Genomic DNA, 144,179 nt, shown 5'->3' with positions numbered 1-144,179 from the left:
TTCTGATCCCCGCGGTTTGCTGCGATCGCCGACACGGGGGGGTCACATGACCCCCCCTGGCGTTGTCACAGGATGCCGGCTGAATAATTTCAGCCGAAATCCCGTTCTGATTAACCCCTGGGGTGCCGGAATACTGATTTCAAGTTAGGACGTACCGGTACGCCCTGAGTCCTTAAGGACTCGGGAAATAGGGCGTACCGATACGTATCGCGCGCGCTCACAGGAACGGAAGGTAAGAAAGTGGATCTCCAGCCTGCCAGCGGCGATCGTTCGCTGGCAGGCTGGAGATGTGATTTTTTTAACCCCTAACAGGTATATTAGACGCTGTTATGATAACAGCGTCTAATATACCTGCTACCTGGTCCTCTGGTGGTCCCCTTTGTTTGGATCGACCACCAGAGGACACAGGTAGCTCAGTAATATGTTGCACCAAGCACCACACTACACTACACCCCCCCCCCCGTCACTTATTAACCCCTTATTCACCCTTGATCACCCCTGATCACCCCATATAGACTCCCTGATCACCCCCCTGTCATTGATTACCCCCCTGTCATTGATCACACCCCTGTAAAGCTCCATTCAGACGTCTGCATGATTTTTACGGATCCACTGATAGATGGATCGGATCCGCAAAACGCACACGGATGTCTGAATGGAGCCTTACAGGGGCATGATCAATGACTGTGGTGATCACCCCATATAGACTCCCTGATCACCCCCCTGTCATTGATTACACCCCTGTCATTGATCACCCCCCTGTAAAGCTCCATTCAGACGTCCGCATGATTTTTACGGATCCACTGATAGATGGATCGGATCCGCAAAACGCACACGGACGTCTGAATGAAGCCTTACAGGGGCATGATCAATGACTGTGGTGATCACCCCATATAGACTCCCTGATCACCCCCCTGTCATTGATTACCCCCCTGTCATTGATCACCCCCCTGTAAAGCTCCATTCAGATGTCCGCATGATTTTTACGGATCCACTGATAGATGGATCAGATCCGCAAAACGCATACGGACGTCTAAATGGAACCTTACAGGGGCGTGATCAATGACTGTGGTGATCACCCCATATAGACTCCCTGATCACCCCCCTGTCATTGATCACCACCCCTGTCATTGATCACCCCCCCTGTCATTGATCACCCCCCTGTCATTGATCACCCCCCCTGTAAGGCTCCATTCAGACATTTTTTTGGCCCAAGTTAGCGGAAATTTTATTTTTTTTCTTACAAACTCTCATATTCCACTAACTTGTGTCAAAAAATAAAATCTCACATGAACTCACCATACCCCTCACGGAATCCAAATGCGTAAAAACTTTTAGACATTTATATTCCAGACTTCTTCTCATGCTTTAGGGCCCCTAGAATGCCAGGGCAGTATAAATACCCCACATGTGACCCCATTTCGGAAAGAAGACACCCCCAGGTATTCCGTTAGGGGCATATTGAGTCCATGAAAGATTGAAATTTTTGTCCCAAGTTAGCGGAAAGGGAGACTTTGTGAGAAAAAAATAAATCAAATCAATTTCCGCTAACTTGTGCCAAAAAAAAAAAAATTCTATGAACTCGCCATGCCCCTCATTGAATACCTTGGGGTGTCTTCTTTCCAAAATGGGGTCACATGTGGGGTATTTATACTGCCCTGGCATTCTAGGGGCCCTAAAGCGTGAGAAGAAGTCTGGGATCCAAATGTCTAAAAATGCCCTCATAAAAGGAATGTGGGCCCCTTTGCGCATTTAGGCTGCAAAAAAGTGTCACACATCTGGTATCGCCGTACTCAGGATATACCCATGCTGGGTGAGATAAATATCTTGGTCAAATGCCAACTTTGTATAAAAAAAATGGGAAAAGTTGTCTTTTGCCAAGATATTTCTCTCACCCAGCATGGGTATATGTAAAATGACACCCCAAAACACATTCCCCAACTTCTCCCGAGTACGGAGATACCACATGTGTGACACTTTTTTGCAGCCTAGGTGGGCAAAGGGGCCCACATTCCAAAGAGCACCTTTCGGATTTCACAGGTCATTTACCTACTTACCACACATTAGGGCCCCTGGAAAATGCCAGGGCAGTATAACTACCCCACATGTGACCCCATTTTGGAAAGAAGACACCCCAAGGTATTCCGTGAGGGGCATGGCGAGTTCCTAGAATTTTTTATTTTTTGTCACAAGTTAGTGGAAAATGATGATTTTTTTTTTATTTATTTTTTTCTTACAAAGTCTTATATTCCACTAACTTGTGACAAAAAATAAAAACTTCCATGAACTCACTATGCCCATCAGCGAATACATTGGGGTGTCTTCTTTCCAAAATGGGGTCACTTGTGGGGTAGTTATACTGCCCTGGCATTCTAGGGGCCCAAATGTGTGGTAAGGAGTTTGAAATCAAATTCTGTAAAAAATGACCAGTGAAATCCGAAAGGTGCTCTTTGGAATATGGGCCCCTTTGCCCACCTAGGCTGCAAAAAAGTGTCACACATCTGGTATCGCCGTACTCAGGAGAAGTTGGGGAATGTGTTTTGGGGTGTCATTTTACATATACCCATGCTGGGTGAGAGAAATATCTTGGCAAAAGACAACTTTTCCCATTTTTTTATACAAAGTTGGCATTTGACCAAGATATTTATCTCACCCAGCATGGGTATATTTAAAAAGACACCCCAAAACACATTCCTCAACTTCTCCTGAATACAGAGATACCAGATGTCTGACACTTTTTTGCAGCCTAGGTGGGCAAAGGGGCCCATATTCCAAAGAGCACCTTTCGGATTTCACTGGTCATTTTTTACAGAATTTGATTTCAAACTCCTTACCACACATTTGGGCCCCTAGAATGCCAGGGCAGTATAACTACCCCACAAGTGACCCCATTTTGGAAAGAAGAGACCCCAAGGTATTTTGTGATGGGCATAGTGATTTCATAGAACTTTTTATTTTTTGTCACAAGTTAGTGGAATATGAGACTTTGTAAGAAAAAAAAAAGAAAAAAAAAATCATCATTTTCCGCTAACTTGTGACAAAAAATAAAAAGTTCTATGAACTCACTATGCCCATCAGCGAATACCTTAGGGTGTCTACTTTCCAAAATGGGGTCATTTGTGGGGTGTTTGTACTGTCTGGCCATTGTAGAACCTCAGGAAACATAACAGGTGCTCAGAAAGTCAGAGCTGCTTCAAAAAGCGGAAATTCACATTTTTGTACCATAGTTTGTAAACGCTATAACTTTTACCCAAACCATTTTTTTTTTACCCAAACATTTTTTTTTTATCAAAGACATGTAGAACAATAAAGTTAGAGCAAAATTTATATATGGATCTCGTTTTTTTTGCAAAGTTTTACAACTGAAAGTGAAAAATGTCATTTTTTTGCAAAAAAATCGTTAAATTTCGATTAATAACAAAAAAAAGTAAAAATGTCAGCAGCAATGAAATACCACCAAATGAAAGCTCTATTAGTGAGAAGAAAAGGAGGTAAAATTCATTTGGGTGGTAAGTTGCATGACCGATCAATAAACGGTGAAAGTAGTGTAGGTCAGAAGTGTAAAAAGTGGCCTGGTCTTTCAGGGTGTTTAAGCACTGGGGGCTGAGGTGGTTAAAATGCTTTGACTTTTTGAAATTTCCAAGTTTAAATTTCCCATATGTCTACTTCATGTTTGGATCATTTTGGGAATGATATTTTATTTTTTGGGGACGTTACAAGGCTAAAAAGTTTAGAAGCAAATCTTGAAATGTTTCTGAAATTTTCAAAAACCCAATTTTTAGGGACCAGTTCAGGTCTAAAGTCACTTTGTGAGGCTTATATAATAGCAACCACCCCATTCTAGAAACTACACCCCTCAAGGTATTCAAAACAGATTTTACAACTGTCGTTAACCCTTTAGGTGTTCCACAAGAGTTAATGGCAAATGAAAATAAAATTTCAGAATTTAGATTTTTGGGCAAATTTTCCATTTTAGGCCTCATGCACACAACCGTTTTTTTTTTGCAGTCCGCAAAAACGGGGTCCGTAGGTCCGTGATCCGTGTCCGTTTTTTCTTCCGTGGGTCTTCCTTGATTTTTGGAGGATCCACGGACATAAAGGAAAAAGTCATTTTGGTGTCCGCCTGGCCGTGCGTAGCCAAACGGATCCGTCCTGATTTACAATGCAAGTCAATGGGGACGAATCCGTTTGACGTTGACACAATATGGTGCAATTGCAAACGGATCCGTCCCCCATTGACTTTCAATGTAAAGTCAGGAGTCCCTATTATACCATCGGATCAGAGTTTTTTCCAATCCGATGGTATATTTTAACTTGAAGCGTCCCCATCACCATGGGAACGCCTCTGTTAGAATATACCATCGGATTTGAGTTAGATCTTGAAAACTCATATCCGACAGTATATTCTAACACAGAGGCGTTCCCATAGTGATGGGGACGCTTCAAGTTAGAATATACTATGAACTGTGTACATGACTGCCCCCTGCTGCATGGCAGCACCCGATCTCTTACAGGGGGCTGTGATCCGCACAATTAACCCCTCAGGTCCCTCCCCAGTTTTAAATTCATTGGTGGCCAGTGCGGCCCCCCTCCCTCCCCTGTATGACTGTACATTCATTGGTGGACAGTGCGGCCCCCCTCCCTCCCCTGTATTACTGTACATTCATTGGTGGCCAGTGGGCCCCCCCTCCCTCCCCTGTATTACTGTACATTCATTGGTGGCCAGTGGGCCCCCCCTCCCTCCCCTGTATTACTGTACATTCATTGGTGGCCAGTGGGCCCCCCTCCCTCCCCTGTATTACTGTACATTCATTGGTGGCCAGTGGGCCCCCCCTCCCTCCCCTGTATTACTGTACATTCATTGGTGGCCAGTGGGCCCCCCCTCCCTCCCCTGTATTACTGTACATTCATTGGTGGCCAGTGGGCCTCCCTCCCCCTCCTACTTAAAATTCCACCCCCCCATCATTGGTGGCAGCGGAGAGTTCCGATCGGAGTCCCAGTTTAATCGGGCGCTCCTCCTACTGGTAAGTGAAAGGTCTGTGCGGCGCATTGCTTATAGCACAGACCTGTCGCTTACCAGTAGGAGGAGCGCCCGGCCGGTCACAGACATCGCAGGTAAGTATAATGCTTCTAAAAATTGCTAAGTTCATTTTTAGGAGCCCATTAGTATGAATGTATGTACTTATTTATTTATTTATTTATTCATTAATTTATTCAGTGCTGGTGTGGCCTCACCTTGTATATTCACATACTGAATCCCCAGATATATGCTACCGTCCCGCTCCACATCACAATATCGCGCTGAGTGGGATGGCCCCTGGGCACTGCACTCGGTTATGCTACACAAAAGCGTCCCTGCAGTCATGGATACCGGCCATGTGATCGCGAGTCTTGCGATCACATGACCGGGCGGCCCAAAGAGGAGTCACAGGGGAGCAGAGCACATGCGCCAGGCGCTCACTGAATACAGCAGCCGGCCTGCCCCTATCACATGACCGCAGTGTAGCGGTCATGGGACCTGAGTTTACCGGCCACATTACATACAGTATAGTTTTCTTATAATCGCTAACTCAATATCGACATTGTCCCACCATTGCATCACTAGCAATAATCAAGTATATATACACTGAGGTTCAAAAGTTAAAAAGCTTTATTATAATATGTGACAGTATACCTGGGACTAGCCCCTCCCATCTGTGGGCAGCCCCCAGGTGACTTGTTGTTTTTTGGCGGTTTTTTAATCTATATAAACCTGTATCTTACTACTAGTTATTGTGATTGTTAACCTGATGAAGGGGACAGTTTGAGCCCCGAAACGCGTTGTTTTTACATATCTTTTAATTATGATCTAAATAAAAGAAGATTCACCAACAAGAGACTGTTGGGCCTTTTCATAGGTAAATGCATTGATATCCAATTCATTATTGTCAAAATGGATGTTCATTGCCTTTAAGAGCCATGCTCGACTATAGTTGCAATTTTGTATGTCTTGAGTAGGCCAAATTAAGGTCACACAAAGGTTTATACTCTTCAGTGTTATCCTTCTCATGAATGTACCAGTCTGAGAAGAATCCGCCTTGTTTACTTACTTAAATTTATGACAGGAGATAAGATAAGAAGCAGCTGGTGATAATTACCTATACAATTAGGCATTTATAAATGAAGCAAAATATATAATATGTATGTATTCATTTATTGAGCCTTAGTTAGTCCTTAGCATAAAACAATCAGTAGGACATATATATATTTGTTTATATTATATTGTTATATGTTACGAAGACAACATGTATCCAGTATATTGTATATATTTCTCATTAGAAGAGTGTCTGTGAAGATGTGTATTTGTAACAATTAATCACATCTTTGGTATGACAGAGGAGGTACTGATATCTCTGTGAGAAAACAAGCCATTTACGATCCATAAATTAAGTGTGAAAAACATTCAAAAGAGACGCCTAGAGGTCTGTCTCTAATTGCTACAAGTGTCAGAATTAATCCCTATGGCTTTGAATTAAAGCTTCTAAGGTCAAAATGTATATTCAGACTTACATAAGTTAACCCTTTATACTATGATGCAGATAGCTTATACAGCAGTGCCACCTAGGTATCAGTAGGTGACATTACAACAGTAGCAAAAGTGCATTCTGGGTAGGGTTATGATGTCACAATTTTTATCAATGGTCACGCCCATCCGACAATGATTGGAAAGTTCCCAAACTAGGAAGGTGTGTCTAACTGATAAGTTTGGGATCATAAGCCATAGAGGGAAGGTAAAAGAAAGAAAGAAAGAAAGAAAGAAAGAAAGAAAGAGAAGGTAGAAGGAAGGAGAGGAGAAGTTGAGGTCTATCAAGATGAAAGCCATGGTGAGATGTGCTATGATGGACCACCCAGCTTTCCTAGGAGCAGAAGTGAGATTCCTACTAGGACTTGGTAAGAGACACAGAAAATGATATTTCATTTTATTAAGACTAATTTGATAGTGTGGGTGAAATTATACCATCTAGATTGGCGAATAAATAAATAATTAAATTAATTGATCATCTCCATGTTGAGATGTAGTTTTAGGATATTGTGAGGCTTCATTCTACCTGCAGAAGAATCTGGACTCATAATCTAGCAAAGCATTAAATAATTGTATGTGTATATATATATATATATATATATATATATAAATAGAACATTCTTCGCCAAGCTAAGTGATGGATTCCCACAGGAAGGACTTATATCAAATCCTTCCCATTTAAGATATGGACTAGCAAAATCCTAGATCCCTGTTATTTGTCTTAATAGTCTTACCAAAGTCATGTATGTGAAATTAGTCCAGGATGGGGCGGAAGGATATGGTTATCTCTTCTAAGTTATATCCTTGGATGGATTTGCCCATCTTGAGGTCATGTGATGTGTAGTTGGTTAGAGGAGGGCAGAATGTATTTATCATTCTATATTGATGTCTAGGATTAGACATTCCCATCCTGATATCATGAGGTTTTCTCTGAACAGAAGTATTATATATAACTTATGTTCATATTTTGATATCCTAACCTAATAATAGCTTGTGTATAATGTGACAAAGTTATTTCCACTCACATATATTGTTAAGCTTGTAATGCTTTATATTAACGCTATATATATATTCATTTGCATGTATCATTGTGTTTATTACTTATATATGGTTATAATCTTGTAACCAATAAATCTACATATTTTTATAATACCTGTGTATTATTGTATAATGCAGAACTACATTTTATCATTAACATCATCTCACGTCAAAAAGAACTTATTTATCTGAGGAAATAGTCGGACTCAGATGTGAATTGTATCAATTAGGTTGTCTACAATTCACCAGGTCATGATTTTAAGAATTTATGACAAATTTTATAAATTTTATTTTTTTATGATTAATAATTTTTATGACCATAATTAATAATTCTTAATTGAATTATTACCCACCGACAAGACGTATTGGAACCTGTGATCTTGCGCGTGAATCGTTTGGTGTCCATTTACCCGGAGTTAAGTGTCTTTCCTTTTTGTATTGTGTTTATTTCCCTGTCTCTTGCTACCAGACCTGAGGCAGACTCTTGTTTCTTCTGCTGGGAAGGAACAGGTCGTCTGTGGCTCAATCACTATCTTCAGGGCCTTCTAAGGTGAGCCAGGCTTCGTTTCCTGCGGATGAACAGTCCCACCATCGGGGTCTGTTCATTCTGTTAGCAGTCAGGGCTCAGGTTGGGATTTTTTAGGTGTTGACCTTCTACCTTTCCCTAGTTTGCAGGCCTGGTACCTTCTCCCTCCCTTTTGTGTTTGGTGTGGAGTTCCCCTCCCACACCACACCGTGACACAAACATGTTGTTGCCTCTATACTGCGTCCTCTTACCCTGCCTACCAGAGCGAATCCCCACTATATATATATAAAACTATAAATATATATGAGAAAGGGGGAGAAAATGTGTATGTACAGTACAGACCAAAAGTTTGGACACACCTTCTCATTCAAAGAGTTTTTTTTATTTTCATGACTATGAAGGCATCAAAACTATGAATTAACACATGTGGAATTATATACATAACAAAAAAGTGTGAAACAACTGAAAATATGTCATATTCTAGGTTCTTCAAAGTAGCCACCTTTTGCTTTCATTACTGCTTTGCACACTCTTGGCATTCTCTTGATGAGCTTCAAGAGGTAGTCCCCTGAAATGGTCTTCCAACAGTCTTGAAGGAGTTCCCAGAGATGTTTAGCACTTGTTGGCCCTTTTGCCTTCACTCTGCGGACCAGCTCACCCCAAACCATCTTGATTGGGTTCAGGTCCGGTGACTCTGGAGGCCAGGTCATCTGGCGCAGCACCCCATCACTCTCCTTCATGGTCAAATAGCCCTTACTTTCAAAGTTTTCCCAATATTTCGGCTGACTGACTGACCTTCATTTCTTAAAGTAATGATGGCCACTCGTTTTTCTTTACTTTTTTCTTGCCATAATACAAATTCTAACAGTCTATTCAGTAGGACTATCAGCTGTGTATCCACCTGACTTCTCCTCAACGCCACTGATGGTCCCAACCCCATTTATAAGGCAAGAAATCCCACTTATTAAACCTGACAGGGCACACCTGTGAAGTGAAAACCATTTCAGGGGACTACCTTTTGAAGCTCATCAAGAGAATGCCAAGAGTGTGAAAAGCAGTAATCAAAGCAAAAGGTGGCTACTTTAAAGAACCTAGAATATGACATATTTTCAGTTGTTTCACACTTGTTTGTTATGTATATAATTCCACATGTGTTAATTCATAGTTTTGATGCCTTCAGTGTGAATCTACAATTTTCATAGTCATGAAAATAAAGAAAACTCTTTGAATGAGAAGGTGTGTCCAAACTTTTGGTCTGTACTGTATGTGTACATGCTATACTATTAATAACTATAGCAATGACTTTTATTTTCTTTATTTTGACTTTAATAATTTTACATTTTTATTTATTTTTTACTTTTTATTTTCTTAGTGGAAAAAGTGAATTAACCCATTCCTGCTACATTCAGGGCAAGAAAGGATTAATTTTCAGACTGTAGACTCACAGTTAATTTTAAAGCAAGCAGGGGGTGCTCTCACATCAAGAAGAGCACGCTCCTGCCAGGTTTTTCACATTACATTGTGATGGATTGCTATAAGAAGGTGTTACAGAGATACCACGCAGGGAGACCACTTTGGCTGGTCTCTAGGATACTTACTCTGACTGCAGCTGTCTGATGACGGCATGGTGACTGAGATCTGCAGGACCAGGGGGCACCAACAGATCACAATGTGACCCAATGCTTTTATACATCGATTTACAGATAAGAGCTTATTGACACAAAGTATATAGCAAGTAAGTAAGAAGTGTAAAGTTTAAAAAAATGTTTGTCTCCTATCTAAACAACTCATTTTCAGTTTGCACCTTGCTACTAATTTCAGACTTTTCTTATGTGAGCATGTCTTTCCAATAATAGATGCTGTTCTGAAAATCCAGAAATCTGCTGCATTCGCTACCACTCTTGAACTAGCACAATTGAATTCTATCACTGCTTTCACTTTCTGCAGACACTGATACAGTCCGAGTGTGATTTATTCTGATCTGTGCAAACACCAATGTTGCCCTGTATTCTCTCTTCCCTCACTGTATTCTGATCTGTCTGTCTGATCTACTGTATCTCCTTCCTGGTCAATAGTGATGAGCGGCAGGGGCAATATTCGAATTTGCGATAACACTGCTGTCTCTCTCAGATCTGCAAAATACTGCATACAAGGGCTCCTGGGAGGTTCTTATATAGTAAGGGGTAGGCAACTTTCCTATTGGTTGCTAGGGATGTTGCTAAGCTTAGACAAAGACATTGCAGCCTTCTCATTAGCCCACAAACAAGAAAGGAGATTACTGATGAAAAAAAAATCTAGAATATTCAAAATTACGAATATATATCACTATATTCTAACAGGGCCGTCTTTACCAGGGGGCAAAAGGGGCAGCTGCCCCAGGCCCAGTTGCTCCTGGGGGGCCCAAGGCAGCTGCCTCTTGAGCCCTGCTAGCCACTGCCCCGGGTGTCAGGCTGTCAGCTCTACCAGGATTCCAGGCATCATGATCGTACTGTGTTAAAGTTGTGATTTAGGACCTTAATGACATCATCACCATGTGACCAGTAACCTAGCAATTACTGGTCACATGGCTATGAGGTCATCACAGGTCCTGTGGAGTGTTGCAGAAGTTAACTGTGGAGCTTTTTTGTGTGAAGATTACATCAGAAAAAGGTGACAGGGGCTGTTATGTTAATATACTGTAAACTACTGTATAGTGGGGTGCTGTATACTGTGGGGGGCTGTATACTGTGTGGGCTGTATATTGTGTGGGACTGTATACTGTGTGGGACTGTATACTGTGTGGGGGCCTGTATACTGTGGGGGCCTGTATACTGTGGGGGATGTATACTGTGTGGCGGGCTGTATACTGTGTGGTGGGCTGTATACTGTGGGGGGCTGTATACTGTGTGGGACTGTATACTGTGGGGGATGTATACTGTGTGGTGGGCTGTATACTGTGTGGTGGGCTGTATACTGTGTGGTGGGCTGTATACTGTGGGGGCTGTATACTGTGTGGGACTGTATACTGTGTGTATACTGTGGGGGCCTGTATACTGTGGGGGGATGTATACTGTGTGGTGGGCTGTATACTGTGTGGTGGGCTGTATACTGTGGGGGGCTGTATACTGTGTGCGACTGTATACTGTGTGGGACTGTATACTGTGTGGTGGGCTGTATACTGTGTGGGGGGCCTGTATACTGTGTGGGGGGCCTGCATACTGTGTGGGGGCCTGTATACTATAGGGGGGGGGCTGTATACTGTGGGGGGGCTGTATGCTGTGGGGGCCTGTATACTGTGGGGGGCTATACTGCTCTACTATATACTGTGGGGTACTGTATAGTGTGGGGTGCTAAACTGCATACTGTGTGGTGCTTTATACTATAGGGTGCTATACTGCATACTGTGGGGTGCTGGGGTGCACTGTAACACTAGGGTGAGCCGAGCCCTGATCTCCTTCCTGCAGAGCGGTGCCCACTTCCAGCCTGAGCCCAGCTGCCCACAGCACTGACCCTGAGCCGCTGGAGTCTTCAGAACTGGAAGTATTTACAGTAATTCACTGTACTCTACCAGATGTGTGGATTTTTTGTGTGTGTGTTGTGGTGGAGGGCGTGATTGCCTGCTAAGGTGTGGGAAGGCGGGATCCAGGGGGCCCAAGTAAATTTTTGCCCAGGGTCCAATCAATATTAAAGACGGCCCTGTATTCTAAATATTCGCGATTTTCAAAGTGGCGATATTCGCAATTAATATTCGCTATTCGAATATTCACACCCAACACTACTGGTCAAGTCTGCTTTGTGTGCAGGGGCAGCCTGGTCATATACTCTACAGGGAAATTTCTCAGTGGACTTAAACCCAGGGGGCTGGCCAAGCCCTCCTCACAGCCGCTGGCTAGGTACCTAATGATCTGATCCGCTCAGCATTATTTAATGCTAGGAACATCAGGTACTTACCGTATGCACCAGGCCAGCAGCCACAGATGCTTTCATGAACTCAACTGTATCACCATCCTCAGTATGGTGATTGGGCAATATTTGATGCTGTATTGGGCTATTTGGTTTTGCAGGAGTGGTATTTTCTGCTGCACTACAATACTGCTGGCCCCACCTACTTCTCTTGTCCCTGCCTACTTGTGTTGCTCCGTCTTTTGTCAATTTGGACTTGCCTACAACTTGGGGCGACTTTTAGTTTCTTAGTTTTTTCCAGGGCAATTTTAAGTTCACAGTTTGCCCCTATGTGTGTGATCTCTGCACCATAGCAAGTTTAAAGGTGTCTCACAGACAAACAGGAGGAATCCCGAATTAACACTATCTAGAAAGTTTTCTTTTGTGTTTACAAAAAAATAAAAAAATAAATCAGTACAGATATTTAGATAGGTTTTAATCCTATGGCTGTGCTGTTGTTCATTTAAGTCTCACCTAATATGGAGACTCATCAGGATCATGTGAAACAGGTGTTACAGATCCTAAGAGAGAATAAGTTGTATGCTAAGATGGAAAAGTGTGTATTTGCTGTACAGGAAGTGCAATTTCTGGGTTACTTGCTTTCATCCTCAGGTTTTCGTATGGATCCCGAGAAGGTCCGTGCCGTGTTGGACTGGGATCGACCCGAAAATCTGAAAGCGCTCATGCGGTTTTGGGGGTTTACCAACTACTACCGTAAATTTATCTTGAACTATTCATCGGTGGTTAAACCTTTAACAGACATGACTAGGAAATGTGCTTATATTTTTATCTGGTCTAATGCGGCATTACATACCTTTTCTGCTGTGAAAGAATGTTTTGCTTTGGCTCCTATTCTGGTGCAACCGGACGTGTCTCAGCCATTTATTGTAGAGGTTGACGCATCAGAGGTTGGGGTAGGAGCAATATTGTCGCAGGGTCCTTCACCCAGTAAATGGTGCGCATGTGCATTTTTCTCAAAAAAACTTTCGACTGCTGAAAGGAATTATGATGTGGGGAATAGGGAATTGCTGGCCATTAAGTTGGCGTTCGAGGAATGGCGGCATTGGTTAGAAGGAGCAATTCATCCTATTACGGTAATTATGGATCACTAGAATCTGGCCTACTTGGAGTCGGCTAAGCGACTGAACCCAAGGCAGGCCGGATGGTCATTGTTTTTCACCAGATTGAACTTCATCATCACTTACCGCCCTGGGGTTAAGAATATGAAGGCGGATGCTTTGTCACGTAGCTTTCCTGGGGAAGGGGGGGGTGAGTCTAATGACCCTAGTCCCATTTTATCTGAAGGGGTAGTTATTTCGTCTCTTTATCCTGATCTTGAGGCCAGGGTGTTGGAGGCACAGGAGGATGCTCCGGACTCTTGTCCTCAGGGGAAATAGTTTGTTCCCCCGAATTACGTTACAAGGTGTTCGAGGAACTTCACTGTACGGTGCTTGCTGGGCACCCTGGGAGCAGATCGACTATTGATCTCATCTCTCGCAGATTCTGGTGGCCGGGGTTGCGTAAGTGTATTGAGGACTATGTGTCAGCCTGTGGTACCTGTGCACGTGCTAAGGTGACACATACTCAGCCTTCTGGATCTCTGCTTCCATTGCCCATCCCGTCCAGACCTTGGACCCATTTGTCCATGGATTTTATCACGGATTTACCGAATTCTTCAGGAAAGACCATGATTTTGGTGGTTGACGATCGTTTTAGTAAAATGACACACTTTATTTTATTACCTAGTTTACCCAATGCTAAAACTCTTGTGCAGGTGTTTGTCGACAACATCGTGAAACTATATGGCATTCCCTCTGATGTGGTGTCCGATAGAGGGACTCAGTTTGTTTCCAGATTCTGGAAAGCGTTCTGTACTCATCTGGGTGTACAATTGTCCTTCTCTTCGGCTTTTCATCCTCAGTCGAACGGACAGACGGAGCGCACTAATCAGAATCTGGAGACTTACTTGAGATGTTTTGTTTCAGAGAATCAGGAAGAGTGGTCTTCATTTTTGTCGTTAGCTGAGTTTGCTATAAATAACCGTAGACAGGAATCCACTGATAAGTCGCCGTTTTTTGGGGCATATGGGTTCCATCCACAGTTTGGTACATTTTCTGGTGCTCATAATTCCGGCATTCCTGAGGAGGAACGATTTTCCTCTTCTTTGTCTTCTATTTGGCGGAAAATCCAAAATAACCTGGAAAAGATGGGCAACAGGTATAGGCGTGCAGCTGACAGGAGACGTATAAGTGGTCCGGACTTGAGAGTGGGTGATTCTGTGTGGCTGTCTACAAGAAACATTAAACTTAAGGTACCTTCTTGGAAGTTGGGACCAAGATTTATTGGTCCATATAAGATCACTGCCATTGTTAACCCTGTAGCCTTCCGTCTTGAACTTCCTCAGGCATTAAAAATCCATAACGTATTTCATAAATCGTTGTTAAAGAAATGTGTTGAACCTGTTGAGTCGTCGTGCTTGCCTCCCGCTCCTGTCATGGTGGACGGCAATTTGGAATTTCAGATCAGCAGGATTGTGGACTCCCGATTTCTCCGGAGATCCCTCCAGTATCTCGATCATTGGAGAGGGTACAGACCAGAGGAGAGGATGTGGGTTCCAGCGACCGATGTTAATGCTAGTCGTCTGGTGAGAGCATTCCACAAGGCTCATCCTGATAAGGTTGGTCCTGGGTGCCCGGAGGTCACCCGTAGAAAGGGGGGGGGGGGGTACTGTCACACCGGTGACAGGTTTGAGAAGATCTGAAAGATTATCTGCTCATTAGTGATCTGACAGCATCTTTTGGTTTCACTTTGTCTGTGTGTTGCTTGTATGTCCACACCTCCTGTTCAGGTGTGGATCATGTGACCTTTACCTTCCCCTATTTAGTTTGACTCCACCCATCACTCCTTGCTCTGGATGGCTTCATTTGGTGTTGGAAGAGCTGGAGTATGGTTCTAGTTGAAGTCCTGATCATCCATCATCCATCATCCTTAGAAGTTAAGTGTTCCACTTGTTGTGTTTTGTATTCCTCCCCCCCCCCCCTCTGTTGTTTACTAGGCCTCAGTGAGATGCTGGTTCCTTCACCAGGGAAGGAGCGGGTTGTCTCTGCCCTGTCATAAGTCTAGGGCATCTGAGTTTTCTAGGTTCCTGTGTATGGGCATCTCTACCATCGAGAGGTGCCCATACGGATAGGAGTTAGGGCCAGAAGCAGGGTTTCATAGGTGGTGACCCTTTTCCTTCCCTAGCGGTGAGGCCTAGTGTCTTTTCCCTTTCGTCTTGTTGTCTTTTGGTGTTCTCCCCTACAACATCCGTGACAGAATACATCAGTATCTATCAAATCCCGTCTTTCAGTTCTCAGACTCCTCCCTTTCCCACCAAGCTCCTCCCTAGTTATTCCACTGTATGTTCCCTCCCCTGCTTCTGAAGATATTACTTTTGAGCCACGGGACTAGATTGCAGTACTATAGTAGATGAGTCCCCACGATGATTAGTTGCAGTTAGGGATGAGCGAACCCGGGTTCGGTGTTCGGCGCTTTCTTGGCGCTTTTTGAAAGGCTGCAAAGCAGCCAATCAACAAGCGTCATACTACTTGCCCCAAGAGGCCATCACAGCCTTGCCTACTATTGGCATGGCTGTGATTGGCCAGTGCAGCATGTGACCCAGCCTCTATATAAGCTTGGGTCACGTAGCGCTGCACGTCACTCTGCTGATTCAAGCATAGGGAGAGGTTGCTGCTGCGACGTTAGGGTGAGATTAGGCAGATTAACTCCTCCAAAAGACTTCATTCTGTGATCGATCTGCAGCTGTGGATCATTGAAGTGCTAATATCGACTTGCTCACTTTTTTGAGGCTGCCCAGAGCGTTTTTAGATCACTTTTTTCTGGGGTGATCGGCGGCCATTTTGTGGCTTGTGGTGCGCCAGCACAAGCTATCACCAAGTGTATTTAACCATCAATAGTGTGGTTATTTTTTGCTATATCCTACATCAGCTGCAGACTGAGCCTGTGTCACCGAAGTGCATTTAACCATCAACAGTCTGGTTATTTTTTGGCCATATACTACATCAGCTGCAGGCTGAGCCTGTGTCACCGAAGTGCATTTAACCATCAACAGTCTGGTTATTTTTTGGCCATATACTACATCAGCTGTAGGCTGAGCCTGTGTCACCGAAGTGCATTTAAACATCAACAGTCTGGTTATTTTTTGGCCATATACTACATCTGGTGCAGGCTGAGCCTGTGTCACCCAAGTGCATTTAACCATCAACAGTGTGGTTATTTTTTGGCCATATATTACATCAGGGGCAAGTTGAGCCTGTCACCCAGCGCCTAAAAAATAGACCTGACATTTCTATTCAACCAAATCTGTACTGTTTTAGCTGGTCAAGTTGTTTGTAGTGACCGTAAAAGCACACTTTTTGTTCTGGGTTGAAAAACTATTCCCAAATTTGCCATTCTCAAAATAACTAGTTTCTGCTATATGAGGCCTACTTGAAATCTATCCCAAAAAGGATATCTTACATTGAAGGTGCTGATAGTGTCATTCAGAAAAACTTAACACACATGCTACCGTGCAGATACAAGTCTAATTCTGTGATTAAACCTATACCTGTCACACAGCGCAAAAAAAAACAGGCCTCACATTTCTATTCAACCAAATCTGTACTGTTTTAGCTGGTCAAGTTATTTGTAGTGACCGTAAAAGCACATTTTTTGTTCTGGGTTGAAAAACTATTCCCAAATTTGCCATTCTCAAAATAACTAGTTTCTGCTATATGAGGCCTACTTGAAATCTATCCCAAAAAGGATATCTTACATTGAAGGTGCTGATAGTGTCATTCAGAAAAATTTAACACACACGCTACCGTGCAGATACAAGTCTAATTCTGTGATTAAACCTATACCTGTCACACAGCGCAAAAAAAAACAGGCCTCACATTTCTATTCAACCAAATCTGTACTGTTTTAGCTGGTCAAGTTATTTGTAGTGACCGTAAAAGCACACTTTTTGTTCTGGGTTGAAAAACTATTCCCAAATTTGCCATTCTCAAAATAACTAGTTTCTGCTATATGAGGCCTACTTGAAATCTATCCCAAAAAGGATATCTTACATTGAAGGTGCTGATAGTGTCATTCAGAAAAACCTAACACACACGCTACCGTGCAGATACAAGTCTAATTCTGTGATTAAACCTATACCTGTCACACAGCGCAAAAAAAAACAGGCCTCACATTTCTATTCAACCAAATCCGTACTTTTTTAGCTGGTCAAGTTATTTGTAGTGACCGTAAAAGCACATTTTTTGTTCTGGGTTGAAAAACTATTCCCAAATTTGCCATTCTCAAAATAACTAGTTTCTGCTATATGAGGCCTACTTGAAATCTATCCCAAAAAGGATATCTTACATTGAAGGTGCTGATAGTGTCATTCAGAAAAATTTAACACACACGCTACCGTGCAAATACAAGTCTAATTCTGTGATTAAACCTATACCTGTCACACAGCGCAAAAAAAAATGGGCCTCACATTTCTATTCAACCAAATCTGTACTGTTTTAGCTGGTCAAGTTATTTGTAGTGACCGTAAAAGCACATTTTTTGTTCTGGGTTGAAAAACTATTCCCAAATTTGCCATTCTCAAAATAACTAGTTTCTGCTATATGAGGCCTACTTGAAATCTATCCCAAAAAGGATATCTTACATTGAAGGTGCTGATAGTGTCATTCAGAAAAATTTAACACACACGCTACTGTGCAGATACAAGTCTAATTCTGTGATTAAACCTATACCTGTCACACAGCGCAAAAAAAAACAGGCCTCACATTTCTATTCAACCAAATCTGTACTGTTTTAGCTGGTCAAGTTATTTGTAGTGACCGTAAAAGCACACTTTTTGTTCTGGGTTGAAAAACTATTCCCAAATTTGCCATTCTCAAAATTGTGGTGAACGGGAACAATGAGGAAAACATCTAATAAGGGACGCGGACGCGGACGTGGACATGGTCGTGGTGGTGTTAGTGGACCCTCTGGTGCTGGGAGAGGACGTGGCCGTTCTGCCACAGCCACACGTCCTAGTGAACCAACCACCTCAGGTCCCAGTAGCCAGCAGAATTTACAGCGATATTTGGTGGGGCCCAATGCCGTTCTAAGGATGGTAAGGCCTGAGCAAGTACAGGCATTAGTCAATTGGGTGGCCGACAGTGGATCCAGCACGTTCACATTATCTCCCACCCATTCTTCTGCAGAAAGCGCACAGATGGCGCATGAAAACCAAGCCCATCGGTCTGTCACATCACCCCCAAGTTGTTTGTAGTGACCGTAAAAGCACACTTTTTGTTCTGGGTTGAAAAACTATTCCCAAATTTGCCATTCTCAAAATAACTAGTTTCTGCTATATGAGGCCTACTTGAAATCTATCCCAAAAAGGATATCTTACATTGAAGGTGCTGATAGTGTCATTCAGAAAAACTTAACACACACGCTACCGTGCAGATACAAGTCTAATTCTGTGATTAAACCTATACCTGTCACACAGCGCAAAAAAAAACAGGCCTCACATTTCTATTCAACCAAATCTGTACTGTTTTAGCTGGTCAAGTTATTTGTAGTGACCGTAAAAGCACATTTTTTGTTCTGGGTTGAAAAACTATTCCCAAATTTGCCATTCTCAAAATAACTAGTTTCTGCTATATGAGGCCTACTTGAAATCTATCCCAAAAAGGATATCTTACATTGAAGGTGCTGATAGTGTCATTCAGAAAAATTTAACACACACGCTACCGTGCAGATACAAGTCTAATTCTGTGATTAAACCTATACCTGTCACACAGCGCAAAAAAAAACAGGCCTCACATTTCTATTCAACCAAATCTGTACTGTTTTAGCTGGTCAAGTTATTTGTAGTGACCGTAAAAGCACACTTTTTGTTCTGGGTTGAAAAACTATTCCCAAATTTGCCATTCTCAAAATAACTAGTTTCTGCTATATGAGGCCTACTTGAAATCTATCCCAAAAAGGATATCTTACATTGAAGGTGCTGATAGTGTCATTCAGAAAAACCTAACACACACGCTACCGTGCAGATACAAGTCTAATTCTGTGATTAAACCTATACCTGTCACACAGCGCAAAAAAAAACAGGCCTCACATTTCTATTCAACCAAATCCATACTTTTTTAGCTGGTCAAGTTATTTGTAGTGACCGTAAAAGCACATTTTTTGTTCTGGGTTGAAAAACTATTCCCAAATTTGCCATTCTCAAAATAACTAGTTTCTGCTATATGAGGCCTACTTGAAATCTATCCCAAAAAGGATATCTTACATTGAAGGTGCTGATAGTGTCATTCAGAAAAATTTAACACACACGCTACCGTGCAAATACAAGTCTAATTCTGTGATTAAACCTATACCTGTCACACAGCGCAAAAAAAAATGGGCCTCACATTTCTATTCAACCAAATCTGTACTGTTTTAGCTGGTCAAGTTATTTGTAGTGACCGTAAAAGCACATTTTTTGTTCTAGGTTGAAAAACTATTCCCAAATTTGCCATTCTCAAAATAACTAGTTTCTGCTATATGAGGCCTACTTGAAATCTATCCCAAAAAGGATATCTTACATTGAAGGTGCTGATAGTGTCATTCAGAAAAATTTAACACACACGCTACTGTGCAGATACAAGTCTAATTCTGTGATTAAACCTATACCTGTCACACAGCGCAAAAAAAAACAGGCCTCACATTTCTATTCAACCAAATCTGTACTGTTTTAGCTGGTCAAGTTATTTGTAGTGACCGTAAAAGCACACTTTTTGTTCTGGGTTGAAAAACTATTCCCAAATTTGCCATTCTCAAAATTGTGGTGAACGGGAACAATGAGGAAAACATCTAATAAGGGACGCGGACGCGGACGTGGACATGGTCGTGGTGGTGTTAGTGGACCCTCTGGTGCTGGGAGAGGACGTGGCCGTTCTGCCACAGCCACACGTCCTAGTGAACCAACCACCTCAGGTCCCAGTAGCCAGCAGAATTTACAGCGATATTTGGTGGGGCCCAATGCCGTTCTAAGGATGGTAAGGCCTGAGCAAGTACAGGCATTAGTCAATTGGGTGGCCGACAGTGGATCCAGCACGTTCACATTATCTCCCACCCAGTCTTCTGCAGAAAGCGCACAGATGGCGCATGAAAACCAAGCCCATCGGTCTGTCACATCACCCCCATGCATATCAGGGAAACTGTCTGAGCCTCAAGTTATGCAGCAGTCTCTTATGCTGTTTGAAGACTCTGCTGCCAGGGTTTCCCAAGGGCATCCACCTAGCCCTTCCCCAGGGGTGGAAGAGATAGAATGCACTAACGCACAACCACTTATTTTTCCTAATGATGAGGACATGGGAATACCACCTCAGCACGTCTCTGATGATGACGAAACACAGGTGCCAACTGCTGCGTCTTTCTGCAGTGTGCAGACTGAACAGGAGGTCAGGGATCAAGACTGGGTGGAAGACGATGCAGGGGACGATGAGGTCCTAGACCCCACATGGAATGAAGGTCGTGCCACTGACTTTCAGAGTTCGGAGGAAGAGGCAGTGGTGAGACCGAGCCAACAGCGTAGCAAAAGAGGGAGCAGTGGGCAAAATCAGAACACCCGCCGCCAAGAGACTCCGCCTGCTACTGACCGCCGCCATCTGGGACCGAGCACCCCAACGGCAGCTCCAAGGAGTTCCCTGGCATGGCACTTCTTTAAACAATGTGCTGACGACAAGACCCGAGTGGTTTGCACGCTGTGCCATCAGAGCCTGAAGCGAGGCATTAACGTTCTGAACCTTAGCACAACCTGCATGACCAAGCACCTGCATGCAAAGCATGAACTGCAGTGGAGTAAACACCTTAAAAACAAAGAAGTCACTCAGGCTCCCCCTGCTATCTCTTCTGCTGCTGCCGCCTCGGCCTCTTCCGCTGCTGCCGCTACCTCGGCCTCTTTTTCCGCCTCTGGAGGAACGTTGGCACCTGCCGCCCAGCAAACATGGGATGTACCACCAACACCACCACCTGCGTCACCAAGCATCTCAACCATGTCACACGGCAGCGTTCAGCTCTCCATCTCACAAACATTTGAGAGAAAGCGTATATTCCCACCTAGCCACCCTCGATCCCTGGCCCTGAATGCCAGTATTTCTAAACTACTGGCCTATGAAATGCTGTCATTTAGGCTGGTGGACACACACAGCTTCAAACAGCTCATGTCGCTTGCTGTCCCACAGTATGTTGTTCCCAGCCGGCACTACTTCTCCAAGAGAGCTGTGCCTTCCCTGCACAACCAAGTGTCCGATAAAATCAAGTGTGCACTGCGCAACGCCATCTGTGGCAAGGTCCACCTAACCACAGATACGTGGACCAGTAAGCACGGCCAGGGACGCTATATCTCCCTAACTGCACACTGGGTAAATGTAGTGGCGGCTGGGCCCCAGGCGGAGAGCTGTTTGGCGCACGTCCTTCCGCCGCCAAGGATCGCCTCCTGTCTCCTCCTCCTCCTACTCAGCTTCCTCCTCCTCTTCTTCCACCTGCTCATCCAGTCAGCCACACACCTTCACCACCAACTTCAGCACAGCTCGGGGTAAACGTCAGCAGGCCATTCTGAAACTCATATGTTTGGGGGACTAGCCGGTTTGACGCACATCCCTTGCCTGGCGCATGTGCTGAATTTGGTGGTGCAGAAGTTCATTCGCAACTACCCCGACATGTCAGAGCTGCTGCATAAAGTGCTGGCCGTCTGTTCGCGCTTCCGGCGTTCACACCCTGCCGCTGCTCGCTTGTCTGCGCTACAGCGTAACTTCGGCCTTCCCGCTCACCGCCTCATATGCGACGTGCCCACCAGGTGGAACTCCACCTTGCATATGCTGGACAGACTGTGCGAGCAGCAGCAGGCCATAGTGGGGTTTCAGCTGCAGCACGCACGGGTCAGTCGCACTGCGGATCAGACCCACTTCACCACCAATGACTGGGCCTCCATGCGAGACCTGTGTGCCCTGTTGCGCTGTTTCGAGTACTCCACCAACATGGCCAGTGGCGATGACGCCGTTATCAGCGTTACAATACCACTTCTATGTCTCCTTGAGAAAACACTTAGGGCGATGATGGAAGAGGAGGTGGCCCAGGAGGAAGAGGAGGAAGAGGGGTCATTTTTAGCACTTTCAGGCCAGTCTCTTAGAAGTGACTCAGAGGGAGATTTTTCGCAACACCAGAGGCCAGGTACAAATGTGGCCAGACAGGGCCCACTACTGGAGGACGAGGAGGAGGACGAGGATGAGGAGGAGGTGGAGGAGGAGGAGGATGAGGATGAAGCATGTTCACAGCGGGGTGGCACCCAAAGCAGCTCGGGCCCATCACTGGTGCGTGGCTGGGGGGAAACACAGGATGATGACGATACGCCTCCCACAGAAGACAGCTTGTCCTTACCTCTGGGCAGCCTGGCACACATGAGCGACTACATGCTGCAGTGCCTGCGCAACGACAGCAGAGTTGCCCACATTTTAACGTGTGCGGACTACTGGGTTGCCACCCTGCTGGATCCCCGGTACAAAGACAATAGGAAGATGCGCGAGTACAAGCGCACGTTGGTAGACGCGCTACTGAGAGCATTCCCAAATGTCACAGGGGAACCAGTGGAAGCCCAAGGCGAAGGCAGAGGAGGAGCAAGAGGTCGCCAACGCAGCTGTGTCACGGCCAGATCCTCTGAGGGCAGGGTTAGCATGGCAGAGATGTGGAAAAGTTTTGTCACCACGCCACAGCTAACTGCACCACCACCTGATACGGAATGTGTTAGCATGAGGCAACATTTCACTAACATGGTGGAACAGTACCTGTGCACACCCCTCCACGTACTGACTGATGGTTCGGCCCCATTCAACTTCTAGGTCTCCAAATTGTCCACGTGGCCAGAGCTAGCCTTTTATGCCTTGGAGGTGCTGGCCTGCCCGGCGGCCAGCGTTTTGTCTGAACGTGTATTCAGCACGGCAGGGGGCGTCATTACAGACAAACGCAGCCGCCTGTCTACAGCCAATGTGGACAAGCTGACGTTCATAAAAATGAACCAGGCATGGATCCCACAGGACCTGTCCATCCCTTGTGCAGATTAGATATTAACTACCTCCCCTTAACAATATATTATTCTACTCCAGGGCACTTCCTCATTCAATACTATTTTTATTTTCATTTTACCATTATATTGCGGGGAAACCCAAAGTTGAATGAACCTCTCATCTGTCTGGGTGCCGGGGCCTAAATGTGTGACAGTGGCCTGTTCCAGTGGTGGGTGACGTGAAGCCTGATTCTCTGCTATGACATGAAGACAGATTCTGTGCTGACATAAGGCCAGATTCTCTGTTACGGGACCTCTCTCCTCTGCCTGGGCCTAAATATGTGACAGTGGCCTGTTCCAGTGGTGGGTGACGTGAAGCCTGATTCTCTGCTATGACATGAAGACTGATTCTGTGCTGACATAAGGCCAGATTCTCTGTTACGGGACCTCTCTCCTCTGCCTGGGTGTCTGGGCCTAAATATGTGACAGTGGCCTGTTCCAGTGGTGGGTGACGTGAAGCCTGATTCTCTGCTATGACATGAAGACAGATTCTGTGCTGACATAAGGCCAGATTCTCGGTTACGGGACCTCTCTCCTCTGCCTGGGTGCCTGGGCCTAAATATGTGACAGTGGCCTGTTCCAGTGGTGGGTGACGTGAAGCCTGATTCTCTGCTATGACATGAAGACAGATTCTGTGCTGACATAAGGCCAGATTCTCTGTTACGGGACCTCTCTCCTCTGTCTGGGTGCCGGGGCCTAAATATGTGACAGTGGCCTGTTCCAGTGGTGGGTGACGTGAAGCCTGATTCTCTTCTATGACATGAAGACAGATTCTGTGCTGACATAAGGCCAGATTCTCTGTTACGGGACCTCTCTCCTCTGCCTGGGTGCCTGGGCCTAAATATGTGACAGTGGCCTGTTCCAGTGGTGGGTGACGTGAAGCCTGATTCTCTGCTATGACATGAAGACAGATTCTGTGCTGACATAAGGCCAGATTCTCTGTTACGGGACCTCTCTCCTCTGTCTGGGTGCCGGGGCCTAAATATGTGACAGTGGCCTGTTCCAGTGGTGGGTGACATGAAGCCTGATTCTCTGCTATGACATGAAGACTGATTCTGCGCTGACATAAGGCCAGATTCTCTGTTACGGGACCTCTCTCCTCTGCCTGGGTGCCTGGGCCTAAATATGTGACAGTGGCCTGTTTCAGTGGTGGGTGACGTGAAGCCTGATTCTCTGCTATGACATGAAGACTGATTCTGCGCTGACATAAGGCCAGATTCTCTGTTACGGGACCTCTCTCCTCTGCCTGGGTGCCTGGGCCTAAATATGTGACAGTGGCCTGTTCCAGTGGTGGGTGACGTGAAGCCTGATTCTCTGCTATGACATGAAGACTGATTCTGCGCTGACATAAGGCCAGATTCTCTGTTACGGGACCTCTCTCCTCTGCCTGGGTGCCTGGGCCTAAATATGTGACAGTGGCCTGTTCCAGTGGTGGGTGACGTGAAGCCTGATTCTCTGCTATGACATGAAGACAGATTCTGTGCTGACATAAGGCCAGATTCTCTGTTACGGGACCTCTCTCCTCTGTCTGGGTGCCGGGGCCTAAATATGTGACAGTGGCCTGTTCCAGTGGTGGGTGACATGAAGCCTGATTCTCTGCTATGACATGAAGACTGATTCTGCGCTGACATAAGGCCAGATTCTCTGTTACGGGACCTCTCTCCTCTGCCTGGGTGCCTGGGCCTAAATATGTGACAGTGGCCTGTTTCAGTGGTGGGTGACGTGAAGCCTGATTCTCTGCTATGACATGAAGACTGATTCTGCGCTGACATAAGGCCAGATTCTCTGTTACGGGACCTCTCTCCTCTGCCTGGGTGCCTGGGCCTAAATATGTGACAGTGGCCTGTTCCAGTGGTGGGTGACGTGAAGCCTGATTCTCTGCTATGACATGAAGACTGATTCTGCGCTGACATAAGGCCAGATTCTCTGTTACGGGACCTCTCTCCTCTGCCTGGGTGCCTGGGCCTAAATATGTGACAGTGGCCTGTTCCAGTGGTGGGTGACGTGAAGCCTGATTCTCTGCTATGACATGAAGACAGATTCTGTGCTGACATAAGGCCAGATTCTCTGTTACGGGACCTCTCTCCTCTGTCTGGGTGCCTGGGCCTAAATATGTGACAGTGGCCTGTTCCAGTGGTGGGTGACGTGAAGCCTGATTCTCTGCTATGACATGAAGACTGATTCTGCGCTGACATAAGGCCAGATTCTCTGTTACGGGACCTCTCTCCTCTGTCTGGGTGCCGGGGTCTAAATATGTGACAGTGGCCTGTTCCAGTGGTGGGTGACGTGAAGCCTGATTCTCTGCTATGACATGAAGACAGATTCTGTGTTGACATAAGGCCAGATTCTCTGTTACGGGACCTCTCTCCTCTGCCTGGGTGCCTGGGCCTAAATATGTGACAGTGGCCTGTTCCAGTGGTTGGTGACGTGAAGCCTGATTTTCTGCTATGACATGAAGACTGATTCTGCGCTGACATAAGGCCAGATTCTCTGTTACGGGACCTCTCTCCTCTGCCTGGGTGCCTGGGCCTAAATATGTGACAGTGGCCTGTTCCAGTGGTGGGTGACGTAAAGCCTGATTCTCTGCTATGACATGAAGACTGATTCTGCGCTGACATAAGGCCAGATTCTCTGTTACGGGACCTCTCTCCTCTGTCTGGGTGCCGGGGCCTAAATATGTGACAGTGGCCTGTTCCAGTGGTGGGTGACGTAAAGCCTGATTCTCTGCTATGACATGAAGACTGATTCTGTGCTGTCATAAGGCCAGATTCTCTGTTACAGGACCTCTCTCCTCTGCCTGGGTGCCTGGGCCTAAATATGTGACAGTGGCCTGTTCCAGTGGTGGGTGACGTGAAGCCTGATTCTCTGCTATGACATGAAGACTGATTCTGCGCTGACATAAGGCCAGATTCTCTGTTACGGGACCTCTCTCCTCTGCCTGGGTGCCTGGGCCTAAATATGTGACAGTGGCCTGTTCCAGTGGTGGGTGACGTGAAGCCTGATTCTCTGCTATGACATAAAGACTGATTCTGCGCTGACATAAGGCCAGATTCTCTGTTACGGGACCTCTCTCCTCTGCCTGGGTGCCGGGGCTTAAATATGTGACAGTGCCCTTTTCCAGTGGTGGGTGACGTAAAGCCTGATTCTCTGCTATGACATGAAGACTGATTCTGTGCTGATATAAGGCCAGATTCTCTGTTACGGGACCTCTCTCCTCTGCCTGGGTGTCGGGGCCTAAATATGTGACAGTGGCCTGTTCCAGTGGTGGGTGACGTGAAGCCTGATTCTCTGCTATGACATGAAGACTGATTCTGCGCTGACATAAGGCCAGAGTCTCTGTTACGGGACCTCTCTCCTCTGCCTGGGTGCCTGGGCATAAATATGTGACAGTGGCCTGTTCCAGTGGTGGGTGACGTGAAGCCTGATTCTCTGCTATGACATGAAGACTGATTCTGCGCTGACATAAGGCCAGATTCTCTGTTACGGGACCTCTCTCCTCTGCCTGGGTGCCTGGGCCTAAATATGTGACAGTGGCCTGTTCCAGTGGTGGGTGACGTGAAGCCTGATTCTCTGCTATGACATGAAGACTGATTCTGCGCTGACATAAGGCCAGATTCTCTGTTACGGGACCTCTCTCCTCTGTCTGGGTGCCGGGGCCTAAATATGTGACAGTGGCCTGTTCCAGTGGTGGGTGACGTAAAGCCTGATTCTCGGCTATGACATGAAGACTGATTCTGTGCTGACATAAGGCCAGATTCTCTGTTACGGGACCTCTCTCCTCTGTCTGGGTGCCGGGGCCTAAATATGTGACAGTGGCCTGTTCCAGTGGTGGGTGACGTGAAGCCTGATTCTCTGCTATGACATGAAGACTGATTCTGCGCTGACATGAAGCCAGATTCTCTGCTATGGCATGAAGAGACTGATTCTCTGCTGACATGAAGCCAGATTCTTTGCTATGGCATGAAGAGACTGATTCTCTGCTGATGTGAAGCCAGATTCTCTGCTATGGGACCTCTGTCCAATTGATATTAGTTAATTTTAATTTTTTTAATTTTAATTTTAATTCATTTCCCTATCCACATTTGTTTGCAGGGGATTTACCTACATGTTGCTGCCTTTTGAAGCCCTCTAGCTCTTTCCTGGGCTGTTTTACAGCCTTTTTAGTGCCGAAAAGTTCGGGTCCCCATTGACTTCAATGGGGTTCGGGTTCGGGACGAAGTTCGGGTCGGGTTCGGATCCCGAACCCGAACATTTCCGGGAAGTTCGGCCGAACTTCTCGAACCCGAACATCCAGGTGTTCGCTCAACTCTAGTTGCAGTGCTTTCAAACTCACATGACTCACACTGTTTTACGCTACTTATCTATGAATGCTGTGTTCAGAGATTCCAGTGTATTCCTATGAGATGCAGCTTCACACCACTTATAAAAGCAGCAGGAGCTTAATAATTGCATGTGGTGGGGAAGCTCTGCCCATGCACCACCAAACTGGGTATGTGAGCTACAGACAAGTGTTGCCACCTCTATTTCCTCCTGAATGTCGAATTCAGGAGGAAATAGAGGTGGCAACACTTGTCTGTAGCTCACATACCCAGACACATTTCCCTATTGTGCATGCAAGCAAAGTACACGTGTTCATTTGATAAGGGAGGCCCAAGCCACCACCACATAGCACATCTTGATCAAACAGCAAAGCAGTGAGCCCTATTACATCATGGCATAGAAATGATCATAATTATGCAAGGGAGAGCATTGTGAGGCTACATATTATAGAATAGACTGGGGTGCTATAAGACTCTATCTCCTCTGCCTCTGAATGGGAATGGTAAATAGGCTATACAGCTGTATGTGAGATTGTGTTAAGGCAGCAACATCAGAGAGAAAGAAGGAGCCAAGATGGTGGATGGCCCATGTTTGACGCATCAACTTACACAGGTATACACAAGACACACACAAAAAATAGGATATTTCAGTATATAACAGTTGTGAGTGCTACACAATCTACAACAGGTAGGGATACCAAATGCAAAATTTTATTGTAGCTGCAAAATATATCTTGCAAGTGCATAAATGTGAATATTGCAACATAATATTCTCCTTTGAAATTCGTATACAACAGCAGTTAAATCAATTTACCATTATATTGAATAAACCAGGGATGTATTTTATTGAAAGTCCATATTCTTAAAATCAAGTGAACACCGGTATTTTCCATTGAGAAACTTTGAGCAAACAAGACTAGGGATGCAGGGACAGGTGTAATGAAGGCGCTTACCATGGAAGGGAACCTGCAACAAAAACACATAGCAGATTTAGAAAATATTATTTTGAAGCCAACCATGAAGTACACTCCTCAAATAAATTTAAGAGCCTCTGTCACCAGGATCAACCCTATTAAACCAGACATATTGCCTGGTAGGGCTCATCATGGTGATTAAAACAATACCTTTCATTTGTCTGTGTGCTAAACAGCTACAAAGAAATCTGTGTTTTTATTCATGTGCAGATTAGCACCTTGAACACCAAGAGGCAGAGCTGAATCATCTAAGCACTGCTTTGTAACACCCCTTGTGCTGTGCACACTCTCCCTTCATTGACAGGTTTAGATAATAGGCTGGGGGCAGAGCTGTGTTCTAAAGTTGTGTGCTAGAATGTAAATATCATATACACTGTGTACTATAGCTTCACCACACTGAGATCTGCTCAGAAAGCTAATCTACATATTACTGCTTTATTCACAGACATAATATATTATCATATATGCCATGGTAATATGTGATAGCTTATAATTGTAGAAAAAACACATCTCTATCTGATAATGCTATAGCTTAGAAGTTAAGCTGTTGGTTTTGCATGAAGGGATCCCTGGTTTTAATCTTAGGAGAGACTTTGAGGTTTTTCCTTCAGATATTATTATTTTTTCCACATTTATTAGTGTTGATCGAGAACCATTGTGCTCGAGTGCTCTGGGGCTCAGGCCGAACACATCGGGATGCTCGGGTGCTCTACCGAGCACCTGAGCTCAATGGAAGTCAAAGACAGAACCAAAGCATTAAACCAGGCACCCCTGCTCTGAAGAACCAGGGGAGGGTGCCTGGTTCATAGGAAAAGGTCATAAATTGATGGAAACACCACCAAAATGATTTTGGAACAGCATGGGGAGGTTGTCAGGATGCATCTTGGACTCCCAGGTCGCTGCTGGGAACGATGTTGTCCGAGTTGTACGCCACTTTAACAGACTGACAATAATACGCACAAAACCGAAGATAAAATCGATTTTAGAGGAATTTTTTTTAGGAAACATTCTGTCCTGTATATTTAGTTGTATATAAATTACAAGTGCTGCCAAAAATTTTACTCAACACGGGAAACCTCCCCCGGCCTGGACACAGAAAGGATTGACAGATTGATAGCTCTTTCTCGATTCTATAGGTGGTGGTGCATGGACGTTCTTAACTGGTGGAGTGATTTGTCTGGTTAATTTCGATAACGAACGAGACTCCTCCGTGATAACTAGTTACCCAACCCCCGGCGGTGAGGATTGTGTTGACCAGACTCTTGGAAAGTGAGAATGGACTTTTTGGTGAGGGACTGCTGGTGAGCTGACACTCTAAAAAATTATATGTGAGGGCCTACAGGTGAGCTGACCCTGTAAAAAATTATATGCGTGGGCCTGCAGGTGAGCTGACCCTGTAAAAGATTGTAGGTGAGGGCCTGCTGGTGAGCTGACCCTCTAAAAAATTATATGCGAGGGCCTTCAGGTGAGCTAACCCTGTAAAAGATTGTAGGTGAAGGCCTGCAGGTGAGCTGACCCTGTAAAAAATTATATGCGAGGGCCTGCTGGTGAGCTAACCCTGTAAAAGATTGTAGGTGAAGGCCTGCCAGTGAGCTGACCCTGTAAAACATTATATGCGAGGGCCTGCTGGTGAGCTGACCCTCTAAAAAAATTATATGCAAGGGCCTGCTGATGAGCTGACCCTGTAAAACATTGTAGATGAAGGCCTGCTGGTGAGCTGACCCTGTAAAACATTATATGCGAGGGCCTGCTGGTGAGCTGACCCTCTAAAAAATTATATGCAAGGGCCTTCAGGTGAGATGACCCTGTAAAACATTTTAGGTGAAAGCCTGCTGGTGAGCTGACCCTGTAAAACATCATATACAAGGGCCTGCTGGTGAGCTGACCCTGTAAAACATTGTAGGTGAGGGCCTGCTGGTGATCTGACCCTGTAAAACATTATATGCGAGGGCCTGTTGGTGAGCTGACCCTCTAAAAAATTATATGCGAGGGACCGCTGGTGAGCTGACCCTGTAAAACATTGTAGGTGAGGGCTTGCTGGTGAGCTGACCCTCTAAAAAATTATATGCGAGGGCATTCAGGTGAGTTGACCCTGTAAAACATTGTAGGTGAGGGCCTGCTGGTGAGCTGACCCTCTAAAAAATTATATGTGAGGGCCTTCAGGTGAGCTGACCCTGGAAAACATTGTAGGTGATAGCCTGCAGGTGAGCTGACCCTCTAAAAAATTATATGCGAGAGCCTTCAGGTAAGCTAACTCTGTAAAAGATTGTAGGTGAAGGCCTGCTGGTGAGCTGACCCTGTAAAACATTATATGCGAGGGCCTGCTAGTGAGCTGACCCTCTAAAAAAGCCTGTTGCGGTGCATCAGATCCCTCCCCCTCTGTACTGCTGTCCTCGCTCAGCTTTCCAGCTTCCCAGGTTGGGTCAGTGACTTCATCGTCCACCACCTCCTCTTCCACTTCCTCACTCTGTTCGTCCTCCTGACTTGTTGACCTAACCACTACCTCAGTGATTGACAACTGTGTCTCATCCTCTTCATCAACCTCTTGAGACAATAATTGCCGTTGAGTTATTGGCAACTGTGTCTCATCATCATCCACCTCATTAAACAGTAATTGCCGTCCCCCTCCGTCATCTTCTTGTGATTGTGGATGCTCAAGAGTTTGGGAATCAAGGCACAAGATCTGTCCCTCTTCAAGCGTGCTTGGCGAGAGGGCCAAATCAAGGAATGGCACTGAAAAGATCTCCTCGCAATATTCGAGTGCGGGATCACCTGTTTGCCCAGACTCTCCATGGTGGGAGGAAGGATGATCAGGGTGAGGATTGGGTTGAGCAGACTCTTGGTTTACTGAGACTGGACTTGGTGCAAACTGGGACATGAAGTTTGGTATCGTGGATGAGTGTGTTTCTTGTGCTCTTACAGCAGGCACAGTTTCACCGCGCCCAGGGCCACGGCGTCTGCGTGCAACATCAGCATCACGGCCACTGCCCCGTCACTTACTGCTCGCCTTCTTCATATTAAATGTTATATTTGATTGAAAGTCTGTCACAAGTACAGTAGTGTAGGATTTGGAAGTGTATGCGCAAACAAATTTAAAAAGGTATTTGGGATGTGGAAACATCACACAGAAGATGTTCCACAGATAATGTCAATGCTGTCACCAGTGGCTAATGAAAAATTACAGGGAATGTCACAGGTATTTGGGATGAGGAAACATTCTACAGGAGAGGTACCACCGGTAATGTCACTGTAGGCAGCGTCTACGCAAAAAAGTACACTGTATTTAACAGATAAATTTTAGAATCACACACGTTACACTGCAGATGTGGCGCTGGTAATGTCACTGTCCGCTGCAGACACCATCTACGGAAAAAGTACACTGTCTGTCACAGATACATTTTTGAAGCGCACAAGTTACACTGCAGATGTGGCAATGGTAATGTCACCGTCAGAAGCGGACACCGTCTATTGAAAAAGTACACTGTATGTCACAGATAAAGTTTTTAAGCACACACGTTATACTGCAGATGTGGCACAGCTAATGTCACTGTCCGCAGCGGAGACCGTCTATTGAAAAAGTACACCATATGTCGCAGATGTTTTTTGGATGCACACACTTTACACAAGAGATGTGGCGCAGCTAATGTCACTGTCCGCAGCGGACACTGTCTATTGAAAAAGTACACTGGATGTCAGATATTTTTTGGATGCGCACTCTTTACACTGGAGATGTGGCGCAGCTAATGTCACTGTCCACAGTGGACACCGTCTGCTGAAAAAGTACACTATGTCACAGATATTTTTGGGATGCATACAATTTACACAGGAGATGTGGCGCAGCTAATGTCACTTTACACAGGAGATGTGGCGCAGCTAACGTCACTATCTGCTGTCTATTGAAAAAGTACACTGGATGTCAGATATTTTTTGGATGCGCACACTTTACACTGGAGATATGGCGCAGCTAATATCACTGTCCGCAGCGGACACCGTCTACAGAAAAAGTACACTGTATGTCACAGATATTTTTGGGATGCGTACACTTTACACAAGAGATGTGGCGCAGCCAATGTCACTGTCCGCAGCGGACACTGTCTATTGAAAAAGTACACTGGATGTCAGATATTTTTTGATGCGCACTCTTTACACTGGAGATGTGGCGCAGCTAATATCACTGTCCGCAGCGGACACCATCTACAGAAAAAGTACACTGTATGTCACAGATATTTTTGGGATGCGTACACTTTACACAGGAGATGTGGCGCAGCTAATGTCACTGTCCGCAGCAGACACCGTCTACGGAAAAAGTACACGGGATGTCAGATAATATTTGCATGCGCACACTTTATACTGGAGATGTGGCGCAGCTAATGTCGCTGTCTGCAGTTGCCTAACTATTGTACGCTATAAATAAATATTGCTGCCACACACAATAGTCCTTAGAAGGACTTTTGGGTCCGTAAAGTTTTAGCTATTTAGCGCAGGTTGCGCTAAAAATATAGATTGCTGCTGCCACACACAATAGTCCTTAAAAGGACTTTTAGGTCTCTGAAAAGTATTGGTGTTAATAGTATTCTTAAATCACTTCCTAATCTGTCTGTCCCTTCCTCAGCACAGCTTTCCCTGACTAAGAATGAGCCGAACATATAGCACCCGATGACGCGTCCTGAACAGCCAATCACTGTAATGCCATCAGCCAACATGGCTACGGCATTACAGTGAGGGCAGTACTTACCTGCATGTTTATGGTGATGGATCATGTGATGGACCTTGTGATGAGTGCAGTGAGTGCAGTGACGTCACCACAGGTCCTTTTCCTCCTGGTCATCAAAGAAGAAGACAGAAGAGAAGCCGGGCTGCGCGAACAAGTGGATGAGGTGAGGTAAATTATTTTTTTTAACCCTTCTATCCCTATTTTACTAAGCATTCTGTATTAATAGAAGTAGGATTGGATTGGCTCACCCTCCAAATTATACGGAATGGGTGCTCCCCCTAAAAGAAAGATATCCCCAATCTTCTAGGTAGGTAAATAAACTATATGGAGGAGAGGGGCACACCTCATATGATGATCAAATGGAACTGCAGCCAATGCGTTTAGACTATTTATTAGTTACAATAAAATAATATACGGTACCGGAATAGCATAAAATACATTCACTAAAATACAGTTAATACATAAATAACTATCTGTATAAATTGAGAAAGCCAGTATAAGTGTCACTGATATCCAATAAGGTTGGTGAATTTGATGGTATTAAAGTTCAAATGCGCAGTGGTATATGCGCTATATCTCTCCTATTGTCGGGAAATGACTAGCAGCTGTGGCCAGTATGTTGCAATGTGATACAAAGTCTCGTATATTGCTTGCTGTTTGTTACAGCATATCAATTAATGCGATATAATGGCTTGGTGTGTATGAACACACTACTCACTGTTTAAAGCGGTATATTCTCCGGTCACTCGTGCTTGGCGTGGCGTCCCACGTGTTGCAGCACAAGAGGCCTCAGTTCCGGTCCGCTCTCGATATATGTGAGTAAGGTACTGTGGCAGGCAAAGAAACTGTCCGTTTTGGACGCCGGGGTATAAATGTTTTGACCCACTTGATTATCGGCGTTACCTTGGTGTCTGTTAGTTTAGACACAAATGGACTTGCATTTCTTCCTGATTGATATGTAGAAAGCGCTCCAGAAAAAATTTCAAATGTTGCGCAGATAATACGCTGCGGTTTCTTACTTGCTTTACATGAGACTTGTGCACAAGTCTCATGTAAAGCAAGTAAGAAACCGCAGCGTATTATCTGCGCAACATTTGAAATTTTTTCTGGAGCGCTTTCTACATATCAATCAGGAAGAAATGCAAGTCCATTTGTGTCTAAACTAACAGACACCAAGGTAACGCCGATAATCAAGTGGGTCAAAACATTTATACCCCGGCGTCCAAAACGGACAGTTTCTTTGCCTGCCACAGTACCTTACTCACATATATCGAGAGCGGACCGGAACTGAGGCCTCTTGTGCTGCAACACGTGGGACGCCACACTAAGCACGAGTGACCGGTCATTATACCGCTTCAAACAGTGAGTAGTGTGTTCATACACACCAAGCCATTATATCGCATTAATTGATATGCTGTAACAAACAGCAAGCAATATACGAGACTTTGTATCACATTGCAACATACTGGCCACAGCTGCTAGTCATTTCCCGACAATAGGAGAGATATAGCGCATATACCACTGCGCATTTGAACTTTAATACCATCAAATTCACCAACCTTATTGGATATCAGTGACACTTATACTGGCTTTCTCAATTTATACAGATAGTTATTTATGTATTAACTGTATTTTAGTGAATGTATTTTATGCTATTCCGGTACCGTATATTATTTTATTGTAACTAATAAATAGTCTAAACGCATTGGCTGCAGTTCCATTTGATCATCATATGAGGTGTGCCCCTCTCCTCCATATAGTTCATTCTGTATTAAGAATGCTATTATTCCTGGATTAGGGCATACAGTGTGTCTCAGAGGTTCTCACCTGGATTTAGGTCTGAGGAATGTGAGGGTCAGTCAATGACATCAATGCCTTTGTCATCCAGGAACTGCCTACACACTCTGGCCACATGAGGTCGGACATTGTTCTCCACCAGGGGGAACCCACAACCCACTGCACCAGCACAAGGTTTGACAATGGCTCTGAGGATTTCATCTTGGTGCCTAACAGCAGTCACACTCATTGGTAGTAGGTTTTGCCTTAAAGGGAATCTGTCACCTCCCGCTAGTCCTATTAAGTATGTATAAAACACGTGCCTCTGACTTTCGATCAGTAATTTATATGTCAATACTCACCCCAGCCATGTACACAGATCTCATAGGTCCCATAGCATAACTAGGGCCCCCCTTTTCCCCAACCAGTATGCATGCCTCAAACACTCCCAGGCAAAGCGGAATCCAAAGTGTGATGCCCATACATCATGAATTTACTATTTGCTTTATTAAAGGGGTTGTCTCACTTCAACAAATGACATTTATTATGTAGACACAGTTAATACAAGGCTCTTACTAACGTATTGAGGCTTTATTAATATTTCAATCACAAATTATACAAACCTAATTTCCAGGGGTTATGACCACCTTGCAATCCAGCAGTGGTGGCCGTGCTTGGACACTTTAGGAAAAAGCACCGGCCTCTCTGGTGGACAGGACAGTGGAAGTGTGCATACAGTAGGCACTGTATGCACACCTTTTATCTGCATTGCACCCAATCGACATAACCCCTGAAAGAAGCAGTGTATAATGCGATGGAAAAATAAATCAAGCCAGCAAAGGAGGCAATATGGACATTCACAATACATTAGTAACTGCCTTGTATTAACTTTTTCTACATGATAGCTGTCATTTGCTGAAGGGAGACAATCCCTTTAAGCTTAAAAGTATATATATATTTTTTTTTTAAAATGTAATAAAAAAAAATACTCTCTGCCTCACTGACATTATCTGACTTCTATGGAAAAAGTGGAAATATGGAGTTTAATGTGAAAACCATATTTATCAAAGTATTTACACCAGACTGGCATAACTACATTGATAAAACTCCAGCTTCCTTGATAAAATTGGCTGGCTGCAGTCATCACGAGGGGGTTCTCAATATATAGGAATTTGTACAGCTAACATTGACTGCAATGGAAGCTATAATCTACTTACACAGGAAAATGTACTGTTTCACATGTTGGGGACAGAAGAAGGATTTCAGTTCTGGCATCCCTTCCTCTGAGCCCCATAACCACTGTTCATGACTGTCCCTCTGCAGTACACCCCTGGAATACAGTCCCTCTCCATTATGTGTGCATGGTCATCTTATTGATTTCAGAGCTGGTTTACAAGCACACAACAGGAGAACTATTCACAGACAAATGACTGGTCAGATGTCAGTGGCAGGTGTTCTATACTCATATTACTTTACTCCACAGGGCTTGAAGGAGATGACAGATTCCCTTTAAGTCATGACTTTAAAATGTTGTCTCCATTACTCTATACATCATATTGTAGCAAATTGTAAATTATTAGATATTCCTTGAGTAAGTCTATTATAGCACCTTCCACTATGGGAATTTAAATACCCATAGTGTACATGGGAATATACACTGTTTCGGGTATTCATATGTTTATGTTCTCTTTAGAACTTCCCAAGGACCATCTATAGGCAGAGATATATTGGTTAATGTTTTGTCAAGATTATCACAGAACAAGTTATGGCCATATTTGTGTGATTATATGGGGGTACTGCCTTAGAACCTGGAAAATCATATGGTTGTGTGGTCAACTGTCCAAATGTTAAAACACAATTGAATTATATAGCAAGGGAATGACTTAAAGTCAGCCAGGAAACAGCAGAACGTGCTGGCATTCACTGTTTCAGCAGCTCCCATTGCTGTACATGAGAGCTACGGAAACAGCGTAGCACAGCTATACTGTTTCTGAGTTAGGGAAGATGCAAAGCTTTCTGTGCTGCGCCGTTTCCAGAGCGCTCAAGCACCAAAATGGGAGCTACTGTAACAACGAGAGCCAACGCGCTCTGCTGTTACCTGGCCAGGAGGTGATTGGGACTGTGTCTCATCTCGCCTTAGTAACAGCAAGATAAGACAACCCCTGTTGCAAAAGCAAGTTTACACCTGAATGACTTAAAGAGGACCTTTCACTTGTAAAAACATTGTGAACTAAGTATGCTGACATATAGAGCGGCGCCCGGGGATCTCCCTGCACTTACTATTATCCCCGGGTGCCGCTCCGTTCTCCTGCTATGCCCTCCGGTACCTTTGCTCTGTAAGTTATAGTAGGCGGTGTCTTCCCTTGTCCTGTGGGCGTCTCCTTCTCCTAGGCTGCAGTGCTGGCCAATCGCAGCGCACAGCTCACAGCCTGGGAGGTTTTTTTCTCCCAGGCTGTGAGCTGTGCGCTGCGATTGGCCATCGCTACAGCCTAGGAGAAGGAGACGCCCACAGGACAAGGGAAGGCACCGCCTTCTATAACTTACAGAGCAAAGGTACCGGAGGGCATAACGGGAGAACGGAGCGGCGCCCGGGGATAATAGTAAGTGCAGTGAGATCCCCGGGCACCGCTCTATATGTCAGCATACTTAGTTCACAATGTTTTTACAAGTGAAAGGTCCTCTTTAAAGGATTTTTCTGGTTGTCTTACATCCTGTATTTAGCACTTGCTGTTGCTGTACCTAACCATAACCATGATGTACTTCTCCCTTCTCTGCCACAGCTTCAGCACTGCCCTAATAACGCCAGATAGTTTCCAGCTCCTCTCACACAGCTAGTTACATAGACACTCCCCTATAACTGCTTTGACACACCCATGGACATAACATCAAAAGAAATGAGAAAGAGCTGCATGGACTTAGTCATGTGACCACAGCCCAGAATGGAAGGAATATATTCCAAAATTGCAGCTATCCTCAGAAATAATTACTTCAATGGATGTTGATGAAGAACGACCTTAACCTCTTCAGGACACAGGGCGTACAGGTACGCCCTTATGTCCTGGTACTTAAGGACACAGCTCGTACCTGTATGCCCTGTGTATTTCTGATCACCGCCGTGCTGCAGGCGGTGATCGGAAGCCGGTGCCTGCTCGAATCATTGAGCAGGCACCTCAGCTAAATGCCCGGGGTCGACCCGTGACCCCCCCATGTCGGGGATCGCCGCAAACCGCAGGTCAATTCAGACCTGCAGTTTGCGGCTTTTACCTATTGCGGCGGCGAGCGGTGCCATCAGGTCCCCATGCGGCTGTAGGGGGGACCCGATGGCATGGAAGGCAGCGCGATGTCTAAGGAAGGCATCGCACTGCCTTCCTGTGACGTGCCTGTGAGATCCAGCCCTCTGGATCTCACACGCCAGAAGCTGTATGAGTAATGCACACAGTACAGAAGTATTGGAATGTATTGTAAAGGATTAGACCCACAAAAGTTCAAGTCCCAAAGTGGGACAAAAAATTAAGTGAAAAAAAGTAGAAAAAATTTAGTTTCCCCCCCAAAAATTAAAAGTTTAAAGTAAAAATAAACAAAAATGTCATTTCCCCCCCAAAAAGTATATATATTAGGTATCGCCGAGTCCGTATCGACCGGCTCTATAAACATATCACATGACCTAACCCCTTAGATGAACACCGTAAAAAATAAAAAATAAAAACTGTACTAAATAAAAAAAATTGTGTCACCTTACATCACAAAAAGTACAACAGCAAGCGATCAAAAAGGCGTTTGCCCACCAAAATAGTACCAATCTAACCGTCACCTCATCCCACAAAAAATGAGCCCCTACCTGAGACAATCGCCCAAAAAATAATAACTATGGCTCAGACTATGGAAACACTAAAACATGATTTTTTTTGCTTCAAAAATGAAATCATTGTGTAAAACTTACATAAATAAAAAAAGTATACCTATTAGGCATCGCCGCGTCTGTGACAACCTGGTCTATAAAAATACCACATGATCTAACCTGTCAGATGAATCTTGTAAATAACAAAAAATAAAAACTGTGCCAAAACAGCTATTTCTTGTTATCTTGCCTCACAAAAAGTGTAATATAGAGCAACAAAAAATCATATGTACCCTAAACTAGTACCAACAAAACTTCCAACCCATCCCGTAGTTTCTAAAATGGGGTCACTTTTTTGGAGTTTCTACTCTAGGGGTGCATCAGGGGGGCTTCAAATGGAACATGGTGTAAAAAAACAACTGTCCAGCAAAATCTGCCTTCCAAAAACCGTATGGCATTCCTTTCCTTCTGCGCCCTGCCGTGTGCCCGTACAGCAGTTTACGACCACATATGGGGTGTTTCTGTAAACTACAGAATCAGGGCCATAAATAATGAGTTTTGTTTGGCTGTTAACCCTTGCTTTGTAAAAGTAAAAAAAAATATTAAAATGGAAAATCTGCCAAAAAAGTGAAATTTTGAAATTGTATCTCTATTTTCCATTAATTCTTGTGGAACACCTAAAGGGTTAACAAAGTTTGTAAAATCAGTTTTGAATACCTTGAGGGGTGTAGTTTCTTAGATGGGGTCACTTTTATGGAGTTTCTACTCTAGGGGTGCATCAGGGGGGCTTCAAATGGGACATGGTGTCAAATAAAACAGTCCAGCAAAACCTGCCTTCCAAAAACCGTATGGCATTCCTTTTCTTCTGCGCCCTGCCGTGTGCCTGTACAGCGGTTTACGACCACATATGGGGTGTTTCTGTAAACTACAGAATCAGAGCCATAAATATTGAGTTTGGTTTGGCTGTTAACCCTTGCTTTGTAACTAAAAAAAAAAATATTAAAATGGAAAATCTGCCAAAAAAGTTACATTTTGAAATTGTATCTCTATTTTCCATTAATTCTTGTGGAGCACCTAAAGGGTTAACGACGTTTGTAAAATCAGTTTTGAATACCTTGAGGGTCTGGCCCCGTCTCAGTAATGGTTAAGTAGGTTGCAGATTAGGGTCATTACGGGTTAATCACTGGGGAACCTCCTTAGACAGGATGGGGGCAGTGCAGGAAATCCTGAAGGTCACATATACCTTCTCTCTGTCCTGGTCACTTCCTCTTGCAAGTGGAAGCAGATTGGTATGGACATACCCCTTTGCTCTGTCCACACCAGGAGTCCACAGGCGTTCTGCCCTTTTGAGCTGCTTCCTGGTGAGTTACATGAGGAGGGGAGGGTTAAGCTGTGCTCTGTTAGAGCAGCTTGAGCTCTACCCTGCCATCCTCCTCCCCTGTGCCTGCTTCTGGGGCTTTGTGCAGCTGCTGCTGCAGTATACATGCAGCTCCAGCGCTTCAGCAAAGGTCCAGCGGTCTGCTCGCCGTTCCTCCTAACCCCCCCCCCCCCCCCGACTTTTATTATCCCCCAGCTTCCCGCGTGTGTGCGCCGTTTCTTTCCACCCATCCTGTGATGTCTGTGGTGCTGCGCTGTGTCAACGCCCCCCCCCCCCCCCCTTCCCAGCTTCTGTTCCATGGCGTTAGGGCTAAGCAAGCCGGGCGGGATTGTTGGTCTCCCCGGTAATATAGGGTCATATGGGGTCCTCACCCCTCCCCCTGCTGCTTTGGACGGCCTCCTTTAGCTCCCATGGCGCAAGTGTAGTGTCCCACTAGGTTAAGGTGGGCACTGCACAAAAGGGGTTAATGTGTTGTTATTACCTGTAATGTTATATGTATGCATTTCCCTGTGTTAGCTGGGTGTCAGGCCTGTCAGGGTGTAGTTTAGCCTCCCAGACGTTAGAGGGAGATAGAGAGCCCTAGATATATATAGGAAGGCCCAGACAGGGGAGGGTTAGTTCATTCCAGGGGACTAGAGGAGTTACTTCGTCCACCTGAAGCTCCTGAGGCTAGGATTAGCTCAGTAGAGACACCCCAGTTGCAGGACTGCACCTCCTGGGAGAAACCTGCAGCTTCCCAACCAAGCAAGGATAATACAAGTCAGATAAGTACCCTGATGGGCAGAGGTTCTATAAAGTACAGCAAGCGCCAATACTGGAGAGAGGATTTATATACCAAGGATTAAAGCCAGCATTTAGGCATCCGGGCCTTGGGATCCAGCCAGCTAGAACAGCTGAAGGGGATAGAGCAGCATTGCACTGCAAAGCATTAACCGTTGTGCCCTCCAAGTATCTTGCATGATTAATACCTGCCATTATTCAAAGTCTACCTGCTTGTGAAGTATTGTTCAAGGGACTGCATTATCATCACAATCACCTGTAACTGTATGTACAAAGTTGGACTGTGTTCACCAAGTAAAGCAACGTTTGGTTTATCCACTGAGTACTCAGTTATTCCTCCTATAAATCGGTGTGCCACCGTTACAGGCACTGGCGTCACGAATCCAACAGGGACCTTGCCCCAGGCACTAAAAATACCTGTAACATCCAGGGCACCTCATCCACCATCAGGCCTGGTCCCTATATACAGAGTGTGCCCAGGAGGAACTGTGTCTACCTCTCCTTCACTGCCGCATGCCTGCCCAGGGTTCTCCAATACAGTGAGCAACCCTCGCTTGCCTATAACCGTGACCTCGCTTCGCTATACCCTGCAGGTCTGGCGTGCTGCATAAATTGGCGTCACGAACAGGATTTACGGAACATTCCTGCGCCATTGCGGATATAAAACTGTGTGCTAAAAAGTGCCTTAAAGTGACCAAGCCCTATTGTTTTATTCAAAATTATTGGGCCAAAGAACTGTCATCATTAGCGGTGTGAAGATAGTGTGTTCTGGACTGTTTGCTGCTTATTTGAGCCACCGCTTGCTGTCAGTGAATAGACAGCCATTTTGCCACTTAAACCTGAGGTGGATTACAAGTGCGCCCGGTGAACTGTTTGGCGCGAAAAAGAGGACTTTGGCGCGAAAAGAACCAGGCGGAGTTATCACCCAGCCGGCGAGGAGGAAGAACGCCGCCCTGTCTGGAGAAAAAGGTGCCGCCTACCTGAGTCCCGGAGCTACGAGAGGCCGCGCCCACCTGCTGACGCTGTACGCAGGACGTCCGACGCCCGTAGCCACGCATCTCGCGAGACTTGGAGCGAGCACCACCGGAGTGAGTACCAACTTAAAACTGTTGCCGGCTCTGCTATTTACCTTGCCGGAACGTTCCCGACCCCTGCCAGGGCACCGGAGGGAGCCCCGTTAGCGACAAAAGACTTTTCTGTGAAAAAAAAAAAGTTATTATCATTGCCGCTCCGGTCCGCTCTGCTACATTTAAAGGGCCATACTCACCTAGCAACGCCATGTCCACACCTGAGGAAATCGGACAGGTGGCCCCAGTCGTGCCTTCTGGAGTATCCCCAGCCGACCCTAGGGCCCCTGTCGCCGCGGCACCGCCAAGCATGATGCCGTACTATTTTGGGGCCCCCTGGTTCCCACGTTATTCAGGGGAAGCCCATAAGTTAAAGGACTTTAGGGAACAGATACTGGCCTTGTTCCGGCTTTACCCCATAAATGCCGAACAGCAAATGGAGATCCTCCTAGCTCAGTTGGAAGGGGCCGCCCGCAGGGAAGTCATGTCGTGGCCCCGCTCTGAGAAAAGTAGCCTGGAACAGATCTTTGATCGCTTGGGCACCACATTTGAGGCCAGAACGGTGTCAGAAGTTAAAATGCGTTTCTTCAGCAGAAAGCAGCAACCTGGGGAGTCGCTCCGTGATTTTGCCCTGTCCTTACAAGAGACACTGAGAGCTGTAGTCCAAGTGGATCCTAAAGAAGCTGAGGACCAGGACCGGACTCTTAGAGAGCAATTCATTGCAGGCGTAAGTAATGAGCATTTAAAGGGCCAGCTACGCATGTTGTCAGCTCAACACCCCCACTGTGCATTTCTGGACTTTAAAGAATTGGCCATCAGTATATTGGGCCAGAACCCTGCTCCAGGGCCGGCAGCCTCCTATGAACCCCAGGCTTGCCAACCAAAGACTGTTAATATGGGACCTGCAGGAGTCAGTCAGGCGACCCAAGCTCCAGTTACAGACGTAGTGGCAGCCCTCATGGAGCAAGTGAACCACCTTACTCTAAGTCTAGAGAAGGTGTGCAAAAAGATAGAGGAATGGGAGAGACCATTATTACTAGAAGATAAAAGTCCTCTTCCTCCAAGGCTCCCACCTGCATATGGAGACGTATACCCAAAAGAGCCTGATGGGCGACCGAGGTATCGGCCCAGAAGTAGAAAACAGCCTGTCTGCCACCACTGCAAGAAATATGGACATACTGAATCAATGTGCTGGCAGTTAAACGGGCAACCCCTGAGGCAGAGGACCGCCCCTCGGAAGGTAGAACAGTAGGTCCAAAGGATCCAAGCTGGATGCCTAAGTATGTAGGATCCCGTCCAAAAATTAATATATGCATCAACGGGATACCCTTTGAAGCCCTCTTGGACATTGGGTCACAGGTCACCACCATTCAACGGCCTGCCTTTGACAAGTTCTGGGATCCAAGTCTTCTCACCCAGCCACCAGAGTCCTGGCTAGATATCATTGCCAGCAACGGTAAGCCAGTGAAAGTGCATGGGTATTGGGAACCTACCCTTCAAGTGGGAGAAGCCACCCTGCCACAGCAAGGCGTGATTGTGATACAAGCAGGAGATAAAGGAGGACACCCTGTGATCTTAGGGACTAACGTTCTGAAAAATTGTTACTCTGAAGTGCTTGACGCCTTAAATCAAACTATATCTTCAGCCTCACCTGCTTCCAGAAGAGTTATCCAAAAGACTATTAGTGTGCTGAGTGCTCAACAAAAGTTTGCCAACAAGAAAGGAGAAATTTGCACTGTCCGGATCCGGGATAACCGGCCGGTAATTCTGCCTCCAAATTCCCAGATCATCCTGTGGTGCCGTGCGGTGTTAGGGATCCAGGGCCAGGACTATCAAGCCCTAGTGGAACCTATTCCCTTTGAAGATCATCCCTTCGTACGGACAGCCAAGAGCATGGTGACTGTGTCTCAAGGTAAAGTGACTGTCCGTTTAATTAACTTTGGTGATCATCCCGTTACTCTCCTTAAACACTGCCCCGTTGCTCAGCTTTTTCAAGTGTCTTTCCAGGATGTGATCCGTCTGCCTGCCACGGAGGCGTTCCAGACCACACAGAGCAGCAGCACCCCTACAACATCCTGGTGGGAAGAATTACATGTGGGGAACGAATCCACCCCAAAAGAGCAAATAGAGGGAGTCCTGAAGCTGGTGAAGGAGCACCACCAGGCTTTCAGCAAGCACTCCACGGACTACGGAGAGGTCAGTGTAATCAAACACACCATACCCACTGGCTCTCATCCTCCTATTAAGGAGAGGCACAGACCCATAGCACCTACTACCTATCAGTCTGTGAAAGAAATGATAAAAGAGATGAAAGACTCTAATATAATTCGGGACAGCCATAGTCCCTGGGCTGCGCCCCTAGTTCTTGTCCGAAAAAAAGATGGCAGCATAAGGTTCTGCGTGGATTACAGGAAAATTAATCAAATCACCCACAAAGATGCATATCCATTGCCACGCATTGAGGAGTCCTTGACTGCTCTGGGGTCATCAGCCTATTTCTCTACCTTGGACTTAACCAGTGGGTACTGGCAAGTACCCATGGCCCCAGAAGATCGAGAAAAGACTGCTTTCACTACCCCTATGGGCCTGTTTGAATTCAATTATATGCCGTTTGGACTGTGTAACGCTCCAGGAACGTTCCAGAGGCTGATGGAACGTTGTTTAGGCCATAGGAATTTTGAGACTGTACTCTTATATCTGGGTGACGTCATTGTATATTCCAAGACGTATGAGGACCATTTAAAGCACCTGGGTGAGGTGTTTCAAGTTCTTGCTAAATATGGCCTCAAGATCAAACCATCCAAGTGCCACCTGCTGAAACCAGCGGTCAAATACCTTGGGCACGTTGTCAGTGCCGATGGAATACAGCCTGATCCTGATAAACTGGCTGCTGTCCGAAACTGGCCTACTCCAACGACCGTGAAAGAGGTGAGAAGCTTTCTCAGTTTTGCAGGGTACTACAGGCGTTTCATCCCGCACTTCGCACAAATTGCGGATCCCATCCAGGAACTGTTGAGGGGGCATCCAAAGAAGAGCCCGAAAACCCCTATTCCTGTGGAATGGAACCAAGAACGGGAAATTGCCTTTCAAATCCTAAAGAAGAAGTTGACTGAACCCCCTGTTCTGGGTTACCCAGATTATCAGAAGCCGTTCCTCCTCTACACGGATGCCAGTAAAAGAGGCCTGGGGGCCGTGTTGGCTCAAGTGCAAGACAACAAAGAAAGGGTAATTGCCTACGCCAGCAGATCCCTGAAGGGAGCTGAAAAGAATGATCAGAATTACAGTTCTTTCAAGCTGGAGTTTCTTACCTTAGTGTGGGCTGTGACTGAAAAGTTCAAAGACTATCTCGCTGCCACACCGTTTGTTGCCTTCACGGACAATAATCCCCTGGCGCATCTGAACACGGCCAAGTTAGGGGCACTGGAGCAAAGATGGGCCTCCCGCCTTGCCAACTATGACTTTACTGTGAAGTACCGGGCAGGCCGCTCCAATGATAATGCTGATGCCCTGTCGTGGCTTCCCACTACAGAGGCCCCAGATGATCTAAAAGATGCCTGGGAAGAAGTGGAGATGCCTGCGTTCTACAATAAGTTCGCCCAGCAGGATAATATCCGTACTGAAAATCTCCCTGCTGCTGATCTTCCCTCCTCAGATGATCCTGAGTCCGGAGGCAATCAAGAAAGATGGATTAAGCTCCAGTCCGAAAGTAGAGTCCTGGGTGAACTGCTGGACTTCCTTACCAGTGGGAAAATCCCTGAGAGAATCCGGAGGAAGAGTGCAGACCCAGAACTAGTAAGACTGTGGAGACATCGCCACCAACTATTCCTTCAAAGAGGCTTGTTGCTCAGAAGGAGTCTGGATCCAGTGTCCTGTGATAGAGTCTACCAGATTCTCCTGCCACGTCGGGATGCCAGCCTGGTACTGGACATGTACCACAACCAGTCCGGACACTTCGGGGTGCAAAAAACTGAGGCCACTATACGGAGGAGATTCTATTGGATTGGGATGAGAGAAGATATCGAGAAATGGTGCCGAGAATGCACTGCCTGTGCTGTGGGGCGGACTGAATGCCATGACCAGAGGGCGCCTCTCCATCCTATTGTAAGTACAGCTCCTTTAGAACTTGTCGCGATTGATCATGTGAAGTTGGAGCCGAGTCGCTCTGGGTATACATATGCCATGACTATAATTGACCACTTCACCAAGTTTGTCGTAGCAGTGCCTGTGAAAGACCTGACAGCCAAGACTACAGCGGAGGCGTTCTGGAAACATTTCCTTCTGCCCTACGGCTGTCCAGAAAGGATCCTCACCGATCAAGGGTCTGCGTTTGAGTCACAGCTGTTCCATGAGATGTGCCTGCTGCACAACTGCCAGAAAGTCCGGACCACCGCCTATCATCCGCAAGGTAACGGACTCTGTGAAAAGATGAATAAGACTCTCATTGAAATGCTGAGAGCAGTACCCCCTGATACGAGGGGTGATTGGCCTACTCTGTTGCCACAACTGATGTACACTTATAACAACACCATCCATTGTTCCACCGGTTACACCCCGTTCTACCTGATGTTTGGGCGACAAGGGAGATTACCTGCGGATCACTCCCTGGGGGTACAAGTGCCGGATGTGATCAACCCACTGCCCAGGACTGATTGGGTAGTGGAGCACCAGAGGCGTCTTCTTAATGCCAAGGAGATTGTGCAAGAACGCATGGAGAATGTCCGGGAACGCCAGCAAAAAGACTACGACCAGACTGCCCATGCGGGACCCCTGGCTCTTGGAGACAAGGTTTGGTTGAAAAACAACCACCGGACCAGCAAGTTGTACAGCAAATGGGAAAGGATTCCCTACCTGGTTACTGCCATACCTAATGCTGCAGCCCACATATACCAGGTCTCCAGAGAAGGAAAAGGTCCCCAAGTTGTTCACCGGAACCGCCTCAAGCCCTGTATTGAAGGAGAACCAGCGGCGGAGGAGATGGAGCCTGAGCCTGCTGAGGAGGAATTGCCGGCTCCACCTATGGACCCTATGCAGGCTGTGGAGAACTTGATCCATGATAAAGAGACGCTCCACTGGGCCCTCACGCCTTGGCTGAATTTGTTGGTTCCTGCTCCTGTTCCTGTTGGTCTCCCGTCTCAGGAGACTTCACCTCCAAGAGCTCCTGAAGAAGTTCCAGAGGCAGTGAGCTCCCTTGACCTTCCGGAGTCCAGGCAGGAAGAATCTCCGCCACTAAGGAGGTCTACCCGTTCTACCAGGGGGCACCCGCCTGTGAGGTTTGAGGACTACATCATGAGCCCAGGTAGCCCCTCACGGGAAACCCCTGTTTAACTCTGTTGTAAGCCTGGGTACGGACTCATATTTGTTCCTTGAGCCTCCAAGAACTTTACATCGTTTTATATTGTTCTACTGTTATATTATGGACAATTTGCATTTATGGACTATCCTGGTTTATTGATACGCTGCACCAGGTCAGCGCCCCTGTTCCCTTCCATTATCCTGAGAGAAGAGAACGACGCCCCTTTTCACCATTCCTTCAGTTTAATGTTTGTATTGTTGCTGTGATATTTGCCATGTATGCCGGTTCTCATTTTGTCTTTCAGGCTGCAGTATCCAGCCGGGCTGGGCCCCTCCATGTTGCGCCGAGGACGGGCAACGTTATAGCGTGGTTGTATGTAGTGTCCCACTAGGTTAAGGTGGGCACTGCACAAAAGGGGTTAATGTGTTGTTATTACCTGTAATGTTATATGTATGCATTTCCCTGTGTTAGCTGGGTGTCAGGCCTGTCAGGGTGTAGTTTAGCCTCCCAGACGTTAGAGGGAGATAGAGAGCCCTAGATATATATAGGAAGGCCCAGACAGGGGAGGGTTAGTTCATTCCAGGGGACTAGAAGAGTTACTTCGTCCACCTGAAGCTCCTGAGGCTAGGATTATCTCAGTAGAGACACCCCAGTTGCAGGACAGCACCTCCTGGGAGAAACCTGCAGCTTCCCAACCAAGCAAGGATAATACAAGTCAGATAAGTACCCTGATGGGCAGAGGTTCTATAAAGTACAGCAAGCGCCAATACTGGAGAGAGGATTTATATACCAAGGATTAAAGCCAGCATTTAGGCATCCGGGCCTTGGGATCCAGCCAGCTAGAACAGCTGAAGGGGATAGAGCAGCATTGCACTGCAAAGCATTAACCGTTGTGCCCTCCAAGTATCTTGCATGATTAATACCTGCCATTATTCAAAGTCTACCTGCTTGTGAAGTATTGTTCAAGGGACTGCATTATCATCACAATCACCTGTAACTGTATGTACAAAGTTGGACTGTGTTCACCAAGTAAAGCAACGTTTGGTTTATCCACTGAGTACTCAGTTATTCCTCCTATAAATCGGTGTGCCACCGTTACAGGCACTGGCGTCACGAATCCAACAGGGACCTTGCCCCAGGCACTAAAAATACCTGTAACATCCAGGGCACCTCATCCACCATCAGGCCTGGTCCCTATATACAGAGTGTGCCCAGGAGGAACTGTGTCTACCTCTCCTTCACTGCCGCATGCCTGCCCAGGGTTCTCCAATACAGTGAGCAACCCTCGCTTGCCTATAACCGTGACCTCGCTTCGCTATACCCTGCAGGTCTGGCGTGCTGCATAAATTGGCGTCACGAACAGGATTTACGGAACATTCCTGCGCCATTGCGGATATAAAACTGTGTGCTAAAAAGTGCCTTAAAGTGACCAAGCCCTATTGTTTTATTCAAAATTATTGGGCCAAAGAACTGTCATCATTAGCGGTGTGAAGATAGTGTGTTCTGGACTGTTTGCTGCTTATTTGAGCCACCGCTTGCTGTCAGTGAATAGACAGCCATTTTGCCACTTAAACCTGAGGTGGATTACAAGTGCGCCCGGTGAACTGTTTGGCGCGAAAAAGAGGACTTTGGCGCGAAAAGAACCAGGCGGAGTTATCACCCAGCCGGCGAGGAGGAAGAACGCCGCCCTGTCTGGAGAAAAAGGTGCCGCCTACCTGAGTCCCGGAGCTACGAGAGGCCGCGCCCACCTGCTGACGCTGTACGCAGGACGTCCGACGCCCGTAGCCACGCATCTCGCGAGACTTGGAGCGAGCACCACCGGAGTGAGTACCAACTTAAAACTGTTGCCGGCTCTGCTATTTACCTTGCCGGAACGTTCCCGACCCCTGCCAGGGCACCGGAGGGAGCCCCGTTAGCGACAAAAGACTTTTCTGTGAAAAAAAAAAAGTTATTATCATTGCCGCTCCGGTCCGCTCTGCTACATTTAAAGGGCCATACTCACCTAGCAACGCCATGTCCACACCTGAGGAAATCGGACAGGTGGCCCCAGTCGTGCCTTCTGGAGTATCCCCAGCCGACCCTAGGGCCCCTGTCGCCGCGGCACCGCCAAGCATGATGCCGTACTATTTTGGGGCCCCCTGGTTCCCACGTTATTCAGGGGAAGCCCATAAGTTAAAGGACTTTAGGGAACAGATACTGGCCTTGTTCCGGCTTTACCCCATAAATGCCGAACAGCAAATGGAGATCCTCCTAGCTCAGTTGGAAGGGGCCGCCCGCAGGGAAGTCATGTCGTGGCCCCGCTCTGAGAAAAGTAGCCTGGAACAGATCTTTGATCGCTTGGGCACCACATTTGAGGCCAGAACGGTGTCAGAAGTTAAAATGCGTTTCTTCAGCAGAAAGCAGCAACCTGGGGAGTCGCTCCGTGATTTTGCCCTGTCCTTACAAGAGACACTGAGAGCTGTAGTCCAAGTGGATCCTAAAGAAGCTGAGGACCAGGACCGGACTCTTAGAGAGCAATTCATTGCAGGCGTAAGTAATGAGCATTTAAAGGGCCAGCTACGCATGTTGTCAGCTCAACACCCCCACTGTGCATTTCTGGACTTTAAAGAATTGGCCATCAGTATATTGGGCCAGAACCCTGCTCCAGGGCCGGCAGCCTCCTATGAACCCCAGGCTTGCCAACCAAAGACTGTTAATATGGGACCTGCAGGAGTCAGTCAGGCGACCCAAGCTCCAGTTACAGACGTAGTGGCAGCCCTCATGGAGCAAGTGAACCACCTTACTCTAAGTCTAGAGAAGGTGTGCAAAAAGATAGAGGAATGGGAGAGACCATTATTACTAGAAGATAAAAGTCCTCTTCCTCCAAGGCTCCCACCTGCATATGGAGACGTATACCCAAAAGAGCCTGATGGGCGACCGAAGTATCGGCCCAGAAGTAGAAAACAGCCTGTCTGCCACCACTGCAAGAAATATGGACATACTGAATCAATGTGCTGGCAGTTAAACGGGCAACCCCTGAGGCAGAGGACCGCCCCTCGGAAGGTAGAACAGTAGGTCCAAAGGATCCAAGCTGGATGCCTAAGTATGTAGGATCCCGTCCAAAAATTAATATATGCATCAACGGGATACCCTTTGAAGCCCTCTTGGACATTGGGTCACAGGTCACCACCATTCAACGGCCTGCCTTTGACAAGTTCTGGGATCCAAGTCTTCTCACCCAGCCACCAGAGTCCTGGCTAGATATCATTGCCAGCAACGGTAAGCCAGTGAAAGTGCATGGGTATTGGGAACCTACCCTTCAAGTGGGAGAAGCCACCCTGCCACAGCAAGGCGTGATTGTGATACAAGCAGGAGATAAAGGAGGACACCCTGTGATCTTAGGGACTAACGTTCTGAAAAATTGTTACTCTGAAGTGCTTGACGCCTTAAATCAAACTATATCTTCAGCCTCACCTGCTTCCAGAAGAGTTATCCAAAAGACTATTAGTGTGCTGAGTGCTCAACAAAAGTTTGCCAACAAGAAAGGAGAAATTTGCACTGTCCGGATCCGGGATAACCGGCCGGTAATTCTGCCTCCAAATTCCCAGATCATCCTGTGGTGCCGTGCGGTGTTAGGGATCCAGGGCCAGGACTATCAAGCCCTAGTGGAACCTATTCCCTTTGAAGATCATCCCTTCGTACGGACAGCCAAGAGCATGGTGACTGTGTCTCAAGGTAAAGTGCCTGTCCGTTTAATTAACTTTGGTGATCATCCCGTTACTCTCCTTAAACACTGCCCCGTTGCTCAGCTTTTTCAAGTGTCTTTCCAGGATGTGATCCGTCTGCCTGCCACGGAGGCGTTCCAGACCACACAGAGCAGCAGCACCCCTACAACATCCTGGTGGGAAGAATTACATGTGGGGAACGAATCCACCCCAAAAGAGCAAATAGAGGGAGTCCTGAAGCTGGTGAAGGAGCACCACCAGGCTTTCAGCAAGCACTCCACGGACTACGGAGAGGTCAGTGTAATCAAACACACCATACCCACTGGCTCTCATCCTCCTATTAAGGAGAGGCACAGACCCATAGCACCTACTACCTATCAGTCTGTGAAAGAAATGATAAAAGAGATGAAAGACTCTAATATAATTCGGGACAGCCATAGTCCCTGGGCTGCGCCCCTAGTTCTTGTCCGAAAAAAAGATGGCAGCATAAGGTTCTGCGTGGATTACAGGAAAATTAATCAAATCACCCACAAAGATGCATATCCATTGCCACGCATTGAGGAGTCCTTGACTGCTCTGGGGTCATCAGCCTATTTCTCTACCTTGGACTTAACCAGTGGGTACTGGCAAGTACCCATGGCCCCAGAAGATCGAGAAAAGACTGCTTTCACTACCCCTATGGGCCTGTTTGAATTCAATTATATGCCGTTTGGACTGTGTAACGCTCCAGGAACGTTCCAGAGGCTGATGGAACGTTGTTTAGGCCATAGGAATTTTGAGACTGTACTCTTATATCTGGGTGACGTCATTGTATATTCCAAGACGTATGAGGACCATTTAAAGCACCTGGGTGAGGTGTTTCAAGTTCTTGCTAAATATGGCCTCAAGATCAAACCATCCAAGTGCCACCTGCTGAAACCAGCGGTCAAATACCTTGGGCACGTTGTCAGTGCCGATGGAATACAGCCTGATCCTGATAAACTGGCTGCTGTCCGAAACTGGCCTACTCCAACGACCGTGAAAGAGGTGAGAAGCTTTCTCAGTTTTGCAGGGTACTACAGGCGTTTCATCCCGCACTTCGCACAAATTGCGGATCCCATCCAGGAACTGTTGAGGGGGCATCCAAAGAAGAGCCCGAAAACCCCTATTCCTGTGGAATGGAACCAAGAACGGGAAATTGCCTTTCAAATCCTAAAGAAGAAGTTGACTGAACCCCCTGTTCTGGGTTACCCAGATTATCAGAAGCCGTTCCTCCTCTACACGGATGCCAGTAAAAGAGGCCTGGGGGCCGTGTTGGCTCAAGTGCAAGACAACAAAGAAAGGGTAATTGCCTACGCCAGCAGATCCCTGAAGGGAGCTGAAAAGAATGATCAGAATTACAGTTCTTTCAAGCTGGAGTTTCTTGCCTTAGTGTGGGCTGTGACTGAAAAGTTCAAAGACTATCTCGCTGCCACACCGTTTGTTGCCTTCACGGACAATAATCCCCTGGCGCATCTGAACACGGCCAAGTTAGGGGCACTGGAGCAAAGATGGGCCTCCCGCCTTGCCAACTATGACTTTACTGTGAAGTATCGGGCAGGCCGCTCCAATGATAATGCTGATGCCCTGTCGTGGCTTCCCACTACAGAGGCCCCAGATGATCTAAAAGATGCCTGGGAAGAAGTGGAGATGCCTGCGTTCTACAATAAGTTCGCCCAGCAGGATAATATCCGTACTGAAAATCTCCCTGCTGCTGATCTTCCCTCCTCAGATGATCCTGAGTCCGGAGGCAATCAAGAAAGATGGATTAAGCTCCAGTCCGAAAGTAGAGTCCTGGGTGAACTGCTGGACTTCCTTACCAGTGGGAAAATCCCTGAGAGAATCCGGAGGAAGAGTGCAGACCCAGAACTAGTAAGACTGTGGAGACATCGCCACCAACTATTCCTTCAAAGAGGCTTGTTGCTCAGAAGGAGTCTGGATCCAGTGTCCTGTGATAGAGTCTACCAGATTCTCCTGCCACGTCGGGATGCCAGCCTGGTACTGGACATGTACCACAACCAGTCCGGACACTTCGGGGTGCAAAAAACTGAGGCCACTATATGGAGGAGATTCTATTGGATTGGGATGAGAGAAGATATCGAGAAATGGTGCCGAGAATGCACTGCCTGTGCTGTGGGGCGGACTGAATGCCATGACCAGAGGGCGCCTCTCCATCCTATTGTAAGTACAGCTCCTTTAGAACTTGTCGCGATTGATCATGTGAAGTTGGAGCCGAGTCGCTCTGGGTATACATATGCCATGACTATAATTGACCACTTCACCAAGTTTGTCGTAGCAGTGCCTGTGAAAGACCTGACAGCCAAGACTACAGCGGAGGCGTTCTGGAAACATTTCCTTCTGCCCTACGGCTGTCCAGAAAGGATCCTCACCGATCAAGGGTCTGCGTTTGAGTCACAGCTGTTCCATGAGATGTGCCTGCTGCACAACTGCCAGAAAGTCCGGACCACCGCCTATCATCCGCAAGGTAACGGACTCTGTGAAAAGATGAATAAGACTCTCATTGAAATGCTGAGAGCAGTACCCCCTGATACGAGGGGTGATTGGCCTACTCTGTTGCCACAACTGATGTACACTTATAACAACACCATCCATTGTTCCACCGGTTACACCCCGTTCTACCTGATGTTTGGGCGACAAGGGAGATTACCTGCGGATCACTCCCTGGGGGTACAAGTGCCGGATGTGATCAACCCACTGCCCAGGACTGATTGGGTAGTGGAGCACCAGAGGCGTCTTCTTAATGCCAAGGAGATTGTGCAAGAACGCATGGAGAATGTCCGGGAACGCCAGCAAAAAGACTACGACCAGACTGCCCATGCGGGACCCCTGGCTCTTGGAGACAAGGTTTGGTTGAAAAACAACCACCGGACCAGCAAGTTGTACAGCAAATGGGAAAGGATTCCCTACCTGGTTACTGCCATACCTAATGCTGCAGCCCACATATACCAGGTCTCCAGAGAAGGAAAAGGTCCCCAAGTTGTTCACCGGAACCGCCTCAAGCCCTGTATTGAAGGAGAACCAGCGGCGGAGGAGATGGAGCCTGAGCCTGCTGAGGAGGAATTGCCGGCTCCACCTATGGACCCTATGCAGGCTGTGGAGAACTTGATCCATGATAAAGAGACGCTCCACTGGGCCCTCACGCCTTGGCTGAATTTGTTGGTTCCTGCTCCTGTTCCTGTTGGTCTCCCGTCTCAGGAGACTTCACCTCCAAGAGCTCCTGAAGAAGTTCCAGAGGCAGTGAGCTCCCTTGACCTTCCTGAGTCCAGGCAGGAAGAATCTCCGCCACTAAGGAGGTCTACCCGTTCTACCAGGGGGCACCCGCCTGTGAGGTTTGAGGACTACATCATGAGCCCAGGTAGCCCCTCACGGGAAACCCCTGTTTAACTCTGTTGTAAGCCTGGGTACGGACTCATATTTGTTCCTTGAGCCTCCAAGAACTTTACATCGTTTTATATTGTTCTACTGTTATATTATGGACAATTTGCATTTATGGACTATCCTGGTTTATTGATACGCTGCACCAGGTCAGCGCCCCTGTTCCCTTCCATTATCCTGAGAGAAGAGAACGACGCCCCTTTTCACCATTCCTTCAGTTTAATGTTTGTATTGTTGCTGTGATATTTGCCATGTATGCCGGTTCTCATTTTGTCTTTCAGGCTGCAGTATCCAGCCGGGCTGGGCCCCTCCATGTTGCGCCGAGGACGGGCAACGTTATAGCGTGGTTGTATGTAGTGTCCCACTAGGTTAAGGTGGGCACTGCACAAAAGGGGTTAATGTGTTGTTATTACCTGTAATGTTATATGTATGCATTTCCCTGTGTTAGCTGGGTGTCAGGCCTGTCAGGGTGTAGTTTAGCCTCCCAGACGTTAGAGGGAGATAGAGAGCCCTAGATATATATAGGAAGGCCCAGACAGGGGAGGGTTAGTTCATTCCAGGGGACTAGAAGAGTTACTTCGTCCACCTGAAGCTCCTGAGGCTAGGATTATCTCAGTAGAGACACCCCAGTTGCAGGACAGCACCTCCTGGGAGAAACCTGCAGCTTCCCAACCAAGCAAGGATAATACAAGTCAGATAAGTACCCTGATGGGCAGAGGTTCTATAAAGTACAGCAAGCGCCAATACTGGAGAGAGGATTTATATACCAAGGATTAAAGCCAGCATTTAGGCATCCGGGCCTTGGGATCCAGACAGCTAGAACAGCTGAAGGGGATAGAGCAGCATTGCACTGCAAAGCATTAACCGTTGTGCCCTCCAAGTATCTTGCATGATTAATACCTGCCATTATTCAAAGTCTACCTGCTTGTGAAGTATTGTTCAAGGGACTGCATTATCATCACAATCACCTGTAACTGTATGTACAAAGTTGGACTGTGTTCACCAAGTAAACAACGTTTGGTTTATCCACTGAGTACTCAGTTATTCCTCCTATAAATCGGTGTGCCACCGTTACAGGCACTGGCGTCACGAATCCAACAGGGACCTTGCCCCAGGCAATAAAAATACCTGTAACATCCAGGGCACCTCATCCACCATCAGGCCTGGTCCCTATATACAGAGTGTGCCCCAGAGGAACTGTGTCTACCTCTCCTTCACTGCCGCATGCCTGCCCAGGGTTTTCCAATACAGTGAGCAACCCTCGCTTGCCTATAACCGTGACCTCGCTTCGCTATACCCTGCAGGTCTGGCGTGCTGCACAAGCTAGGTCGCTTTGCCTAACTCCCGCCCCCCTTCCCCTGCAGCGTTTACCGGGTCCCGTACTGGGCACCGCTGGGCAGGCGGGTTTTCATATGTGCTGCTTGTTTTAGCTTCCCCCAGTCTCCTGTCCAGTATTATATATTAACCCCTCGTGCTTGCCATGTCCGATTTCGGTGCACCTGTGCCTATGGCTTCTAAGGGGTATTCCTACTGTCCCAGCTTTGCGATCAGAGCCCCTTCCGTACAATGAGACTCTCTGGGTCTTATTTGCAGCCATTATGGCGACACCCCCCCCCCTCCTTCCTCCCCTTCACGCAGGCACAGGTGCGGTTTTTTCTTCCCTTAGGTTGCCTGGAGGCATGGCCGTAATGGATTCCATATGCGCCAGTCCTGTTGCCGTTCCTGGGTTTCAGGGAGAAATGGGCGCTCCAGATCCTCAGGTGGCGCTTATCATCGTCTTTAGGACGGATGTCAGGCGCATCGGAGGAGTCTGGTTATACAATCACCGTATCGAGGCTGTTGCCTGACCGTCACTCCAGGGCTCGGCCTGGTCGCTGCAGCCCGTACCCGCTCCTTTGGAGGTTCCGTCCCTCTCTGTGACTGGTGAGTACTGCGGGGAGGATGGTTCTTGTGCAGAGTTAGAATCACTGGTAGAGGCGGTGTCCCTGCCTTAATAAATAAAAAAATTAAAATAAAAAAAAACAATCTCGATGGTCGCTTAATGGCTTAAAAATAGGGTGGATTTACAGAGCCTGTAGGTTACCCGCACATATTTTTCTGGAAATTGGGCAACTCAGGTGCAGCCCTGAGCAACGGGATATCATTAGCTTATATGGAGGTTTTTTCTGTCTATACGTTTTAAAAAAATAAATAAAAAAAATTACTAACCGAATTAATATATTATAGGCATTAAAATATACAAATGAATAACAAAGGGTATTATAAAAAAAAATAAAATAAAAAAAATTAAAAAAAATAATAAATAATGGAACTGAGTATATATATATATATATATATATATATATATATCTAGGTATTATATAAAAAAAAAAAAAAATTAAAATAAAACGTGATTAAAACGAATGAAATGATACTAATAATAAATGATTTAACAATGTCATTTTATAGATAAAAAAAAAAAAAAAAAAAAAAATGGAATATATATATTACGATAAAGGTATAAAAAAAAAAGAATAAATACATATATAAATAAATAAACAGGTTTGATCGATGTATATATTTATTATGTATGTTTATATTCTCCTGCATGAGAAGCCTTGCTTCTATCTTGTGTCTTGTTTATTGGCTGGCCTTTTTTGCGGATGTTTTTCAGGATAGATCAGTCCTGTCGGGTGTTCTCCCAATTTCCCTTTCAGCATGGAGTGTAGTATTTAAAAAATAAAATAAAAAAAATAAAAAGTAGTACTGCCTGTTATGCTCCTATCTGCGGGCACTAGGCCGTGTGTATATAAAAAATAAAATAAAATATATAAGCGTTTTATTTGGCCTTTCAACAATGACATACAGGACATGGTTAGTACATATATATGGAGGCGAGACGCAGAAGTAGTAATCCCTCTAGCATTCAGCTCTATAGCTCGTGGCTATGGACCTTCCTTTAATGTAAATGGTTGTGAGTTCATATCATCACAGCCGCAATTACGGTTTTCTCTTTCTGCAGTCTACGGTACGGGTCACCGTCCCAAGGTTCCGTTGGTATGGTTGATACCTGGGCACTGCTGCTGAGCTTATAACATGTCTGTGCAGGCGGGCAGCTTGGTGGTGATGCACTTTCCTCATGTCCAGTGCTACAGGAGTTACAGTGCGGTGGGATCCAGTTGGGTCGAATCCAGGGGAGATGTACACGATGTTAGCAGTTCATGAGACTTTCTTCTAGTCCAGCTGGGTTGGTTGCCGTGAGGGCGGTATTAATATACTGGTGCCACATGGTTTGTACGAAGCAGGGCTGCCCCTCGTTGAGTGGATATGGCGGAATCAGTAGTCGCAGGTATAACTAGATGGTAAGCCAGTAGCGGATAACCAGGTCCGTTCGTAGACATCGCTCAGGGGGAGCCTTGATATAACACCATTCATGGAGTTACACTGTTAAACTGCAGCCTTTCATTTCCCGTTCGGATCTAGGTTGTGATGCGGGTCAGACCCACTGACAGGTCCTCTTGACAGGACTTCACAGGTCGGCATGGTGACCCTCCAAGTATTATTTGCATGTATCGTTTCATTGTATGGTAGGCGATACCGGTATAGTTAGGGAGTATTTAGTTTGGATAGTCACGTCCCGTCTCCTTCAGCCTTCTGTTCTGGCTGATTGATATTTTCTCCAAGGTGTTTGTCTCTTCATTCAAGGCCGCACTGCGCGGGGGGTTGTTATTCCAGAATTTTTGTATGGGGTAATAGTACTCGGCATTGGGGTCCGTCTATACATGTCGGTCCAGTTAATATAAAGGGGTGGGTACCTCCCCTCCGCCTGGTTTCGATCCGGCTGGTCGGTTCGTTTGGTATTCTGTGATGACTTCACGCATGGTGGGGCTCCAATTGTTTTTCCCTTTAGGTTAGGTTTTCCCCAGGCGGTTTGACAATTTGTGGGTGATTTGGGCCGGCGCTCGCGGCGCCCGGGGGTGTGTGTACCCGGACTGGTTTGTTCGGGTACGGTAAAATAAAAAAAATCTGGTTGCATTTATTATCTATGCCAGTCTGGATAGGCACAACCCTGTTCTCTATATAGAGCTTTGAGGATACAATTCTGATTACTCCTACTGGGACACAGCTTTTATCATCTCCACTGGGACTCACCCATATAATATGGGCTTATTACACTGGGACTTTAATTGTGAGAAAAATCTAGGTCTCCAGGAAAATCGAGTATTCATCGATTAAGGATATTGTTTTGTTAGTTGCTTTTTAATTTTATGCATGTATCTTACCTTCTCCAGAGCAAGGGGTGGCTCTCTTCGTCCAGAGCATGTGTGGTCTGACTAGTGATTTGAAGAGTGGTTGGACTATGCTCTCATCACGGGCCTTATTGGCCTGGTTTTTAATGGGACCTGATGGTGTCTTCCTTTTGGGTGTTAATTTGGACAATTCCTTTTCTGGCCTGTACGTGAGCTAAAACAGACTCGGTTATGCTGGGTGGTGGTCGGAGGCCCGTTGGGAGAACGGGCCTCCTCCGTGGCGGCATTTGAGTACAGCGGAGATATGGTGGTAGCAGATGGAGTAACTGCCCGCTGGGAGTCCAGCGGTTGGCAGACAGCTCTGATGATTACGGTTTAACTTGCCCGCTGGGAGTCCAGCCTTTGGCATACCGTTCCGATATTATGGTTTATTAAGGTTTGCCGCTTTAATAAAGAAGCTGTGGCCGATCACCATCCAGCAATAAAGTGATACAGTTGTCGTGTCTTTTGTTATGGGTCAAGGTTGGGTAAAGGGGCCAAGGGTGAGTTAAAGGTGGTATCCCCTCCCCCTGTTACCAGCAGTCTGGAAAGTGCCTGACTGTATAGGGAGGGTGCTTAGGGACTGATGGTCCTCCCCCTCCCCCCTTTTCCCCTTAGGGGTATTTAGGAATCTGGCCCCATCTCAGTAATGGTTAAGTAGGTTGCAGATTAGAGTCATTGAGGGTTAATCACTGGGGAACCTCCTTAGACAGGATGGGGGCAGTGCAGGAAATCCTGAAGGTCACATATACCTTCTCTCTGTCCTAGTCACTTCCTCTTGCAAGTGGAAGCAGATTGGCCCTCCCTCCCTCCCTTTGCGGTTATTCTTGGGAGGCGGGTCGAAGTGCACGGTTCTGTTCAGTTATGGATACTTGGTTATTCTGTTTTGTTTTTCTATTTTTAAGAGACCCTGCTGGGAGTCCAGCGGTTTTGGATATTGCTCCGATGATTACGGCTTTGGAGAGCTGCGAATTTTGGTCGAGTTTATCAATAAAGTGAAAAAAAAAAAGAAGTCACAGCTGGCGGCATTTGAGTACAGTGGAGATATGGTGGTAGCAGATGGAGTAACTGCCCGCTGGGAGTCCAGCGGTTGGCAGACAGCTCTGATGATTACGGTTTAACTTGCCCGCTGGGAGTCCAGCCTTTGGCATACCGTTCCGATATTATGGTTTATTAAGGTTTGCCGCTTTAATAAAGAAGCTGTGGCCGATCACCATCCAGCAATAAAGTGATACAGTTGTCGTGTCTTTTGTTATGGGTCAAGGTTGGGTAAAGGGGCCAAGGGTGAGTTAAAGGTGGTATCCCCTCCCCCTGTTACCCTGGATACCAGCAGTCTATTATGTAAGCCTCGCAAAGTGACTTCAGACCTGATCTGGTCCCTAAAAATTGGGTTTTTGAAAATTTCAAGATTTGCTTCTAAATTTCTAAGCCTTGTAACATCCCCAAAAAATAAAATATCATTCCCAAAATGATCCAAACATGAAGTAGACATATGGGGAATGTAAAGTAATAACTATTTTTTGAGGTATTACTATGTATTATAGAAGTAGAGAAATTGAAACTTGGAAAATTGCAATTTTTTACAAATGTTTGTATTTTTTTTATAAATAAAAATGTTTGTTTTTTTTTACTTCATTTTACCAGTGTCATGAAGTACAATATGGGACGAATAAACAATCTCAGAATGTCCTGGATAAGTCAAAGCGTTTTAAAGTTATCACCACTTAAAGTGACACTGGTCAGATTTGCAAAAAATGGCCTGGTCGTTAAGGTGAAATAAGGCTGTGTCCTTAAGGAGTTAATAATCAATCTAATGTATTGCATAAGCCTTGTCAATATTATGTAATTAACTCCTTCTTGACCCCCACCATACATGTATGGTGGAAATCGAGTCTTTGAAGATGGTGCCCAACCACAAATGCAGTGGGTGCCATAGCCACTGGGATTCTGCTGTTTTAAACAGGAGACACCTGGGGGGAATGTCTGCAACTGGCAATAACACCCATCATAGACATTTAAAGGGTAACTAAGTTTTAGAGCTTCTCACAAATTAACTACTTCTTTTACTGGGGCAGCCTCCCCTACTGCTCTGGTTTGCTTATATTGACTTCTAGCCACCCAAGCGTGCTGCTCCTGCATCTAGTAATTCTCCTGAAGCCTGGAGGCATGTCCTAATACAGGCTGTTTGTCAGTAATATACTGATTGAAAACAACTATACCTATTCAAAACATTGCACCTTACTTGGTAATGAAACCATTGCTAAAGAAAGACAAGGAGTGCTGCAGTTTTTTATATTCGGACTGTCTGCCGGGACCTTTGGGCCAGGCTCCAACACTGCGAGAACAACCACTTACTGGAGTTCATCCTTGGATCATATGGTGGTGTTGTTGTCGCCTTTCTTCTTTAAAACATCACAATAGCAATACAAACCAAATTGCAAATACCCTGTCTGGGGTATTGCATATGCAGTGGTTATATTGGTGGGGACAGGATACCTTATGGCTGAATGGATGACATTCCTCTCCTTCCTGTCCCATTGGGGTACACATTCTTAGTCCACGTAACCACAGACTGATTGCACAGCAAGATCCAACTCCACATTGTAGATCTCTTTCACAGGCCTAATAATTCAAAAAGATATATTTTTTTATAAATCACCTCACATCACATTACAATCAGCACATCAGAGAAACAAACCAAAAACGATGGCAGCCTTATAAAATACATGTATAAAATAATTTTAGGTATCCCGTTATTGTATATGACACAGCATTACAGATTCAGAAGTAGAATGGCCTGGTTTTTAACAAACACATATAAAGCCCCCATCCAACTAAGCTGCAAGTTGAGTATCCCCGTTTTGGAACTATCGTGGCTTATCTTTAAAAAACAAAACAAAAAAAAATGCTATCAGACAACCCCTTTAGCCCTTTCATGACTCAACCATTTTCTGTTTTGGCATTTTCGTTTTTTTACTCCCAGCATTCCCAAAGAAATAATGTTTTTTATTTTTCCGTTCACATAGCTGGTTACCCCTTCCAGTTTTATTGCAGCCCGTGGGACTGGCCCAGTTTCACAACATGACCCTCAACTTTAAAACTTTTATGCACCCCTACTGTAGGGGAAGATAAGCATATTGTATACAATTTGCATGGAACTAAATAATAAAAGAAAAGGCAGTATTCTCATACTTTCCCACGGTGGTAGCTATGGTCATTTCCAAAGATATGATTTAAATGTGACACCTAGACAACTAACTCAGGAAACTATTGATTTCTATGGAACACTGTTGTGGGCGTGTTCAGTCCAAAGGTCAATGGGCTCAGTGGAGGAAGAGGAGCTGCACTGTGTCCATCCTGTCCCTTCTGCCTTCTACCATCTAATAACAGTAACCAAAGGTGTGACCTTTTATTGCAATCCTACCTGTGATGATAATGAGATGACTGTTAAAAGGTTATCGGTACAAAAAAAGAAGTGTCAGGGATGTAACAATTCTGGTGGCAGAGGGTACAAACGGTAATGGACATGTAGGGAAGTGGGGTCCAACCCATCCCAAACCCTAGGCAAGTGCTGATTTTAACTGTATTCACACTAGTGATGGAGGAACATCTGCCGGGACGTTTCGCGAACGCGTGTTCGCGATCAAATGTTCACATAACCGTGCGATCACAGCTGGCCCCATTCACTTTAATGGAAGGCGAACCAGAAAAACCTTCAGGCCATATTTGCAGCCAACAAATACTTACTAGAAGTGCACAAATAGTCCCACAACATAGACAATGACATACCAGAGGGGGATCAATGGCAAAAATTCCCACAAAAAATATGTATTTTAATCAGGGGCCATTTTTTTTAAAGAGAAACTCTTAAAAATGTGCCCTGCAGGAGTATAGAAATTTTTTTACTTTAGGCCATGGGAGTACAAAAATTAGGCATTCACCTGTAAGAAAAGAACGTGATTATGTGGCTGAAGGAATATTAGACGGTCAGTGGATAACTATTTTACTGTAGGCCAATAGAGTACAGGCCCCAAACATTAGGCATTCACCTGACAGAAAACACCAAGTGATTATGTGTCTGGAGGTATATTAGGCTCTCACTGGATAACAATTTTACTGTAGGCCAGTGGAGTACAGGCCCCCAAAATTATGCATACACTGGACAGAAAAGAACAAGTGATTATGTGGCTGGAGGTACATTAGGCAGTCAGTGGATAACAATTTTACTGCAGGCCAGTGGAGTACAGGCCCCAAACATTAGGCATTCACCAGACAGAAAAGAACAAGTGATTATGTGGCTAGAGGTATATTAGGCGGTCAGTGGATAATAATTTTACTGTAGGCTAGTGGAGTACAGGTCCCAAACATTATGCATTCACCCGACAGAAAAGAACAAGTGATTATGTGGCTGAAGGTATATTAGACGGTCAGTGGATAATAATTTTACTGTAGGCCAGTGGAGTACATGCACAAAAAAATTATGCATTCACTGGACAGAAAATAACAAGTGATTATGTGGTTGGAGGTACATTAGGCATTCACTGAATAACAATTTTACTGTAGGCAAGTGGAATACAGGCCCCAAAAATTATGCATTCACCTGACAGAAAAGACCAAGTGATTATGTGGCCGGAGGTATATTAGACAGTCAGTAAATAACAATTTTACTGTAGGCCAGTACAGGCCCAAAAATTAGGCATTCACCTGACAGAAAAGAACAAGTGATTATGTGACTGGGGGTATATTAAACGGTCAGTGGATAACAATTTTACTGTAGTCCAGTGGAGTACGTACATGCACCAAAAATTATGCATTCACTGGACAGAAAAGAACAAGTGATTAAGTGGCTAGAGGTATATTAAACGGTCAATGGATAACATTTTTACTGTAGGCCAGTACAGGTCCCAAAAATTAGGCATTCACCTGACAGAAAAGAACTTGTGATTATGTGTCTGGAGGTAAATTAGGCGGTCACTGGATACAAATTTTACTGTAGGCCACTGGAGTAGAGGCACCACAAATTAGGCATTCACCTAACAGAAAAGGCCTTTTATGCCGCTGAATATACATAAGACAAGGACCATTCTTTGTTCTGGGTGATGGCGGATATGTGTGGGCTGGCATGAGGAAATTCAATTACACATGGTCGTCACAGGTGTTGAATTCCTCTGAGATCCATGCCTTATTCTTTTTTAGAAATGTGAGGTAGTCCACACTGTCGTGAGCTAGGCAAGTGTGCTTATCGGTCATGATCCCCCCTGCTGCTTGTCACGGCCATGGTCATGGTCGTGACTGTTAACCGCAGGCTGTTGCCTGCGGTTTGGTTTGGGTGTTCAACCACAGGTGAGGGCCACTAGTGTGTTGCCTCACTTGAGGTTGCCGCGGGCAACAAGTTGTTTTGTATTGTCGCAGTATAGCAGCCTGAGCTGGTGCTAGGCAGCTTGCTGCAATGTGCATGCGGTTGCACCTGGCAACCTGTCTGTTAGGTGTGTCTTCTGAATGTTTTGTATGCACTCTGACATTTTCCCTTCGTCTGTGGCTGCCCGTGGCAACGTTTGGTGTTTGTACATGTGGTGGCAATGTCTCGGCCTTTTGGCCGGATCCCAGGACACGTTTGCCACGCATGTCGTTTTCAACGGTAACAGCTGCAGTGAGAGTTTGTGTGTATTCCCCTTTATGTGGTTCACTACACTCCCTGGTGTTGGAAGGGTTAACTTCCTTCCCTGTGTGTCTGAACACTGGGTGTGTCTGTGTGGGTGTGACTACTTGGGCCTATAAAGCCTCAGTTAAGACCTGATGTCTGAGGGGTACTCCCGCCTTGTAGTAGCTGGAGGCACTCTCCTGGTCACATATAACATCTGCCAGTGAGGGCCACCCTTGTGGTCATAAGTTTATGTCTATGTGATGTTCTGTTGATATTTTCCTTTTGTTATTTGGTGCAGCTATGGATCTGGGTTCCTGTGTGTGGATGTGTTTTTGCTGGGTTCTTTGAATGTTGTGTGGACATCAGCTTGCCAGCACAGGGATCCAGTCAGCAAGGCTGTGGCAGGTAGGTGGAACTAGTTCAGTTCACCTGCCATATCCATAGGACTGTTTATGTTCCCCTTTTCCCTGCAGCTTGGCCAGTGAGACTCCTGTTCCTCCGTGTCCAGAAGGAACAGGTCGTCTTACCCTGCTCCTAGTTTAGGGCCGTCCTGAGGGCTAGCAGGGACTACAAGGTTCCGGAGCATGAGCCCTCCTACCATCAAGGTCGGCTCATGCAGCTAGGAGTCAGAGTCAGATTAGGGATGCGATTAGGAGGTGACCTGCTCCCTAAATCTGTCCTCCTGGTCGAGCAGCAACCACCATCTTCGATCATCGCACGGCTGAGGGTTTTCCCCATCCTCAGCCATGACACTGCGTTGAACGTCCTTTTGGACAGGACACTCCATGAGGGGCATGCCAAGAGTTCCATGGCAAATTGTGCCAGCTCTGGCTACAGGTCAAGCCTGCACACCCAGTAGTCCAGGGGTAAATCGCTTCTCAGAGCGTCCACATCGGCCGTTAACCCAATATAGTCAGACACCTATCGGTCTAGGCGTTCCCTGAGGCTAGATCTGGAGTGCGGCTCTCGATGGGTTGGCTGCAATAATGATCTCATATCCGAAGTGACCAACACATCTTCAAACCACCCTCTTCTTGCAGGCGCGGTAGGATTGGTACCCGCACCTGTTTTGCTGTGGGTGGAAATTCCTCTGCCAGCGCCTGCAACAGCAGAATGCAGCATCTCTCACAGCAAAGGCCTGGAATGCTGCATTCTGACAGCCCTCTGTGATTGCTGGTAACTAGGGATGAGCGAACCCGAACTGTATAGTCTGGGTTCGGGTTCGGTGTTCGGCGCTTTCTTGGCGCTTTTTGAAAGGCTGCAAAGCAGCCAATCAACAAGCGTCATACTACTTGCCCCAAGAGGCCATCACAGCCATGCCTACTATTGGAATGGCTGTGATTGGCCAGTGCAGCATGTGACCCAGCCTCTATATAAGCTTGGGTCACGTAGCGCTGCACGTCACTCTGCTGTTACAAGTGTAGGGAGAGGTTGTAGCTGCGACGTTAGGGCGAGATTAGGCAGTGATTAACACCTCCAAAACACTTAAGACAGTGATCGATCTACAGCTGTGGATCATTGAACTGCTGCTATTCAATTGCTCACTGTTTTTAGGCTGCCCAGAGCGTTTTTCTGTCACTTTTTTCTGGGGTGATCGGCGGCCATTTTGTGGCTTGTGGTGCGCCAGCACAAGCTGCCACCAAGTCCATTTAACCATCAATAGTGTGGTTATTTTTTGCTATATCCTACATCAGGGGCAGGCTGTCACCAAGTCCATTTAACCATCAATAGTGTGGTTATTTTTTGGCTATATCCTACATCAAGGGCAAGCTGCCACCAAGTCCATTTAACCATCAATAGTGTGGTTATTTTTTGGCTATATCCTACATCAGGGGCAAGCTGCCACCAAGTCCATTTAACCATCAATAGTGTAATTATTTAAATCTATCCCTAAAAGGGTATATTAGATTCAAGGTGCTGATAGGGTCATTCTCAATAACTTCACACACACGCTACTGTGCAATTCCAAGTCTAATTCTGTGTGTAAACGTATACCTGTCACCCAGCGCCTAAAAAATAGGCCTCAAATTTATATTCATCCAAATCTGTCATTGTTGCTTTAGCTGGTCAAGTTATTTAGTGTCCGTCAAAGCACAGTTTTTGTTCTGGGTTGAAATACAATTCCCAATTTTGCAATTCTCTAAATTAGTGGTTTCTGCTGTATCAGGCCTACTTTAAATCTATCCCTAAAAGGGTATATAAGATTCAAGGTGCAGATAGGGTTATTCTCAATAACTTCACACACACACGCTACTGTGCAATTCCAAGTCTAATTCTGTGTGTAAACGTATACCTGTCACCCAGCGCCTAAAAAATAGGCCTCAAATTTATATTCATCCAAATCTGTCATTGTTGCTTTAGCTGGTCAAGTTATTTAGTGTCCGTCAAAGCACAGTTTTTGTTCTGGGTTGAAATACAATTCCCAATTTAGAAATTCTCTAAATTAGTGGTTTCTGCTGTATCAGGCCTACTTTAAATCTATCCCTAAAAGGGTATATAAGATTCAAGGTGCAGATAGGGTTATTCTCAATAACTTCACACACACACGCTACTGTGCAATTCCAAGTATAATTCTGTGTGTAAACGTATACCTGTCACCCAGCGCCTAAAAAATAGGCCTCAAATTTATATTCATCCAAATCTGTCATTGTTGCTTTAGCTGGTCAAGTTATTTAGTGTCCGTCAAAGCACAGTTTTTGTTCTGGGTTGAAATACAATTCCCAATTTTGAAATTCTCTAAATTAGTGGTTTCTGCTGTATCAGGCCTACTTTAAATCTATCCCTAAAAGGTTATATAAGATTCAAGGTGCAGATAGGGTTATTCTCAATAACTTCTCTCACACACGCTACTGTGCAATTCCAAGTATAATTCTGTGTGTAAACGTATACCTGTCACCCAGTGCCTAAAAAATAGGCCTCAAATTTATATTCATCCAAATCTGTCATTATTGCTTTAGCTGGTAAAGTTATTTAGTGTCCGTCAAAGCACAGTTTTTGTTCTGGGTTGAAATACAATTCCCAATTTTGCAATTCTCTAAATTAGTGGTTTTACTGTATCAGGCCTACTTTAAATCTATTCCTAAAAGAGTATATAAGATTCAAGGTGCAGATAGGGTTATTCTCAATAACTTCACACACACGCTACTGTGCAATTCCAAGTCTAATTCTGTCCGTAAACGTATACCTGTCATCCAGCACCTAAATACTAGGCCTCAAATTTATATTCAGCTAAATCTGTCGTTACTGCTGTGCCTTTATTAGTGTAATACGGGACCTAAATAGATAGCCAGATAGTGTTAGGTGTCTGTAAAAAAAAGGCCTGAATTTGAATTCAATACATTGGGCCAAATAATATTTTTCTTATTGTGGTGAACGGTAACAATGAGGAAAACATCTAGTAAGGGACGCGGACGCGGACATGGTCGTGGTGGTGTTAGTGGACCCTCTGGTGCTGGGAGAGGACGTGGCCGTTCTGCCACAGCAACACGTCCTAGTGAACCAACTACCTCGGGTCCCAGTAGCCAGCAGAATTTACAGCGATATTTGGTGGGGCCCAATGCCGTTCTAAGGATTGTAAGGCCTGAGTAGGTACAGGCATTAGTCAATTGGGGGCCGACAGTGGATCCAGCACGTTCACATTATCTCCCACCCAGTCTTCTGCAGAAAGCGCACAGATGGCGCATGAAAACCAAGCCCATCAGTCTGTCACATCACCCCCATGCATATCAGGGAAACTGTCTGAGCCTTAAGTTATGCAGCAGTCTCTTATGCTGTTTGAAGACTCTGCTGGCAGGGTTCCCCAAGGGCATCCACCTAGCCCTTCCCCAGGGGTGGAAGAGATAGAATGCACTAACGCACAACCACTTATGTTTCCTGATGACGAGGACATGGGAATACCACCTCAGCACGTCTCTGATGATGACGAAACACAGGTGCCAACTGCTGCGTCTTTCTGCTGTGTGCAGACTGAACAGGAGGTCAGGGAGGAAGACTGGGTGGAAGACGATGCAGGGGACTATGAGGTCCTAGACCCCACATGGAATGAAGGTCATGCCACTGACTTTCACAGTTCGGAGGAAGAGGCAGTGGTGAGACCGAGCCAACAGCGTAGCAAAAGAGGGAGCAGTGGGCAAAAGCAGAACACCCGCCGCCAAGAGACTCCGCCTGCTACTGACCGCCGCCATCTGGGACCGAGCACCCCAAAGGCAGCTTCAATGAGTTCCCTGGCATGGCACTTCTTCAAACAATGTGCTGACGACAAGACCCGAGTGGTTTGCATGCTGTACCATCAGAGCCTGAAGCGAGGCATTAACGTTCTGAACCTTAGCACAACCTGCATGACCAGGCACCTGCATGCAAAGCATGAACTGCAGTGGAGTAAACACCTTAAAAACAAGGAAGTCACTCAGGCTCCCCCTGCTACCTCTTCTGCTGCTGCCGCCTCGACCTCTTCTGCTGCTGCCGCCTCGGCCTCTTCCTCCGGCTCTGGAGGAACGTTGGCACCTGCCGCTCAGCAAACATGGGATGTACCACCAACACCACCATCTGCGTCACCAAGCATCTCAACCATGTCACACGGCAGCGTTCAGCTCTCCATCTCACAAACATTTGAGAGAAAGCGTAAATTCCCACCTAGCCACCCTCGATCCCTGGCCCTGAATGCCAGCATTTCTAAACTAATGGCCTATGAAATGCTGTCATTTAGGCTGGTGGACACAGACAGCTTCAAACAGCTCATGTCACTTGCTGTCCCACAGTATGTTGTTCCCAGCCGGCACTACTTCTCCAAGAGAGCCGTGCCTTCCCTGCACAACCAAGTATCCAATAAAATCAAGTGTGCACTGTGCAACGCCATCTGTGGCAAGGTCCACCTAACCACAGATACGTGGACCAGTAAGCACGGCCATGGACGCTATATCTCCCTAACTGCACACTGGGTAAATGTTGTGGCGGCTGGGCCCCAGGTGGAGAGCTGTTTGGCGCACGTCCTTCCGCCGCCAAGGATCGCAGGCCAACATTCTTTGCCTCCTGTCTCCTCCTCCTCCTACTCAGCTTCCCCCTCCTCTTCTTCCACCTACTCATCCAGTCAGCCACACACCTTCACCACCAACTTCAGCACAGTCCGGGGTAAACGTCAGCAGGCCATTCTGAAACTCATATGTTTGGGGGACAGGCCCCACAACGCACAGGAGTTGTGGCGGGGTATAGAACAACAGACCGTCGAGTGGTTGCTGCCAGTGAGCCTCAAGCCCGGCCTGGTGGTGTGTGATAATGGGCGAAATCTCGTTGCAGCTCTGGGACTAGCCGGTTTGACGCACATCCCTTGCTTGGCGCATGTGCTGAATTTGGTGGTGCAGAAGTTCATTCGCAACTACCCCGACATGTCAGAGCTGCTGCATAAAGTGCGGGCCGTCTGTTCGCGCTTCCGGCGTTCACATCCTGCCGCTGCTCGCCTGTCTGCGCTACAGCGGAACTTCGGCCTTCCCGCTCACCGCCTCATATGCGACGTGCCCACCAGGTGGAACTCCACCTTGCACATGCTGGACAGACTGTGCGAGCAGCAGCAGGCCATAGTGGAGTTTCAGCTGCAGCACGCGCGGGTCAGTCGCACTGCGGAACAACACCACTTCACCACCAATGACTGGGCCTCCATGCGAGACCTGTGTGCCCTGTTGCGCTATTTCGAGTACTCCACCAACATGGCCAGTGGCGATGACGCAGTTATCAGCAATACAATACCACTTCTATGTCTCCTTGAGAAAACACTTAGGGCAATGATGGAAGAGGAGGTGGCCCAGGAGGAGGAGGAGGAGGAAGAGGGGTCATTTTTAGCACTTTCAGGCCAGTCTCTTCGAAGTGACTCAGAGGGAGGTTTTTTGCAACAGCAGAAGCCAGGTACAAATGTGGCCAGACAGGACCCACTACTGGAGGACGAGGAGGAGGAGGATGAGGATGAAGCATGTTCTCAGCGGGGTGGCACCCAACGCAGCTCGGGCCCATCACTGGTGCGTGGCTGATTGGAATCGCAGGACGATGACGATACGCCTCCCACAGAGGACAGCTTGTCCTTACCTCTGGGCAGCCTGGCACACATGAGCGACTACATGCTGCAGTGCCTGCGCAACGACAGCAGAGTTGCCCACATTTTAACGTGTGCGGACTACTGGGTTGCCACCCTGCTGGATCCACGGTACAAAGACAATGTGCCCACCTTACTTCCTGCACTGGAGCGTGATAGGAAGATGCGCGAGTACAAGTGTACGTTGGTAGACGCGCTACTGAGAACATTCCCAAATGTCACAGGGGAACAAGTGGAAGCCCAAGGCGAAGGCAGAGGAGGAGCAAGAGGTCGCCAACGCAGCTGTGTCACGGCCAGATCCTCTGAGGGCAGGGTTAGCATGGCAGAGATGTGGAAAAGTTTTGTCACCACGCCACAGCTAACTGCACCACCACCTGATACGGAACGTGTTAGCAGGAGGCAACATTTCACTAACATGGTGGAACAGTACCTGTGCACACCCCTCCACGTACTGACTGATGGTTCGGCCCCATTTAACTTCTGGGTCTCCAAATTGTCCACGTGGCCAGAGCTAGCCTTTTATGTCTTGGAGGTGCTGGCCTGCCCGGCGGCCAGCATTTTGTCTGAACGTGTATTCAGCACTGCAGGGGGCGTCATTACAGACAAACGCAGCCGCCTGTCTACAGCCAATGTGGACAAGCTGACGTTCATAAAAATGAACCAGGCATGGATCCCACAGGACCTGTCCATCCCTTGTGCAGATTAGACATTAACTACCTCCCCATTCAATCCTATTTTTATTTTCATTTTACCATTATATTGAGGGGCAACCCAAAGTTGAATGAACCTCTCCTCTGTCTGGGTGCCGGGGCCTAAAAATATCTGACAGTGGCCTGTTCCAGTGGTGGGTGACATGAAGCCTGATTCTCTGCTATGACATGAAGACTGATTCTCTGCTGACATGAAGCCAGATTCTCTGCTATGGGACCTCTCTCCTCTGTCTGGGTGCCGGGGCCTAAATATATGACAATGGACTGTTCCAGTGGTGGGTGATGTGAAGCCTGATTCTCTGCTATGACATGAAGACTGATTCTCTGCTGACATGAAGCCTGAATCTCTGTTATGGGACCTCTCTACTCTGTCTGGGTGCCGGGGGCCTAAAAATATCTGACAGTGGCCTGTTCCAGTGGTGGGTGACATGAAGCCTGATTCTCTGCTATGACATGAAGACTGATTCTCTGCTGAGTCGCTGACATGAAGCCTGAATCTCTGTTATGGGACCTCTCTCCTCTGTCTGGGTGCCGGGGCCTAAATTATATGACAATGGACTGTTCCAATGTTGGGTGACGTGAATTATGATTCTCAGCTATGACATGAAGACTGATTCTCTGCTGACATGAAGCCAGATTCTCTGCTATGGGACCTCTCTCCTCTGCCTGGGTGCCTGGGCCTAAATATGTGACAATGGACTGTTCCAGTGGTGGGTGACGTAAAGCATGATTCTCTGCTATGACATGAAGACTGATTCTCTGCTGACATGAAGCCTGAATCTCTGTTATGGGACCTCTCTACTCTGTCTGGGTGCCGGGGCCTAAAAATATCTGACAGTGGCATGTTCCAGTGGTGGGTGACATGAAGCCTGATTCTCTGCTATGACATGAAGACTGATTCTCTGCTGAGTCGCTGACATGAAGCCTGAATCTCTGTTATGGGACCTCTCTCCTCTGTCTGGGTGCCGGGGCCTAAATTATATGACAATGGACTGTTCCAATGTTGGGTGACGTGAATTATGATTCTCTGCTATGACATGAAGACTGATTCTCTGCTGACATGAAGCCTGAATCTCTGCTATGGGACCTCTCTCCTCTGCCTGGGTGCCTGGGCCTAAATATCTGACAATGGACTGTTCCAGTGGTGGGTGACATGAAGCCTGATTCTCTGCTATGACATGAAGACTGATTCTCTGCTGACATGAAGCCTGATTCTCTGCTATGGGACCTCTCTCCAATTGATATTGGTTAATTTTTATTTATTTTATTTTTATTCATTTCCCTATCCACATTTGTTTGCAGGGGATTTAACTACATTTTGCTGCCTTTTGCAGCCCTCTAGCCCTTTCCTGGGCTGTTTTACAGCCTTTTTAGTGCCGAAAAGTTCGGGTCCCCATTGACTTCAATGGAGTTCGGGTTCGGGACGAGGTTCGGGACGAAGTTCGGATCCCGAACCCGAACATTTCCGGGAAGCTCGGCCGAACTTCTCGAACCCGAACATCCAGGTGTTTGCTCAACTCTACTGGTAACATGTCTGCCATTTTGTGTTTGTGTAAGTACGTTGCCACCTAGTACTGGTCCTTGCCCTTTATTCTTTTTATACGGGGGTCCCTCTTCAAACACTGGAGCATGAAGGCCCCCATTTGCACTAAATTGTAAGTAGTGGAGCGCCCTGGCTCTTGCTCATCGCCCAGGAGAATGTCATCTTCGGTCTCCTCCCCTCAGCCACAGACAACACCAGGGATACCCAAAATGTTTAAAGTCCCACTCAATGCCTGCTCTTCTTGCTCCTCCTCCTCCCCCCAGCCACCATCCTCCTCTGTCTCCTCTTCAGACTCCTGCTGACTTGTCTCAGATAGTGTAGCCCCCCCTGGGAATTCATTTAGCATTGCAACTTCCTCATCTTCCAGCTTTTGCCCCTCGACGGCTTGATCAATGACAGAACGCAATGCACGCTCCAGAAAGAAGGCGTAAGGTACGATGTCACTGATGGTGCTCTGGCTGCGACTGACCAGTTTGATGATCTCATCAAATGGCCGCAGAAGTCTGCATGCGTCGCACATTAGCAGCCACTGGTAAAAGAAAAAAAACCAAGCTCCCAGAACCTGTCCTGCTGCAGAGTTCATACAGGTAGTTGTTAACAGCACATTGCTGCTGGAGCAGCCTATCAAGCATATACATGGTGGAGTTCCAGTGCGTCGGGCTGTCTCACCTGGCACGTCAAATAGGTTCTGGGGAGCTTGGGGGGTGCCGTGGAAGAGGCGGAAGCAGTGGAAAAGGAAGAGTCAGCCGAGGAGGAGACGGAGGATAGAGTAGGAGGAGGAGAAGAAGAGGCAGGCCTGCATGCAATCCGTGGCGGTAACACCAAATCCAAATGGGTGCCACAGGTTACATGCTTGACAGCCATCAGAAGGTTCACCCAGTGGGCAGTGAAAGATATGTACCTTTCCTGCCCGTGTTTGCTAGACCACATGTCTGTGGTCAGATGTATCTTGGCACCGACACTGCGTCAGAGATATATTCAATCGCCGATGAACGTGGCCATATAGCTCTGGGATGCCCTTCTGAAAGAAATATTTCCTTCCGGTGACCTTCCATTGCGGTGTGCCAATGGCCACAAATTTTCTAAAAGCCTCCAAGTCCACCAGTTTATAAGCCAGTAGTTGGCGGGCTAGCAGTTCCGACAAGCCAGCGGTCAGCCGTTGGGCAAGAGGGTTATCTGGCATCATCAACTTTTTACGCTCAAACATTTGGGCCACGGAAGCCTGCCTTTAGCCAGATAAACGCGACGATGGCACGGTGGAAGGTGGAGTGGAGGACAAAGGGGAGGAGAGAGGAGAAGGAGAAGAGGCAGGACATGGAGCATTGGGAGTGTGGCTTTGTGGGTTTTGACGGCGTTGCTCCCACTAGGCTCGGTGATGGTAGACCAGGTGCCTTCTTAAGGGATCGTCCCTAGGTGAGTGTTGGGCTTATCGCGACTTATGCGTTGACAGCACAGACTGCAGATGGCAACACTATTGTCAGCAGCTGACACGTTAAAAAAAGCCATCACGGCAGAGCCATGCGTTGGCATCCAGGGAGCACAAGATGTCTCCATGTATTGTAAATGGCTCGCTCCAGATATATTTACAGTCTGCTTTTTGCCTCCTGTGCACTGCGAGTTCTGCCTGCTTCTTCTCCTTCTCCTCCCTATCTGCTGCTCCGTCTTTCCCTCTGAACTCCCCTCCTCTTCTCTTGTGGGCACCCTCATGACGTCCATCGACACGTCATCATCGTCACCTTCACCACCACTAGAGTACTCAGAGTAGGCTGTAACAGTGAAGACCACCCTCCTTGGGCTGATCTGGGTACTGTCGTCAGACCGCTGGGTGGTGGCTGCTGCTACCTCCTCTTCCTCATCTGATGCCAAGAATGGCTGCGCATCGGTAAGGTCTGGGAAAGGATGGGAAATTAATTCCTCTGACTTAAGTGGAAGGGCTATGGTGGTGGTTGTGGTGGTGTCTTTGGAGGTGCACACAGCAGAGAGTGAGGAGTGTGCAGATACAGAGGATGTGGAGGGTGCAGAAGCGAAGGCTGAGTGAGCCACTCAACCATCTCTGGTGCGTCCTCCAACTTCCCATTTCGGCTCCGGCCTGGTGCACCTGCCCGAACCCTACCACTCTGCGGAACGGCCTGCCTCTTCCTCTGCCTGTCATTTTTAAAATGACCCTGTGCCAAAGTCCCTAGAGAAGAGCAGTATTTGTGGAAGCAGGTATATCGCAGGCCTCAATCAGAATTTTGTGGAAGCAGGTATATAGAACCCCATAATAATTATTTTGTAGAAGCAGGTATATCGCACCCCTCAATCAGTATTTTGTGGAAACAGGTATATAGAACACCTGAATCAATATTTGGTGGAAGCAGGTATATCGCACCCCTCAATCAGTATTTTGTGAAATCGGTTATATCAAACTCCTCAATCAGTATTTAGTGGAAGCAGGTATATCGCACCCCTTAATCAGTATTTTGTGGAAGCAGGTATATTGCACCCCTCAATCAGTATTTTGTGGAAGCAGGAATATAGAACCTCTTAATCAGAATTTTGTAGAAACAGATATAATCCACCCCTCAATCAGTATGTCACGGTGCGCTCTGTGCGGAGGCGAGGACGGCTGGGGCGCGCTCGTGTCATCGCCCGTTCTCATGGTAACCGCAATGGGGCTGAGTGCCGAGCTGCTCGCTCAGCTGTATTGGAACTCAGGAGTCATGTGACGCTGGTCACGTCACATGACTCCACCAGCGCCCTATTTAAACAGGCAATCTACTGGCCACAGATAGCCTGTTATTGAGGTCCTTCCTGCGATTACTTACCTGGTTTGTTGATTCTCCTGCTCGTGTTATACTTCCCGTCCGTCTCATCCCTTGATCTTGGAGTTCCCTCCTGGTTCTGACTTCGGCTTCCTCCTGACGATCCTCTGCTTGCTCCTCTGGTACTTTGCTGCTCTCTTGGTTATAGACTCTGTTTGTTTTGACTGCTCTGTTGTATGTTTGTCCGTCTTCCCTGCACTTATCCTAGTTGAGGGTTTGTCGACCAGTTGTCCCTTGTCACTAGGACTTGCGAGGCAAGTAGGCAGGGACAGGGGTGCGGGTTGAGCTAAGTGGTCACTTCCCCCACTCCTTGTGTGTGTGTGACAGTATTTTGTTGAAACAGGTATATAGAACACCTGAATCAATATTTGGTGGAAGCAGGTATATCGCACCCCTCAATCTGTATTTTGTGGAAGCAGGTATATCGAACCCCTTAATCAGTATTTTGTGGAAGCAGGTATATCGCACCCCTCAATCAGTAATTTTGTGGAAGCAGGTATATGGAACCCCTTAATCAGTATTTTGTAGAAGCAGGTATATTGCACCCCTCAATCAGTATTTTGTGGAGACAGGTATATAGAACCCCTGAATTATTATTTGGTGGAAGCAAGTATATCGCACCAATCAATCAGTATTTTGTGGAAGCCAGTGTATCACAGGCCTCAATCAATATTTGGTGGAAGCAGGTATATTGCATCCCTCAATCAGTATTTTGTGGAAGCAGGTATATAGAACCTTTTAATCAGTATTTTGTAGAAGAAGGTATATCCCACTCCTCAATCAGTATTTTGTGGAAACGGTTATATAGAACACCTGGATCAATATTTGGCGGAAGCAGATATATCACACCCCTCAATCAGTATTTTGTGGAAACAGGTATATCAAACCACTTAATCAGTATTTTGTGGAAGCAGGTATATCACACCCCTCAATCTGTATTTTGTGGAATCAGGTATATCAAACCCCTAATCAGTATTTCGTGGAAGCAGGTATATCACACCCCTCAATCAGTATTTTGTGGAAGCCGGTTTATCGTTCGGCAGACGGGCTCAAATGGTTTTGTACAAAATGCATTTGACAAGCATCTCACTTTATAAATAAGCGTAACATTAACACTATAATATTTTTTGTGACTATGGCATCATTGTACTTTATCTGGTTTGCAGAGTGCTGTTGCATTGTCTTTTTTTCTCTATGTTTTCTGCCATGGCAGCGTGCACCTGCGCATTGGGATGTGCTGACTAACCCCCTTTTCTTTGCAGGCCTCAATCAATATTTGGTGGAAGCAGGTATATCGCACTCCTCAATCAGTATTTTGTGGAAGCAGGTATATAGAACCACTTAATACGTATTTTGTCAAAGCAGGTATATCGCACCCCTCAATCAGTATTTTGTGGAAATAGGTATATAGAACCCCTGAATCAATATTTGGTGGAAGCAGGTATATCGCACCCCTCAATCTGTAATTTGTGGAAGCAGGTATATCAAACGCCTTAGGCTACTTACACACTTGTGGCAGGACGGATCCGACAGGCTGTTTACCTTGTCGGATCCGTCCTTCCGCTATTTCGCCGTGCCGCCGGACTGCCCCTCTGCCGCTTCGTCGCTCTGTCCCTATTGACTATAATGGGGACGGGGGCAGAGCTCCGGCGCAGCACGACAGTGCACGTACTAAAAGTCCTGCATGTCCGACTTTATAGTCAATGGGGACGGAGCGGCGGTCTGGCGGCACGGCGAAATAGCGGAAGGACTGATCCGACAGGGTGAACAGCCTGTCGGATCCGTCCTGCCGCAAGTGTGAAAGTACCCTTAATCAGTATTTTGTGGAAGCAGGTATATCGCACCCCTCAATCAGTATTTTGTGGAAGCAGGTTTATAGAACCACTTAATCAGTATTTTGTAAAAGCAGGTACAGTATATCGCACCCCTCAATCAGTATTTTGTGGAAACAGGTATTTAGAACCCCTAAATCAATATTTGGTGGAAGCGGGTATATCACACCCTTCAATCAGTATTTTGTGGAAGCAGGTATATCAAACCCCTTAAAAAGTATTTTGTGGAAGCAGGTATATCGCACCCCTCAATAATTATTTTTGGGGCAACAAGTACACTGCGTGCAGAATTATTAGGCAAATGAGTATTTTGACCACATCATCCTCTTTATGCATGTTGTCTTACTCCAAGCTGTATAGGCTCGAAAGCCTACTACCAATTAAGCATATTAGGTGATGTGCATCTCTGTAATGAGAAGGGGTGTGGTCTAATGACATCAACACCCTATATTAGGTGTGCATAATTATCAGGCAACTTCCTTTCCTTTGGCAAAATGGGTCAAAAGAAGGACTTGACAGGCTCAGAAAAGTCAAAAATAGTGAGATATCTTGCAGAGGGATGCAGCACTCTTAAAATTGCAAAGCTTCTGAAGCGTGATCATCGAACAATCAAGCGTTTCATTCAAAACAGTCAACAGGGTCGCAAGAAGCGTGTGGAAAAACCAAGGTGCAAAATAACTGCCCATGAACTGAGAAAAGTCAAGCGTGCAGCTGCCACTTGCCACTTGCCACCAGTTTGGCCATATTTCAGAGCTGCAACATCACTGGAGTGCCCAAAAGCACAAGGTGTGCAATACTCAGAGACATGGCCAAGGTAAGAAAGGCTGAAAGACGACCACCACTGAACAAGACACACAAGCTGAAACGTCAAGACTGGGCCAAGAAATATCTCAAGACTGATTTTTCTAAGGTTTTATGGACTAATGAAATGAGAGTGAGTCTTGATGGGCCAGATGGATGGGCCCGTGGCTGGATTGGTAAAGGGCAGAGAGCTCCAGTCCGACTCAGACGCCAGCAAGGTGGAGGTGGAGTACTGGTTTGGGCTGGTATCATCAAAGATGAGCTTGTGGGGCCTTTTCGGGTTGAGGATGGAGTCAAGCTCAACTCCCAGTCCTACTGCCAGTTTCTGGAAGACACCTTCTTCAAGCAGTGGTACAGGAAGAAGTCTGCATCCTTCAAGAAAAACATGATTTTCATGCAGGACAATGCTCCATCACACGCGTCCAAGTACTCGACAGCGTGGCTGGCAAGAAAGGGTATAAAATAAGAAAATCTAATGACATGGCCTCCTTGTTCACCTGATCTGAACCCTATTGAGAACCTGTGGTCCATCATCAAATGTGAGATTTACAAGGAGGGAAAACAGTACACCTCTCTGAACATGCTCTGGGAGGCTGTTGTTGCTGCTGCATGCAATGTTGATGGTGAACAGATCAAAACACTGACAGAATCCATGGATGGCAGGCTTTTGAGTGTCCTTGCAAAGAAAGGTGGCTATATTGGTCACTGATTTGTTTTTGTTTTGTTTTTGAATGTCAGAAATGTATATTTGTGAATGTTAAGATGTTATATTGGTTTCACTGGTAAAAATAAATAATTGAAATGGGTATATATTTGTTTTTTGTTAAGTTGCCTAATAATTATGCACAGTAATAGTCACCTGCACACACAGATATCCCCCTAAAATAGCTAAAACTAAAAACAAACTAAAAACTACTTCCAAAAATATTCAGCTTTGATATTAATGAGTTTTTTGGGTTCATTGAGAACATGGTTGTTGTTCAATAATAAAATTAATCCTCAAAAATACAACTTGCCTAATAATTCTGCACTCCCTGTATATCACACCAGTTGCAAATAGTTGTTCCAATAACGCTTGTCCCTCTATATACCTTTGGTATCACAGCAGAGCCGCACACAACTGCTGCACAATACAAATGCACTATAATATACTTTCTATGTAGAAAGAATATTATATGTATATCACACCCCTCAATCAGTTTTTTGGGGGGGCAACAGGTTTATCACACCAGTAGCAATTAGTTATTCCAATAGTGTTTGTCCCTCTATAAAGCTGTGGTATTGCAGCAGAACCGCACATAACTGCTGCACAATACAAATGCACTATAATATACTTTCTATGTTAGAAAGTATATTATAAGCTATAGAGACATCATAGGCCATTACACCACTCTGGCATTCCTAATCTGGGATGTGCGTTATAACACCTTGGAAGGGCCCTGGGATAGTACCCTGCGCACGCTGAAATTGGCGTTACCACAAATACAGAATATTACCCCCCATACCTGGCCACTGCATATCACACCCCTGCCTCAATCAGTTTTTTTAGGGGGCAACTGGTATATCACACCCGTTGCAATTAGTTGTTCCAACAGTGTTTTTCCCTCTATATAGCTGCGGTATCGAAGCAGAACCGCACACAACTGCTGCCCAATGCAAATGCACTATAATATACTTTCTATGTTAGAAAGTATATTATAAGTATATCACACCCCTCTGTATCTTACACCTATCTATAGCACACCTACACCAGTCCTTAACCCCTTACGGACACATCACGTACCGGTACGGCATGTTTCCCGAGTCCTTAAGGACACATGACGTACCGGTACATCATGTGTTGTTCCGATCACCGCCGCCCGGCGGGCAGTGATCGGAACAAGGTGCCTGCTCAAATCATTGAGCAGGCATCTCGGCTAAATGCGCGGGGGGGTCCCGTGACCCCCCCCCCCCCCCCGTGTCGGCGATCACCGCAAACCGCAGGTCAATTCATACCTGCGGTTTGCAGCTTCTTATGGTGCGGGCGGCGGCGGCAGCAGTGCCATCGGGTCCCCATGGGGCCGTGGGGGGGACCCGATGGTATGGAAGGCAGCGCGATGCCTTCCTGAGGCATCTGCGCTGCCTTCCGGTGAAGAGCCTGTGAAATCCAGCCGCCTGGATCTCACAGGCCCCGGAAGCTGTATGAGTAAAACACACAGTATTACTCATACAGCCAATGCATTCCAATACAGAAGTATTGGAATGCATTGTAAAGGAATATACCCCCAAAAGTTCAAGTCCCGAAGTGGTAAAAAATAGGGGGGGGAGTATACATATTAGGTATTGCCGCGTCTGTATCGACCGGCTCTATAAACATATCACATGACCTAACCCCTCAGATGAACACCGTAAAAAATTAAAAATAAAAACTGTGCTAAATAAACCATTTTTTTGTCACCTTACATCACAAAAAGTACAACATCAAGCGATCAAAAAGGCGTTTGCCCACCAAAATAGTACCAATCTAACCTTCACCTCATCCCGCAAAAAATTAGCCCCTACCTGAGACAATCGCCTAAAAAATAAAAAAAACTATGGCTCAGAATATAGAGACACTAAAACATCATTTTTTTTTGTTTGAAAAAAGCTGTTATTGTGTAAAACTTACATAAATAAAAAAAAAGTATACATATTTGGTATCTCCACGTTCATATAGACTGGCTCTATAAAAATATCACATGACCTAACCTCTCAGATGAAAACCTTAAAAAATAAAAAATAAAAACTGTGCTAAATAAACCATTTTTTGTCACCTTACATCACAAAAAGTGTAATAGCAAGCGATCAAAATGTCATATGCACCCCAAAATAGTGCCAATCAAACAGTCATCTCATCCCGCAAAAAATGAGACCCTACCTAAGATAATCGCCCAAAAACTGAAAAAACTATGGCTCTCAGAATATGGAGACACTAAAACATGATTTTTATTTGTTTCAAAAATTATATTATTGTGTAAAACTTAAATAAATAAAAAAAAGTATACATATTAGGTATCGCCGCATCCGTATCAACCGGCTCTATAAAAATATCATATGACCTAACCCCTCAGATGAACACCGTAAAAAATTTAAAATAAAAACGGTGCTGAATAAGCCATTTTTTGTCACCTTACATCACAAAAAGTGTAATAGCAAGCGATCAAAAAGTCACACGCACCCCAAAATGGTGCCAATAAAACCGTCATCTGATCCCGCAAAAATTATACCCTACCCAAGGTAATCGCCCAAAACTTTTTGCTTCAAAAATGAAATCATTGTGTAAAAATTACATAAATAAAAAAAAAGTATACATATTAGGTATCGCCGCATATGTGACAACCTGGTCTATAAAAATGTCACATGATCTAACCTGTCAGATAAATGTTGTAAATAACAAAAAATAAAAACGGTGCCAAAACAGCTATTTCTTGTTATCTTGCTTCACCAAAAGTGAGCAACCGAAAATCATATGTACCCTAAACTAGTTCCAACAATACAGCCACCCTATCTCGTAGTTTCTAAAATGGGGCCACTTTTTTGGAGTTTATACTCTAGGGGTGCATCAGGGGGGCTTCAAATGGGACATGGTGTAAAAAAAAACAGCCCAGCAAAACCTGCCTTTCAAAAACCGTATGGCATTCCTTTCCTTCTGCGCCCTGCCGTGTGCCCGTACAGCGGTTTACGATCACATATGGGGTGTTTCTGTAAACTACAGAATCAGGGCCATAAATATTGAGTTTGGTTTGGCTGTTAACCCATGCTTTGTAACCGGAAAAAAATTATTAAAATGGAAAATCTGCCAAAAAAGTGAAATTTTAAAATTGTATCTCTATATTCCATTAATTCTTGTGGAACACCTAAAGGGTTAGCAAAGTTTGTAAAATTTGTTTTGAATACCTTGAGGGGTGTAGTTTATAGAATGGGGTCATTTTTGGGTGTTTTTTATTATGTAGGCCTCGCAAAGTGACTTCAGACCTGAACTGGTCCCTAAAAATTGGGTTTTTGAAAATTTCTGAAAAATTTCAAGATTTGCTTCTAAAATTCTAAGCCTTGTAACATCCCCAAAAAATAAAATATCATTCCCAAAATGATCCAAACATGAAGTAGACATATGGGGAATGTAAAGTAATAACTATTTTTGGAGGTATTACTATGTATTATAGAAGTAGAGAAATTGAAACTTAGAAATTTGAAATTTTGTAATTTTTTTTTTATAAATTTGATATTTTTTTATAAATAAAAAAGAAATTTTTTTACTTCATTTTACCAGTGTCATGAAGTACAATATGTGACAAAAAAACTATCTCAGAATGGCCTGGATAAGTCAAAGCGTTTTAAAGTTATCAGCACTTAAAGTGACACTGGTCAGATTTGCAAAAAATGGCCTGCTCCTTATGGGGAAATTGGGCTAAGTCCTTAAGGGGTTAAAAGGACTTTTGTGGCCCTATTAACTAGCGTTTGGTGTCCCTAACAGTCTGTCCCTGCTCCACAATGCAACCTCTCCCTACACTGGCAAAACACAGAATGTAAAATAGCTGCCAGATTGGGTTCTGTTAGGCTGCGTTCACACGAGCGTGTCCGGATTAGTTCCGGATGCGTCCCGGTGTGTTGCGGCAAACCCGCGCGAGTAGGAATGCAATTGCAGTCAGTTTTGACTGCGATTGCGTTCCGATGTTCAGTTTTTATCGCGCGGGTGCAATGTGTTTTGCACGCGCGTGATAAAAAAACGACTGTGGTACCCAGACCCGAACTTCTTCACAGAAGTTCGGGCTTGGGTTAGGTGTTGTGTAGATGTTATTATTTTCCCTTATAACATGGTTATAAGGGAAAATAATAGCATTCTGAATACAGAATGCTTAGTAGGTGATCAATTGAGGGTTAAAAAAAAATAATAATTAACTCACCTTGTCCTCTTGTTCGCGTAGTTCTCCCAGTCTTTAGTTCTTTAAAAAGATGAACTATGGGCTAAAGGACCTTTGGTGACGTCAGATCACATGCTCCAATCACATGGTGCATCACCGCGGTGATGTACCCTGTGATTGGAGCATGTGATCTGACGTCACCAAAGGTCCTTTAGCCCATAGTTCATCTTTTTAAAGAACTAAAGACCGGGAGAACTAAGCGAACAAGAGGACAAGGTGAGTTAATTTTTTTTATTTTTTAACCCTCAATTGATCACCTACTAAGCATTCTGTATTCAGAATGCTATTATTTTCCCTTATAACCATGTTATAAGGGAAAATAATACAGTGTATAGACAGTCACCTAGCAACCGTGCGTGAAAATCGCACCGCATCCGCACTTGCTTGCGGATGCATGCGATTTTCACGCAACCCCATTCACTTCTATGGGGCCTGCGTTGCGTGAAAAACGCAGAATATAGAGCATGCTGCGATTTTCACACAATGCATAAGTGATGCGTGAAAATCATCGCTCATCTGAACAGCCCCATTGAAATGAATGGGTCCAGATTCAGTGCGGGTGCAATGCGTTCACCTACCGCATTGCACCCGCGCGGAAATCTCGCCCGTGTGAACGCAGCCTTATAGGGTGGAGGTGTGTCCATGTGCTGTCTCAATTGCCTGTCCTGCCCACCTGATGGATGTGTCATGGGTCAAAGTTCGGCGCAATGCAAAAGAATATGGTGCATGTGAACATCGCCATATGTCTGCATGTTCGGCGAATTGGAAACTAGCAAAGTTTGCAGTGAAACGACCACCGGGCGAACCGCAAGGCCATCTCTAATTCACACCCTTAGGCCCCTTTCACACGAGCGTGACGGATTAGGTCCGTATGCATTCAGGGTATGTTCAGTGAAACTCGCACCATTTTGCAAGCAAGTTCAGTCAGTTTTGTCTGCAATTGTGTTCAGTTGTTCAGTTTTTTCCGCGCGGGTGTAATGCGTTTTGATGCGTTTTTCACGCTCGTGATAAAAAGCTGAAGGTTTACAAACATCTCTTAGCAACAATCAGTGAAAAACGTATCGCACCCGCACTTGCTTATGGATGCAGTGCGTTTTTCACTCAGCCCCATTCACTTCTATGGGGCCAGGGCTGCGTGAAAAATGCAGAATATAGAACATGCTGCGATTTTCACACAACGCAGAACTAATGCGTGAAAAACAACGCTCATGTACACAAACCCATTGAAATGAACGGGTCAGGATTCAGTACGGGTGCAATGCATTCACAAAACGCATTGCACCCGTGCGGAAAACTCGCTCGTGTGAAAGGATCCTTAGGATGCCCATCCAGTGAAACTCTATGGTAGAACAAAGAGCCTTTGGCTCCTCGCCCCACCACAGGTGGATATACACATTGGGGGACATTTATCAAACTGGTGTAAAGTAGAACTGGCTTTGTTGCCCATAGTAACCAATCAGATTCCACCTTTCATTTTCTAAAGGAGCTGTCAAAAGTAAAAGGTGAAATCTTATTGGTTGCTATGGGCAACTAAGCCAGTTCTACTTTACACCAATTTGATAAATATCCCCTATTATTCTAAAGTGGATAAAAATGGACAATTTCAAACGAAACGAAACATTCTTCTGATGAAATTTAACTACGAACAATGGTTTTAGCTGACCGATGACAAACCATTACTGCGTGTTTAATATATTTTTCCGATAGTTAGACAAAATATCTTTCATTCTAAATTGATCGTGAACAATTAAATGACAAAACACAATGTATTTGCTGCAGTTTTCATAGAACCGTGTTGGAAATTATGCAGTTAAGCACAAATTTACAGAACTGTGATTGTGCAGTTAAATTTGGGTTGGTTATGCATGGATTTTGCAGCATAACCGCTGTGAATTTACCAGCAGCATTGCTGCAAAACTGCAATTTAGAAAATTTGCACAGAATTGCATTATAAAGCAATATTGCACCATTTTGCACAGATTTTGACCAAATTACAGCAAAGTGTGTTACAAAAGAGGTTGGGCAGCCCATTGTGTCCAGACAATCGGGAATCTGCCTAGGAGAGCAGATTGCCAGACCAGTCCTAGTAGTGGTTATCTAATATAGGACTATGGTATACTGGAACTCGGTTACACTACTTTACAACCCACATTCAATTTGGATTGCAAACCATAAGGTCTCTTGACAGTAGTTTTGAGTATGAAAGTTATTTTTTTTTTTGTCATATCACCAGTTCCTCCTATTTCAGTATGCTAGAATACAACAATTTGTATATATTTTACAATTATTGACAATAGAACCCATCATTTACCATAGTAATATAGTATTGTTGTCAAAGCAAGTTACATTTCATGTACAGTATTCTACGCATTCATGTATGTGAAGGCATAAACAAAGCTCTAATTGTTATATATTAACCTATGTACTTTATGTTCCACTGACTGCTGGCTTACTGTACATATTGTAGGGTAAATTTATCATGAGGGAAATTGTTAAAGTTAGTTTTCTTTGTGAAATATGTAAGTGTTTGATAACTTTGATGCATCTTTAGGCTGGGTTCAGACCTGAGCGCATTGTATATGCGCGTTTAACGCGCGTTTTTGTCGCGCGTTTTTATGCGCGTTTTTTGCAATAGTAAATGCGCGTTTGGCGCGCGTTTGTGTGATTGACTGCAGTGTCCTATGGCCACAAACGCGCGTCAAAACGCCCCAAAGAAGCTCAAGAACTTGTTTGAGCGTAGGGCGTTTTTCAGCGCGTTCAAACGCGTTGTAAAACGCTCAAGTGAGAACCAGGGCCATAGGGAAGCATTGGTTTTCATGTGTTGAGCGTTTTACAGCGCGTTTTAAGGCGCTGTAAAACGCTCAGGTCTGAACCCAGCCTTAAAGATAGCACCTTTGGTAAATGTGCCATATACCTCATTAACATAGCTAACCATGCCAACTTTCCCACCCACTTTTGAAGAGTGTCAAGAGCAGTGTAAAATTGCAAAAAGGTGCACATTTTTGTATTATGCTAAAAATTTGCTGCCATATTTTGGGTGTAATTTAATAAGTTTCTTGCATATGACAGTATTTTTCACATGTAAAATGCCAGAGAAATGTGATTGCTAACTATATTTCATGCCCTCTAATATAATATGCAGTATATATTGATAATATACAATTTTAGTAAATTATGCAAAAAAATTTATTTGAAATTTTCTCCTACCATTGAAATAAAATAGAAATTCTATTAAAAATAATAAAATTTGGGGAAAAATGGAAACATGAATAGATGCTTTAATTAGAAAGAACTATTGTGCTGCTTGTCAATGAGATCAAAATAGTGCAAAGTTTATACAAGAATTATTCTTATTATGTTCACTCATCCTGATGATAGCATGCATCTTTTTAAAATATTGATCTAAGGGAGTATAGATTCAAAAATTTGTCTACTCTTATACATTAATAAAATCACCATTATCCATTATTAGCAAATCAATAAAATTTTGAGAGACTTACCCCGGTTATGACTGCACACTTTGAAAATGTAAGAATCAAGAGAAGGAAAAAAGCTTGCATTATCATTTTCATTTCTTGGGTTGGGGTACCAGCAAATTCTCTCAGATCACTTTCTCCAGTCTGCTTGCAGTCTGGCAGCAGCTTCCTTCAGCCACTGTATATAAGCAAAACGTTTCTTCAGTTTTCCCACTTGATCTGATGCTCTTCTGAATCTATAATGAACATTAAATAAAAAAAAGAGCATTCTGACAGATCTGTTCACTGAGTGGCAAATAAGAGGCAGAGGTTGTAAGCTCTATCACAACACTGAGGTTGTCACATTAAAGTATTTTTTTTTAACATTTTTATGGCTATATGGGTTTTTGTTACTATTTAAAACATTTGAGCTATCTATTTATGTGCTTTTAGTTTCACATGTAAAAAGACTGGAGATTTGTATACAAGAGAGTATCAACATAGCAGTAAGGGAAAAAAAAATAGGAATATATCCATTCACATATTAAAAGATGAAGCAACATAAAACAGAGCCCCACACTCCAGTAGCTACAACAAAGAATAGACTTCCAAAAAGATCATAAGGTAAATGAGAATAGTTGCTTCATCTACATTACAAAAACTAAGTTCCAAGAACATGGATGTCATTTACTAAAGACTGATATTTATTACAACAGACTCAGGAAAAAGACTGCCGGAGTAAGATGTAGACAATTTGATAAAAGGCACATGCCTCTTAATAAATTTGTTTCATCTGTGGTGTCTGTGCACTAAAAATGGAAATCTATATTATTTAGGAGCTAGAGTATATTTCACATATAATTTATGCTAATGAATTAGTCACAAATTGCAATAAATCAGGTATACCCAGGACATTGTGCTTAATTATATTCATCCCACTTGGTGGCCTAATCTCAGTGTGAAGGCTTAGAACTTAAACTGCAGGGAGAGTGTATCGCCGTGTGCATTACGTTCTAATGCACCCACATTTATAGTTAATCCGTTCTGTAGGTACTATCAAGGGCGGATTAAGTGCATGGGCCCGGGGCTGTCTACCCAATTTGGGCCCCCCCCCATTTTTGTTGTAGTTTTTTTCTGTATGAAGAGGCTGCGGTGCTTCCTAAACACCAAAGTCTCTTCCTAGGCCATTTGACATCACATGGTCTAGGTGCAGCTCTGTCCCATCTGAGTGATTGGGTCTGAGCTCTAATACCAAGTGCAGTGCTATCAAATGGACAGCGCTGTACTTGGTAAGGAGCAAAGAGGCTGCGGCGCTCACTGGGACATTGCGGTCTCCTCACACAGCTCCAGTGACAGGAGTCGGACCCCCACCATCTCATAACTCTCTGAGTACAGATGTCATAGATGTTACCTGCAATCCTATGTAACACCCCACATAACACGGTGAACTATTGTGTTATGTGGGGTGTTACATAGGACAGCATGGAACATCTACTTCACTGTTATCTGGGCTGCAGGTGACAAATTAAAATTTTAGTTGCCAAATATAAAATACATACGATTATGATAAAAAAAGACTTGGAGGGTAAAATGAGATGCAGGTCTCAGTAGTGAGCCAGCTCTACATATAGGGGAATACAGCACCACAATACCTGTTACGTCTAGTGACATCTCCTGTCATGTAGACCTTCTCTTTCCTCTTCTCCTCCGTTTTACCCAGACCGCCATGACTAATTCTTTCAGCCGCATCTCGTCTCTACAGAGTTTGTTACACAGACACACACGTTAGAGTTCTCATAATTGGGGTCATTTATCAAACTGGTGTAAAGTAGAACTGGCTTAGGTGCCCATAGCAACCAATCAGATTCCACCTTTCATTTTCCAAAGGAGCTGTGAAAACTGAAAGGTGAAATCTGTTGCAATGGGTAACTAAGCCAGTTCTACTTTACCCCAGTTTGATAAATTACCCAAAAGGTCCCTATAGTGTCTACAGCCATTATAATGTCCTCTAGAGTGCCCCCAGTAATAATAACATCCTATATTGTGCTCCAGGTAATAATACCTGTATAGTGTCCCCCAAAATAATGTCCCCGCCTCCACACTGCCCCATATAGTAATTTCCCCCACACTGCCCCATATAGTAATTTCCCCCACACTATCCCCATATAGTAATTTCCCCCACACTACTCCCGTACAGTAATTTCTCCCATACAGTAATTTCCCCCACACTACCCCCATTTAGTAATTCCCCTCACACTACCCCCATACAGTAATTTCCCCCACACTGCCCCATATAGTAATTTCCCTACACTGCCCCAATATAGTAATTTCCCCCACACTACCCCATACAGAATTTCCCCCACACTGCCCCCATATAGTAATTTCCCCCACACAGTAATTTCTCCCACATTGCCCTATATAGTAATTTCCCCCACACTGCCCCATATAGTAATTCCCCCCACACTGCCCCATATAGTAATTCCCCCCACACTGCCCACACACAATAATTTCCCCACACTGCCCCCACTCAGTAATTTCCCCCACACTATCCCCATATAGTAATTTCCCCCACACTACCCCCATATAGTAATTTCCCCCACACTACCCCCATATAGTAATTCCCCCCACACTACCCCATACAGTAATTTCCCCCACACTACCCCCATACAGTAATTTCCCCCACACTACCCCATACAGTAATTTCCCCCACACTGCCCCATAGAGTAATTTCCCTACACTGCCCCATATAGTAATTTCCCTCACACAGTAATTTCCCCCACACTGCCCCATATAGTAATTTCCCCCACACTGCCCACACACAATAATTTCCCCACACTGCCCCCACTCAGTAATTTCCCCCACACTATCCCCACACAGTAATTTCCCCCACACTATCCCCACACAGTAATTTCCCCCACACTGCCCCATATAGTAATTTCCCCCACACTGCCCCATATAGTAATTTCCCCCACACTGCCCCATATAGTAATTTCCCCCACACTGCCCCATATAGTAATTTCCCCCACACTGCCCCCACTCAGTAATTTCCCCCACACTGCCCCATATAGTAATTTCCCCACACTAGTACATTCTTCCACACTGCCTCCCATGTAGTAATTCCCCCCACAAAGTAATTTGCCCCCCACACTGCCCCATCAAGTAATAACCCCCCACACTGCCCCATTAGATAATTTGCCCTGACACTGCCATCCATTAAATAATTTGCCCCCACACTGCCATCCATTAAGAAATTTGCCCCCACACTGCCCTTCATTAAGTAATTTGCCCCCACACTGCCCTTCATTAAGTAATTTGCCCCCACACCACCCTTCATTAAGTAATTTGCCCCCACACCACCCTTCATTAAGTAATTTGCCCCCCCACACCGCCCTTCATTAAGTAATTTGCCCCCACACTGCCCCATCAAGTAATAACCCCCCACACTGCCCCCATTAGATAATTTGACCCGACACTGCCATCCATTAAGTAATTTTCCCCCCACACTGCCCCCACAGTATTAAATTCTCCACACTGCCCCCGCAGTATTAATTTCTCCACACTGCCCTCACAGTATTAGTTTCCCCCATGGTAGTAATTTGCCCCCACAGTATTAATTTTCCCCCACAGTATTAACTTTCCCCACACTAGTAATTTTCCCCCCACTGTCCCTTCACTAATGTCCCCCAAAGTTGGCACACAAAAAATTAAAAAAATAAAAGCTAATACTTACCTGTGTCTCAGTCGGCGCTCACTCTTAGATGGTGCAGGCGCGCTGCGGACACACGTTAGTGTGCTGCATCTGGGTACAGGCACAGTGCGATGACGTCCGCCTGCATCAGGATTTTACTATCGCATAGACTTCAGGCCTACTGGGCCTGAAGCCTATGTCGATGATCAGTGGATGGCAGCGGGGTAGGGTCGGTGTTGGGCCCCCCAGTGATGCCGGGCCCGGGGCTACAGACCCAAATGCCCCAATTGTAATCCGCCACTGGGTACTATGCCATTAGTTTTACAGGTAGGTGTAATTTATCACCGTCTACATCACTGTGCAGTGCACCAAGATTCATGGCTAATCCCTTCTGTTAAACAAAAAGAAAATCATACACCACCTTTCAGTAAAGCCAAAAACCCGTGGGCACCTGTGCAGGAGCTGTGTCCAAATGGCTCTTAATGGAACAAAATAAAGAAATGGAGGCAACGCCAATAAAGTAGTGGAGAAAAAAATATTCTTTTAATCATGTTGTTGCAGTCCCAACATATGCTTTTTAATCCCTTCTGTTAGCTGTAGGTCTAATTTATCACCGTGAAGTGTCCCAAGAATTAAGTAGTGGCCCCATGACAGAGTGGGGAGGGTAGCAGCAGCAGTGGCAGTGACAGTGGTAGCCCCATGACAGAGTGGGGACGGTGACAGCAGCAGCAGCAGCAGTAACAGTGACAATAGTGGCCCTATGACAGATTGGGGAGGGTGGCAGCAGTGCAGTACCAATGACAGTAGTGGCACCATGACATAGTGGGGGGAGGGGGACAGCAGCAGTGGAACAGAAAACTAAACAAAACGAAGCTTGTATTTTGAGCAACCATAAAGCCTCTTTCAGATGGTCAGTATTTGATCAGTGATTGTAAGCCAAAAACAGGCGTGGGTCCAAAACAGATATAAAATGTAATATTTGCATCTCTTCTGTGTTTTGTACCCACTCCAGCTTTTGGCTTACAAATACTGATCAAATACTCATGCAAAATACTGACCGTGTGAAAGAGGCCTTATTCAAAATTTGCATCTGTTTTGACCATTTACGTCTGAAATCATTTTTCTTTCAACAAGGAAAAAATGTCCGGCTATCCTCTTTCACACGGTCAGTATTTGGTCAGTATTTGTAAGCAAAAAACGGGAGTGGGTCCAAAACAGAGGTAACCTGTAATGGAAATATTTGCTTTTCAACTGTGTTTTGAACCTAATCCTGCTTTTGTATTACAAATTCTGATCAAATACTGATGCAAAATACTGACCAAATATTGACCACGTGAAAGAGGCCTTATGCTCAATTGCATCCGTTTTGGCCATTTACTGTACATTTGAAATCAGTTTTTTTAACAATTAATGGCCATTTTCACACGGTCAGTAATTGGTCAGTATTTTGCATGCATTTAACCATTGAATGATGCTAAAAACAACTATTATTAATGATACCAATAAAACAGTGGCTCAAAACCTATGGATGGATAGGTAACTATGCCCCCTGCTGCACTGAACACCCGCTCTGATGCCACACTACTGGCTGGGCGGCAAGGCATGCCCATGGCAAACTCGGCCAGTTTTGGCCACACTTTGCATGCCCAGTAGTCCAGGGGATCTTGGATCATGGGTGACAGGGTGCAGTCCATGTATGCCTCCACCTGCTAGTTGAGGTTCTGCTGCATGTCCTGCTGCTGCTGGGTAGTTTCTTCAGTAAGCAGCTGAAGAAAACTGCTTCTAATAGACTCCAGACTGAAGTTGCTGCATATGAAGTTGGTGTTGACCCTACCACCACCCCCAGAAGTGGAGCATGAGCGCAGAAGGTCCCCCCAGGCAGACCTTCCTGAGGATGGGCAATGGTGCTAATAAGCAGCGACCAACTGACTACACATCATTTCTCTATAATAATCCATTTTTGCATCCCTCTCAGAAAGTCTAAAAATGTCCCCATTTATGACTGACAGAGAGGGTTTAACAATGTGGATAGCCAGTATTCATCCCTCTGCTGAATCTTGACAATGTGCAGTGGCTGGGTTTGTGGTGGCCCAATGCTTCTCTGGGTCCCCTGGACACCGTCAAGGTGTCACCATGTGTTGCTGCTCTCCAGAAGGCGTGGTGCACCCCAATGGGAATTAAAGGGACACTGACAGGCCAAAACAGCATATATAGTTAGATATATCACATTACAGGTCTTATACAGTCTTTTAAAAGCATATAAGTATCCCCCCTGTCCACCTTATAAAGAGCGAAATATAAAGTTTTATAACCTGCTTCTCCTGTCAGCAATCTGCCCAAGGGGCGGCGTTTCATGTGATAATGCGCCCAGCCAGCCTTCCCAACTCCCGTTTGAAGCCCCGCCCAGCTCATCAATATTCACTTCGCTGGGCGGCGGCTAGAACTCTCCCCAGTCCCGATCCTGCGCCTGCGCAATTCAATCCTCCGGGCTGCTCTGAACAGTGCATGGCTGAGGCTGCAGCTGCCTCGAAGACGCAGGCTGGTGTGTGTACGCAGGCGCGATCTAAGGGCACGGCGGGGCGCAGGCGCAGAAGATTGGGCATGAACGAGGATTGAATTGCGCAGGCGCAGGATCGGGACTGGGGAGAGTTCTAGCCGCCGCCCAGCGAAGTGAATATTGATGAGCTGGGCGGGGCTTCAAACGGCAGTTGGGAAGGCTGGCTGGGCGCATTTTCACATGAAACGCCGCCCCTTGGGCAGATTGCTGACAGGAGAAGCAGGTTATAAAACTTTATATTTCGCTCTTTATAAGGTGGACAGGGGGATACTTATATGCTTTTAAAAGACTGTATAAGACCTGTAATGTGATATATCTAACTATATATGCTGTTTTGGCCTGTCAGTGTCCCTTTAAGTTCAGAGAGTCAGTAAACCAGTGTGCTTCTTTACCGGAGGAATTCAGGTGCAAAACTCCTCCCTGACAGAAGAAGGGTTTGATACTGAGGAAAGGCCTAAGCTAGCTATCTCTATCTCTCTCAGAAGGCTGGTACCCTGGTTGCTCAGTAGTCCAGGTGGCTCCTTGGTCACAGGGTTGATGAACCATGGTCTGTGGCTCAGCGTCCCCATCTCAGCGTCTTCTTCTTCTGGTCACTCATGTAGTCTGGCAGAGTCTCCCCCTCGAAGCACTGGTCTCTAACTGCAGAACACTAGGTGCTCTGACTGCTCTCCTTATATACCATTTCTAGCTAGACTGGAACCTTCTAGTGGGAGGGGTGGAGTGGAGAAACTCAGCACAGACAGTTACAAAGTTACCACTCCCGTCTGGCATAGACTTACATTAGAGCTTCAATGATTTTCAATGGCAATGACACAGCAGTTTTTCCAGACAAACAAGTTTACAGACATAACAACCAAACTTAAAATCAGACATTCAAGTGGTCAGTCTGTCCGGTTTTGGTGGTAAACAAGTCTGGATTTTTCCCCTCCAAAACATGCTCTTCTTTAAACCCTATGGCATCTGTGAAAATTACCAGCTTCTTAGGCTACTTTCACACTGGCGTTTCACGGATCCGTTTAAAATGGATGCGTCTCAAGAATTGCAAAACGGACGCATGCGGTGACCTTTTTATCGGATCCGTTTAAACGGATCCGCCTGTAAATCGGATCCGTTATTTCCATTTGCATCCGTTTTTGCTTCCATTCAGCGGTTCAGTTTTTTTAATAAAAAGGTGTTTGAAAGAGTATTAAAGCAGGTACGCCTCCATTCATGCTCATAGTATTTTGGAAACATGTTGCCTGCACACTTACGTCTCCGATTGAGGTTTCAAATCCTGAAAGCGAGATGGAGAAGACGAGACTAGGAAAGAAGAAGATGCCGGTATTGGATACACCCTATAAGTTCCAAACGGATGACCAGAGAGTTTTTTTCAGTACTGTATTCGGAGCTGCGTGCTAATCCAGAAAATGTTTTCAATTATATGTGCATGACGGTTGACAGTTATGACCAGCTCCTGCAGCGCATTTCATCTAGCATTAAAAGACAGGTTACCCGATACAGAAAAGCCATTCTTCTACGGCAGAGCGGCTAATAGTGACAATAAAGTAAATGTTTCTTTATTTTTAGATAGCAATTTATATATTATCTAATTTAGTTCTTTTTTTTAATGTATTTTTTAAAAGGTTTCTTGCTACTGGAAAAAGTCTGACATCGTTACATTACCAATATAGCATTGGAATTTCTACACTCTCAGGAGTAGTCAAAGATACTTGTCGTGCATTGTGGGCGGTATTGCATGAGGACTTCATACTGCATCCTACAACAGAGCGGTGGATTCAGATAGCAGACAAGTTCATGGAAACAAGCCAATTCCCTAATTGTGTAGGAGCTGTGGATGGCAAACAAGGCAAACATATAAGGATTGTAAAACCTTCTGGAAGTGGATCAGAATTTTTTAATTACCTTATTTTTCGCCCTATAAGATGCACCGGCCCATAAGACGCACCTAGGTTTTTGAGGAGGAAAATAAGAAAATATATATTTTTAACCAAAAGGTGTGCTTTTGGTGGGTTTTGAACTAATGGTGGTCTGTGCATGACACTACTATGGGGGATCTGTGGATGGCACTGTTATGGGGGGGGATCTGTGGGTGGCACTGTTATGGGGGGATCTGTGGATGCCACTGTTATGGGGGGATTTGAGGGGGGCACTGTTATGGGGGGGATCTGTGGATGGCACTGTTATGGGCGGGTGATCCGTGGATGGCACTGTTATGGGGGGGTGATCTGTGGATGGCACTGTTATGGGGGGTGATCTGTGGATGGCACTGCTATGGGGCGGGGATCTGTGGATGGCACTGTTATGGGGGAGTGATCTGTGGATGGCACTGTTATGGGGGGGTGATCTGTGGATGGCACTGTTATGGAGGGGGATCTGTGGATGGCACTGTTATGGGGGGTGGATCTGTGGATGGCACTGCTATATATGTGTCACCCACAGATCCCCCACCCCATAACAGTGCCATCCACATATCCTCCACCCCATAATAGTGGCATCCACAGATGCCCTAATATACCAGAGCTAAAACCTGTGGGAGAGGCCGTGGCATGCAAATGCAGCGGGGCCGGTGCAGTCACTGTACTCCGGCCCCGCCGCTCACATCACTTGCTTTATTGCCTAAACCTTTTATAATAATAACTTTAATTGAAGTTCCGATCCCCAGGCCCATCTGTACTACTTACTAAATGTCCTGTAGCAGGCAGAGCAGGGCGGGCGGCCGGCCGTAACTCACTGATGTCATGTGCCTGCGCCGCCTACTTCATTCATAAAGTAGGTGGCGCAGGCACGTGACATCAGTGAGTTACGGCCGGCCGCCTGCCCTGCTCTGCCTGCTACAGGACATTTAGTAAGTAGTACAGATGAGGCTGGGGATCGGAACTTCAATTAAAGTTATTATTATAAAAGGTTTAGGCATTAAGGAAGTGAGTGAGCGGTGGGGCCACAGTACAGTGACTGCACCGGCCCCGCCGCATTTGCATGACACCGGCCCCTCCTCCCTCCCCCCTCCAGCTGATACATCACAGTCCTGCGATGTAAAATGGCAGCATTCGCCGCATAAGACACAGGGGCATTTGCGGGATAAAAGTTTGTCTTATGGGGCGAAAAATACAACACAAAAATATTTCTCCATTATCTTAATGGCCATTGCGGATTATCAATTTGTTGCAGTTGACATCGGAGCGCATGGATGGACAAATGACTCGATGGCTTTCAAAACCTCCTCTATGGGACACCTCCTGTATACTAAGCAATTTGGATTACCACCTCCAAGACTGTTGCCAGGTACAGTTTTTATACCAACGTGATGTCAATTTGTATTGCATCTCTTGATATAAATAGCATTTTGAAATTGAGTGTGCGTTTCTCATATGTAGTTTGTTTGTGACGCACTAATGGAGAGTTCAAATCTTTGCCCCATTTCTCTAGATAAGTAAGGGGTTTTGTCGAGTCAGTCATTAATTTGTAACATTTGGAGATCAGGTCATCCCTGGAAGATCGACTGCAGAGGAGAAACGAGACCACAGTCTCTTTAGCAGTGGTAACATGATTGGGGTATATTTTATCTAAAAAATCTGAAAGTGTTTGGTATTGAGCTTTGGGAATTGTAACTTGACCATAAATGAGTTCTAATTTGTTTAGGGGCATGATTTTCCTGTTTTCGTAGATGTTTTTGAATGAAATCTCTCCTAATAGTTTGTTACTTTTAAATATTCTATGCCATATATGCCATGTGTTGGGGATGAGGCTAATGAGTGGTGTATCTGGGCTTGTAGTAGAAAGAAAGTTTAGAGTTTTATTTAGTGTATTCCATTTTTAAGGGAATATTTGGTTATTGGGTTTTTGATCCTTCTCAGGTTTTGGTTGTAATTGGTTGTCTTCCATAACATAGAGAATAGGCTTATCTTCGTACAATCGGTTTCCATATCAACCCACAGTTTTTGGCTGGGGAGACACCCCATTCTAGTAATCTTGACACCAAGGCAGCCTTATAATACCCTTCTATGTCCGGAAGCCCAACACCTCCTTCCCTTTTACTTTTGTCATAGTGTAATATGGTATCCTGTTATGTTTGTTTTGCCACACAAACTTCAGGAAGAGACGTTTAATCTTGCTAAAAAATTCCTTAGGAATCTCAATTGGAAGGGTCTGAAATAAATATAGAATTTTAGGTAAAATCATCATTTTTATGACGTTAATTTTCCCAAACCATGAGAGGAACAATGGTTCCCAATCTTTCAATTGTTTTGCTATACTTTTTAAAAGGGGGACGTGGTTATATTTATATAAATCTGTTTGGTCTAAACACATATTTACTCCCAAATATTTAAAGGATTTGGGGGCCAGTTTTAGATCACTTCAATTCCTTATCTTATCCCAAGTTTCGGTGTCTAGTGAAACATTAAATATTTCTGATTTGCTCAAGTTTATAAAAAAATCTGAGGCTTTGTTAAAGGCCTCAAATTCTCTGATAAGTTCCGGAAGAGAATTTAGGGGGTCTGTTAATGCGAATAGGGTATCATCTGCAAAAGCAGCTATTTTATGGTTGCCTGATTTAGTTATTAGTCCTTTAATATTTTGATTGTCCCTGATCCTGGAGAGAAAGGGTTCTAGGGATAAAACAAAAAGGAGGGGGGATAGTGGGCAGCCTTGTCTCGTTCCATTTAATATATTAAATGCTTTCAAGAGAGTTCCATTGACTCAAACTTGTGCCGAGGGGGTGGTGTAAAGTGCCATGATCTTTTCTATAAAAACTGCAGGAAAAGCAAATTTATTCAAGACCGAACGCAGAAAACCCCAGTTTAGCCTGTCAAAGGCTTTTTCTGCATCTGAAAGCCACCAATAACAAGGGGGTGTGCTTCAATTTTGCTGCTTGAATAATCTGCAAAACTTTTGTGGTGTTGTCCTTTGCTTCCCTTCCCGGCACAAATCAAACCTGATCTTCCTGTACAAGAGAACTCATTAGTTTCTTTAGTATGGTTGCCAGTAATTTTGCATAGATTTTAATATCGTTATTAAGCAACGATATGGGCCTGTAGTTTACACACAAAGTATTATCTTTTCCTTCTTTGGGAATTACGGATATATGAGCTAGCATGGACTCTGTCCTAAGGGACTTGTTGGTTAAGATCTTGTTAAAAAAAAATGGCTAAATGGGGAGCAAGGATATCTTAAAAAAATTTATAATAGCAAACAGCAAATCCATCTGGGCCTGGGGTCTTACCACTAGCCATCAAGTCAATTGTTTTGGCTACTTCTACAGTAGTAAATGGGGCAATCAGATCATCAGCTGGTTCCTGAGATATTTGGGGAATTCTGTTTTACTGAGATAATCATCAATAAAATGTTTTAAGGGGGGATCAGCTCTTTTATCTGGTTGAAGATTATATAATTTGGCATAAAATTCTTTGAAAGTATTCGCAATACCTTCTGATCATAATTATCCAGATTATTTTCAGATTTTATTTTAGGGAAACATGTTGCTGTTCTATTTTTACGCAACCACATTGGCCAGGGGTTTTACCACACTTATTAGCATTCAGATAGTGTTTGAACCTAGCCATGAATAGATATCTTTGAGAGTTAGTATCAAGCAGTTATTTTAGTTGAATTCTAAATTGCACTAATTCACCTTCAATTTTTTTACATAAAGATGCTTTATGTAGTCTTTCTAATTTCCAAATTTTTGTTAATATAGCATCAATTTCCATATTCCTGGCTTTTTTCTCCCTAGCGCCTAGTTGGATGAGTACGCCTCTAAGGACTGTTTTGTGTGTTTCCTAAGTCAAGGGGGTCTCATCCATCAATGGTATTGTTTTTGTCAAAAAAGAACTGTATTTGAGAGGCAAGTAAATCTATATTGCTTTTTTTGGACAATAAACTTTCATTTAACCTCCAAGACATGTGTTGGGAACCAAATTGAAGATGAACCTGGAGGGGAGCGTGATCTAAAAGGAGAATAGAGTCATAGTTGATGTTCTTGACTGTATTAATCTCCCTTTGGGTTACTCGTATATTATCAATTCTTGAATATGTTTTGTGGATCTTGGAGTAAAAGGAAAAATCTTTGACTGTTGGGTGAAGCACCCCACCAGATATCGACTAACTGATACTGTTGAAACAATTTCTTAATCAATTTTAGTCTATTAAGTGGGACGTAAGACTTTCCCATGATGTATTTATCTAAACTTAGTTTCTAGGGTTATATTGAAATCTCCTCCAAATATCAATGTCCCCTCCAGGAACGCTCCAACCCTTCAAAGACAAGTTTGAAAAAAGTGGATTGGTTGTGGTTGGGGGCATAAACATTAACAAATGTAAACAGATGATCACCTATTTTGCCTTTGAGAAAAATATATCGCCCATCAGGATCTGTTATATTGTCCAATTTTGGCGAAGTTTATATGTTTGCTGAATACAATAGATACTCCCTTTTATTTTTTGTGTAGGGGTACAAGCATTGAACCATTGTGCACCAATAAACAACTATATCATAATATCTCGATGGAGTTATTCGTATTATCACCTATACAGCTCAAAGAGCAACCACACAGAGAGTAATTCTAGTTAATTAATTCTTTATTGGATATCCAAAAATAGATGGTATATCAATTAAAACATATACAAAAAACAGCACATACTGAGAACACAACGATGTTACAATAATTGTATAAAAATGTATAAAAACCAGAGTAGCTCCAAACCAATAAGGGACTATTATTCCCCGTATACAGTAAAGCAGTATCAACTTGGTGGGGCGCATATAGCGGTAATAGCATCCAGAGCATAAATACACAGACACTCCAACCATATAAGGGAGTGTAGCCCTGGGTGCCGCCCACACCAAACAGAGACTGCAAGAAAAGAAGGGGGGAAAAAAAAAAACACAATAAAGTGCAAGTGCAATGAGTACCTACTGACCCTGGTCTGAAACAGCCGCCCGACGATCGTTTCGCAAAATGCTTCCTCTTGGGGCCTACTGAACTCCTCCCATACTGGTCTCCTATATACTCCTGAAATCTACATTCAACCAATCAACACACACCTACCCAGCTTTCCATAATTGGGCAAATCAGCTACTCCTGGCAGCGGAGAAGAAAGCCCAACCAATAGTCAGTCGTGTTCAGTCTCGTCATCAGTCACCTGATCTCAAGATATTGGAGCCGCCCACCTATCTCTCCGGACCGTGCTGCAGCACCATTCAATCCTGAGCATCAGCCATCACTGTCTCCTTTCTTCTACTATACCTCCGTCTCGCTCACCAAGACCATATACTATATGTTAGATCACAGGTAACGCTCGAATAATCACCTACCGTCACGCGATCCGCATCATGACTCGGTCGCCCAGGCCAGCGGCGTCAGAAAATGACGTCACCCCCCCTGTACTCACGCCGTACTCCTACGGCATCCCCGTTTCCTAGCAACCGAGTCACGAGGCGGGTCACATGATTGGACCAGCGGCATCTAAAATCTTCAATGTTATTGTTACAAAGCGTCTGCGGAGAAGATTGAACCATTGTGTAGAGTATCTATGCTTCGTAGCTGGTGTCTATTCTTTTTTTTTTAAATGTCTCTATTAAAGAAGAGAGTGTCAGCTTTTGAGTAGTTGTAAAATATGACCCCTCTTTGATGGTGTATTTAGGCCGTTAGCATTGAAAGTAATTCAATTGAGGTCTGTCATCTTATATGTTGTATAGAATTAGGATGTTCATTAGGCTATGACTGGTAAGGTGTAAAGAAACTTCAACTGCTAACATACAGTACACCTCTAGAAAACAAGTATAGTACTGAAGGGGGGAAAAGAAAGCGTCTGGTCCACTAGAGAAGGAAGAAAGTTCTCTGTGGAGCAGAGTTTAGAGTGCAAAAATATTTGCACTTCTTTGAGTGGGGGGTTGAGCTGCTGAAAAATATGTAGATAAATTAAGTTAGTAAACTAACATAGGCTAACGCCTAAACAGTGTAACAGTGTAACAAGTTATTACAATTTCTTATGTGTATTACAATAACACAAAAGAGTGTTTGAGTAGATAATTGTTTTCAGATATTAGACCTAAAAGACCACTGATCTACTCAAAAGAGTAATATGAAGATAATAACCATCAGACATCATATACTCTATATGAAACAGTGAATATTACTGAATCAATTTTAGAATGCATAAAAGGATATAGAGCTGGGATCAGTCTGGTGGGAGACCTCTTCCGTATTTCCGAGGGGACTCTCGGGGGCAGCGGATCTTGCATGCTGGCTTTCCTCTGTTTCGGTGTAGTGACTTTCTCCCATTTATCCATCGTTGGAAGTTTAGGAAAAGTCTCTGTTGAATCATCAGCAGTCCAATCTGGTATCTCAATTTTTCCCAGGTTGAGTTTCACTAGTACTTGGGAAAGGTCGTCTGGTGACCTTATATATTCCACTCCCTCAGAGCCCTTGTAAAAGGGGATTAGCTGCCTTCTCCTATCTAATGTAAATTTTGAAAATGTCCTGAAAAATTGGGACTTCCCTTTCGTCGTATTTAATCTTTTTTTCAGAGAGCATCTTTAAGTATTCCTCCTTTATGCGGAAACTTAGTTATGTAACAAAGAATGTCTCTAGGTACATCAGATGACACATGTCATGGACGAAAGACTCTGTGCTCTCTTTCAATGCCCAAGTCTTGGGGTTCTTCTTCTTTTCCAAGTAGCTCCAGAAAATTCTTCGTCAGGACTTTTGTAATATCTTTGTCTTCTACTTGTTCCGAGAGACCTTTTATCCTGAGGTTGTTCCGTCTTGACCTGTTTTCTAAGTCATCTAAGTGAAGGTGTAGATCGTATATTTCTTTCTGTTGGGATTTGACCTTGTTTTTCCAGGTGGGATGCATGTTGGACTACTTTCTCACATACTTCTTCTATTAAGTCCATTCTGTGGAACACTTGTCTGATGTCGGATTTTGATTTCTGTTAGTTCAGTTTTGATGGTGGAAGTAAGTTCTTGGAGCAATGTCTCTGATGTTTTCAGAGGTCGGTAGGTTTTTAATATATGTTTTGAGGTCATCCTGGTCTTGGTTAGAGTCCTCATCTTCACTATCTGAACCTGGACCTTGAACTGCAAAGAATTTACTTTGGCTTTTCATGGTGTCTTTGGAGTAATCCACTTCAGTAGTTGTATTTCTTGATGATTTACTTAAATCAGGCTGTTTTTTAGGTGTTTTTAGTGTTCTTGTGTCTTCTGCTAGACCTTTTGGTTTTCCCATTTCCTGGCGGTACTTTTTCCAGTATATTAGCAAAACAGATACTTTCAGTAGCTTTTCAGAAGAAAAACAATAGAAAAATCTTGTGAAGGGAAGAAGGAGAAGGCAGCTATTATGAGAAAATTTCTCTTTTTAACATGAGAGGCTGTTTATTTATTTAGCATGACCAGCGGATAGGTCTTGTGGCAAACTTTACATCGGAGTAAATTTAAGCCATATTTTGTAACTTGATGTTTGTAGCACTGTATTTGAACAGAAATGTCTTTCTGTTTTTGCTGAATTAAAACTTCAGATATGGATACAGCTTCTCATAAATCTCAGGATGTGCTGTCTAATTAATCGCTGTATATGTTTGTTCAGTCTTGTTCAGATCAGATAAAGTGTGACACAGTGGGAGAGCAAAGGGGGATGGATCCCTTTGCTGCTAAAAGCGATTGTCAGCAGCCTAGATTAGAGCTTGAGATTTAGTGTGTCTGAGGCATTCAGTGAAACAATAGCCTCAGCGTTTTGTGCTGTTATTTAATAGGGTCTGGAGGGGGGTATTCAGATGTGGTGAAGGACAATTATCTTCTAATAATTTTCCTCAGGGCTACACAGTTGCGTTGAAGCAGCCCCTTTCTAATTGGCTGTAGTGCCTGATCGTCACTTCAGTACCTATTTTAAGCAGTATCAGGCATTACTATGCATATCCCAGGCACTCTCTCATGAAGCTCTATTTATGCAGGCACTGTGGCGTTTGCACTGTTTGCCAGTACCGATGAAACGCAGATATCCCCTGCGCTATGCTTCTTTAGATCTTAGGTGTCTGCCTGAGGCAGACGCAGGGCCCCGCTCACTTGCGGCTTCTATTCTGAAGTCGGCTTTTTCAAATATAGGCCCCGAACGCCAAGTGTGTCGGTGGTACTCACTGCAGGAATCCCGATGGGTGTTTCTATCACTTCAGGTAGCCCAGCAAATCCCCCTGGAGCTACAGAGCCCTGCCGTTACAGTGCAGGAGCTCCTTCTCTTCTCCGGCCGGCAGCTCTCTTCAGCCCTTGCTGTCCGCACCTCTATAGTCGGGTCTTGGGTCCCAGCTGCGTGTGAGTCTCGTTGCTGCGGCACCCTTTTCCAGCCGGCGGCGGGACTTCAGCGGCGGTGCTTTGAATGCGGCAGTACCAGCAGCATATCACCCGATCAGCGATGTGTATGCACTGTCCTCACTTGCGGTCCGGTCTACTTGGAGCTGGATACAATTAGCTGCTGTGCGGTCCGGTCGGGTTTTTTACCGGATCACGTCACAAAATTCAGCTATCCCAAATCACAGAGCGGGTTGATTTCACCTTATAATGAGGGTTCTTGACCAGTACAAGGCAGTTCCGGGTTTTACCGCTGATGTTTCTGAGCGGCAGTGGCGCAGGGTGAAACCAGTAATCGACCTGAGAGCTGCGGCTTAGAGCCGAAATATAGTCCGGTGCTTCAGGTTGTACTGTAGGCCGCACCATCCAGCCACCTCAAAACACAATAAACTTGAAATCTTATGTTTCTGAGGGTGTCCTGGATCTGTGTCATCTATTTATAGGATTGTCAATCCAGATTTTGCAGAGTTATGTCGATTTATAATCGAGTTGCATACTGAGCTCCACCAAGCTGCTTCCACTCAGCTCTGCAGCTCTTATTAAGAAACTATAATTATGTTTTTCATTGGAATTTACTTTCCCACAGTAGTGGACACAGTTGTTAAGATGGATAAAAAAAAATCACACATAGTAATGTAAATAATTATACATATTATTTTTAACATAATGAAAGATAATTTAATTTTAATAAACAAAATAAATTAATAAAATAAAAAACCACAAGTTTGAAAAACGGTGAGGGGAGGTGGAGCGTTGAGGGGTGGACCTATGCGAACCGGCAGCAGTAGCCCCCCCTGTCTTCTGTTGAGGAATGAAAATGACGGACCGCAGGAAAAGATGCAGGATGAATTCTGGGGTGTGGAGAGTGAAAGGGTCGGACTGGATTGTTCCCAAGCATGTGTAGAAGGAGTAGGGAAAGAAGTTGGAGCATGATAGTGAGGAGGAGAAGGTGTGGAAGAAAAATAAGGCAGATTGTACACATGCTCGGGGGGTTGGGAAAGGGACGGATGGTGGAAATGGGAAGGTTGGCGGATGGGGGCATGTTGAAAAGAGTGGTATGGGGGGTAGGTGGTGGATGGGGGGTAGGTGGTGGATGGGGGGAAGGTGGTGGATGGGGAGCGGTGCATAATTTCCCATGACCCGTTCTCCATCAATTTCTGGAACTCATGCACCTGTTTCAGGATGTCATTTGGTCCATTCGGGGAACATAGGCTGGCATGTAATGTTCATTCTCAGAGAGTTGACGTACCGACTCCGCTCCCTCCACTCGGCGTGCCAAGTCATGCAACGCACGACGCATCTCATCTGCAAAACCTTCTAGAGCAGGGGTGCACAACGTTTCCTGGTAGGGGGGCCACATTGCCAGAATGAATCAATGACTAGGGCCGAAATTAACATTTAAAGGTGTATTAACAACTGAAATATTGTACTTATGGCATATTGAACACACATTATTACCATTAATGTCTAGTTTCACTTCCAGGACTCCCATCTAATGCAGAAATACATGTAAGCAGTCACAAGACATAGGCATACATGTCTGTTACCAGATGGTTGGGGGCCGCACAGAATGGTATCAAGGGCCGCATGTGGCCCCCGGGCCGCAGGTTGTGCACCCCTGTTCTAGAGCATCGGAAACTATCTCTACAAGGTCCCCATAGTCCTCCCGACGGCTCCTACTGCATCTCCTGCTATTCAGCGTAGCTCTCACATTTTGTCTCCAATTTTATAGCATACCCTGAAAAGAGGGACCTGGTAGGGCACCTGGATTGACCCGAACAGGTGTACAGGAGGGACAGGAGGGCTGGTGGTGGTGGCCGGTTCTGGGGCCGCTTCAAGAGATGGTTCAGGCGCCTGAGTTCTTCTGGCAGTTCTGTGGAGAGAAAAATAATAAGGCCTTGTATTAATACTTACAGTATATGACATTGTCTACTTCATAATTTAGGGGGCTGCATGAGAGACAGGTGTCAAACCATCTTTTGTCACAGACAACCCTTTGCAGACATAAGTGTTGACCAATTGTCCCTTCTGACCGTAGGGGGCTGCATGAGAGAAAGGTGTCAAACCTTCCTTTGTCTCACACAACCCTTTGCAGACAGAAGTGTTGACCAATTGTCCCTTCTGACCGTAGGGGGCTGCATGAGAGAAAGGTGTCAAACCTTCCTTTGTCTCACACAACCCTTTGCAGACAGAAGTGTTGACCAATTTTCCCTTCTGACCGTAGGGGGCTGCATGAGAGAAAGGTGTCAAACCTCCTTTGTCTCACATAACCCTTTGCAGACAGAGGGTTATGAAAGCCAAATCATTTTAAAATAGAAAATAAAAATTTACCTTCTAAGTGCCAGCATTCTACGTAAGAACCCCAGGGCCCGCACTGTAGACATATGTCGACCCTGAGGTTGCTCTGGAACCACTCGGGGCCTGAACTTCCTTGTTGTAGTCCCTCTTGAAGCGGTCTCGGATTGACTGCCACCGAGTGGTAACCTTGTCCACTGTGGAACCCCAAAAAATTGGTTAATTTAAGAATATTAATGTGGACTAGGTTTACATTATACATGAGTTAGTGCTGTACTTACCACAGTCTTCTGATCCGCTGCACTGAGATCCTCCCAGCCACTGATATCTGCCTCCAGAGCCGCTGGGTCAGGTGATGGTCTGCATGGTGGCGATTGGTGTGGTCCCATAAGCTGGATGCGTCTCCACCAGCTGGATAAGGAGATAGTTGTCTATACGAGGGACAACGAACTCCCTATCTTTCCCGGGGGATACTCTGGAACCCTGGAAGAAAAAGGAAAAGATACATTACAGAATGTACAAATGAAAAATGTTATTAAAAAACGAAATCTTTGATACTTACACGTTCATGACCGCCACAGCCTTTCCCACGGACTCTGGAGGGGACTGGGGGATCCTGCCTGGCGGATCTAGTAGAAGTTTCCTTATAAACAATAAAATAAATGGTTAAAACATTAAAGTTTTTGTATAATATAGATATAGAGAAATATACTCACTTGCTGTCGGTCCTGGTCAATCCTATCTCCACCTCCCCTCGGTGACTCAGAGGCCCGCGATGACCGGGCCCCAGTAGGTGATGTTGCTGGCGTGGCAGCAGAGCTGGTCGATGATGACTAGAAAATTTTGAAATAATATTTAATAAAAAGGAATGTTATTCGGAAAAAAAATAATATTGTTGCGTGTACTTACCGGTTCTTGAATTCTGCAACGCCTTCTTGAAGGCCTTGGTCTTGCACCTTGTTCTGATTCGGACATCTGTAGAGATATAATGCAAAAGTATATTTTAACATGCGAAACAACATAATTGACATAGATATCCCAAATTTTGGTTACTTACTTTGGATAATTTTTCAACGGATGTCACAATTATTTTATTTTTTGACATGTAGATGCTAAAAAAAAAAGAAAAATATTCTACTAAACATACATGAAATTTTTTTTGATTACCAAACTCAGTGCCGTCTGCCCACCCATATTGCCATTGGCTGCATTGCATTGCCATCTGCCTCCACCTGTACCATCTGCCCCCATTCCGTGCCATATTTGACCCACCCCACACGTGCAATAATCTGCACCCTATTCAATGACCTAGGCAAAGTGCATCAGTCACGCCTCCAATTGCCATCAACCAAAACTCGGAGCCATCATTAGCCAAACTCCCCCCATAAACTTTCAATAATCAGCCCCTTTTCAATATCCGTACAAATAATCACAAACCCACACCCCTACGCTCGGCCACACCTGTTATCAATCTGCCCCCAATCACTGCCATATTTGCCCAACCACCCACACATGCAATAATCGTGGCCCTATTCACTGACCAAACCAATGTGTGTATTTCAGGCCCAAATTTCCATCATCCCTACCGCTGACCCATCTAGCCCAACCCCCCCTCGCCATTCAACTATCGACCTTCTATTACATGACCGCACCAAAATTTCATAAACACCCCCCGCACAACAAACCCCACCCCACCATTAGCTACACTGCACTGGAATCTGACCCCTCTGACATCTTTCCCACCCCTGCCTATAAGCAGGCCCATGCTCAATCCTTATCCATTCAGAATGCATTGGGCTCAACGGATCTGTTTGGGCCGCTTTGAGAGCCCTGAAACGGATCTCACAAGCGGACCCAGAAACGCCAGTGTGAAAGTAGGCCTTATTCAAAGTCCAAAAATTCTCTCAGTATTCATTAACCCTTTCCACAGAGTCTCACAAATACAATGCAAATGAACAAGATGTATATCACAAACATATAAATGTATAAAGGGACCCCGCGCTGGACTGGTTAGATAACTTATGAAGTGGTGCGGTAATACAAAATTAGTACAATAAATCAGATTAAGTATAAGTGCTAAATACTTTCTAAATATATACTATCTAGTATATCTAGTATATATCAATATTCCTTGGCAATAATGAATCCCATTCAATCAGATATAGCGTGCATATGAAAAATATCCAGCAGCCACTTACTAGTATGCGCACTGAAAGGCGCGTCTGTTGCTGTAGCTGGACTCATTCGCTACCTGTTGCGATTCTCCTATTGATGTCTCTCACAATAAGTCTTCTGCTCACCTCGTGACACGTGTGTAGCTCCGGCCGATAGGCTCGTGCGTGCGCGGGAAGGCAATGTTTGGCTTGTTGTCCTGGAAACCTTCTGTTGTGACGTCACACCTGAAGCTACGGATGCCTCTAGGGTCCCACATACCTCCGACGTTGAATAATCCTCAGGGAAGGATCTCACTCACCCCCACGGTTCATATCCGAGACTTCAGAAAGAACCTGATCCAACAGAAAACGAAGCCACGGAAAAGATGCAGCTGCAACCCAACCCGAAGCCGAGAGGCAAGAAGAAACACGGTAAAGCAGAGCAGGTGAGCTCCTCAAGCAGGACACACGTAGCACTCACTAGGACGCCAATCCATACAACATACATATAAAATGCAAGCTACACAGTATTAAACCGCCTCCGGACCGCCTAACGCAGGATTGCGTTTCCGCGGCGGTCGATTTATTCCTCCTTCACACTTCGGCACGTCATCTCGCGAGACGGGCAAAAGTTAAAGGAGAAGTTCGTCACCAGCCAGCCAGACAATGATCATCGCTGGCAGGTTGGTGATTTTCAAAAAATCGAATCACAAGCCATTTAACACATTATATTTATAAATATAATGTGTTAAATGGCTTCTGTGCTCTCTGCTGGTTCCTTTTCGTTGGTTGGTCCCAGCAGAGAGCACACATCACTGTGAGTACACCAAGCACAACACATTTAGCCCCAGATCACCCCCCATCACCCCAATTAACCCCTTGATCACCCCTGTCAATCACTAGTGAAAGGGAAAAAAGTGATCAGTGTAAACTGTCACTTTTTTTCACCAGTATTGACTGTTAGGTTTTAGGTTAGTTTAGGCCCCTTTAGTAGGTAGTTAGCGTTGGTTAGCGCCCAGCCCAGCTCACCGCAGTCACTGATTCGCTGATTAGCGTATCGCTAATCAGCATTGGTACTTTTATAGTATCTGTAAGTGATCAGAACTGATCACAGTCAGATCTATAATAGTATTAGTGTCACCTTAGCTCGCCCTCCACCCAAAACGCAGTGTTTGCCCGATCAGGCCTGATCGGTCGCCCCACACGTGCGTTCACCCACGCCCGCCCCGCCGCAGTGACAAATTTTTTTAACATTTTTTATCACTGCACAATCACTTCACAAGCTCTGCGGCAATAAAAAAAATCAGTTTTGATATTTTTTATCAATCGCAGCGGCTTCCTGTACTTCGCTAGCCTCCCATTTTTCTTGGGTAGTCTCAGGGAATACCCCCTAAATTTAGTTGACCAAATGGCAAGTAAGGGGTATTCTTCTGAAGAGGCCTACAGGCTTCTGACCCAGTCGGATGAGGAATGGGAAACCTCATCTGACGAATCCAGCGGGTCAGAATACAAACCTGTAGAAAGCAGTTGTAGTCTGACCCAAAGTTCGGACGATGAGGTTGAGGTCCCTGATACCACCAGGCGTACCCGGCCCCATGTTGCTAGACCACAGGTTGCGCAGGATCCGCTTCAAGAGCTGCAGAGTGGGGCTGCGCTGTCGGATTACGTGGTGAGGCATAAACAGAGCGCAGCCCCATCCTGGACTAGTACCAGGCACTGGCCGTAGAAACATGGTGAAAGTGGCGAGCACCAGAAGGGCAGTTGAAGCTGGTTGTTATGGTGGCACATGCATTAGTTCCCCCCGTCGCAGACCACCACACAGACAGGGCCCGTAGAGCCCCTAGAGTCCCTGAGGTGCTGGCAACCCTGATTGCAGCCCCCAACTTCAGCCACACCAGTAGTTCCCCCTTTCACCGCCCAGTCTGGGAGTTCGGGTTGAGGACAGCTCAGATCGGATCGGCACTGGGGGTTTTTTGAGCTGTTCTTGACTGCGGAGCTCTTGGACTTAGTCGTGGCAGAAACAAATTGGTATGCCACTCAATTTATAGCCGCCAACCCGGGAAGCTATTATGCCCAGTCTTTCCGGTGGAAACCCGTCCAAGTTTCCGAATTTAAAACTTTTCTGGGCCCTTCTCCTCAACATGGGCCTGACAAAAAGCATGAATTGCGGTCATATTGGTCCACGAACCCAATTCATCACATGCCCATGTTCTCTGCTGCCATGTCCAGGACACGATTTGAGACCATCCTGTGTTTCCTGCACTTTATCGTTCAATATATCTTTATTGAGGATTTTTTCATTTATCCAGATTAGTCAAAGATATAAAATACAAAAAATCTATGCAATAATATCCATACATCAAAGTATAGAATAACAATATACAGGACAATGCATTGTATAAAACATCAAGATACAATATCATGTTACCTGAGATGTCAATATCTGGCAAGATAATAAATCTAGGTAGACTTTGACAAAAATGTAAGAACATTGAAAATAGAAAAAAAAACTAGAACATAAGAAAAGAAAGGCAGAGAGATCTACATTAATCATGTTATTGTGGTGTGTATATCATCTGTTTTAGCAAGAGTTATCAGTGTAACAGGTGTGAACCATATAGCCAGTAGGTCCAGCGTTTTCTGGGTTATCATTTCAGGAGAAAGATTGGTCCATTGGGCCATTCTATTTCAAACCTTCCCCATCATTAAATTTTTGTGAGCCAACATTTTTTCATAGGATCTAGTTGTATCCACAGCATTTATGATTTCTTGTATCGTCGGATCGTTGAACTTTTCAGTACCTGTAATGGCTAGTTTCGTAGCTAAAAACAGGTGCATAGATATAGTTCTAAAGTTATATGGATTTCTGTGAGATCTATAAATAGTTAAAGCTAGGGCTGGGTCTCTGTTTAGCTTGTGACCTGTTGCCCTTTCAATTAGCTAAAAGACGCTGGACCACAGTTCTCCCAATAGGGGGCAGTCCCAAAGAATATATGTAATAGGGATCCTCTGCCGCCGCATCCCCTCCAGCACAGCAGCCCCGAGCCAGGGAAAATGTGATTTAGTCTCAGGGGAGTAAAATACCATCTAAGTAATGTTTTCGGGTAAGACTCTAGATGTGATACACATTTCAGTCTCTTGGTAGCAAAGTTTATAGCTATGGACCATTGTGCTGGGGGGATACCGCGTCCTAATTCCAATTCCCATGACAAAATGGGAGCTGATTTTACAAAGGAGTTTTTCTTGCCAAGAAATGAGTAAAGTGGACGGATTCCTTTCCAATTGGATTGCTTCAGAGCCCACTGGTTCAAGAGCTCCATGTGTACATTTACTATTAGAGTAGGGTTGGAGGATAGTAAGTGACGGATCCTCAGATACTTATAAAAATCCCTTTTATGTATCTTAAATTGGTTCTGCTAGTTCCCAAAAGAATTCAGACTTGACTGAGAAAGCAGATCCGCAACCATTACTACATCTCCTTCTTTCCACCCTGTCAGAGAAAGGTCAGGAAGAAGGTATTGCAGCACCTCTATTGGGGTGAGCTTCGCTATGGAAGCGGTTACGCCCTGATCGCTGTTATGATATTTTTTCCAAATATTTAGAGAAGTGGAAAGTAGGTACAGGAAGGGATGTGACGGAGTGTCCCTAAAGAGGGAAGCCAACAACATCGCCTTCAGATTATGAGTTGGGGCAAGTGTTTGCTCAATATGGACCCAATGCTTGGGGTTATCAGAGGTCCACCATTTTTTGAGTTGATGTACTCTAGTGGCTAAGTAATAGTCATGAATATTTGGAAGGCTTAAACCGACAAATTTTTTAAATCTGGACATAACCGACCTAGCAATACGGGGGGACCTTTGTTCCAGATGAACCCATTAAGCAATTTGTTCACGGCATTAAAGAAGGAACTAGGCAATTCCATGGGAGGATCCTGAACAAATAGAGAAGCTTGGGGGAGCACATGCTGCTGAAAGGCTGCCGGTCTGCCAAGCCATGATATCTCTAATTTCGCTTATATTCCCTAACTCCTTTTGGAGTTCCAGGAGGAAACTGGGAAAATTTGCATCATACAGCTTTTGTATAGTGGGGGTGAGTTGGACTCCAAGATATTGGACACCCGAGGACTGCCAATCCCAGGGGTAAAGCTCCTTTAATTGCTCTAGTGCTCGGTTTGGGATAAAAAGGGGAAGTGCTTGGGATTTTCCTTCATTGAGTTTATAAAATGATAGAGAGCCATATTCGTGAATAACCCTCCTCACTTCTTGTAACGACTGGACAGGGTTAGTTAGGGAAAGGATAATGTCGTCTGCGTATAATGAAAGAGTGTGCTGCCTGTCTCCAATTCGAATCCCAGAGATGTTCTCAGCTTGTCTGATAGCCTGTGCCAATGGTTCTAGGGATAATATGAATATTAACGGGGACAGGGGGCATCCCTGCCTAGTGCCATTCGAGAGACTAAAGGGGTCTGACAAAACACCGTTGGCTAATACACGAGCTGCAGGGTCTTTGTATAGTGCTTCTATGGCCCTGGTCAGAGCAGCAGGGAACCCCATTTTATGGAGTACCGAGAAGGCAAACGACCAATTCACCCGGTCGAATGCCTTCTCAGCGTCCAGGGTAAGGAACACCGTGGGCATTCTCAGTCCGTTAACTCTATCTAATTAAGTAAAAAACTCTCCCTGGAGTTGTCTGTAATCTGTCTACCCAGGACAAACCCCACCTGGTCAGGAGCTACTAGGATGGGATAATTGCTGCTAGTCTGTTTGCTAATAGCTTTGGCGTATATTTTTAGGTCGGAGTTGAGGAGGGATATAGGCCGGAAATTTTGGGGGGTAGTTGGTTCTTTACCCGGTTTTGGCAAGGTGACAATAGTTGCCTCTAACATCTCTCTAGGCATACGTCCATCTGCCAAGATCCTTGATAAGGACGAGTGAAGATGTGGGCCCAGAAGTTCAGAGAAAATTTTATAATAGGAGTTAGACAGACCATCTGGTCCAGGACTTTTGTGGTGAGGCAACTTTTTGATAATACCCAATATCTCATCAAGTGTGATGGGCTGACATGTACGTAATTTTTGTTCCTCAGACATGGAGGGTAATGAGAGGGAATCAAGAAAGCTGCTAATGTCACAATCCGCGGGCTGAACCACTTCTTTATTTTCAGCTAAGTTATAGAGGTTGGAGTAGAAGGTCATAAACCTATTAGCAATCACTTTCGGATCATAAATTTTGTGGGTTTTAGTAGAGTCCCAGAGAAAAGCAATACAGGAATTTTGGGTCCTACTTTTAATTCTATTTGCTAATATTTCCCGCTTTGTTCGCCTGGGAATAATACATGGCCTTGACTTTTTTAAGGGACAGTTCATATTTATGCAGCATGTGCTCCCCCCAACTGTGCTCTAAGGGAGCGAAGCTCCTCTGAAGTAAAGAGGAGAAGGGGATGACTTGTTTAGAATTCTAGGCACAGATTTTGTTCAATAGATACGTAGTGTGGAGTTCTCTCTTCTTTTTGGCCCTATGTCCTATCTTAATAAAAATACCTCTGATATAAGCCTTATGTGCTGCCCAAACAGTAGAAGGATTATCTACAGAATTTACATTGTTCAGGAAGTATTCAGACAATGCCTCTGTTACCTCTTTTTGACAGTCTGAATTTGCAAGTAAATAGTCATTTTATTCTCCATGTCGGATTCGGAGGGCGGTTATACTGTTCTGAAATCTTCACAGAAATGGGAGCATGGTCTGACCATGTGATTATTCCTATTTCAGAGCTTGTGACGTTTGAAAGGGAGGTTCTGTCTACTAACACCAAGTCTATGCGAGAATATGTGAGGTGAGAAGGGGGAGAAATACGTATAGTCTCGTTCCATGGCATGATGTAAACGCCAAATGTCATATAGGGACATTTGGATAAAAGGCTCATCAATGGTGTGGGGATTCCGTCTCATGGGAGAGGAGGAGTCAATGGATGCATCGGGAACCATATTGAAATCACCACACATGAGGACCCTTCCTTGTTGCACAGACTGGACTTTACAGAATAGTTTTTGCAGGAAGCGCTGGGAATGCCCATTAGGTGCATATAGACGTACTAAACTGTAGAGAATGTTGTTTAAATATCAGATATGTATAATGTACCGCCCTCCGGAGTCGACAATGGATGACACAGCAGAGTAGGCTACAGTATTCTTAATTGCCAACTATACCCCCCGTTTCTTTTTAGTACAGTGGGCCTGAAAAACATCTATTCTTGATGCGGTCAGCATCTATGGCTATTATATACGTCTCCTAAGCACAAAAAATGTCACACTGTAGGGAGAGAGCCTCCCTCCACATCAAGTTGCGCTTGTAAGGGCTATTAAGCCCCCTAACGTTTAAAGAGCTAAGCTTTAGTACCATAAGTATTCTGTATTGCTATAGACGCAAAAGAAGTAATGAAGTGGAGGGAGGTGCAGGTCCGGCCACAGTGAACACACACAATGCAAGTGCAATTAAACATAATGCTCTGCCAAAAATAAATAGAAAACCAGAACTGGAAAGCAAAAAATATGAATAGTGACCGAGGGATCACAACAAAAATTGCCCTAGTGGAAGGACCAAACGGGGAGAGGGACATAGGTAAGGCACATATATGCGCCTCGGCATCAGTAGGGGGAAGAGTCCTGCCAAATGCCATAGCGGAGAACTTGAGACTGTTGCTCCATGGGGATAATAACAGATTCAACCCCTTTATTGCGTTTTCTTCCTTTGCCTATTTTCCACCAGCTGCCACTCTCCAGATGAATGGTGACGTCTAGGAGCATCAGAGTCCTGTGAGGATTCCACTGTAATGTTCCAAGATGCAAGGGTCGCTTTGCCATCAGCAACTGACCGGATCACCACAAAGGAGCCATCCTTATGAATCAGAAGCTTGACGGGGAAACCCCATCTGTAAGCAATGGAGTGTGCTCTCAGAGTGGTAGTAATGGGTGCTAGAGACCTTCGGAGTTGCAGTGTCGCCGCAGAAAGGTCCACAAAGAGCTTTACCTCAGCATATGGAGCAGGTAGGACTTCCAACTTCCTCGCTGCGGTGAGGACCTGTTCCTTAATGTGGAAAAAGTGTACCCTGGCTAGTACATCTCTTGGGATATCATCCGGCAGGTGTTTGGGCTTAACAATTCTGTGCGCCCTATCAATTATAAGGTCACGATCAGCACATTTGGGTAGAAGCATTTTTATCATCTTCTGAATATAGGCTGTCAGCTCAGGTGCAGTAACCTCTTCTGGGACCCACCGCAGCTTGAGGTTGTTCCGGCGGGAGCGGTCCTCCATGTCTGCAATCTTCGCTTTAAGCTGAGTGACCTCATCAGAGAGGAGTTCATGGGAGTCTATCAGAGTGTTATGGGAGGAATCAAATTCTCCCATTTTCGTTTCTACATGATCCATTTTATCCCCCAGCTCCCTGACAGTGGTCTGGATCGGTACAATCGACCGCGAGATTTGTGCCGTTATGGAGTGATGAAACGCCAGCAACATGTCCTTTATTAGGGTTCCTGAAGCTGGTTGGTCTGTTGTTTGCAGGCCCTGTAGCGCTTCATGTATAGAGGGCATGCCTGGCTGGCCCTTGGGGAAGATGCGCACTCACCGGAGTCACGGGGACCATGATGTCTCGGTCTCTGTTTGTCCGGACTAGCTGTCGGTGATGCTTGTGTGTCTGCATTTCCAGGGCGCGCGGGAAGCGTCTCCTCCATCCGCTGCTGAGATCTGGGTGAGGTTGCTGCAGGGAGAGACTCCGCTGGAGAGGATCCGGAGGGATACTCTGTCTGCAAGATGTATGCAGGTGAGCGCGGGCCCGCTGATGATAAAGGGCTGGAGCCAGGCGTGCTCCGTGTGCCGTCACATCCGGCGCCATCTTTGATTTTCTCATGTGCAAAGAAAAAGTCCAATTTTCCTTGTTGCTTCACACTTTTCCTGCCTCTAGTCATCATGGAGGCTTAGGGTGAGCTTCTAGGAATGAATCGATATCGATTGGGTGGATATTGGTGGGGTTTAGCAGGTCTGAAACGCTTCGGTGGAGCAGGAGCTCAGACTCAGGCTGCCATCTCACTCGGCTGCTTGGCCACGCCCCCCCGTTTCCTGCACTTTAGTGACAACAGCACCTCTCGTCCCAGAGGCCACCCAGCTTTTGACCGGCTCCACAAAATTCGGCCCCTCATAGACCACCTTAACTCCAAATTTGCAGATTTGTATACCCCTGAGCAAAACATCTGCATAGACGAGTCCCTGATACATTTTACCGGGCGCCTTGGCTTCAAACAATACATCCCAAGCAAGCGCGCCCGGTATGGGATCAAATTGTATAAGCTCTGTGAAAGGGCCACAGGCTATACACACAAATTTCAAGTCTATGAGGGTAAAGATCAGACCCTGGAGCCGGTCGGTTGCCCTGACTACCTGGGGAGCAGTGGGAAGACAGTCTGGGACTTGGTGTCACCCTTATTTGGCAAGGGGTACCATCTTTATGTGGACAATTTCTACACAAGTGTGCCCCTCTTCAGGCATTTGTTTCTAGAACAGATTGGCTGCTGTGGCACCGCGTGATCTAGTCGCCGGGGCTTCCCCCAACGGCTCGTTACCACCTGTCTTGCAAGGGGGGAGAGGGCTGCCTTGTGTAACGAAGAACTGCTCGCGGTGAATGGAGAGACAAGCGTGACGTTTACATGCTCTCCTCCATTCACGCAGACACGACAATCCAAATTGAATGAGCAACCAGTGTTATTGAAAAGCCGCTCTCGGTCCACGACTATAATTTGGTCATGGGAGGGGTGGACTTCAATGACCAGATGTTGGCTGCTTATTTAGTGTCCCGCCGCACCAGACGCTGGTATAAGAAGGTGTCTGTATATATAATTCAATTGGCTATGTACAATAGTTTTGTTCTCTACAGTAAGGCTGGGAGAACAGGATCCTTCCTCAAATTTCAGGAAGAGATCATCGAGAACCTCCTGTATCCAGGAGGTTCCGTGGCCCCATCCACCAGTGTAATGAGCCGTCTACACGAGCGACATTTCCCCAATGTCGTTGCTGGTACCTCAACCCAAGCGCCACCCCGAAAAAGTTGTTGTGTCTGTAGCAGGAGTGGAATAAGGCGTGACACCCGCTATTTCTGCCCTATGCTTAGGGGAGTGTTTCCGGAAGTACCACACACAGGTACACTCTTAATCACAGGTAAGCAAAAAAGTTAATGTTCCAAAAGTTCAATAAAGTTTATAAAAGTTAATGTTCTGTTTCAAATGTTATATAAAGGTAATGTTAATAAATTGATTGTGTTGCGCCCTGTTTTTTTTTTTTTTACCTTCTAGGTGGACCAACTGATCGACCAGCTGCAGCACTGATGTGCATTCTGACAGAAGCATTGCGCTGCTGTCAGATTACACAAAAGTCGGTGTATGCGGCGCTGCAAGACGAGATTTCTCCTCTGCAGTAAAAAAGATACGTTTGCCGAGGCTTATGAGCAGAGGGGCGGTGTTCATATGCTTTGGCAAACACTTTGTATATAAAAAAAATATAAAAAAATCCCAGCAATGATTTATTAATCCACATCGATTGATGTGAATGGAGAAATCGGGTTTGCCAGGGCATACGGGCTGAGTGGGTTTGGATATTGGGCGGAGCTCCTATGTCCTGGCAGACGCCTTTCCCCTTCTTTTTTTTTTCTTTTGGCAGAAATTTTTTCATCCACATTGATTGATGCGAATGAAGAAATCTGTGCCGTTCATTTTTTCTTTCAGCCCAGAGGCTGAACGGAAAAAAAAATCTCATTACCCGTATGCTCGATATAAGGAGAATAGCAGAAACTCCTAATGCTGGCCATACATGTAATGATTGCGGAGACCCTCAAATGCCAGGGCAGTACAAAAACCCCACAAATTTCCCCAATTTTGGAAAGAAGACACCCCAAGGTATTCGCTGAGGGGCATATTGAGTCCATGAAAGATTGAACTTTTTGTCCCAAGTTAGCAGAAAGGGAGACTTTGTGAGAAAAAAAAAATAAAAAAAAATTTCCGCTAACTTTGCCAAAAAAATAAAAAATCTTCTATGAACTCGCCATTCCCCTCACGGAATACCTTGGGGTGTCTTCTTTCCAAAATGGGTCACATGTTGGGTATTTATACTGCCCTGGCATTTTAGGGACCTAAAGCGTGAGAAGAAGTCTGGAATCCAAATGTCCTAAAAATGCCCTCCTAAAAGGTACTCATTGGAATTTGGGCCCCTTTGCGCACCTAGGCTGCAAAAAAGTGTCACACATGTGGTATTGTCGTACTCAGGAGAAGTTGGGCAATGTGTTTTGAGGTGTCTTTTTACATATACCCATGCTGGGTGAGAGAAATATCTCTCTAAAATGAGATATTTCTCTCACCCAGCATGGGTATATGTAAAAAAACACCCCAAAACACATTGCCCTACTTCTTCTGAGTACGGCGATACCACATGTGTGACACTTTTTTGCAGCCTAGGTGCGCAAAGGGGCCCAAATTCTAAAGAGCACCTTTAGGATTTCACAGGGCATTTTTACTCATTTGGATTTCAAACTACTTCTCACGCTTTAGGTCCCCTAAAGTGCCAGGGCAGTATAAATACCCCACAAGTGACCCCATTTTGGAAAGAAGACACCCCAAGGTATTTCGTGAGGGGCATGGCGAGTTCATGTAAATTTAATTTTTTGTCACAAGTTAGTGGACTATGAGACTTTGTAAGAAAAAGAAAGAAAAAAAAATATTTTTTTGCTAACTTGTGCCAAAAAAATAAAAATTCTAGGAAATCGCCATGCCCCTCATGGAATACCTTGGGGTGTCTTCTTTCCAAAATGGGGTCACTTGTGGGATATTTATACTGCCCTGGCATTTTAGGGGACCTAAAGCGTGAGAAGTAAATTGGAATCCAAATGCGTAAAAAATACCCTGTGAAATCCAAAAGGTGCTCTTTAGAATTTGAGCCCCTTTGCGCACCTAGGCTGCAAAAAAGTGTCACACATGTGGTATCGTCGTACTCAGGAGAAGTTGGGCAATGTATTTTGGGGTGTCGTTTTACATATACCCATGCTGGGTGAGAGAAATTTCTCTCTAAAATGACAACTTTGTATAAAAAAATGGGAAAAGTTGACATTTGCAGAGATATTTCTTTCACCCAGCATGGGTATATGTAAAAATACACCCCAAAACACATTGCCCTACTTCTTCTGAGTACGGCAATACCACATGTGTGACACTTTTTTGCATCCTAGGTGCGCAAAGGGGCCCAAATTCCAAAGAGTATCTTTACGATTTCACAGGGCATTTTTTACGCATTTGGATTCCAGACTTCTTTTCACGCTTTAGGCCCCCTAAAATGCAAGGGCAGTATAAATACCCCACAAGTGACCCCATTTTGGAAAGAAGACACCCCAAGGTATTCCGTGAGGGGTATGGTGAGTTCATGTAAAATTTTATTTTTTGTCACAAGTTATATGAATATATGAGACTTTGTAAGAAAAAAAAAAACAAATAAATCATTTTCCGCTAACTTGTGACAAAAAATAAAAACTTCCATGAACTCACTATGCTCATCAGCGAATACCTTAGGGTGTCTACTTTCCGATATGGGGTCATTTGTGGGGTGTTTCTACTGTCTGGGCATTGTAGAACCTCAGGAAACATGACAGGTGCTCAGAAAGTCAGAGCTGCGTCAAAATGCGGAAATTCACATTTTTGTACCATAGTTTGTAAACGCTATAACTTTTGCGCAAACCAATAAATATACACTTAATGCATTTTTTTTATCAAAGACATGTAGAACAATAAATTTAGAGAAAATTTATATAGAAATGTAGTTTTATTTCAAAAATATTACAACTGAAAGTGAAAAATTTCATTTTTTTGCAAAAATTTCGGTCAATTTCGATTAATAACAAAAAAAGTAAAAATGGCAGCAGCAATGAAATACCACCAAATAAAAGCTCTATTAGTGTGAAGAAAAGTAGGTAAAATTCATTTGGGTGGTAAGTTGTATGACTGAGCAATAAACCGTGAAAGTAGTGTAGTGCAGAATTGTAAAAAGTGGTCTGGTCATTAAGGGGGTTTAAGCTAGGGGAGCTGAGGTGGTTAAACAGTGCAAGTTAACCCCTTTAAAAAGGGTTGAAATAAAGGAAGATGTTTATAATTTTGCATAGGGGAAACAGGGGCTAATGTTCACAAAAGTCCAGGCTTCAGAGTACCTCTGCTCTAGGGCACTACAAATGTGGCTGTCACTACACAAATATGGCAGCATGTATCTGGCCATTTTGCAAGGGACTCAGAGGGCCTCCCTGCCTCCATCTCCACTGCATACTGCTACAGTCTGTCTGGGTCATCTGTGTCATCGCCCTCCAGCTTCTCATGCTTCTCCTGCTCCTCTCCTGTCACTTGGGAAGATAAACCACTTAGTTGTGTATAAGATTCCTCCATTCCTCCTCCACTGCCAGTTCATCCTCCTCGGGGCTCAGGTGGACATGAAATGGAGGTGCCATATCTTCTGTCCCCTCGCCAATCAAATTTGACAGCATCTCCCACAGGACGTGAAGGAGTGGAATGACATTCATCCAGTAGTTTTGCCAACTGACAAATAAAGTGGCCTCCTCAAAGGGCCTGAGCAAACAGCACATGTCACACATGAACGGGGAAGTTACACAGGGGAGTAGCCCTGACCATCTGCAGCATTAAGCAATCGTTGACTGCCATCCTTTGCTTGTACAGGCAGTCTAACATATGGAGCATAGAGTTTCAACGGGTGGAAACATTGCATATCAGGCGATGTTGGTGAAGAGCATTTTGCCTTTGTAGCTCAAGGACAGCATGTTTTGCACAGTAAGGGCTCATGTATCTTGCGGTCTGCAAAACACGGATCCACAAAAAAATGCGTATGACGTCCGCATGCATTCCGTATTTTGCGGACATACGGAAATGGAATGCAAACGGAGCAATTTCTGTTTTTTTGCGGACCCATTGAAATTAATGGTTCCGCATACAGTCCGCAAAAAAAAAAATGGAACGGACATGGAAAGAAAATGTGTTCGTGTGCATGAGCCATAAGAGTGGCTGAAGAACAAGCACAGTTTCCTGGACATTTTTAACGGCTTTTGCAGTTCAGTGGAAGACTTGAGAAACCAGTTGATAATGAGGTTGAAGACATGCGCCATGCAGGGAGCATGGGTCAGCCCTCCCTGACGCAAAGCAGACAAAATGTTCTTTCTGTCATCAGTAACAATAGTTCCTATCTCCAGTTGGCGAGGAGACAGCCAGTGTTCGATTTCTTTATTGATGGCATGGAGCAGTTCCTCCCGGGAGTGGTTCTGTTCACCAAGAGTGACCAGGTGCAGAACTGCGAGAAAACGCATAGGTGATATGCTGGAGGAGCACTGTCAACTGTGCCTAGAGGAGAGGGTGAGGACAAGGTGGAGCCTGAGGAGGTAGGGGAGGACATTAGAAATCCCAGCATTACAACATGGAGGTGGCATTGCCATCACCTGGCCAAGTTGCTGGTGTGTCTGGGCTAGTACAACATTTACCCAGTGGGCTGTGAATGACATATATTGTCCTTGACCATAGTTACCATATGTCAGTGCTGGCGTGAACTCTACTGGACATTGAGAGGCCCAAGGACAGACCCACCTTCTGCTCAACGTACGTGTGCAGGGCTGGTACAGCTTTTTTGGAAAAGTAATGTCGGCTTGGCACTTTCAACCTTGGGTGAGCACAAGCCGTCAGTTCTCTGAAATGTGCAGAGTCAACTACATGGAAAGAGAGGGACTGTAATACCAGCAACTTGGCCAGGTGCATGTTCAGCTTCTGCGCTGTTGGATAAGTGCAAGCATACTGTTGTCTTTTTCACCATGGTGACTGATTGCTGTCGAAGCAAGTGATGAGGAGTAGGAGGAGGAGCATCAGGAGCAATAGATGACAGTGAAGTCGATGGGAAGGAAAGACAGCTTTCTTCTGCTGATGCTGGAGAGTCCTGACTGCTGGAGAGGGGTTTTGGGAAGGTGGGAGATGCAGCGGTTGCTGCATCCAACTGTAACACTAAATAAGTGACACGGTTTTCCCACGCCATTTTATCATGACACTCCATGTGTTGACACAGGGCCAAAATTAGCACCCTGGCCATGCCTCACCTTCTGCCCACATATCCTGCATACCGCCACCTTAACATCCCCCAGCCATTTGGTGAAAAATTCCAATACGGCCGAGTATGGCATTTTCCCTCCACCACTGTGTGATGCCTGCCAGCCACTGCTTTTATGAACCTGTGCACTGCTGTGTTCCTCACAGCTTGTCTCCCAAGTAGCAAACGGTGTGCCCCTCCCACGTTTGGCTACAGATCTCTCACTGCTTCCACCCTGCTGTCTTAAGGGCATGCTTCCACCTTGCTGTCTCACAGGCACGCTGCCAACCTCACCCCCTGATGATGATGATGCTCCCTCTTCACCCGACTCCCACGTGCGATCAGCTACATCATCATCTACAGTCAGGTCCATAAATATTGGGACATCGACACAATTCTAACATTTTTGGCTCTATACACCACCACAATGGATTTGAAATGAAACGAACAAGATGTGCTTTAACTGCAGACTGTCAGCTTTAATTTGAGGGTATTTACATTCAAATCAAGTGAACGGTGTAGGAATTACAACAGTTCAGTGACAGTTAAGTGACCCAGAAAACAATGATTCTGCAGTGTGGGCCCATTGTTGGCCTAGTAGGCTTTAATGATCACCTTAGATGATCAGAAAGAAAATGTTAGTTTTTTCTATGCAAAATTATCCAGCCGATCGCTTTTGGTCTGTTCACAATGAAGCAACGACCTTATCATCTGGGGTGTGCCAACATTGCCAACACACTCATAGAGGTGATCGCTTCATTGTGATACGCAAGCCCCTTCACCACAACAAGGTAACGATCACGAAGGGGAATTGACACACAATTGTATTGTTTTTGCAGCCACAGTGAAGCACCAGAGGCCAGAAAAATTAGGCATGTACACATGCCTGAAAAATTAAGTATTGATGTTTTCCAGGCAGAAAGTGCACCAAAACATTGCGGCTTGAACCCTAGTTGGTGGCGGAGAAGTCATGCAAGTCATCTGGCATGCAGAGATTAAATACAGCAGTGTGTGGACCATTTTTAGCCCAAGGCATCTCATCAGGCCTTTTTTAGTCAAATGCATCCCCCACTGTCAGTCCCTTCGGGATCCATGCCTCATTCATCTTAATAAAGGTGAGGTAATCTAGACTTTTTTGACCTAGGCGACTTCTCTTCTCAGTGACAATACCTCCTGCTGCGCTGAAGGTCCTTTCTGACAGGACACTTGAAGCGGGGCAGGCCAGAAGTTCTATCGCAAATTGGGAGAGCTCAGGCCACAGGTCAAGCCTGCACACCCAGTAGTCAAGGGGCTCATCGCTCCTCAGAGTGTCGATATCTGCAGTTAAGGTGAGGTAGTCTGCTACCTGTCGGTCGAGTCGTTCTCTGAGGGTGGACCATGAAGGGCTGTGGCGATGCGTAGGACTTAAAAAGCTCTGCATGTCCTCCATCAACAACACGTCTGTAAAGCGTCCTGTCCTTGCCGGCGTGGTCGTGGTAGGAGGAGGATTACTTTCACCTCTTCCTCTGTTAGATTCCTGTTGTGCTGTGACATCACCCTTATACGCTGTGTAAAGTATACTTTAACTTGTTTTGGAACTGCTGCATCTTTTCCGACTTCCGGTAATTCGGTAACATTTCAGCCACTTTCTGCTTATACCGGGAGTCTAGTAGCGTGGCCACCCAGTACAGGTCGTTCTCCTTCAGCCTTTTTATACGAGGGTCCCTCAACAGGCATGACAGCATGAAAGACCCCATTTGCACAAGGTTGGATGCCGAGCTACTCATGTCCCGTTCCTCATCCTCACTGATCTCATTTAAGGTCTGTTCTTCCCCCCCCAGCCACATACAACACCACGGGTACCAGATAGGTGACAACGAGCACCCTGGGATGCCTGCTGTGGTTGGTCTTTATCATCCTCAAAGCCACATTCCTCCTCTGACTCCTCTTCCTCAGACTCCTCTTCCAGCGTTGCTGCAGGTCCAGCAAGCGATGATGATAAGGCTGTTTCTGGTGGAGATGGTGACCACAACTCTTCCTCTTCACGCTTATCTACGGCCTGATACAGCACTCTTTGCAGGGCACGCTCCAGGAAGAAAACAAATGGAATGATGTCGCTGATGGTGCCTTCGGAGCGACTGATAACCTCCTCAAAAGGATGCATGAGCCTACAGGCATTGCGCATGAGCGTGCAGTACCGTGGCAAAAAAATACCCAGCTCCGCAGAGGCTGTCCTAGAACTCCGGTCATACAAATACTCGTTGACGGCTTTTTCTTGTTGGAGCAGGCGGACGAACATTCGGAGTGTTGAATTCGAATGTGTCGGGCTGTCGCAAATCAAGCGCCTCACTGGCATGTTGTTTTGCCGCTGAATATCGGAAAAGTGCACCATGGCCGTGTAGGAACGCCTGAAATGGCCACACACCTTCCTGGCCTGCTTGATGACGTCCTGTAAGCCTGGGTACTTATGCACAAAGCGTTGTACGATCAGATTCAACACATGTGCCATGCACGGCACATGTGTCAACTTGCTCAAATTCAATGCCGCTAACAAATTGCTTCCGTTGTCACACACCACTTTGCCGATCTCCAGTTGGTGCGGGGTCAGCCACTGATCCACCTGTGCGTTCAGGGCGGACAGGAGTGCTGGTCCGGTGTGACTCTCTGCTTTCAGGCAAGTCAACCCCAAGATGGCGTGACACTGTCGTATCCGGGATGTGGAATAGCCCCTGGGGAGCTGGGGGGGTGCAGTTGATGTGGAGCAAGACGCAGCAGCAGAAGAGGACTCAGCCGATGAGGTTAGCGAAGAGGATGGATTCAGAGGAGTAGAAGAGGTGGCAGCAGGCCTGTCTGCAAGTCGTGGCGGTGTCACCAACTCCTCTGCAGAGCCACGCATTCCATGCTTGGCAGCCGTCAGCAGGATTACCCTATGCGCATTGTACGTGATATACCTGCCCTGACTGTGCTTTGCAGACCAGGTATCAGTGGTCAGATGGACCCTTGCCCAAACACTGTGTGCCAGACATGCCACAATAGAGTACAGGTTGGGGATTGCCTTTTGTGAAAAAAAAATTTGTCCGGGTACCTTCCACTGCGGTGTCCCAATAGCTACAAATTTTGAAGGCCTCAGACTCCACCAGATTGTATGGTAAAAGCTGGCGGGCTAAGAGTTCCGACAAGCCAGCTGTCAGACGCCGGGCAAGGGGGTAACTCTGTGACATTGGCTTCTTACTCTCAAACTTTTCCTAGACAGACACCTGACTGTGGGCAGATGAGCAGGAACTGCTGAAGGTGAGAGGCGGAGTGGCGGGTGGTTGAGAGGGGGCAAGCAGGACAGCAGTGGTTGACGTGGCTGAAGATGCTGGACCAAGAGGAGGATGGTGGCTTTGAGTTTGTGTGCTACTTGTACTCATCATGTGTTGATCCCATAGGCGTTTGTGATGTGAGATCATGTGCTTTCGCAAAGCAGTTGTACCTAAGTGGGTGTTGGACTTCCCACGACTCAGTTTCTTTTGGCACAGGTTGCAAATGGCATCGCTGTTATCAGAGGCAGACACACAAAAAAAAAATGCCAGACTGCTGAGCTTTGCAATGACGGCATTCTGGTGGTGGCAACAGCATGCGTTGATTGGCATGCTGTCTGGCTGACCCAGCGTGCCGATACATGCTGTCTGACTGTGCCACTAGCTCCTTGCGACGACCTCCCCCTGCTTCCAACTCGTCTCCTCCTCCTCTCTGTCTCCCCATCTGAACTTTCCCCCTGTTCTTCTTCTCTTCGAGCGAGCACCCACGTGACATCCACGGACACATCGTCATCATCAACCGCTTCACTTGTATCTGACAACTCAGCAAAGGAAGCAGCAGCGGGTACAACATCATCATCATCACACCGTACGTCCATGTGTGTAATGCTGCCTGACTGAGACATATCCCTGTTATCTACATTCTCTGGCAATAATGGTTGCGCATCACTCATTTCTTCCAACTGATGTGTAAATAACTCCTCTGACAGATCAAGTGAAGCGGCTGTGGTGCTAGTGTTGGTGGTGGCGGCGGGCGAGTGGTAACTTGAGAGGTGCCCGAAGCTGAACTGGAGGAGGATGGTGCGTCAAGGTTCCGAGCGGAAGCTGTAGAAGATTGGGTGTCCTGTGTAAGCCAGTCAACTATGTCCTCAGAATTTTTCTAGTTCAGGGTACGTGGCCTCTGAACACTGGGCATTATTCTAGGGCCAAAGGAAATCACAGCACCACGGCCACGATGGCCCCTGCGGGGTGGACTGCCTCTGCCTGTCATTTTTTTTTAGATTAGTGGTACTATGCGTGCAAGGTACTGTGCCACCCTATATGAGTGGTGGGCAGTGGGCACAGTGCAGTCTATGGGCCTGACACTCACTGGCAGGCAACTGCAATTATATTACAGAGAAAAAATTTAATGACTTTTTTATCTTCAAGGTACTGTGCCACCCGATATGAGTGGTGAGTGGTGGGCACTGGCAGTGGGCACAGTACAGTCAGTGGGCCTGACACACACTGGCAGGCAACTGCAATTATATTAAAGGGTAAAAATTAAATGACTTTTTTATCTGCAAGGTACTGTGCCACCGGATATGAGTGGTGGGCACTGGCAGTGGGCACAGTACAGTCAGTGGGCCTGACACACACTGGCAGGCAACTGCAATTATATTAAAGGGTAAAAATTTAATGGCTTTTTTATCTGCAAGGTACTGTGCCACCCGATGTGAGTGGTGGGCAGTGGGCACAGTACAGTCTGTGGGCCTGACACACACTGGCAGGCAACTGCAATTATATTACAGAGAAAAAAATTTAATGACTTTTTTATCTGCAAGGTACTGTGCCACCGGATATGAGTGGTGGGCACTGGCAGTGGGCACAGTACAGTAAGTGGGCCTGACACACACTGGCAGGCAACTGCAATTATATTAAAGGGTAAAAATTTTATGACTTTTTTATCTGCAAGGTACTGTGCCACCCGATGTGAGTGGCGGGCAGGATGAATTCTGAAGTGTTTCGGGCAATATTATCTGCTCATATTCAGCCAAATGCTTCAGAACTCATTGGATGGCGCTTCACAGTGCAGATGGACAATGACCCAAAGCATACTGCAAAAGCAACCAAAGAGTTTTTTAAGGGAAAGAAGTGGAATGTTATGCAATGGCCAAGTCAATCACCTGACCTGAATGCAACTGAGCATGCATTTCACTTGCTGAAGACAAAACTGAAGCGAAAATGCCCCAAGAACAAGCAGGAACTGAAGACAGTTGCAGTAAAGGCCTGGCAGAGTATCACCAGGGATGAAACCCAGCGTCTGGTGATGTCTATGCGTTCCAGACTTCAGGCTGTAATTGACTGCAAAGGATTTGCAACCAAGTATTAAAAAGTCAAAGTTTGATTTATGTTTATTATTCTGTCCCATTACTTTTGGTTTCTTAACAAGTCGGAGGCACATATGCAAACTGTTGTAATTCCTACACAGTTCACCTGATTTGGATGTAAATACCCTCAAATTAAAGCTGACAGTCTGCAGTTAAAGCACATCTTGTTTGTTTCATTTCAAATCCATTGTGGTGGTGTATAGAGCCGAAAATTTTAGAATTATGTCGATGTCCAAATATTTATGGACCTGACTGTATATATAAAAAATAAAAAAACTGACTGATGTACCAGCCCTAAAAAGGGCTTTTTGGGGTGCTGTCAGGACGCTGTCCTTACAGCAGATGAGTCTTTGAGGACTGGAGTGGACACAGAACACTGGCCTAGCTAACGATTTCCCTATTAATTCAGCAGCAGCAGCACTCTCCTTGCTCTAACTAACACTGCAGCTTCAGAATGAATCTAAGATGGATGCTGTCCTTGCTTTTTGATAGGAGGTGGGAGGGTCTGGGAGGGAAGGTATGCTAATTGACTGGAATGTGTCTGCTGACTGTGAGGTACAGGGTCAAAGTTTGCTCAATGATGACGTATAGGGGGCGGACCGAACATCGCATATGTTCGCCCGCCGCGGCGAACGCGAACAAGCGTTCTTTCTGCTGTTCAGTGTCTAGTTTGTCAACATACATAAAGTGAGACATCTGGGATATCAGATCTCGTATTTGTGGGGTAGCTGGCTTTAGCCAATTGTTTAAGAGACCACGGAGAGACACCAACAAGGCCACGTCTATTATCAGTCTTGGTTTGGAAGACTCATCAAATATATGGAATAGCAATGTTTCCGGATTATGAGTTAATGTGTCCCCCCATGTGTCTTGATCCATTTGGATACTGCTTTCCAGTAAGTCTGAACATGCTCACAAGATCATGCACAATGTATCAAATCTGCCCCATCAGACCCACACTTCGGACAAGCTGTTCTTTCACACTTGATTTTCTTGAAACATTGAATGCATATATTGCTGAGTGTATGAGGCGAAAATGTGATTCCCTCCATTTTTCACAATGCACCACCTTGCACACTCTCATCCATCCCTGCTGTACCTCACTAACTGGTAGTGAAATATGTAGTTTTTTCCCCATTTTTTGAACAGGTCAACTTCTGTTTTTTTGTCCACTGAGTCTCTAATCGCATGGTAGATATGCAAAATAGAGTACTTGATGTTCCTCTGAGATAGTGAGAATGCCAATAATTGAGTCGTGCACTCGTGAGATACATCTGACAGTCTCTGCTTACAGAAGTGGATGATTTGTTTTCACTTTTCTAAGATACTGTAAGTTTTTTTTCCTGTTATTTTTTTTCCTTTTATTTAACCACTTCCCGCCACGCTAATGCCGAAAGGCGTCATTTCTGCGGCGCTCCCAGGTCACACTAACGCCAATAGGCGTCATCTCGCGTGAGCCGAGATTTCCTGTGAACGCGCGCACACAGGCGCGCGCGCTCACAGGAACGGAAGGTAAGAGAGTTGATCTCCAGCCTGCCAGCGGCGATCGTTCGCTGGCAGGCTGGAGATGTGTTTTTTTTAACCCCTAACAGGTATATTAGACGCTGTTTTGATAACAGCGTCTAATATACCTGCTACCTGATCCTCTGGTGGTCCCCTTTGTTTGGATCGACCACCAGAGGACACAGGTAGCTCAGTAAAGTAGCACCAAGCACCACTACACTACACTACACCCCCCCCCCCGTCACTTATTAACCCCTTATTAGCCCCTGATCACCCCATATAGACTCCCTGATTACCCCCCTGCATTGATTACCCCCCTGTCATTGATTACCCCCCTGTCAAGCTCCATTCAGACGTCCGCATGATTTTTACGGATCCACTGATAGATGGATCGGATCCGCAAAACGCATCCGGACGTCTGAATGAAGCCTTACAGGGGCGTGATCAATGACTGTGGTGATCACCCCATATAGACTCCCTGATCACCCCCCTGTCATTGATTACACCCCTGTCATTGATCACCCCCCTGTAAAGCTCCATTCAGACGTCCGCATGATTTTTACGGATGCACTGATAGATGGATCCGATCCGCAAAACGCATCCGGACGTCTGAATGAAGCCTTACAGGGGCATGATCAATGACTGTGGTGATCACCCCATATAGACTCCCTGATCACCCCCCTGTAAAGCTCCATTCAGATGTCCGCATGATTTTTACGGATGCACTGATAGATGGATCCGATCCGCAAAACGCATCCGGACGTCTGAATGAAGCCTTACAGGGGCATGATCAATGACTGTGGTGATCACCCCATATAGACTCCCTGATCACCCCCCTGTAAAGCTCCATTCAGATGTCCGCATGATTTTTACGGATGCACTGATAGATGGATCGGATCCGCAAAACGCATCCGGACGTCTGAATGAAGCCTTACAGGGGCGTGATCAATGACTGTGGTGATCACTCCATATAGACTCCCTGATCACCCCCCTGTCATTGATTACCCCCCTGTCATTGATTACCCCCCTGTAAAGCTCCATTCAGACGTCCGCATGATTTTTACGGATCCACTGATAGATGGATCGGATCCGCAAAACGCATCCGGACGTCTGAATGAAGCCTTACAGGGGCATGATCAATGACTGTGGTGATCACACCATATAGACTCCCTGATCACCCCCCTGTCATTGATTACCCCCCTGTAAAGCTCCATTCAGATGTCCGCATGATTTTTACGGATGCACTGATAGATGGATCGGATCCGCAAAACGCATCCGGACGTCTGAATGAAGCCTTACAGGGGCGTGATCAATGACTGTGGTGATCACCCCATATAGACTCCCTGATCACCCCCCTGTCATTGATCACCCCCCCTGTCATTGATCACCCCCCTGTCATTGATCACCCCCCCTGTCATTGATCACCCCCCCTGTCATTGATCACCCCTCTGTAAGGCTCCATTCAGACATTTTTTTGGCCCAAGTTAGCGGAATTATTATTTTTTTTTTCTTACAAAGTCTCATATTCCACTAACTTGTGTCAAAAAATAAAATCTCACATGAACTCACCATACCCCTCACGGAAACCAAATGTTTATATTCCAGACTTCTTCTCACGCTTTAGGGCCCCTAGAATGCCAGGGCAGTATAAATACCCCACATGTGACCCCATTTCGGAAAGAAGAGACCCCAAGGTATTCCGTGAGGGGCATATTGAGTCCATGAAAGATTGAAATTTTTGTCCCAAGTTAGCGGAACGGGAGACTTTGTGAGAAAAAAATTAAAAATATCAATTTCCGCTAACTTGTGCCAAAAAAAAAATAATTTCTATGAACTCGCCATGCCCCTCATTGAATACCTTGGGGTGTCTTCTTTCCAAAATGGGGTCACATGTGGGGTATTTATACTGCCCTGGCATTCTAGGGGCCCCAAAGCGTGAGAAGAAGTCTGGTATCCAAATGTCTAAAAATGCCCTCCTAAAAGGAATTTGGGCACCTTTGCGCATCTAGGCTGCAAAAACGTGTCACACATCTGGTATCCCCGTACTCAGGAGAAGGTGGGGAATGTGTTTTGGGGTGTCATTTTACATATACCCATGCTGGGTGAGAGAAATATCTTGGCAAAAGACAACTTTTCCCATTTTTTTATACAAAGTTGGCATTTGACCAAGATATTTATCCCACCCAGCATGGGTATATGTAAAAAGACACCCCAAAACACATTCCTCAACTTCTCCTGAATACAGAGATACCAGATGTGTGACACTTTTTTGCAGCCTAGGTGGGCAAAGGGGCCCATATTCCAAAGAGCACCTTTCGGATTTCACAGGTCATTTTTTACAGAATTTGATTTCAAACTCCTTACCACACATTTGGGCCCCTAGAATGCCAGGGCAGTATAACTACCCCACAAGTGACCTCATTTTGGAAAGAAGAGACCCCAAGGTATTTCGTGATGGGCATAGTGAGTTCATAGAAGTTTTTATTTTTTGTCACAAGTTAGTGGAATATGAGACTTTGTCAGAAAAAAAAAAAAAAAAAAAAAATCATCATTTTCCGCTAACTTGTGACAAAAAATAAAAAGTTCTATGAACTCACTATGCCCATCAGCGAATACCTTAGGGTGTGTACTTTCCGAAATGGGGTCATTTGTGGGGTGTTTGTACTGTCTGGCCATTGTAGAACCTCAGGAAACATGACAGGTGCTCAGAAAGTCAGAGCTGCTTCAAAAAGCGGAAATTCACATTTTTGTACCATAGTTTGTAAACGCTATAACTTTTACCCAAACCATTTTTTTTTTACCCAAACATTTTTTTTTATCAAAGACATGTAGAACTATAAATTTAGAGCAAAATTTCTATATGGATCTCGTTTTTTTTTGCAAAATTTTACAACTGAAAGTGAAAAATGTCATTTTTTTGCAAAAAAATCGTTAAATTTCGATTAATAACAAAAAAAGTAAAAATGTCAGCAGCAATGAAATACCACCAAATGAAAGCTCTATTAGTGAGAAGAAAAGGAGGTAAAATTCATTTGGGTGGTAAGTTGCATGACCGAGCAATAAACGGTGAAAGTAGTGTAGTGCCGATTTGTAAAAAAGGGCCTGGTCTTTAGGGGGGTATAAACCTGTGGTCCTTAAGTGGTTAATCCTTATTAAAAGGCTATACTATAATAAATAATATATATCATATAAATAATAATAATATTTTTTGTTTTGTTTTTTGCCAAAACCTATTATTGTTTTTTTCCACAGACACACTATATGATTAAAAAGAAAGTAGTAATATTTATCAGCTTTCTAAAAAAAAAAAACATTATTCTCAATATTATAAGGATATAGACTTTTATTATGGGTTAAATGTGAAAGAAAAAAAATGTTGAAGTTTTTCCCAAGATTCAAACCTGGGATCTTTATATATAAAACTATTCACTTAACCACAAAGCTATAACATTACCACTTAGGCTACTTTCACACTTGCATTCGGGGTTCCGCTTGTGAGTTCCGTTTGAAGGCTCTCACAAGCGGCCCCGAACTGATCCGTACAGCCCCAATGCATTCTGAGTGGATGCGGATCCGCTCAGAATGCATCAGTTTGGCACCGTTTGGCCTCCGTTCCGCTCAGCAGGCGGACACCCGAACGCAGCTTGCAGAAAGGTCTGTGCGGCGCATTGCTTATAGCACAGACCTTTCACTTACCAGTAGGAGGAGCGCCCGGCCGGTCACAGACATCGCAGGTAAGTATAATGCTTCTAAAATTGCTAAGTAACCATGGCAGCCAGGACTGCAGCAGCGTCCCGGTTGCCATGGTTACCGATCGGAGTCCCAGCTGATTAAACTGGGACTCCAATCGGAACTCTCCGCTGCCACCAATGATGGGGGGGTCGGTCATTTTAATTACGGGTGGGGGAGGGAGGGGGGGCCGGCCGCACTGGCCACCAATGAGTTAAATACAGGGGAGGGAGGGGGGGCCGGCCGCACTGGCCACCAATGAGTTAAATACAGGGGAGGGGGGAGGGAGGGGGGCCGCACTGGCCACCAATGAGTTAAATACAGGGGAGGGAGGGGGCAGTCATGTACACAGTTCTTTTAGTATATTCTAACTTGAAGCGTCCCCATCACCATGGGAACGCCTCTGTGTTAGAATATTCTGTCGGATCTGAGTTCTCACGAAGTGAAAAATCTGATCTGAAAAAAACAGTTATGCAGACGGATCCGTTCTGAACGGATGCAAGCGTTTGCATTATAGGAGAAGATCCGTCTGTACAGACACCAGACGGATCCGCTCCGAACGCAAGTGTGAAAGTAGCCTTAGGCCTCTTTCACACTTGTGTTGTCCGGATCCGGCGTGTACTCCACTTGCCGGAATTACACGCCGGATCCGGAAAAATGCAAGTGTACTGAAAGCATTTGAAGACGGAGCCGTCTTCAAATTGCGTTCAGTGTTACTATGGCAGCCAGGACGCTATTAAAGTCCTGGTTGCCATAGTAGGAGCGGGGAGCGGGGGAGCGGTATATTTACAGTCCGTGCGGCTCCCGGGGCGCTCCAGAATGACGTCAGAGCGCCCCATGCGCATGGATGACGTGATCCATGTGATCACGTGATCCATGCGCGTGGGGCGCCCTGATGTCACTCTGGAGCGCCCGGGGAGCTGCACGGACGGTAAGTATACTGCTCCCCCGCTCCCCACTACACTTACCATGGCTGCCAGGACTTTAGCGTCCCGGCAGCCATGGTAACCATTCAGAAAAAGCTAAATGTCGGGTCCGGCAATGCGCCGAAACGACGTTTAGCTTAAGGCCGGATCCGGATCAATGCCTTTCAATGGGCATTAATTCCGGATCCGGCCTTGTGGCAAGTCTTCAGGATTTTTGGCCGGAGCAAAAAGCGCAGCATGCTGCGGTATTTTTCCGGCCAAAAAACGTTCGGTTCCGGAACTGAAGACATCCTGATGCATCCTGAACGGATTTCTCTCGATTCAGAATGCATTAGGATAAAACTGATCAGGATTCTTCCGGCATAGAGCCCCGACGACGGAACTCTATGCCGGAAGAAAAGAACGCAGGTGTGAAAGAGCCCTTAGACAGGTATGTCTTTTCTATGCCTAAAAGCTAACACATTACTGGTGTCTTTATAATCATATATTGTGCCTGTGAATAAAGCAGTAAAATGTATTTTAGCTTTCTGAGCAGACCTCAGTGTGGGGAAGCTATAGTACATGGTGTACCTGATATTAACATGCTGGCACACAACTCTTGGACAGGGCTCTGCCCTCAGCCTGCTCTCTAGCCCTGTCAATCGAAGGGATGGGACATGGGAGCGTTTGCAGAGCACAGGGAGTGTTACAAAGCAGTGCTCAAAGGTTTCAGCCCTGCCTCCTGGTACACGAGCTTCTCATTTGCATATGAATAAAAACACTGATTTCTCTGCAGCTGTTTAAGACAAAAGAAAGGTATAGTTTTAATCAGCATGATGAGCCCTACCAGTATGTATGGTTTACTAGGGTTGATCCTTGTGAAAGATCCACTTTAAAACACATGAATTTTATCAAAATAAAATTGTACTAATACAAAATAAAAAATAAAATACTAGAGAAGTGGCAGATGAGGTTTAACACTGACAAATGTAAGGTTATGCATATGGGAAGGAATAATGCAAGTCACCAGTACATACTAAATGGTAAAACACTAGGTAACACTGACATGGAAAAGGACCTAGGAATTTTAATAAACAGTAAACTAAGCAGTAAAAACCAGTGTCAGGCAGCTGCTGCCAAGGCCAATAAGATAATGGGTTGCATCAAAAGAGGCATAGATGCCCGTGATAAGAACATAGTCCTACTACTTTACAAATCACTAGTCAGACCACACATGGAGTACTGTGTACAGTTCTGGGCTTCTGTGAACAAGGCAGACATAGCAGAGCTGGAGAGGGTTCAGAGGAGGGCAACTAAAGTAATAACTGGAATGGGGCAACTACAGTACCCTGAAAGATTATCAACATTAGGGTTATTCACTTTAGAAAAAAGACGACTGAGAGGAGATCTAATTACTATGTATAAATATATCAGGGGTCAGTATAGAGATCTATCCCATCATCTATTTATCCCTAGGACTGTGACTGTGACGAGGGGACACCCTCTGCATCTGGAGGAAAGAAGGTTTGTACACAAACATAGAAAATGATTCTTTACGGTAAAAGCAGTGAGACTATGGAACTCTCTGCCTGAGGAGGTGGTGATGATGAGTACAATAAAAGAAATCAAGAAGGGCTTGGATGAATTTCTGGAGTGTAATAATATTACAGGCTATAGCTACTAGAGAGGGGTTGTTGATCCAGGGAGTTATTCTGATTGCCTGATTGGAGTCGGGAAGGAATTTTTTCCCCCTTAAGTGGGGAAAATTAGCTTGTACCTCACAGTTTTTTTTTTTGCCTTCCTCTGGATCAACTTGCAGGATAACAGGCCGAACTGGATGGACAAATGTCTTTTTTCGGCCTTATATACTATGTTATAACATAAAATGTGCACTACTTGTTTTGAAAAGTCCATATAATGTGTTTCAGGGCTTTGCCCCTTCTTTTTACCTTAAATTTTTACAATTTTATTTTGATAAAAAACAATTCATGTGCTTTAAAGAGAAAGCACTGTATAGAGGTTACTTTTCTTCTGCATATGCTTATTGTGAATACAGTATATCAGACTATGCTAGCTCTACTTAGTGAAAGTGGTCCTAAAATTTTTGCACAAAATGTTGTTTGCTCCAAATTTTACATTTTTTTTAACCAAAAAACTGTCATAAAGCGTTTGTAAATAACTCCCATTATGTAGGAAAATATCTTTATGATTTGTCTTCCAAATCCACATTAAAACTTAGGGGGTCATTTATTATCAAGAAATACGCCTATATTAGCAGCGCAACAGCTAGTTGAGCCACAATTTGCAACTTTTCCCCGCTCACAGCAGGTCTAAAAAAGTGGTGCTTGGCGTGGGTGGGGAAGGGGAGGGGCCGGTAGGCCCCTCTCATTCATCATCTTCTATGCCTGTTTTAATACTTACTTTCAAATGTAAGACAGCTAGGAAGCTAGCATATATTTAGACTGACGCTGGATGCGCCAAAGTTATGTAGAGGCCGACACCTCTTCAAAACTCTGGCGGCTCAATCGCCAGGTACAGTTGCAAGAAAAAGTATATGAACCCTTTGGAATGATATGGATTTCTGCACAATTTGGTCATAAAATGTGATCTGATCTTCATCTAAGTCACAACAATAGACAATCACAGTCTGCTTAAACTAATAACACACAAAGAATTAAATGTTACCATGTTTTTATTGAACACACCATGTAAACATTCACAGTGCAGGTGGAAAAAGTATGTGAACCCTTGGATTTAATAACTGGTTGAACCTCATTTGGCAGCAATAACTTCAATCAAATGTTTCCTGTAGTTGCAGATCAGACGTGCACAATGGTCAGGTCAGTAATTCTTGACCATTCCTCTTTACAGAACTGTTTCAGTTCAGCAATATTCTTGGGATGTCTGGTGTGAATCGCTTTCTTGAGGTCATGCCACAGCATCTCAATCGGGATGAGGTCAGGACTCTGACTGGCCACTCCAGAAGGCGTATTTTCTTCTGTTTAAGCCATTGTTGATTTACTTCTATGCTTTGGGTCTTTGTCCTGTTGCAACACCCATCTTCCAGTGAGCTTCAGCTGGTGGACAGATGGCCTTAAAGGGGTTATCCGAGTTATTTTTTTTATCTTTCTATGTTCCTAACTAAGCAAATGTAACAGCTTTCCAATTAACTCACTTTATCTCCAGTGGCTGGTTTCTCAGATTTCACTGAGGGTCACATGACCTGTGATGTCAGCTTCTCTCCCTGCTCTGATAAAGGTCGTTTACAAGCCTGTAAACGAGACGTCACTGTGCTGGCCACGCCCCCCTTCACTGCCGTCTGCTCTCTCTCCTAAGATTCTCTCTCCTAGCTGCAGGAGGCAGTGAGGAGACAATTCTGGGCACAGGATCTGACAGACTAGAGAGAGCATTGCACAAGAAGGTAGGGGGAAGATCCTATGTGCATTAGCAGTGTCATTATACAAGTGGGACTTGTAGTTCTACACATACAAGTTGCTGTTGATTCTCCCAGCACTCAGGGCAGCTCTTGTATCCACTCCCTTAGCAGTGTCATTATACATTTTGGACTTGTAGTCCTATACATACAACATGCTGCAGAGTCTCCCAGCTGGCAGACATGTCACTCAGGGCAGCTCTTGTATTCACTCCCTTAGCAGTGCAGGGGGAGGGGCAGAGATTGTTTTTATTGCATGTAAACAAAGGGCCAGAAAAGAATCAGGGAAATGAGGAAATAGATATATTTTTTTTGCATAAAACTTGCTTAGCTCAGTTATATATCAGATTTTCATTTTCAATTGCTATATTATTTTTTTTCTTAACTCGGACAACCCCTTTAAGTTCTCCTGCAAAATGTCTTGATAAACTTGGGAATTCATTTTTCCTCTGATGATAGCAATCCGTCCAGGCCCTGACGCAGCAAAGCAGCCCCAAACCAGCCCCAAACCATGTGGCCCCCACCACCATACTTCACAGTTGGGATGAGGTTTTGATGTTGGTGTGTTGTGCCTCTTTTTCTCCACACATAGTGTATGTTTCTTCCAAACAACTCAACTTTGGTTTCATCTGTCCACGGAATATTTTGCCAGTACTGTTGTGCAACATCCAGGTGCTCTTGTGCAAACTGTAAACGTGCAGCAATGTTATTTTTTGGACAGCAGTATTCTCCCATGAAATCATTTTTGTTTAGTGTTTTACGTATCGTAGATTCGCTAACAGGGATGTTAGCATATGCCAGAGACTTTTGTAAGTCTTTAGCTGACACTCTAGGATTCTTCTTCACCTCATTGAGCAGTCTGCACTGTGCTCTTGCAGTCATCTTTACAAGACGGCCACTCCTAGGGAGAGTAGCAGCAGTGCTGAACTTTCTCCATTTATAGACAATTTGTCTTACCGTGGACTGATGAACAGCAAGGCTTTTGGAGATACTTTTATCACCCTTTCCAGCTTTATGCAAGTCAACAATTCTTAATCGTAGGTCTTCTGAAAGCTCTTTTGTGTGAGGCATCATTTACATCAGGCAATGTTTTTTGTGAAAAGCAAACCCAGAACTGGTGTGGGTTTTTATAGGGCATGGCAGCTGTAACCAACACCTCCAATCTCATCTCATTGATTGGACACCAGTTGGCTGACACCTCACTCCAATTAGCTCTTGGAGATGTCATTAGTCTAGGGGTTCACATACTTTTTCCACCTGCACTGTGAATGTTTACATGGTGTGTTCAATAAAAACATGGTAACATGTAACTTTGTGTTTTATTAGTTTACGTCGACTGTGATTGTCTATTGTTGTGACTTAGATGAAGATCAGATCACATTTTATGTCCAATTTAACCAAATCTCTTTTTATTGAGAAAGCATATAGTCAAATAGTGCAATGGTATGACAAGCGCCGTACGGAGATGGCATCTGACAAGTATAGTCAAATACAACAGTATTCAAAACTTATGAGGTGGGGGAACACACAAAAAACAAACGAGACTAACAAACAGGGAGGAAAAAATCACATATGAGAAGAAGGGAGGGTGAGAGGGGGGGGTGTAGGTACAATAATTGAGGTGTCGCTCATTACGTGATGAGGTCACTCAGTTCGCCGGGTGGCGATAAGCTTTCCAGGAACTCCAAATGTCCAGAAACGAGGGCAAGTGTGAGATTCCCAGTGAGCCAGTTCTTCAAAACGGCATATCTGGTCGACTTTCTCTTGCCACATCAGCAGCGTAGGCGCAGAGTTGTTCTTCCACAACACAGGGATCAGCAGGCAGGCAGCAGTAGTAAGAAGTAATGTTGGTAAGTTGTTCTTAGATGGGGTTAGGGACATGTTGGGGCACCAGAGCAGGACCAATTGTGTGTCTAGTCTTATAGGAGAGCCGCAAATTTGGGCGATTAGGCTCTCAATCTGTTTCCAGAAGGGACAGATTAGACTGCAGGACCACCATATGTGAGATAGGGATCCCTTCTCTGTTCCACACCGCCAGTACTGATCGGGTATCTCGTGGTTAAGATTGTGTAGGAATTCAGGCGTTTTGTACCAACGTGTCAGCAACTTAAAGGAATTTTCCTGAATTTTGATACAACGACTGAATCCATGAGAATTGAAGAGAATGAATGCTTTTTCAGGTTCTGAGAGGCGGTACGAGAGTTCCTTCTCCCAGGCGGGTATAAAGGATAGTACTGGAGGTGTGGAAGAAAGTAACTCCTTGTAAAGAGTTGACAGGGGCTTCTTCGGGGGGGATCGGCATATCTAGTTTCTTTTCCAGCCAGGTGAGTTCTTCAGTGCAGATAGGAGGAAGTTTCAAAATCGCAATATCTTTGCGAAAGGCTGCAAGAGCCAGGAAGGATTGCTTTTGAACCTCAGGTAAGGCCTGAATTGCGTCCCATGCCAAGTCCCCAACCGTGGATATAATCTCCTGTAGGGTGTGGTTAGACAATCTATACCAAACATCTGAGGGGGCAGAGGTTTCGGGGTGTACTAAGTTTTGTAGGAGGTGTAGAGGGAGGTAGGGGCTAGGGAATCTGAGATCTTTAGATTTGTAGAGTTTAGCCCATTCTACTAGCATGCCTTTCCAAATAGGAGAGACAAAGGAGTGTGAGGGCGTGCAGCAACGAACCCCCCATAGGATGAGATTGTCCTTATATGTAATGAGGTCACGCTCCAAAGCTGTGCATAGGTTCGGGGGGCTTCGGGAAAGGAGGGAGAAACACCTATTCAGGTGCGTAGCTGTATAATACAGGTGGACATCGGGAAGGCCGAAGCCTCCAAACCTATTTTCCCTCGTCAGTGTGGAGTAGGCTATCCTAGATGGTTTATTCGTCCAGAGGAAAAGGGAGAATGTCCGCCGCAGCTCCGTGAAGTATGAGCGTGGGAGCCATATGGGTAGTGTCTGCAGCAGGTATAGGAGTTTGGGGACAATGAAGGTCTTGAGGTAGTTCTTCCTGCCTATCCAAGAGATGAAGGGGAGTTTAACCGACTGTAGGTGGGATTTAATAGAATTAAGCATAGGGGTGTAGTTAAGGCTGAAAAGGTCATTCAGATTTGCAGAAATGTGAATTTCCAGAAATGTGATGTCCTGGGTGGCCCAAGCGAAGGGGGTGGAGCGTTTAAGCGATGCAACAAGAGCGGGTTTACAGGTGACATTCAAGGAAAGGGATTTGCTATAGTTGATCTTGAAATTGGAGACCCAGCCGAATTCTTCAAATATAGAGTGTAGCCGGGGGAAGGATTTCTCAGGGTTGGTGGTCATGATCAGGAGGTCGTCCGCAAATGCAGCCGTGAGGTGTGTGTGGGAGGCTCTCCGAAGGCCTTCAATATCGGGATCTTGCCTGATTTTGCATAGAAGAGTTTCCATGACTATCACAAATAGGGAGGGGGAGAGAGGGCAACCTTGTCTAGTGCCATTAGTAATGGCAAAGGCGGGTGAAAGAATGCCGTTGACTTTGACCCTGGCAGAGGGGGCTGAGTATAGAGATAAGTTGGTCAGGAAAGCCAAATTTCGACAAAGCCAGTGACATATACTGCCAGCTCACTCTGTCAAAAGCTTTCTCTGCATCAGTGCTTAGCAGAGCTAGCGGTGTAGAAGTAGTCCGTGCCCAGTTCATAAGATGAAGGAGGCGAACGGTGTTCTCATTTCCCTGTCTGCCAGAGACAAAGCCAACCTGCTCTTTGTGGATAACGTCTGGGAGAACATTTTGAATCCGCTGAGCCAAAATCTTAGCCCACCATTTAATGTCCGTATTTAGCAGAGAGATAGGGCGGTAACTGCCGCAATGCAACGGGTCTTTGTTCTCTTTGTGAATAATGGTAATATGGGCTGTGAGTGATTGGGGAGGGAGGTGGCCACCGCCCAGGAGATAATTGCATAAAGAGCTAAATTGAGGGGCCAGGACAGATTTAAAAGTTTTGTAATAAGAGATGGTGAAACCATCAGGGCCAGGACTACGACCGGAGGGGATAGTGGCCAGGACTTTCAGGACTTCGGGGCCGGATATGGGAGCTAGTAATTGGGAGGACTGGTCTGGGGATATAGAGGGGAGTTGAAGGGAGGAGAGGAACTTATTTGAGGCCTCCGCGATGGAACAGGGAGATGAGCCAGGAGGGGCCGGGAGATTGCAAAGGTCTTTGTAAAAGGCACAAAATGCCTTGGCTATGTCAGGGGTAGACTTAAGATGGTTGCCCGCAGCGTCCTTGATTGCCGGTATGAAGGAGTCAGAATATTGTTGTTTAGTTAGTGCCGCCATAAGTTTGTTCCCTCTGTCCCCGTGTGCGTAGGATTTAAAGCGCGCACGTAGGAGCAACTTAGCCGAGGTAATGTTTAGCATATTTTTGAGTTGAGATCGCGCGATCGAAAGCTCCTCCGCAAGGCTTATTGCTTGGGATTGCTTATGGCTAAGCTCAAGGGTGGCGATACGGGAAAGGAGGGTGGATATGGCTTGGGCTCTTTGTTTTTTAATATGGGAGCCGAGGGGGATGAGCTCTCCACGGATCACAGCCTTGTGGGTTTCCCAGATTGCAGGAGGGAGGGGAGGGGCCTACGGTGTTAGTACTGAAGAAATCCCGGAGGGAGGAGGCTATTTTCTCAGATGACACCTGGTCCTGAATGTTAGTTTCATTGAGACGCCAGTTCCATTCCCTTGTAGGGAGAGTGGACAGCGAGACCGTCAGAAAGACAGGGGCATGGTCCGACAACGTAATGTTGCCTATTCGGGTGTTTACAATCTGTTTAACATGTTCAGAGGAAAGGAATACATAGTCTAATCTATGATGGACTTGGCATGGGAGTAGAACGAATAATCACGGCCTGTGGGATTCAGGGTACGCCAGGTGTCAATAACACCCAGTTTACGCAGAGCCGCCTTCAGGCGTCTAAGACTGACGTGAGTGATAGCCGATCTCCCCGAGGAGGAGTCCAGGAGTGGATCTAGGGTCACATTAAAATAACCCCCCAGAATTACCATACCATGTTTGAATGCAGCAAGCGCAGAGAGGGTCTGAACCAGCCATGCAACTTGTCCCCTATTAGGCGCATATATATTGGCCAATGTAACTGGTGTGCCTACTATAGAGCCCTTCACAAACAAGTACCGGCCGTCAGGATCCGAGGAGGAGGCTACAACCGCAAAGGGCACTTGCTTGTGAATGGCCATACTGACACCCCGGCTAGCGGATGCCTGCGCACTGTGGAACCATCGAGTGAACTTTTTGGAAGGAAAATTGGGAATCTTACCTGCCCGAAAATGTGTTTCTTGGAAAAAGGTGATGGAAACTTTATCTTTTTGTAGCAAGGAAATCACCTGGGATCTTTTGCACGGCTCGTTCAGGCCTCGAACATTAAGAGAGGAAACTACAAGAGAAGCCATTTTAAGTCAGTAGGAAAGCACATAGCAATCAGAAACTGAGCGTACCAAATAAGAACATAAGGATGGGATAAGAGGACACAAGAGGGGGAACACATGAGGGCAAAAGAAGGTAGACAATAAGGCAAACAGTGAGTCATATTCACATAGTGCAGAACTAAGTGCTCCACAGAGCGCCTGGGAACCGGAGAATCCTTTTTCATCACAGACTGGTGCCAGGATCCATCAGGCGGGGGGTCTCGTAGAGCTGGGGTAGGCCAAGAAAAGGCCATCAGGTAACAAGGAAGTCAACGAGGAAAACAGTGGCAAGCAAATCCCCTGTGCAGAAGGGGGTGGGAGGGGAGAGGTAGATAGCACTCAGGACGGCGAAATCCTTAGGGAAGTAAACAATGGCCTGAATACATCCAAAAAGGCAGTGTCAAAAACTAGGCGGCCCTGGTGCAAGTCCTGAACAGCAGAAAAGGAGAGATCCGTAACTTTCAGAAGTCCACTTTAGGAGAACACCGGAACTGTGTCTGGCAAAAAATGTTTGTCATCTCAGCAGAAAGGCTTCAGCGATGAGGAGAGCGACCCGCAGCAGTGGAGGCCTGAGAACTCTGACTGGGTCGGGATTTCTTCCCGGCAGGCACAAGGGACCAGGTGTTTGCAGTCGGAGGCGAGGGTATAGGATCCCCCTGGTCCGCCGGCATCCAGGATGGGATCTCAATCGGAGCTATACCCAGTGGGACCCAGGCCCCGGATAAGTCTTGAGGAGTGCGTATGGTGATCTGCCTTCTGTTTTTGAAGACAGCCAATCCAAAGGGGTACAGCCAGCGAAACTGGGTTCCGGAGGTTTTGAAAACTTCAAGAAGCGGACACAAGATACGTCTTTTCGCCAGCGTGGAAGGTGCTAAGTCCTGAAAGAACTGCAGCTGTGAGCCTTCATATTCCAGACGGTCCGCCTCTCTACTGGCTTTCAATAGGGCTGCAGTGTCCACAAAACTGAGGATACCGCAAATAACATCTCTCGGAGGGTCCGATGCCTTTGGCTTGGGGCGAAGAGTGCGGTGTATGCGTGAAATGACAATATTTGCCGCTCTTTCTGGATTCAAAAGATTTGCGAATATTTCTTTCGCGATTTTTTCGAGAACTTCCGATGCAAATATTTCAGGGAGACCACGGATACGAATATTACGTCTGCGGCTCAGATTTTCCTGATCTTCGATTCGCAGGAGGGCATCGTTGATAAGATCTTTATGCGATCCAAGTGTTGAGCAGGTTTCCTCACCGAAGTGAATAATCGAGTCCTGCGAATTTTCCAGCGCAGCGACTCTCTGGCCAATGGATCGAAGATCAGTCTTTATTTCGCTCAAGTCCTGTTTCAAGGGAGCCAGGGCGGAATCAAAAATTTTGCGAAGGATCGCTTTTGAGAGATTCGATCCCCGCTTTCGATTTTTATATTCGGAAGCATCCGAAATACTTCCCGCTTCCGAAAATTCGTCCGTATCGGAGTGAAGAGAAGGAGCCGGCGCCATCTTAGGTGTCCCCGGAGCGGTGCCCTTGGAAGCTTTTCTCAGGAATTGCTCCATGTCAGGCTGTTTGGAGCGGCTCACAGGTGGGTCGGCAGGTTCCCTGGGGCGATCTCTCCCCACTTTGCCCATTTTGAGTGACTGATAGGTGCTATAAAAGGGGGTTTGTGCCGGTTAGGATGAGGAGCTCAGAAACCAGCAGTCATGCAGCTCAGCGGCCAAGTTCCGCCCCCCATTTTATGTCCAATTTGTGCAGAAATCCATATCATTCCAAAGGGTTCATATACTTTTTCTTGCAACTGTATTGGGGTTATTAAGACCATCATCTAAAATGCCGGTCTCAATAAATGACCCCCTTAATTTTTATGTACCGGATTTTTCTCTCCATGAGACACACTGGACCATAAGACACATCTAGGATTTAGAGGAGGAAAATAATAAGAAAAAAAAAATATGACTTCAAATTAGACCCTTAATCTTCATTAGACCCCCAATCCTTATCAGACCTCAGACTGGAAACCTGAATCAGACCCCCAATCTTTATTAGACCTCAGATTAGACCCCCAATCTTCATCAGACCCCCATTCCACATCAGACCGCAGATCAGACCCCCATTCTT

The 144,179-nt window shown here is 45.4% G+C and overlaps 1 protein-coding gene across 1 annotated transcript; it reads right to left on the bottom strand.

Moving 5' to 3' along the window:
* Positions 1-28,340: 28,340 nt before the first annotated feature.
* On the bottom strand, positions 28,341-101,046 carry PROK1 (prokineticin 1). Its single transcript, XM_040422199.1, has 3 exons — positions 100,894-101,046; positions 61,200-61,325; positions 28,341-28,463 (listed from the first exon to the last, which is right to left on the bottom strand). Exons 1-3 carry the CDS (start codon positions 101,044-101,046, stop codon positions 28,341-28,343), a joined length of 402 nt encoding a protein of 133 aa, XP_040278133.1.
* Positions 101,047-144,179: the final 43,133 nt, after the last annotated feature.

Source organism: Bufo bufo, chromosome 3, assembly GCF_905171765.1.
Source record: "Bufo bufo chromosome 3, aBufBuf1.1, whole genome shotgun sequence".
NCBI lineage: Eukaryota > Metazoa > Chordata > Amphibia > Anura > Bufonidae > Bufo > Bufo bufo.
This window is presented reverse-complemented; position numbering and strand designations above follow the sequence as displayed.

Bases quoted from the DNA above. Each gene is read 5' to 3' on its own strand.
- PROK1 (XM_040422199.1), bottom strand. From the start codon at position 101,046: ATGGATAAATGGGAGAAAGTCACTACACCGAAACAGAGGAAAGCCAGC. The intron at 61,326-100,893 runs GTAATATTCACT...TTGAATTATTAG, and splicing joins TGCATTCTAAAATTGATTCA to GCCTGTGAAAGAGATCTACA. The intron at 28,464-61,199 runs GTATCCTGTCCC...TTTTTGTTGCAG, and splicing joins GTCATCCATTCAGCCATAAG to GTTCCCTTCCATGGTAAGCG.